The sequence below is a fragment of the Coregonus lavaretus genome, assembly GCF_964263955.1.
Source record: "Coregonus lavaretus genome assembly, chromosome: 36".
NCBI classification, from domain to species: domain Eukaryota; kingdom Metazoa; phylum Chordata; class Actinopteri; order Salmoniformes; family Salmonidae; genus Coregonus; species Coregonus lavaretus.
This window is the reverse complement of record NC_140023.1, coordinates 205,411-332,880: the sequence shown is the minus strand read 5'-3', so window position 1 is coordinate 332,880 and position 127,470 is coordinate 205,411. Positions and strand designations below refer to the sequence as shown.

At 44.5% G+C, this 127,470-nt stretch overlaps 5 protein-coding genes, 1 long non-coding RNA gene and 1 pseudogene across 7 annotated transcripts in view; 4 read left to right on the top strand and 3 right to left on the bottom strand.

The window, feature by feature from the left end:
- Positions 1–5,269, top strand: part of LOC311110784 (uncharacterized protein) — a 78,753-nt gene extending 73,484 nt beyond the window's left edge. The window contains exons 2-4 of the mRNA XM_084153348.1: positions 656–808; positions 1,114–4,069; positions 5,033–5,269. Coding sequence (XP_084009474.1) covers positions 656–808; positions 1,114–4,069; positions 5,033–5,186 — 3,263 coding nt within the window. The 3' untranslated portion in view covers positions 5,187–5,269. The remainder of the gene's footprint in view (positions 1–655; positions 809–1,113; positions 4,070–5,032) is intronic.
- Positions 5,270–6,500: 1,231 nt separating this feature from the next.
- LOC311110982 (uncharacterized protein) lies at positions 6,501–12,449 on the bottom strand. The gene is made up of 2 exons (XM_084153641.1): positions 12,338–12,449; positions 6,501–10,386 (listed from the first exon to the last, which is right to left on the bottom strand). The coding sequence occupies exon 2, from the start codon at positions 10,239–10,241 to the stop codon at positions 8,586–8,588; it is 1,656 nt and encodes a 551-aa protein (XP_084009767.1). The 5' UTR covers positions 10,242–10,386; positions 12,338–12,449; the 3' UTR covers positions 6,501–8,585.
- Positions 12,450–21,091: 8,642 nt separating this feature from the next.
- Positions 21,092–23,286, bottom strand: LOC311110498 (toll-like receptor 4; annotated as a pseudogene). Its single transcript has 2 exons — positions 23,141–23,286; positions 21,092–21,602 (listed from the first exon to the last, which is right to left on the bottom strand). The product of its transcript is annotated as a toll-like receptor 4 (transcript).
- A 1,090-nt stretch (positions 23,287–24,376) lies between these two features.
- On the top strand, positions 24,377–26,050 carry LOC311110497 (toll-like receptor 4; the record flags this gene model as incomplete). Its single annotated transcript, XM_084153019.1, is given in 3 exon segments — positions 24,377–24,473; positions 25,570–25,734; positions 25,737–26,050. Coding segments are annotated over 3 exon segments (576 nt in total).
- An 18,568-nt stretch (positions 26,051–44,618) lies between these two features.
- Positions 44,619–94,108, top strand: LOC311110952 (transmembrane protein 150A-like). The gene is made up of 8 exons (XM_084153599.1): positions 44,619–44,917; positions 45,182–45,442; positions 57,516–57,563; positions 58,790–58,876; positions 64,750–64,817; positions 73,186–73,313; positions 88,726–88,903; positions 89,483–94,108. Exons 2-8 carry the CDS (start codon positions 45,285–45,287, stop codon positions 89,725–89,727), a joined length of 912 nt encoding a protein of 303 aa, XP_084009725.1. The 5' UTR covers positions 44,619–44,917; positions 45,182–45,284; the 3' UTR covers positions 89,728–94,108.
- LOC311110955 lies at positions 81,735–83,167 on the top strand. Its single transcript, XR_014610742.1, has 4 exons — positions 81,735–81,856; positions 81,954–82,152; positions 82,512–82,579; positions 83,126–83,167. It is a non-coding gene; the product is annotated as an uncharacterized lncRNA (long non-coding RNA).
- LOC311110950 (S-adenosylmethionine synthase) lies at positions 93,741–108,542 on the bottom strand. Its single transcript, XM_084153597.1, has 9 exons — positions 108,263–108,542; positions 103,747–103,824; positions 102,769–102,891; positions 101,487–101,743; positions 100,335–100,460; positions 100,092–100,184; positions 99,798–99,980; positions 99,439–99,572; positions 93,741–99,095 (listed from the first exon to the last, which is right to left on the bottom strand). The coding sequence occupies exons 1-9, from the start codon at positions 108,297–108,299 to the stop codon at positions 98,993–98,995; spliced, it is 1,134 nt and encodes a 377-aa protein (XP_084009723.1). The 5' UTR covers positions 108,300–108,542; the 3' UTR covers positions 93,741–98,992.
- Positions 108,543–127,470: the final 18,928 nt, after the last annotated feature.

Here is a 127,470-nt window from a genome sequence, read left to right as displayed (position 1 = left end):
TCTCCCTCTCTCTCCCTCTCTCTCCCTCTCTCCCTCTCACTCTCTCTCTCTCTCTCTCTCTCCCTCTCACTCTCTCTCTCTCTCTCTCTCTCTCCCTCTCTCTCTCCCTCTCTCTCCCTCTCTCTCTCTCTCCCTCTCTCTCCCTTTTTCACTCTCTTTAAACATTTACTTGAGGTCTGTTTCTTGGAACACAAGACACTTCCTAAAAGCATGTGGCCGGTTATAGCAGCTGAAGATATAGAGGTGATATGTGATAGCCTGACAGGCAGAACCTGTGGTCACTTCTGTGGTACTAATGACATTCCGTGGTCACTCCCAGTATATGTGGAATACTGTGGTCACTCCCAGTATATGTGGAATACTGTGGTCACTCCCAGTATATGTGGAATACTGTGGTCACTCCCAGTATTAATGGAATTCCAATGGAAGTCAGGTCTACATTACTCACTGGACTAAACGCATTATCAACTAATTCATCTTGGGCATGACAGGATTCTTTTTACTGGAAAAAGGATCTAGACCACAAAGTAAAAGTTGCAAACAGATGTTGGTGTAACCCAGGTGTGTGTGTTACACCAGTCTAACTATGTGTGTGTGTGTGTGTGTGTGTGTGTGTGTGTGTGTGTGTGTGTGTGTATGTGTGTGTATGTTCCAGGTGACCTGTCCCTAGTGCAGATGTCTGCAGTGGCCCAGTCTCAGTTCATCCCTCTAGCCGAGGTCCTCTGCTGTGTCATCTCTGACATGAACTCCTCCAACATCACCGTCAACCAGGAAGCCCTCATCAGTCACATGACCAAGGCTCACCCAGGTAATTTATACAGATGTATAGGGAGAGCTTCATATCCCTACATACATTCAACCACAGGTGCTCCTGCAATAGGGGAATTGTAGTTGTCAAAAAGGGGAGAATGATATCTAGTGTACTAATGCTTAATATGTACTAATGCTTAATATGTACTAATGCTTAATATGTACTAATGCTTAACGTGCAGTTTTCAGCCTGACTGTAGACTAGTTGAGTCAATCTGCAGATATACAGTAACTTTTATGAGATTTAGAGGAGATAACCTGTATTAACTAATGTGGCTGAACTTCTCTCTCTCTTCCTGCCAGGTATGACCATCCCTACTCAGGACATCCTGTACAATGCTCTGGGATCGTTGATCAAAGAGAGGAAAATCTACCACACAGGAGAGGGCTATTTCATTGTCACTCCTCAGACCTACTTCATCACCAACAGCCTGGTGAGAGAGAAGAGCTGGTGGACCTCAGGGTCTGGAGCCAACGAGCTGCCCTCCCCTCCCCCCATCACCTACCTGCTCAGTAATGACACCCTGGAGAGCCACCCACAGCCCCCTCTGGTGGCCCACTGCAAGTCCTGCAGTTGCTTTGCCCCTGCCCAGAAAGTGACCAATGCTGCTACTACGGCCACTACAGCCGCACTCCCAGACCAGCACTCGGTTTCTGTTTCTTTTAGCGAATGCACAGGGAAGAGCCTGAAGTGGCCCCGGGACCACAAGCCTCAAGTCCAGCACCAGTCGACCTCGACGGCCGCAGACTACCAGGCTAGCGAGGTCAGCAAGACCACTACGGCTACCACCGCCGCCGCCAGCCGCAAGGACAAAGACAAAGATGGCAAGGAGAAACCGGGGAGGAGGTTTGGCCTCAGCCTCTTCAGGAGGAACGGAGGGAAGAAGGAGAAAGTGAAGAAAGAGTACGCCTCGTTCTCGGGTCAGTTCCCTCCGGAGGAGTGGCCGGTGAGGGACGAGGAGGATCTGAACAATCTGCCCAGAGACCTGGAGCACGCCATCATCAGACGCATCAATCCTGAGCTCACTGTGGACAACCTGACACGCCACACTGTACTAATGAAGAAACTGGGGGAGAGAGGGACTGAAACAGAAAGACGAGGGGAAAGAGGGGTGGAAAGGGATAGAGGGTTGGACAAGGGGGGCAGGATAGACAGAGGGGACAAGGTTGTGGACAAGGGCATGTCCACTGAGATCCTGACGAGCTCCAAGTCCAGACACCACCACTCCTCCCGGCCCGGACTAGGAGCAGGGGCTGGGGGCAGGAGATCTACTTCCAAGGCCTCTCGCAGCAAGAGGACCCATTCCTCCGGGGAGAAACAGAGAGACAGGCTGAAGACTAAGGCCCCAGTGTGTGTGGATGTGGACCCAGACAGGGATGACCTGGTCCCCTCTCGCCTCAGACCAGAGGTCCCTATCCATGAACCAAACCACAGAGAGGATCCAGGAGCGGTGGAGGGGAAAAGCCTCTATAAGAAACGCATTGACAACCCCTTTGAGGGTCAACCATCTGCGAAAGATACAGCCACAACCCAGACTGTGGCCCCTAGCATGACCCACAAAGAACAGAGGAGGAGAGAGGGAAAGGAAGTGAAGGAGGGGAAAGAGGGGAAGACTTCAGGAGGAGGGAGGAGAGAACGTGCGGGACACCGCTCCAAATCCTGGGACCCGCACAAAGAGACCGCTGATGACACAGAGCATGCTGGGAAGTCTCGTACAACCAAGGACAGGTCATGTGACCGTCTCCACGAGAGGGTGTTCACCACCGACCTCCTCCTCTTGCACCCCTCTGTCACCAAACCCCCCAGAGAATTACCGTCAGACTACAGCTCGGCATACCCCCAGAGCAGCACCCTAAGGATAGACGACAAGGTTAGAAATCAGAGGGAGAGAAAGAACAGAGGGAGGAAGAGCAGGGAGGGAGGGAAGGAGAAGGAGGGAGAGGATAGGATGACACAGCAAGCAGAATATGGCAGTACAACAGACCACAGACACCCAGCAGTAACACGCCAAACCCTGGACTCTGATGCCATCCTCCCTAGTACCCACCTCTATGACCCAGTCCCTGCCCACCTGTGCGACCCGGCCGTGCCCTGGCCAAAGCCTGCTGTGCATCGCAGGCACTCCTTCAAACACACAGACACACAGGGAGACCTAACCCACAGGCCTGACCTGCTCTCCTCTCACCAACAGGCCTGCAGTACCACCCATAACCAGCAGGGGCTGGTACACAGCAGCGTTGGCAGTAGAGAGCACAGGAGTCCAGGGCATGGAAAGGGGGACATTGATGGGTTAATGGTGGAGAGTAATGGCTTTATGATAGAGAGTGTTGAGTTTATAGAAGATGATCACAGGCTTTACCAGAGAGCAGAGGAAGAAGATGAGGATGCCTGTAGTTCTCTGTATCTGAGTGAGGAGGGAGTCATTGACAACAGAGAGGGCTATCAAACATGCATGTCTCACTATCATGACTCTCAGTCCCTCTACCATGATCCTAAGACCATATACCAAGACACTCACTTCGACCACCAAGACCCTACTCTCTACCACGACCAACCTCACTCCCCTACCCACTACCACGACCAACCTCACTCCCCTACCCACTACCACGACCAACCTCACTCCCCTACCCACTACCACGACCAACCTCACTCCCCTACCCAGTACCACGACCAACCTCACTCCTCTTACCACGAGCCCCAACCCCACTTCCCTGACCCCCATTCCCTCCAAGGAGACTGGGATAGTGCTTATGCGGAGGAGCACTCTTCTACCATCCACCAATACCCCCCTCTGTCCCCAAACAGCCCCCACGGACAGGAGGAGGAGAGGTGTGTCAGGGTGAGTCGCTCTACCCTTAGCCACCCGTCCACAGGGACCCACAGCGATCCCAGTCCCAGGCGAGGAGCCCCGATCCTTGGGGAGAGACGCGACGCCAGCCTCTCCCTGGAGGGTTTGGAGCTTGCTGGGGTGGCAGACAGCAGCATCTTTGACTACTGCCAGACCAGCGAGGTGGAGTCGGACACTGAGACCCTCCATAAGTCAGCAGATGAGGGGGATGGGGAGTCGGCTCACTGGGGGTGCGGAGTAGAGGAAGAGGAGGAGGAAGAGGGGGGCTTTGAGACCCTTGGGGAGAGAGGAGGCCCTCAGAGCTCCAGTATCAGTCTGGGCATGCCCAGTGGAGCTGGAGGGGGAGAGATAATGGGGGAGGCGGCGGAGAGTCAGAGCAACACTGGAGACAGCGGGATAGACTCGCCACGGTGAGTTTCTTTGTATTCAAATGTTGATGATCATCATCGAACATTAATGGATTGCAGTTATACCACTTTTAACAAAAGGTCTCATTATATTTTGTGGAGTGATTGTGACAATTTGGCACTAGCTAGGTATTATTAAATGACCATGATATTCACCAGCATTAGTATTTTTTACGAAAGACAAAATACTCTTATATCTTCTCTTTTCCCTTAATGAATATGCCCCAGGAATGGCCTTCATTAGTAATGTTATCTCAGTAGAACTCTTCCAGGCAGCAGTACCTATCCTCCTCCCATACTCTCCTCTTCTGTCCTAAGGTCCCAGTCTGCCAGAAACACACAGAGGTACTTAGCCCTTAAATCCCCTGTTTATTTGTCTTCTCACCTGCGACCTAGACCCCTTTTTCCAGCTGTAAACCTCTCTCTGTGACTGAGGTAAAGGCTACAGGGCCTATAGCGCTGGCCCAGGGAGGGTGGAGGAATGTGGAGCTGCAGTGAAAATAAGCTGAGGCTGGAGGTAGTTAGATGACCCATGGCCCTGGTCGGCGGTGTGACTTCTCTCTCTTCCCTTTTCATGTAAATGGAGATAAAGCTGAACAAACACCCCGTAGCCAATTACACCAGGCAGTGTTTAGACAGAGGGGGATGATTACCGTGATTAATGTAGTTACTTATGAATGGGTAAACCCTCACATTTAACATTGAAAGAGTGGAAAAGGGAAGAAGTTTTGCCATGAACTTTATAAGGACTTGGCATTTTCCCTTTTGTGGTGAAGAGTCGTTTTTTCACCCTGAATTTCACAGTATACTTAGTGAATGTGAGTGTGTCTATTAGTGTATTGCATATCGTATTTCTATCTTAGTGATATGGTTAATCTCCCCACAGGAGCATTTTGTGTGCAAATGCATTTTATAATAATTTATACTATGCATTTACACCCGGTTCTTCTATGTTTCTCCCTACAGGACCCGTGTGACTCTGGCGACCAACAACACAGTGATTCTGGAGGGTCTAAAGAGAAGAGGTTTCCTACAGAACCTGGAGAAACTGCACTCCAAAAGCTCCGCCATGAGACCACAGAGCTCTTTGCTACAGCTCACACCAGTCATGAACGTATAAGAAACCATAGGCCCCCAGATGCATCTCCGAGGGAGGGACATTGAGCTCCCTTACGCAGCTCCCTGATGCAGCTCTGTCTGTTCCGCCATCAAAAAGCGTGGGAAGTAGGAAGAACGTGCTATCAGATATCGGGATCACAGCCCCAGTCTTCTTGGACTTATAGCATCTGTTTTTTCCCCCACTGCTGTCATTAACCTGCTGTGAACACCTAGCTTTTCCTCATTGTCTATGCTGGTTATTTATCCAGTCGTCCAGACCTGCCCCAGTGGACGTCCTTGTATATTTTATTTCCCCCCATTCTGTATATAACATTTATCAACAAATATATCCTGAGATGTATTCAGCTAACGACTAGTGAATCTGCTGTGATGAATGCATGATCAGTCAATAGGTGGTGTGGATGTAAGAGGTTGTACTATGAGTTGGCATGGTTTTTCCACTACATTCCACTTGGCCTGAAATGACAAAAGTACTCAGTACTGTATTATTATTATTTTTGACATCTTTCCTTGTAGCCATGTGTAACACATATAAATATTTATGTACCACAAGCCACCGCCTCACTGAATGTGTGGGTAAAACATTTTCTCGCTCCTCCAGTTACCCCTCGTCACTTGAGCCTCCATCAGCACCTAGGGCTTAGCTTTTCAGCACCATCTGCCAGGCTTGTTTGCATTCAATAGTAGTAGTACCTACCTACCCTTTCACCTGAAATGACTTTACTTAAGAGGAATTCCAGTGAAAAGCAAACAAGTTCATTGACGTCGCTCAGAAACGGCCGATACGAACCAAAACCTGCCAGACAGCTGATAAGCTAAGTCCTGGGTGTAGGTGGAGGCTCCACCTCTGGGGAAGCTAGAGTTAGGAGTATGGTGTGGGTGGAGGAATGCGAGGTGGTTTAGTGATGGGTGACGTGTTAACTTTTTTTTTTTTAAGTAATTGCTAAACCGTGAGACTTTCACAACTAGAAGGGCGGGCTATATTTCATTTTTCTATGAGGTAAGCAAACCTTAGGCAAGACTGCCCCCAATTGGAAGAAGTAAAAAATGTAGGCATTTCTCAAAACTCAAATGAGCCAATGGTTTGATGGTTACAGCAGTCTGTGTGGAGGGGGGGAGCATTATCACTTACGTAACACAGAAATTCTCACAAATATTTAAGTGGCAAGACCAGTTTTCAAAATCACATGGATTCATGAACATTAAACATATCTACATTGGCCCTGCCCAATATCGTATTTTTAGGGCATCCCAAACTAATGTCATTACCAGACTTATATTTATATCAAAATGACAAATCAGACAAAAGAAACCATTGACGCAATGTTGACAGTCAACTTTTATTTATCCATATATGTACCACTCAGATTTGGGGAGAGGTGGAGCTGGGTGGGACCTCTACAGAAAGCAGAGCCATATAGGGAGCAAAAACAATGTAACTCACTTTTTTTTCCTTAATTCAACCTCTAAGAAAATCTACATTGAGGCCAATCAACAAAGACAGGAGAGCAAATTAAATGACAATGAAGATGTGTAAACACATAATATACATAGAAGCCCAAAAATAATAAAGTAATGACGTCAACTTAAAATGTTGGGGGTAAGTTCTGAATAAGAAAAAAGGTGTTGCCAAAACCGAACAAGTTTTTTTGTATGTTTTTGTTTTATGACAGTTCGGCATACATTTCCATAGCATGCAATAAGGCACCTATCTAACACAAGGAATAAGCCTATGCTACTGTTTGAAGCACAATTGTTATTCAAAGGGGAAAAGAATAAAGACTACTCAAAATAAAACATTCCCTCCCATAAAAAAACTGTATAATAGCTATTTTTCCCTTTCAAAATGACCCAAACCATATTTTAAAAAATACATCAGCTTTTAAAATAGATATATATTTTTTTACACCAAACAGTAAATAGAAAGCGTAATCCTGTGGAATTTGGAAAACCTGGAAGTTCAAAATTAAGAGTCTTGTCAGTAAAAGCAACCTCTAGTCTAGCTAGGTAGTATACACTACGCTATTATTACACGGTCAGATTTGATAACTTCTACTCCGAAAACCTTCAGTGAAGCCAACTATAATTCTATACACTGCTAATCAAATTAGTCTCTAAAGCAATAGCAAGAAATAACTCTTGAACATCCGAGTCCAGTCCATCGTCTATCTAATAATAATAATAATAATAATGTACATTTGGTGCTGGAACAGAGAACTGGATAGGGAATTATCAATTAAAACAGACGCAAGTCAACTTCAGATAACGCTACCAGATAGTTTTATTTTTTTGCGATGCATTTTGTCCATTTCTCATTGTCATGTGTTAATTGCACCACAAAATACGGTGGCTTGAGGCAGTATTGCTCTCCACAGTCTTTAGCTGTACAGTATGGACCATGTCACTGGGTACATACCGATTCACTTTACCTGATCCCCATGGAGCTGCATCACACTGGATGGAAACCCAGATCCGAGACATGACAGTATGTACATACGAGAGCAGTAGCAACATTTCCTGGTAGCTCTGTAACAAAAACAATTAATAAAAAGGAAAATGGAGAAGGGAGGGGAGAGATTACGTGGATGTTACTATAAAAAAACATCTCATTTCTGGAACAAAACTGCACAGTAGTCACCTATACAGGTATATAAAAAAAGGATAAATCAACATTTATTTACATAGGATTTCTGTATTTTCGTCATGAGTTTACAGGTGGTAAGATGGGGTAAAAAAAAAAAAGTACAATTGAAGAATTGCTAATTTATACCATCAAGACAGTATGACTCGATAGCAAGTTGCATCAGTAGCCAAGAGTGGGAGATTGACCTCAACGAGGGTCAGATCGGATAAGCACTCCATATAATAGGGGGAGAATTATGTACGAGTGAAATAACTACAGGAGTTTCTCTCCGTTAGTCGGGTAACATGTATCTAGATTATCAAAATAATGTTTATTTTCTTTAAAAGCAATCAAAAAGAGGGGTTCTGGAGCGAAAAGCACAATCACAAATGAGAAATACAGGCTCATTCAAAATGTCTATCACACAATTTATTCAAAACTAACTGATCTGAAAGTCCAAGGAACTTGTCAAGCAACCCAACAGCTCGCCTGTAAAGGGTTATTATAAGTTCAGGCTAGAACTTCTCTTTTTCTCCTCTTGAAAAGGAGGATATTTTTGTTGTGTCATTGTCCGTTAATATCGACTGCTCCACACAGAGACAGTTAAACTCTGCCCCTGACCACTACACTGTTACTGGGAGAGCTGGCCTGGTTTTATTCGATGCAGTCCTTGTCGTCTGGAGCTCGGGACAGATTGGTAGAACAGAAACATCACGGGTGGGTGTCGGCCAGGGCTGTGTGTGAGTGAGAGACGGAGTAGGTGTGTGTGTAGGGATCTCACTGGTCGATGTGGATTCTATGATGCCTGGAGAGAGAAGATGAATGGTTGAAGCCTTTGCCACACTGGGAGCACCTGTATGGCTTCTCGCTGGCCAGGATGCGCTGTTTGAGGATGGTGGTGTGGGGGAATCCCTTCGTCGAGGGAACGGCGCTGTACTGTTGCTGCACCACCACCTGCTGCTGCTGCTGCTGCTGCTGCTTCTCCTCCTGGTGAACACGCTGGTGCCTGGACAGGGAAGAGGAGTGGTTGAACCTTTTCCCACAGTGGCCGCAGGTGTAGCTCTTCCCCTCCGAGTGGACTCTTTGGTGGCGGGACAAGGAGGAGGAATGATTGAAGCTCTTGTCGCAGTGGTTGCAGGTGTACGGTTTGTCTCCCACGCCTCCCCCTCCACCCTGGTGCAGCCTTGCCTGCTGCTTCATAGTGGACCCGTAGGAGAAGGCCTTGCCCTGTGGAGGGGAGGAGTAGATGCGTGCCTCCAGGTGGACCTTGTGGTGCCGGGAGAGCGAGGAGGAGTGGTTGAAGCTCTTGTCGCACTGGGCGCAGGAGTAGGGTTTCCCACCCGAGTGGACCAGCTGGTGCTTCTTAAGGTGGCGCTTGCGGACAAAGCTCTTCCTGCACTGGTTGCACTTGTAGGGCTTCTCCCCAGAGTGGATGCGCTGGTGCTCCCGCAGGGTGGCAGCTGCAGCGAAGCACTTCCCGCACTGTGTGCAACGGTGGGGCTTGTCCCCCGCGTGGGTCTTCTGGTGCTGCTTCAGGCTAGAGGCCGTGGTGAAGCCCTTTCCGCACTGGGAACAGGTGAAGGGCTTCTCCCTGGCATGGAGCTCTTGGTGCTTCTTGAGGTGGCGCCGGCGGATGAAGCTCTTCCTGCACTGGGTGCACTTGTATGGCTTGTCCTCCGAGTGCATCTTCATGTGCTCCCGCAGGGTAATGGCCGCCGCAAAGCTCTTGCCGCACTCCGAGCAACGGTGGGGCTTCTCCGGGCTGTGGATCATCTGGTGAGACTTGAGGTTGAAAGCGTCGATCACCCCCTTGCCCACCATCTCCACGCCTGTGGTGGCGTACGCTTTCTCCTTCATGTGGATCTTCATGTGCTGCTTGAGGCTTGACTCTACGGCGAAGCTATCGCCGCAGTGCACGCAGATATAAGGGTTGGTGGCCTTGTGGATCTCGAAGTGCTGGTGCAGGTCGGCCATGCTGCCAAAGATCTCTCCGCACTCGTTGCACTGCAGGCCATGGGCCTCGTGGATCACAACGCCATTCTCGGACTCCACAGTCAGCTCGCCCCCCACGTGGTCCGACTCCACCTTAACCACATGTTCCGTCTCGGTTTTTAACAGCACCTCTCCCAGCAGCGCCTCCCCCTTGACCTCGCCCCCCAAGGTGAAGCACTGGATCTCCCCGTGGTGGTCCGGCTTGGTCACGTAGTCATGGTCAGTCTCCGTGACGATGGCATCCACGCAGGCCACGGCAGTGAGCCCTTGGATCTTGGCCAGGTCGGCCCCGTGGATCTCCAGCTCCAGGCCACGTTTCTCCTCCGTCATGATCTCCGTCTCGGCCGCGTAGTGCAGGTCAACCTGGCTGTGGGCAATGACACACTCCGACCCCAGCGTGTCAAGGCCGGGTGTGTCACACTCAGTCTCTGACTCAGCCATGAGAACACACTCCAGCCCAACGACCTCCGTTTTAGAGCCGGACGGGAAGCTTAGAGGGACTTGGGGTAGAAAGAGCTCCACTTAGTATGGCGAGCACAACTGGGTTGGTAGTAGTGCTTAGATCAGCAGTCAGTCAGTCAGAGACCTGTCAGGTGGAAGAAATATAAGATACAGAGGGATTAAGTGATGTGACATTGAGCTATCATTTACATCTCAACTAAGTGTTTCCATGCTAATGAAGTTAACGGTAATACTGTAGAACATGTTCAATGCTGCTGATACTAAAAGCACAGAGCTGCTGGTGTAATAGTTATAATAGATTCAAATATGTATTATCCTTGCAGTAAAAGGGGTGAATAACGTTTGCAGAATACTATTCCGTTTTTTGTGCAATAAAAATCAAGAAAACATCTGAAACTCGAAGGAGCCATAGCACTATGACACTTGTTATTAGCCAGATAACTAGCCAGCCAAGACCCCCAGCTAGCAATAATTTAAGGCTAACTAGCCCAAGTGACAGAAGTACCAGTGTCAACAATACACAGGACAAAATAACATGACAAAATACTGGTATTCATTCTGCAGAGACGAAGGGTGTTTTCCGTACTCTAACAAAGGGCAGACATTTCACGAATTTATAAATTATTTTAAACAGTTGAGGTGCATATTAATGCTTCGTTAGCTGGCTATAAATTGCCATCTAGCGGGCTAAATGTTATTTAGCACCAAAGTTATGCGCAAGAGCTGCGGCTACCTGGCTATCTAGGCAGAGGCAGAATGGAAAACATGCAATGACTATGCAAGAACCGATATAAAAGATGGACGCGGGCTTCACAGAAGCCTTAAGTTAACTAAACATTATTTGAAATGGCTGAAAATGGTCTAAACACACTCTTTAACTAGCTAGACCAACAGATGATAACATTTACCAAATTGGCTACATAGCCAACATTAGCCCGCTAGTTAGCTGGCTAGGGTAGGGGGAAAACAACTTAACGACGATACAGCATTGTTAGCGGCTAATGTTTGTCGAGTTAGCGCGCTAACTAGCTTTGTAGCTGATAACTAGCTGGCTAGTTAGTTAGCCGCATGGTTGATCAACAAATCAAGAGTTTCCCCCCATATGTGCAACAAACCTTACATTCACCGAAGTCATTTTTTCATGGTTAGGAATACAATAACGAACGCGGAAATTCTGACAGAGCTTGTGCGCAGTTTTAACAGGCCATCTTGTCTTTGCCACACCACCACTTTCCAGTTAGCCAGGGAAACATAAGATGGCTGCCGCTACGCTAGCTTCCGCCCTTTAAAGCGCATTTCAGAACTACGAAGGGCTTTCCAAAAGTATTACAAAATCCATATTCAAGTAACGGTAGGTTGAGCAACAAGAGGAGAAAACTAGATGTATACAACCCAAATATACAACACCGAGGTGCAGACGGGGTAGTTTTTCGCTATAATCCGTTAAAATCAGCCTGAAACAAAGATGGCTAACATTATCCGGGCGAGGAGTTCTCGCCTCGCTAAAAAGCCCGGGAAAGGCGACCCCATCTTATATAACAATGCATAACAAAGCACGGCTCAAATGCCTTAGAAATCATAAAATACACACAAGACGAATGACTGTATAATCGCAGTTGATTCAATTTACCAATGTATTGTAAGATTGAGAACGCTCGAGCAACAAGCTACCCAAAATGTCCTCGAGATGCGACAACATTCCATGAGCATATTTTCAGCCCATATTCAATATGGCCTAGCCTCGCGAACTACTGCGCTAGCGTACATTGATAGCAGGCTACCTAGCCTAGATATCAAGCTAACTAGCTGGCTATCTTCCTAGCCAGCAAGCACATAGGGGGCCCGAGGTTCATTTTCTTGGAACCATCACTGGGTGAAAATGAATCACTGAAGTAAAAAATTTGATAGTGTAATAATTTTGGGCAGAATTTAAGAATATATAAATAACTTAACTAGATATCTGAATAAAAAAATAAGCGTGTACACAATGATCACCTAATCCTAGCCTGTTAATACGCAACCTAAACAGACAGCTGATTGGGAGATTAATTAGTATAGGTCCGCAGGGTACCCACCTCTTTGTCTTCGGGTTATGATGAAACAAAAAGTTTATGGGCTCTGCACAACCGATTGCTCCTGGATGCTTGCTTGCTTGCGACTGTCTGCAATGTCTTCCTCTCTCTCTCTTTCTGGAGAGCTTGCGCCACTGATCTTCTGGCGCCAACAACGCGTTGTAGGTTGTCACTGGCACATGCAATCAAGACTGCCATCTATAGCCCCGGAGTAATACATCGATTCAGGCCACTGAGGTTCAGGCCGATTGCCTCCACTGTACAAAGTTGCCTTCACCACCCTCCTCTCTTTTATCCCTCCCTATTCTTCATTGGCATGGGAAACATATGTTTACATTGCCAAAGCAAGTGAAATAGATGATAAACAAAAGTGAATTAAACAATTAAAAAACTAACAGTAAACATTACACTCACAAAAGTTCAAAAATAATAAAGACATTTCAAGTGTCATATTATGTCTATGTACAGTGTTGTAATGATGTGCAAATAGTTAAAGTACAAAAAGGAAAATAAATCAACATAAATATAGGTTGTATTTACAATGGTGTTTGTTCTTCACTGGTTGCCCTTTTCTTGTCGCAACAGGTCACACATCTGGCTGCTGTGATTGCACACTGTGGTATTTTACCTAATATATATGGGAGTTTATCCAAATTGGATTTGTTTTCGAATTCTTTGTGAGTCTGTGCAATCTGAGGGAAGTATGTGGTATGGTCATACATTTAGCAGGAAGTTAGGAAGTGTAGCTCAGTTTCCACATCATTTTGTGGGCATTGTGCACATATCCTGTCTTCTCTTGAGAGCCAGGTCTGCTACGTCGGCCTTTCTCAATAGCAAGGCTATGCTCACTGAGTCTGTACATAGTCAAAACTTCCCTTAAGTTTGGGTCAGTCACAGTGGTCAGGTATTCTGCCACTGTGTACTCTCTGTTTAGGGCCAAATAGCATTCCAGTTTGCTCTGTTTTTTGGTTAATTCTTTCCAATGAGTCAAGTTATTATCTTTTAGTTTTCTCATGATTTCATGATTTGGTTGGGTCTAATTGTGTTGCTGTCTTGGGGCTCTGTGGAGTCTGTTTGTGTTTGTGAACAGAGCCAGCTTACATTTACATTTTAGCAGATGCTCTTATCCAGAGCGACTTACAGTTAGTGAGTGCATAAATTTTTTTTTCTTCTTCATACTGGCCCCCCGTGGGAATTGAACCCACAACCCTGGCGTTGCAAACGCCATGCTCTACCAACTGAGCTACATCCCTGCCGGCCATTCCTGCTGGGCCAATTGTGCGCCGCCCATGGGTCTCCCGGTCGCGACAGAGCCTGGATTCGATGCCACTCGGTGCCCACAGCTTACTTAGGGGACTCTTCTCTAGGTTAATCTCTCTGTAGGTGATGGCTTTGTTATGTAAGGTATAGGCAGCGAGTCTTCTTGGGTATGACACTACAAGCTTCTCACACCTGTATTTGGGGAGTTTCTCCCATTCTTCTCTGCAGATCCTCTCAAGCTCTGTCAGGTTGGATGGGAGCGTCGCTGCACAGCTATTTTCAGGTCTCTCCAGAGATGTTCGATTGGGTTCAAGTCCGGGCTCTGGCTGGGCCACTCAAGGACATTCAGAGACTTGTCCCGCCTACTCCTGCGTTGTCTTGGCTGTGTGCTTAGGGTCGTTGTCCTGTTGGAAGGTGAACCTTCACCCCAGTTTGAGGTCCTGAGAGCTCTGGAGTAGGTTTTTCTCTGGAGAAAGGATCTCTCTGAACTTTGCTCCGTTCATCTTTCCCTGATTAGTCTTCCAGTCCCTGCCGCTGAAAAACATCCCCACAGCATGATGCTGCCACCACCATGCTTCAGCGTAGGGATGGTGCCAGGTTTCCTCCAGACGTGACACTTGGCATTCAGGCTAAAGAGTGCAATCTTGGTTTCATCAGACAAGAGAATCTTGTTTATCATGGTCTGAGAGTCCTTTAGGTGCCTTTAGGCAAACTCCAAGCGGGCTATCATGTGCCTTTTACTGAGGAGTGGCTTCCGTCTGGCCACTCTACCATAAAGGCCTGATTGGTGGAGTGCTGCAGAGCCGGGCGGCCAGCTCTAGGAAGAGTCTTGGTGGTTCCAAACTTCTTCCATTTAAGAATGATGGAGGCCACTGTGTTCATGGGGACCTTCAATGCTGCAGACATTTTTTGGTACCCTTCCCCAGATCTGTGCCTCGACACAATCCTGTCTCAGAGCTCTAAGGACAAATCCTTTGACCTCATGGCTTGGTTTTTGCTCTGACATGCACTGTCAACTGTGGGACCTTATATAAACAGGTGTTTGCCTTTCCAAATCATGTCCAAAAAAACAGTTTTATCAATTTTAGAATAAGGCTGTAACGTAACAAAATGTGTAAAAAAGGGAAAGTGTCTGAATACTTTTTGAATGCACTGTATGTTGAAGAGGGTGGGGCTCAAGCTGCATCCCTGTCTCACCCCCATGGCCCGTGGAAAGAAATGTGTGTGTTTTTTGCCAATTTAACTGCACACTTGTTGTTTGTGTACATGGATTACATAATGTTTAGGTTTTTCCCTCAACACCACTTTCCATCAATTTGTATAGTAGACCCTCATGCCAAATTGAGTCACAAGCTTTTTTGAAATCAACAAAGTATGAGAAGACTTTGCCTTTGTTTTGGTTTGTTTGTCAATTAGGGTGTCACACACACACATACACACACACACACACACACATTCGTTTTCGGCACTTGATGTGTGTGTCTATGGTAGGCTAAATCAGTAGCTAGAGCCCGCTGTCTGTCGGCTAGTCATATCAAAACAATAAAGCAGATTTGTAATTTGACATCATGTTCATGGACTTTTGAAATGGAAGTATTCACTATTCAGACCATCCCAAATTCTTGCACATAAACAACAACCAATCTGAGAGACGAAATTCAATAGCTATAGGCTTAGTGTGTCAATGGCCTGGAGCATCCCTGTATTTGCACCCATTCACAGCAGGTGTTGTCTTGTAAAGGAAATAATTTGTATTACAGTGCCAGGACAATCAGGCCATTCACAGAACTGGAAAGACGCATGAGATCCACTATTCTCACATTCTGCTGCTTGGCCTATATTATTGTCTTCCTGTTTCTCTGGGAGTCTCTGAGAATTAAAACACCATTATGTGTAAGGGAGAGTGTAAATTCCCTCAGTTTATTAGAAATGAGGCAAATGGACAACATGAATATATGTTTGATTGTAATTTAGAGAAGAAACTGCAGTCATGCATTTTTACAATCATTGTCTTAAAGCCCCCATGAAGTCTTTTTAATGTTATTTTAAAAAAATCATCACTGTATGTCTAATAAATTACTGTGTGTGTTTATTTAATGAAAATAGCTCAAGAATAAGGCCTCCCGAGTGGCACAGCGGTCTAAGGCACTGCATCGCAGTGTTGCGGCGTCACTACAGCCTGGGGTTCGATCACAAGCTGTGTCACAACCGGCCGTGACCGGGAGTCCCATAGGGCGGCGCACAATTGGCCCAGCGTCGTCCGGGTTAGGGGAGGGTTTGGCTGGGGGGGCTTTACTTGGCTCATTGCGCTCTAGTGACTCCTGGTGGCGGGCCGGGCGCCTGCAGGCTAACTTCGGTCGTCAGTTGAACAGTGTTTCCTCCGACACATTGGTGTGGCTGGCTTCCGGGTTAGGCAAGTGGGTGTTAAGAAGTGCGGTTTGGCGGGTCATGTTTCGGAGGACGCATGATTCGACTTTCGCCTCTCCCGAGCCCGTTAGGGAGTTGCAGCGATGAGACAAGATCGTAATTGGATTGCAATTGGATATCACGAAATTGTGGAGAAAAAGGGGGTAAAATTACAACAACAAAAATAAAACAAATACTGAACAATTACTCTAAAATATATTTGTAATCATTTATCTTCCTGAGCCTCTTTTGGCTATTGAAATGATCAGTCTGATAGTGTGGGCATTAGGAAACAAATGTGAAGATATTTACATACAGCCCTGATTGGCTGATAGAATTGTCTAGAGCCCACGCCCTTACCCAGATGAACGGTCATTTTTTTTCAAACAGCTCATACACAAAAAAGGGCATTATTATCATTTTCACACTTTCAGAGTGTTATTTCAACCTCAGAATATGGAAATGTCATTAAAAAAAAACTGGAAAATCACGTTTTTAACTGCACTGCCCTTTTAAGTCAACAAATGACAACATTGAGGTACACATGTGCAGTACTGCAGTCTGATATACAATATAACTGGAATAATCTTTTGGATGAAAAAGGTTATTATGAAATGCAATGATTTTAAATGTATAACCTAAGTAAAGGGTTAAAAACATAAAATACTCACTTCTAAAAACCTGAGCACACAAACTGATGACATACAGAACCAGTTTATCATTGTGTTTTTGAGATCAAATAAAATTTTATTTGCCACAGGTGCCGAATACAACAGCTGTAGACCTTACAGTGAAATGCTTACTTACAAGCCCTTAACCAACAATGCAGTTTTAAGAAAAGAAAAACAAGAGAAAAAAGTGTTAAGTAAAAAATAGATAACTAAAAAATAAAAATAGCAAATAATTAAAGAGCAGCAGTGAAATATAATAACTGTAGGGAGGCTATATACAGGGGGTACGGGTACAGAGTCAATGTGCGGGGGCACCTGTTAGTCGAGGTAATTGAGGTAATATGTACAGTTGAAGTCGGAAGTTTACATACACTTAGGTTGGAGTCATTAAAACTCGTTTTTCAACCACTCCACACATTTCTTGTTAACAAACTATAGTTTTGGCAAGTCGGTTAGGACATCTACTTTGTGCATGACACAAGTAATTTTTCCAACAATTGTTTACAGACAGATTATTTCACTTATAATTCACTGTATCACAATTCCAGTGGGTCAGAAGTTTACATACACTAAGTTGACTGTGCCTTTAAACAGCTTGGAAAATTCCAGAAAATGATGTCATGGCTTTAGAAGGTTCTGATAGGCTAATTGACATAATTTGAGTCAATTGGAGGTGTACCTGTGGATGTATTTCAAGGCTCAGTGCCTCTTTGCTTGACATCATGGGAAAATCTAAAGAAATTAGCCAAGACCTCAGAAAAAAAAATGGTAGACCTCCACAAGACTGGTCATCCTTGGGAGCAATTTCCAAACACCTGAAGGTACCACATTCATCTGTACAAACTATAGTACTCAAGTATAAACACCATGGGACCACGCAGCCGTCATACCACTCAGGAAGGAGATGCGTTCTGTCTCCTAGAGATGAACGTACTTTGGTGCGAAAAGTGCAAATCAATCCCAGAACAACAGTAAAGGACCTTGTGAAGATGCTGGAGGAAACAGGTACAAAAGTACTACTGCTCCAAAACCGACATAAAAAGCCAGACTACGGTTTGCAACTGCACATGGGGACAAAGATCTTACTTTTTGGAGAAATGTCCTCTGGTCTGATGAAACAAAAATAGAACTGTTTGGCCATAATGACCATCGTTATGTTTGGAGGAAAAAGGGGATGGCTTGCAAGCCGAAGAACACCATCCCAACCGTGAAGCACGGGGGTGGCAGCATCACGCTGTGGGGGAGCTTTGCTGCAGGAGGGACTGGTGCACTTCACAAAATAGATGGCATCATGAGGAAGGAAAATTATGTGGATATATTGAAGCAACATCTCAAGACATCAGTCAGGAAGTTAAAGCTTGGTCGCAAATGGGTCTTCCAAATGGACAATGACCCCAAGCATACTTCCAAAGTTGTGCCAAAATGGCTTAAGGACAACAAAGTCAAGGTATTGGAGTGGCCATCACAAAGCCCTGACCTCAATCCTATAGAAAAGGTGTGGGCAGAACTGAAAAAGCGTGTGTGAGCAAGGAGGCCTACAAACCTGACTCAGTTACACCAGCTCTGTCAGGAGGAATGGGCCAAAATTCACCCAACTTATTGTGGGAAGCTTTTGGAAGGCTACCTGAAACGTTTGACCCAAGTTAAACAATTTAAAGGCAATGCTACCAAAAACGAATTGATGTATGTAAACTTCTGACCCACTGGGAATGTGATGAAAGAAATAAAAGCTTAAATAAATAATTCTCTCTACTATTATTCTCATTTCACATTCTTAAAATAAAGTGGTGATCCTAACTGACCTAAGACAGGGAATTTTTAATAGGATTAAATGTCAGGAATTGTGAAAAACTGAGTTTAAATGTATTTGGCTAAGGTGTATGTAAACTTCCGACTTCAACTGTATTTCCACTGAGAATCATGTATTTTAGTTTATGCAGATTAGCAAAAGAGTTCCAGAGCAAGTTCTCAATCCCACAGGATGAAATATCCAATGTTTCCAGAAGAGTTAGGTTCACAAACAGATAATGTACAGTGAGGGAAAAAAGTATCTGATCCCCTGCTGATTTTGTATGTTTGCCCACTGGCAAAGAAATGATCAGTCTATAATTTTAATGGTAGGTTTATTTGAACAGTGAGAGACAGAATAACAACAAAAACATCCAAAAAAACCATGTCAAAAATGTTATAAATTGATTTGCATTGTAATGAGGGAAATAAGTATTTGACCCCCTCTCAATCAGAAAGATTTCTGGCTCCCAGGTGTCTTTTATACAGGTAACGAGCTGAGATTAGGAGCACACTCTTAAAGGGAGTGCTCCTAATCTCAGCTTGTTACCTTTATAAAAGACACCTGTCCACAGACGCAATCAATCACTCAGATTCCAAACTCTCCACCATGGCCAAGACCAAAGAGCTCTCCAAGGATGTCAGGGACACGATTGTAAACCTACACAAGGCTGGAATGGGCTACAAGACCATCGCCAAGCAGCTTGGTGAGAAGGTGACAACAGTTGGTGCAATTATTCGCAAATGGAAGAAACACAAAAGAACTGTCAATCTCCCTCGGCCTGGGGCTCCATGCAAGATCTCACCTCGTGGAGTTGCAATGATCATGAGAACGGTGAGGAATCAGCCCAGAACTACACAGGAGGATCTTAATAATAATAATAATATGCCATTTAGCAGACGCTTTTATCCAAAGCGACTTACAGTCGTGCGTGCATACATTTTTTGTGTGTATGGGGTGGTCCCGGGGATCGAACCCACTACCTTGGTGTTACAAGCGCCGTGCTCTACCAGCTGAGCTACAGAGGACCACCATCTTGTCAATGATCTCAAGACAGCTGGGACCATAGTCACCAAGAAAACAATTGGTAACACACTACGCCGTGAAGGACTGAAATCCTGCAGCGCCCGCAAGGTCCCCCTGCTCAAGAAAGCACATATACAGGGCCGTCTGAAGTTTGCCAATGAACATCTGAATGATTCATAGGAGAACTGGGTGAAAGTGTTGTGGTCAGATGAGACCAAAATTTAGCTCTTTGGCATCAACTCAACTCGCCGTGTTTGGAGGAGGAGGAATGCTGCCTATGACCCCAAGAACACCATCCCCACCGTCAAACATGGAGGTGGAAACATTATGCTTTGGGGGTGTTTTTCTGCTAAGGGGACAGGACAACTTCACCGCATCAAAGGGACGATGGACGGGGCCATGTACTGTCAAATCTTGGGTGAGAACCTCCTTCCCTCAGCCAGGGCATTGAAAATGGGTCGTGGATGGGTATTCCAGCATGACAATGACCCAAAACACACGGCCAAGGCAACAAAGGAGTGGCTCAAGAAGAAGCACATTAAGGTCCTGGAGTGGCCTAGCCAGTCTCCAGACCTTAATCCCATAGAAAATCTGTGGAGGGAGCTGAAGGTTCGAGTTGCCAAACGTCAGTCTTGAAACCTTAATGACTTAGAGAAGATCTGCAAAGAGGTGTGGAACAAAATCCCTCCTGAGATGTGTGCAAACCTGGTGGCAAACTACAAGAAATGTCTGACCTCTGTGATTGCCAACAAGGGTTTTGCCACCAAGTACTAAGTAATGTTTTGCAAGGGGGTCAAATACTTATTTCCCTCATTAAAATGCAAATCAATTCATAAAAATGTTGACATGCGTTGTTCTGGATTTTTTGTTTGTTATTCTGTCTCTCACTGTTCAAATAAACCTACCATTAAAATTATAGACTGATCATTTCTTTGTCAATGGGCAAACGTACAAAATCAGCAGGGGATCAAATTGTTTTTCCCCTCACTGTAAGGTATCCCCATGGAAACTATTGCCAGACATTTTGAGGACTTTAAGGTTGTTAAGTCCCAGTAAGGATATGGTGTTTGAGAAGATGGTGCTTGTATGGGAGCTATCCAGGTACTGAAGACGTGAGAGGTATGTCATGGCTCCAAATTCCAAACCAGTCAGCTTTGTGTGATGGAAATCCAACACCTCAAGACTTTCCAATCCCTGGAATCCCATTGTTTCTATCCGGATATCAGTGCTGGTGCTCGTATTGAGGTGGCATAGGCGTGGAAGTCCCTGGAACTCCAGTTTGCAGCAGCCTTTCATGACGATTTGGTTGTTGCTCAGATCCACGTATTGGAGGAGAGGCATATCTTCCAACGTATCATTAAAGAGTATAGGATATGAGTTTTCTTTTATTGTCAGTCTCTCTACGGTTTTTGTATGGGAAAGCTGCAAACTAGATATGCCGTATAGTTCACACTGTGTAAGAACAAGCTCTTTGATACGTCTGAAATTAACATATTCCATGAATCCCGCGAGGTTGTGTTCAAGGGTGATTTTTGTAGCGTTTGTCATGCAGCGAAATACTGGGTTGGATCCAATTGTCGTCTCTTTCTGATAGTAGTATATTTCCTAAAAGTTTATCAAGCAGAGCCCATCCAAAGAATGAATTCCAATAACAAGAGAATCCCTGTAGTCGCCAATGACCAGCTTCCCCACAGAGAGACCAGCAAGTGCTTTGAGGCCGTCTGTGCTTGCATTACCTGAGGCAAATGCATCTCGTAGATGCAGCTCTCGTAGGTTAATGTTCTGAAATGCTCCTGGCTCTATATGTAATACAGGATTTCTGTTGAGTATAATTGTAATGTTGTTCCTAATTTGCCTGTTGATGACATAGGATGGGATAGACATGGAGAGGAGATTGTTTGTCCCGACATTCAACTCCTGCAGTTTGGTTAAATGGTTTATATGCAGATTCTCAATGGAGAGAAGACCAGTCTCAGCAAGAACAAGCTTTTGAAGGAGATGCAGTGAGTTTAAGGTATTGTTCCCAAGGTTTCCAATGGGGTTTCCAGTAAGAATCAATGTTGTTACATTCCTCACATTGTGGAAAGCATCATCAGCTATATGTTGGAATCTGCATCTGTTGCACAATAAAAGTATCAAATACCATTTACTCCTGCATATCTTTCAGAAAGTATTCAGACCCCTTGACTTTTCCACATTTTGTTACATTACAGCCTTATTCTAAAATGGATTTAAAAAATAATAATCCTCATCAATCTACACACAATACCCCATAATGACAAAGTGAAAACAGGTTTTTAGAAAATGTTGCTAATTTATTAAAAATGCAAAAACAGAAATACCTTATTTACATAAGTATTCAGACCCTTTGCTATGAGAATTGAAATTGAGCTCAGGTGCATCCTGTTTCCATTTATCATCCTTGAGATGTTTCTACAACTTGATTGGAGTCCACCTGTGGTAAATTCAATTGATTGGACATGATTTGGAAAGGCACCCACATGTCTATATAAGGTCACACAGTTGACAGTGCATGTCAGAGAAAAAACCAAGCCATGAGGTCGAAGGAATTGTCCGTAGAGCTCCGAGACAGGATTGTTTCGAGGCACAGATCTGGGGAAGGGTACCAAAAAATGTCTGCAGCATTGAAGGTCCCCAAGGACACAGTGACCTCCATCACGCTTAAATGGAAGAAGTTTGGAACCACCAAGACTCTTCCTAGAGCTGGCCGCATGGCCAAACTGAGCAATCGGGGGAGAAGGGCCTTGGTCAGGGAGGTGCCCAAAAACTCAATGTTCACTCTGACAGAGCTCCAGAGTTCCTCTGTGGCGATGGGAGAACCTTCCATCTCTGGAGCACTCCAACATTCAGGACTTTATGGTAGAGTGGCCAGATGGAAGACACTCCTCAGTAAAATGCACATGACATCCCACTTGGAGTTTGCCAAAAGGCACCTAAAGACTCTTAGACCATGAGAAACAAGATTCTCGGTCTGATGAAACCAAGATTGAATTATTTGGCCTGAATGCCAAGCGTCACGTCTGGAGGAAACCTGGCACCATCCCTACGGTGAAGCATGGTGGTGGCAGCATTATGCTTTGGGGATGTTTTTCAGCGGCAGGGACTGGGAAACTAGTCAGGATTGAGGGAAAGATGAATGTCCTTGAGTGGCCCAGCCAGAGCCCGGACTTGAAACCAATCGAACATCTCTGGAGAGACCTGAAAATAGCTGTGCAGCAACGCTCCCCATCCAACCTGACAGAGAAAAATGGGAGAAACTCCCCAAATACAGGTGTGCCAAGGTTGTAGCGTCATACCCAAGAAGACTTGAGGCTGTAATCGCTGCCAAAGGTACTTCAACAAAGTACTGAGTACTTATGTAAATGTAATATTTCAGTTTTTTATTTTTAATACATTTGAAAAAATGTCTAAAAACCTGGTTTTGCTTTGACATTATGAGGTATTGTGTGTAGATTGATGATGGGGAAAAAGAAAAAAAAAATCAATTTTAGAATAAGGCTGTAAAATAACAATATTTTGAAAAAGTCAAGGGGTCTGAATACTTTCAGAATGCACTGTATGTGCTACATATGTACTAACATATAAAACCGATATTAATCGTCCAATAGTTGACAAAAATATAATTCCAAATACCTTGTGAGATCAAGGACTTACAAATCCAATAATTGAGGGAAAATACTGTGCTGTAAAGATGTCAGGTAGTTAAAACTGAAATCCAGAGTTTCTGTGTAGGGAGGAAGGACTGGTACTGTATGTAGCTGAGGTTTCTCCCTTCGCATGAGTAGTGCCCTTTTTGAATCACCTAATAAAAATGACATGTTAAGACACATAGTCACAGATACAGTATAATGCAATGGTTTAACACTATCAATAACCCTTAGGATTTTGAACTATTTATATTGTAAAATAATCATATTCCAGGGACAAAAATATGAATACAGCTATCAAATTCACTATTTTCCATCATCACCATCATCTTCAATGTTGTCCAATATTACTGTTATAGTGTCGACACTATATAAATAATTACATTGAATATGTGTTGTAACTTACCTGCAGTATAGTATGATTGCTATTCATGTGTGCATGGTTATTATTGGCATTGACCGTGACCTTTCCCCTTTTATGATGTCATCACCAAGAGTCAGATCTGTACAATGTGATTCTACCACAGGTTGAGTGGGCTGTATCGTTCTGCTGTTTTTGTACCATGTGTACATGGCTGTACACCTTTTATTTATTGGATTGAAAGTAAAGGAAAGTAATATTGAAATGCGTGTGGGCACTCCTTGTCAAGTTACTATAATTACATTTTAACGATCAACCATTCAACAACAACCTGTCAAATACAGTGTGGTCCTCTGTAGCTCAATTGATAGAGCATGGCGCTTGTAACGCCAGGGTAGTGGGTTCGATCCCCGGGACCACCCATACGTAAAAATGTATGCACACAGGACTGTAAATCGCTTTGGATAAAAGTGTCTGCTAAATGGCAGATTATTATTATTATACTTTACCTCTGTGCAAATGTCTCCTTCCACAGCACGCAGGAGAAACAAAATCCACAGGAGAGCGGAAACCATGTTGTTTACTAAAGTATTCAACACTTAGTAATTGATAATAACATGTTAGTCAATAGGCTACTACTATATACTAGACTATCACTATCTATTTGGGAAGTGGCTCTGCATCTCACAGGTATTGTTTATATATGGATGATGACGAGCTAAATGTTCACGTTGTTCCTCATTTTCCTTCCTCATATTTCTAAAAGGACAAAAGCTATTTTAGTTTGTGTTCCCGTCTCCACACTGTCACCACAAATATATATATCTTCAATCTGAAAAGTAGATACCAGTATTCAGGTGCATGGAGAACGCCACCAAAATCACCCTGAACCGCGGTCGTGTGGGATTCATGGAAAATGTCAAATTCAAACAAATCAAAGAGCTTGACATCAGACACAGTAGATTGTTTAAGATTCCAGGTTCTCAGCTCACACATCAGCAAACTAGAGAGAAACTAGCAATCACTGACAATGAAATACCACTTCTTTCTGGTGTCTTTATGGATATGCCTCTTCTCCAGTATGTGGATTTAAGTAACAACGGGATCATTCCGAATGGCTGCTATAAATCGCTTTTCATCGGCAAACTTCGACTTCGCCACCTCAACATCAGTTCCAATGCAGAGATCCGCTTGAATATCTCACAATTTTCTGGACTTGAATCCCTCGAAGGGTTGGATTTCCACAATAGCAAGCTCACTGGAGCTGATGACCTTTTTAACATGGTGAATCTGAGTCATCTCAAGTATCTAGATATCTCCAATACAGGAATCACTGTCACAAACCAGTTGTTCTTTCAAGGACAGGAATCTGAGTGTGCTCAAACTATCTGGCGACAAATTACTCAGGAATATCTAAAATAATTGATTTGTGAAGCTTACTTTTCTGGAAACTTTAGATATTTCATTTTGCGGTATTGAGAAGCACCTCTGGAACTCTTTTGTTAATCTGAATACGTTACGAGAGTTGATTCTCAGTGGAAATAAATTGATGTCTGTGGATTTTCTATATAATCATAGCCTTGCTTCACTAACATGGATGGATATAGGCAAAAATCTGATTGCGAGAATTAAGATGAATATTCTCCATAATGTACCTAAAAACCTGATAGCATTTGATTTATCCAATAATCCAGTGGATTGCTCCTGCTCACAAATTGACTTTATTATATGGATGAACCTAGGGGCGCAGCTTTGGTTTTAGAAGTGGGGGGGACATAATCATGATTAATATTAAATTTTTTATCCGGTAGGTTAAACACTCCAAACAGCCTACCCGACTGCTCGGAGGCGTCAGCATGGTCCTAAAGCACACCGTTGCCTCGTTTTGTATCACATTCCAATGATAAAACTGGGGGGGACAAAATTGCCATTTCAGAATGTCCCCAGTGAAAGTTGCGCCCCTGGATGAACCATAAAAAAATCAACACAGACCACTAAAGTGTTTGACTTTGATGTTGAATACTACACTCACATCTTGAGAGTTACACTTTTAGTTCCCATCTTTGTTGTCATTTTTATTCTTACGTTGTCAGTCTTGGCCTACAAGTTCCAGTTCCACCTGCGTTACTGCTGCGTTTTGATGAGAGGCTACAAGATCTCCCGCCAGCAGGATTGCCTTTACGATGCCTTTGTGATCTACTCCAGCAAGGACGAGGCCTGGTGGAGAACCTTGAGAAAGGAGTCCCTCCCATTCAGCTGTGCCTCCACGAGTGGGACTTTGAAGTGGGCAAGTCCATCACCTCCAACATCATAGACGAGGGCATCATGGGTAGCCGCAAGGTCATCGTGGTGGTGTCACGCCACTTCATTGACAGTGTGTGGTGTCACTTTGAGTTTGAGGTGGCTCAGTCCTGGCTGGTGCTGGAGGGCAACCCCAACATCATCTTCATCATACTGGAGGACGTGGAGGAGGAGAGGACCAAGAAAGTGTTTGGGCTTCACAAATACCTGAAGAAGAACACTTACCTAAAATGAAGGGACATCTCAAAAACACAACCATAAACTGGTTCCCGTTGATGAGCTGACATTATTCTCAGAATTAGCATCTCTGTTGTCAGCTTTTTAGCATAACTATATGGCATTTAAGCATTCAAGTTGTTAATGAATGCATGAATGCAAGAATGTAATAGTAGCCTTGAATGATCTGAGAACTAAGTGGTAGAGTATAAATGTGAAATGTAATGGAAACAAATACTGCCTTGGTTTAAAAATAACATTGTTAAATGACAAAATCTAGAAAGTTACCTCTTTCAAAAGAGATAGTGTTATCAAAACAGAAACTGAAGAAATGATACCCTTGCACATTCGACAAATTCATAAGATAATGTTACCTTAAAAAGAGAAGTTTTGAGTTTCAGTCTGTTTGTACAGTTTAACATGTTTAGAGGAGTTTCCACCAACAGCTTTTGAGATGTATTTCCCAAGGGCATTTTTGTTGGCATTTGGGATGTCTGTGGGGTTTACCCAAAGTGGATGGTCGTGTATGAGTGGCTGCATCCGAATACCCACACATGCGTTCTAAATAGTATGCAATTTGGGTATACAAAAAAATACAGTTTTATAGTATGTGTAATTGTCTTCACCTGCTGACCTCACCTAATTTACCAGTGGATCTTACCTCATTTACCTGTAGAAACTCAACTTGATATTTTTACTTGTGGGTCTCACTTTTACCTGTGAACTTAATCTCTAAACCTCACTTTTACCCTCTGACGCCACCTTTAAATTTGCACCTCTTATCTACCTGAGGACCTCACCTTTAGTCCTACCTGTGGATCTGACTACTACTTGTCCCAGGAGAGATGTCTCATAGTGCCAGCACCTTGGACCTTCAGTCTGTGTCCTCTGCATGATGGACCAACACAAGCACCGTGACACTGTGCCAACTGGCACCGAGAGGATTGAGAAACAACTAAGTTAGTTTTGGTAACACTGTCTTCTAGTCTACCTGTATAAAAGGCCAGACAGCTTTTCTAGCACCGGGGGCTTCCGCCCTTGGAACAGCTGTCTGAAGCTAGCCTTTTATACACCCCCTATGTATCCATTCATATAGCCTTTATAACAGCTACATAAGACATTATGATATCCATCATAGGTCTGGTTCATATGTTGCTGTTCCTATAACATTGTGTAAACGTTGTCCCCTACGGAAACAGCTGGGGTCCACTCTAGTGAAGTCTCAGCAGAGGATTGATCAGTGAGTGAAGAAGTGGACAGACCTTCGCCAGGCTGTGGAGTCAGTCAAGGTAGGTTTGTAAAAATTCAAGACCCAAAAAAAATAACTAAGACTTCCAGAAATATGAGTCATTTTAACCTTTTTTAAAATTCAAATAACAGTGTCCATTTACATTTGTGCCCTGTCTCCTGTAACAGCAAACACTTACGTTCATTTGGAGGATGGAAATTAATGTAACACAACTTCCCTGTTGCATGCTCACATTGGCATGATGGATGAAACTGGCATTGAAACCAGTGTGTCAGAGATATTCTGTGTATCTGCAGAACAGGTTAGGTGAATACCATTCAATAGTTCAATCGAGCACAGGCTTAACTAAATTAACAACAAAGACGGAATGCAATATGACATTTTATTAAATAGTTTGGAGAATGGGGGGATTGGAGGGACGCCATGTGCGACTGACGTGTTTTCCGTTTGCTCCCGTGGTATTTTTAAAGTTTATGTGAATTTAGCAGCAAAACCGTATTTATTTTCATATATTATTTTGGTGATCCCTTCCCGTAAAAACCAAGACTACTTTACTTCCAAATATCAGCATGTCGACGAAACATAAGGCCAAAAGCATGACTTTGAGAAAACCCGGCCTACAAGACACACTCTCATCACCGCCCTCCCCTGAGCCTGACGACCCGGGGACTGATACTCTACCCGGGGGGGCGGCTTGGCCTGGCGGCGCCGAAGTGAACATTCTCGAGGCCATCAAACTACTACGCTCTGAGATAGTTGAAATGAAAACGGAGGTGGTTGCTACGATTGAGGCCCGAATAAAGGAGGTTTCTGATACTTTAAAAGCAGATCTAACCATCCTGCGGAACGAGACAGTGCCGGCAATCGCATCACTCAAAACAACAATGGAGTCGCACACTACAACGATTGCAGCACTGGAGACCTTCGCTACAAATGTCTCCGACTTAACTACATCCCTGGAGGCTGACGTGAAACGCCTAGCTGCGGACTTGAAAAAGGTGAAGGAGAGCTGTGTAAGTTTGGAGGGATTCTCTCGCCGCAATAACTTGAGACTTGTATCAGTCCCAGAGTCAGCGGAAATGCCTCGCGCCACGGATTTCGTTTCTGGGCTGCTGAAGGATGTTCTAGCCTTGGATGAAAAGCCCCTGATTGATCGTGCCCACCGGTCGCTGCGCCCAAAGCCCCGGGAGGGGGAGAGGCCCCGTGACATAATTCTTCGAGTGCACTTTTTCCATGAGAAGATGGAGATTCTCCGACGAGCCCGCAATACCACTCTGAGCTTTCAAGGACAGAGCTTCTCCATCTACCAGGACTACTCCCCCACTGTTTCCAGGCAGCGCGCAGCCTTTGGACAGGCCAAACGACTACTTCGGGACCACCCAGGTGTGAAGTACGGACTGCGATTCCCGGCCCGTTTATGGCTATCTCATGATGGTAAAGACTACACATTTGAATCTCCGGATGAGGCTCTCTCTCACATTCAACGTCACATCAAGAAGTCTTGAACTTGCTCATAGTTCAGCAATTGTTGCTAGCGAACTGTGGATAGTAAGTAACCCACCTGTGGTACAACTGTTTAGCTACAACATGCTAATTTTGTATAGTTGGGGGGTTGGCGTACCCATTCAGGCTTATTTGATGTGATCTAATGTTTTGATCATCTAGTGTGCTTGCCTTACAAGCATTCAGTCATTTTAATCTCATTGTATTGCGGTTTTACTATACTCCTGTGTTTTCCAGGCTGTCTTGCTCACCTATTCAGTTTGTTTACATAGTGTCTCAGTGACTCAAAATATTCTTGGTTATTTGCTTACTGCAGCCGTTTGCATTGACCCAGTAAACGGTAAATGCTTCCCGAGGCGACACGTTTTTTTGGGGTCTTCACTTAAATTTTAAGGCTCAGAGCGTCATTTATGCCCAGCAAGCGTTAAACGTTGCGCACACGTAGTTTTTTGGTCTTGGTTGTAAGCTGTCTCAGCATTCAACTAGACAACTATTATAATAATAATAATTATTATCATTTTTGATTGTCTTACTACGATTTCCTTACTTCAAATTAGGTTTTCGGCTGAGAGCCGTTACACATTCTATTTATTTTCTTTATTTTCTCTCTCAAATGCCTGCTATAAGACTGGGAATATAATTATATACATCTACAAGTGGTGCTTTTGTAATTTCGTCTGCACAAGGGATTCACCTTAATTTCTTTTATTTAAAAAATGATTATCTCTTTTTGCTGTTTGATCCACTAACAAAACACGACTTTAAAGAGCGGGACTGTGGGTTTAGGTTTAAGACCGCACTCTCACAGACATACTGTGCGAAGAGAACATGCTCTATTTAGGCTTGTACCTCGTTTGGGGAGGTACTGTCTGGGATGGGGGGAGGGGGTGGGGGGAGGGGTTGAATTGTTCAGTTCTAATGTTGTCATTCTGTCTTTTTTGTTTTTTTTTCGGTACTTTTTCTCAACATCTACCACCGTACATTATTACTCTGAGACAAGTTATACTGGGGTTTCTGGGCGCTCATTGCTTTTCCATTCTATGCTCTAATGACAGGGTTGTATAACGGGAATGCCCAGAGGGGCCGAAACAATGCGATCAAATACATTTCGTGGAACACCAAAGGGGTTAATAACCCAGTGAAACGTAAGAGGGTGTTGACACACTTAAAGGGTTTGAATGCAAATGTAGCATTTCTACAAGAGACTCACTTGAGGACTGGTGAGCACTTCAGGATGCGTAGGGACTGGGTTGGTCAAGTGTTCCACTCTAACTTTCATAGTAAATCAAGAGGGGCTGCCATTTTGGTTGATAAAGTCACTCCCTTTGTAGCTTCTGAGGTTATCGCTGATCCTAAGGGACGATACGTCATAGTAACCGGTAAACTGTTTTCTACCCCTCTTGTTTTGGCTAGTGTTTATGCTCCCAATTGGGATGACACAAGTTTCATTTCTTCCTTTTTGTCTGCTATACCCAATTTAGACTCTCATTTATTGATTTTAGGGGGGGATTTCAACTGCAAAATGTCCCCAGTTCTTGACAAGTCCTCACGAACAACTACAGGCCCATCTAAATGTGCCCTACTTATTCAAGCCTTTCTTCAGAAATATGCCATGTTTGAGGCCTGGCGTTTCCTACATCCTACAGATAGACAGTATTCCTTTTATTCTCATGTTCATCAAACATACTCCCGGATTGATTACTTCTTTTTGGACAAAAAACTTTTGCCTAACCTTCGGCAGTGTACTTACAAGAGTATTGTTATTTCGGACCATTCTCCATTAGTGCTTGAACTAGAGTTTCCCCAGCGACCTCCTATGTGTTATCAATGGCGTCTTAACCCCATTTTACTCTCAGATAAGGAGTTTGTCAATTTCATTTCTTCTGAAATCACCTTATTCCTAGAAACTAATTCAACACCAGGTATGTCCTGCTCTACCATATGGGAGTCTCTCAAAGCATACCTACGTGGCCAAATTATTTCTTATACAGCCAACCAAAACAGAGTTCGCTCTCAGCGACTTCGGGACCTGAGCGAATCCATAGCCACATTGGATGAGAAGTATGCCACGGTTCCTTCCTCTGATCTGCATAAAGAGCGCCAACTACTCCAATCTGAATTTGATGAGCTTTCTACCAGGCAAGCTGAACAGCTACTCTTGCGAGCTCGGTACAGAGTGTATGAACAAGGCGACAAGGCCAGTAAACTCCTTGCACATCAGATCCGTAAATCTGAGGCCTCACGTTTAATCCCACAAATAAGGACCCCGTCTGGTGCCACCACAGTTATACATAAAGAGATCAATGATCAATTCAAACAATTTTATTCTGCGCTATACACCTCTGAATCCCCTCAAGACCCTTTGCTGATTGATTCCTTCTTTAATGGCCTGAATATGCCTTCAATTGATACAGACACCCATGACTATCTAGAAGAAGAATTTACACCTGAGGAGATTGCAACAGCAGTGTCCGCAATGAAAAGCGGTAAATCACCGGGTCCGGATGGTTTTCCAACCGAATTTTACAGGACGTTTTCTGGTCTGCTTTGCCCATTCTTGTTTCGACTATTTGCAGAGTGCCTTAATACCTCAAAGCTACCGCCTAGTCTTTATCAAGCTTCAATTTCATTACTATTAAAGAAAAACAAAGACCCTCTGGAATGTGGATCCTTTCGCCCAATCTCGCTTTTAAACTGTGATTACAAAATCCTAGCCAAGCTTTTAGCCATCCGTATGGAAGGCTCGCTGCATCAAGTAATACACTCTGACCAGACTGGCTTTGTGAGAAATAGGCATTTGTTTTTCAATATTAGGCGCCTTATGAATATACTGTACTCCCCTGCGTCGGAGGACCCAGAGGTGGTGGTCTCACTTGATGCAGAAAAAGCGTTTGACCGCGTTGAGTGGGATTACCTAACAGCCACCCTTTATAGATTTGGCTTTGGCCCCAAATTCATTGCGTGGATAAAGATTCTTTATTTTTCCCCCATGGCTTCGGTACGGACTAACAACTTGTCCTCTGACTATTTTCCCTTGCACCGCGGATCCAGACAGGGCTGTCCACTCTCCCCCTTGTTGTTTGCTTTGGCAATCGAACCTCTCGCCATTGCATTACGCTCTAATGATGCCATTCAAGGAATAATCCGGACGGGCTCAGAGCAGAAAGTCTCGCTATATGCGGATGACCTCCTTTTGTTTATCTCTAACCCTGATACCTCTTTGCCACGCGCCTTATCTGTTCTTAAAAAGTTTGGATCAATCTCAGGGTACAAGCTGAATCTAGGCAAGAGTGAGCTTTTTCCTGTAAACAAGGCTGCTTTAAAGTGCTCTTTTACAAGCTCTCAGTTTAGGATTGTCCGGGATCAATTCACCTACTTGGGAGTCAAAGTGACAAGGAAATATTCAAATCTGTTTCAGGAAAACTTGGTTGCTCTAGCAGACAGTTTGAAACAATCTTTTGCTTTTTGGAAAGCGCTACCTCTTTCTCTTATCGGAAGGATTAATGTCATTAAAATGAGTGTGTTGCCCAAATTTCTATATTTATTTCAATGTCTACCCATTTTTATTCCAAAATCTTTTTTTATTTCACTGGATCAAACATTCATGCATTTTATTTGGGATGGCAAGGTACCACGGATTGGTAGAAAACATTTACAGAAGCCTAAGTCATTGGGGGGTTTAGCTCTACCAAATTTTCAGACATACTATTGGGCTGCAAATTTCAGAGCCCTTCTGTACTGGCTGCAGACTGATCCTACTGGCCCTAGACCAATCTGGGTCCAGATGGAGTCTGAATCGTGTAAACCTGCTGCACTTTCTTCTGTGTTGTGCTCGTCCCTCCCAGTGTCCCTTGGCAAAAGGTGTGTCAACCCAATTGTAAAGCAGTCTCTTAAAATTTGGAATCAGTTCCGCTTAGCCTTTGGCCTCCGAGGCTTTTCTCTATCAGGCCCAATCAATCAGAACATTTTATTTCCTCCATCTTTGAATGATGGGGCTTTTGACATCTGGCACTCACTAGGCCTCTCCTCACTAGCCCAATTATTCTTTGATGATACATTTGCCTCTTTTGCTCAGCTACAGGAAAGGTTCAACCTCCCCCAATCCCACTTTTTCCGCTATCTCCAGACTAGGAACTTTGTCAGAGCTAACACACCTGAATTTCCCCATAGGCCTGTGAATACAGCTATAGAGAGCATCCTGGAGCTGAACAAGCTTCCTAGGGGCGCAATTTCAGATGTATATGCAATCATTCATGACTTACAGAACCCTTCTTTGGTGCCTTTAAAGACTCGATGGGAAAAGGATTTGGGGGAGGAACTTGGGGAAGACACCTGGGAATCTGTGCTGCGCAGGGTGCATTCGTCCTCTTTTAGCACTAGACACAGCCTCATTCAATTCAAGGTGGTTCACCGTATCCACTGGTCTGGGGCCAGACTTGGAAGAATATTCTCTGATTTTGATCCTACCTGTGTCAGATGTAAAATTGAACCGGCCACACTGTTGCATATGTTCTGGGGCTGTCATAAACTGTCAGGTTTCTGGGAATTAATATTTAAATGTTTCTCTGATATATATAACACTGTTATAGATCCCTCTCCCCTTACAGCCCTTTTTGGAGTACTGCCCATAAGCACCCCCCTGTCAAGAATCCAGTCGGACACCGTTGCTTATACAACTCTTTTAGCTAGACGGCTAATACTACAGAACTGGAAGATGGCAGCTCCCCCATCTTATAAATATTGGGTGAGAGATGTGTTGTGCTCTCTGAAACTAGAAAAAATTAAATTCAATTCACGTGGGAACCCCAAACTGTTTAATGAGGCTTGGGCTCCATTCCGGTCTTACTTTAAACAGTCCATCCTCTGATAGCATTCCTATTAAAACCAAAATAAGTCTGTATTTGACCTCCCTGTGACTTAGGGGTTGGATGAGCATTTCTCTGTGTTTTTTTTCTGGGATGGGGGTGGGGGGCATTAAGGTTGATGTCCTTATTGATTGTGACCTGCGGATGCCCTGTTCATCTCGCCCGGGCAGAGACTAAGGTGTGAGCTTGTTTTTCCCAGTTATTTTAATTTTTTTTAATTCTGTTCACGCCTACATAAAATTATCAATATTCATTTTTTATTTTTAAAGCATTGTAACTTTTTATTTTTGGTCCAGTGGATGATTGGTCTGTGGCCTTGACTGTCTGTGAGTGGTTGCATTTCTCCACCCCATCCCTTAACTGTTTACAGGAACAATGGTGAGGTATTTGCTCTGTCCCTATACTATAGATTGCCCTTTAACCTTTTGTAGCCTTCTGCCTGGTGTGTTTAACTTGTCTAAAGTATGGTATCTTTAAAGTTATTATTTTTTTTTTATATGTATTATTTGTATTTTTGTCTAGTTGAGTATATTATTTATATTGCTTTGTCTTGTCTGTGTGTGTGTAAAACTTAATAAACAGAGTTCTCAAAAAAAAAAAATAGTTTGGAGAATGGCCTCGTCTGATGATGCCCAGATGATGTGATGACAGGTAGCCCTATGTGGGGCTGCTGGCATCAAAACCCCCAAGCTGGGTGAAAGGAGTTCCAATGACGGGCCTTAAGGTTATTTTAGCTGGTGGTGGTGGGAAAGTGGATGGTTGTCAAAAACTGTTGCTGAAAAACAGCAAGTGAGAGAAAATGGGTAAGTTGACATATAAATACATCCCATTCGTTGAGAGAGAAGAAGGTGATAATTGCAAGAGTGAGCCCATAGGTTGAACAGCAAGCATGAGGAATGTGCATTATAGTGCCATGCTTATAGTAGCCAGGACAAACATATTTTCACAATTTCACTAATACCATCAACATCAATAAATCCTAGCACATTGTTGGTCTCATTCAGTAGTTTTTACCTGATAAAGTAGAATGTATATTCCTAAAACATACATTGAAAATGATACTGTTGCTGCTTCCTGTTGTCGTGTCTTTTTGATGTATGGCCTAGTGTCAAAAGACCGGTTTTAGATGTCCAAATTCATAATCAATATGCTGAAATAAATTGTGATATTTTGAAGACCAATACATAAAAGTTACTCCCTACACACACGTCACACGTGTTCAGATTACTTGTATTTTGCTAAATGAGTACCTTCTAAACTGGCCATGCACCAATATTGACCAAGCGGTCACTGTTCTACTGTAATTATTAGAATCACAAATGAATCACTCACATCAATATTGTATTGAAATCAATGGAAGTGGGACAATAACCGCGGCGACATGTACCCTTTGCGCTCTTCTAACAGACAAACAAACCTACATGTCTGTCGATAGATGACCACCTGTCGTTGCCATTTATCAATTTATATCTCTGTGAGAAAATGATTTCGGTAGATGGCCAATACGGAAAAGGAAACAAAACACTTTTTTTGAGTCGATAATATCAACGAATCACCACCTCACATCGATTTGTAACTAGCGACAGGGGATGGCTTTCATTTTAATGATAGCATAACCCTCAAATCCATGAATTCATGTGAAGCCAGATACTTTTATGGGCAGAGCGGCCGAATTTCTTCTACCCACAGTGTTTTCAACATGACAGCTACGTTCTTTAGTCCCACTACGGACTGGCGCGTATGTCAAAAGCACTGGTAATAAACCAAAGTTAATGATATGTTTTAAACAATTGATTTTGGGAGATTGTGATGACTATAATCTTTAATACTAACATCACCAATCTGAGGTAAAAACGATGAGTATTTCCTGTAATTCACGTGTGGTGAATTCCACCATAGGGAAGTTAGCGTAATATAACATAATTCAATATGCCAAAGTAATTCAATATTTTTTCTATATGATGATAATAAACGTAGCGCACACACATTTTTTACAACAATGACATCTATTTCTTCCTATTTTAACCATGGAGAGATATGTTAAATGCTCGTAAATACAATGTAACCAGGAACTCTAGACTACAGCCCGTGTGGCTCAGTTAGTAGACCATGGCACTGGTTCGATTCCCACGGGTGACCAGTATGGGGAAAAAAGTATGAAGACGTATGCACACAAATGTATCATCTATAAAGGTGAATGACATTCTGCACACGAGGAGGAGAAGAAACAAGAAGCTATGATGATGCGTTTGTGTTCATTCCCACTATGTCCTTAGAATAGGAAGTGAATGATGTTATGCTTACTGGATGAAGTTAAACGAGCCTTCCTGATTGATCTTTCATAAACTACATCACTAGATCATCTGCCTCTGAAGCTAAGCAGGGTTGGTCCCTGGATGGGAGACCAGATGCTGCTGGAAGTGGTGTTGGAGGGCCAGTAGGAGGTGCTCTTTCCTCTGGTCTGAAAAAAGATCCCATTGCCTTGTGTAGGGTGCCGTCTTTTGGATGGGACGTTAAACGGGTGTCCTGACTCGGTGGTCACTAAAGATGGCACTTATTGTAAGAGTAGGGATATTAACCCCGGTGTCCTGGCTAAATTCCCAATATGGCCCTCATAGCATCATGGACACCTAATCATCCCCAGCTTCCAATTGGCTCATTCATCCCTCCTCTTCCTGTAACTATTCCCCAGATCGTTGCTGTAAATGAGAACGTGTTCTCAATCAATTTACCTGGTAAAACAAAATAAAATAAAAAATGAACACATAAAGGTGTTGCTCCTCCCAGTGGTGGAAAAGCACAGAACATTTATGATTAAACAAACAGTGACGCAACATTGACAATTAATCATGTGTCACAATAAGAGAGAACTGCAACTGGAACTTCAAATGTATTACAGTCGTTATTCCTATAGGCAACTATAAGGAAACAACAGCATAATTACACTGCATATTACACTGGTAGTTCCTCTGATGTAGGGCCTTGTTTGGTCTATCTGGTTGAAACCTCCTGGCGTGAAGGTTAAGTATTGGATTGACAGTCTCAGGGTCCTGTGTTCATGTCCTGGTTGGGGCTACCCCCACTGAATATGCCACAGTATTAAACTGTTTGGTCTTTCTACTCTAAAGCTTTTATCCCTCTGTTCAGACCTGGTCCAGCCGACCCTGGATGTCAACAGTGCCCACCCCAACCTGTACCTATCCGATGGCAACACTGTAGCCAAGACGATGAGCGAACCCAATAACTACCCAGATCATCCAGACAGGTTCGACCACTGGCAGCAGGTGAGAGGAACACTGTTTATATCCAAAACGTTCTATCCACAGCAGTATATGTGGCGAGCTGAATTTGACCAAACGACTCTTGTAGGCTCAGGTGTGATGACGTCACATGCCAGACTAGGAAAGGACGGGGGTTTCTCAATAGTTTCAGATAATATTTTCAAAGCACTCATAGTGCTTTACGATGTATGGTGGGTGGGTGGGCGGATGGTCAGACTCGTATCCAATTAACGCAACTAATTCAATTAAATTAAAATCTATTCAATCCCAGCCGCTGTGTGAGGAGGGTCTGTCAAGAAGTCACTACTACTGGGAGGTGTACTAGAGAGGAACGGAGACCGACATCGCCGTCCCCTACCAGAGCATCAACCGCAAAGGCAACAGCAACGAATGCAGCCTGGAGCCTGTACTGCTCTGAGGACAAACACTCCTTCGTGCACAAGAACCAAAGCACAGATATAGCCAAGCCCAGGACGTCAAGGGGAGGAGTGTATGTGGACCAGATAAATGGGGCTCTGGCATTTTACAGTGTATCTGTTGCTTGAACCTCCCTCACAAAGTACAGACCACCTTCATAGAGCATCTCTACCCTGCCTTCAGTCAGTGGTGTAAAGCACTTAAGTAAATATAAAGTACTACTTAAGTAGTTTTTTGGGGTATCTGTTGTAGTGTTTAAACAGTTTATGACTTTGTTGATGTTTGCAAATGGTGTGTTAGAGGAAGTCTGTTAGGTGGCCTCCTGGGATTGGTTTATGGGAAAACACCCATATTATGTTACATAGGGCATAGGATATAAATACCATGGTTAAAACAAAGGAGGACAGAACAACATATTATTTTGAGTCTGTTGTTCTCCAGATGCCTGCAGATGTCTGTCAATTTACGCTGAAATCTTGTGATATAAATAAACCTTTATAATCAAAGTACAGTGTAAGTGGACTCCTTGGTCTCTGTCACGGTTTCGGCCGAGACTGCTCCTCCTCCTGGTTCGGGCAGGCTTCGGCGTTCGCCGTCCCCGGAGTACTAGCTGCCACCGTTGAATGTTTCGTGGTGTGATTGCTTTGGTCTGTCTTGTACACCTGTGTCTGTTTGTGTTCTGATTACGTGTCCTATAAGTTCCCTGTTTTGTATTGGTTAGATTGTGTGTTGTTGTCTGCCTGTATTTTCGGAGCTGCGTGTTGACGCTCTGTTTGTTTGTTTAGTGTTTACGCATGGTTTACGTATTCACTCGCCTCTGTTTGTTTCGAGGCCGTGTATTGTATTTTGCACTTTTGACTAGTCAAGTCTGTTGGACGAAGCCTCTGTGTCCTGCGCCTGACTCCTCCACCACATCCACATCGGTTCATCTGACAGAACAACACACACCAACCATGGAGTCAGCAGGAGCAGCTGCGACACCCAAGTCGCTGGAGGAACGGATCAGCTATCAGGACACCATGATCCGGCAACTTGGGTCCGCCATGGACGAGGTGTCCAACACTCTGCGCCGGTTGGTTACTGGGGAGGTGCCCACGTCTTCTTACACCATCCCATCACCAACGGCCAGTCCTCCTCTCTCAGCACCGGAACCCAGGGGCATTCGGCTCTCGCTCCCGAGGGCATATGACGGTTCTGCAGCCGGGTGTCAGGGGTTCCTCCTGCAGGTGGAACTTTACCTGGCTACCCTACACCCAGCGCCCTCGGGATACGAGAGCGTCTCCGCCCTCATCTCCTGTCTATCCGGCAAGGCGTTGGAGTGGGCCAACGCCGAATGGAGGGGAATAGACGCCGCTACCATCACCTACGCGGAGTTCTCCCGCCGCTTCAGGGCTGTCTTCGATCACCCACCTGAGGGAAAGGCGGCGGGGGAGCGTCTGTTCCACCTCCGACAGGGGAAGAGGAGCGCACAGGAGTTCGCCCTGGAGTTCCGGACTCTAGCGGCGGATGCGGGGTGGAATGAGAGGGCCCTCATCGACCATTACCGGTGTAGCCTACGAGAGGACGTTCGTCGTGAGCTGGCCTGCAGGGACACCAACCTATCCTTCGACCAGTTGGTGGACATCTCCATCCGTCTCGACACCCTGCTGGCTACCCGCGGACGTCCCGAGTGGGGGTCGTCCATTCCACCCTCCAGCACCTCCGAGCCGATTCCCATGGAGCTCGGGGGTGCTGGCGCTAGGGAGAGGAGGAGAGAGAACCCGAGGGGGGCCATCCCCTGCACCAACTGTGGCCGTGGAGGACACACCGCGGCCAGGTGCTGGGGAGGGTCTCCTGGAAGAGGGGACAGCAGGTCACGCACTGGGGAGTCATTTCAGGTGAGTAGGCGCCCCACTTACCCAGAGCTCTCTGTTGGTCACATGAGTATTCCTGTGAGATTTCCACAGGTGGCACCTCATTCCCAGCATAAGGCGCTAGTAGATTCAGGCGCAGCTGGGAATTTTATTGATCGTGCATTTTGTTATAGGTTAGGAATTCCCCTTCGGCCGGTAGAAGCCCCCTTTCCTGTCCACGCCCTAGACAGCCGGCCGTTGGGGTCGGGCTGATCAGAGAAGTCACAGCACCACTTAAGATGACGACGCAGGGGGGTCATGAGGAGATCATTCAGTTTTATCTGATTGACTCTCCTGCGTACCCCGTGGTGCTGGGGCTTCCCTGGTTAAGCGCCCATGATCCTACCATTGCGTGGCAACAGAGTGCTCTTATGGAGTGGTCTGCCCAGTGTGTAGGGAAATGTCTAGGTGTTTCCTTAGGGGCGACCTCGGTAGAGAGTCCGAACCAAGTGCCCGCAATGCGCATTCCCCCTGAGTATGAGGACTTAGCACTTGTGTTCAGCAAAACGAGGGCAACACGGCTACCACCTCATAGACAGGGGGACTGTGCGATAAATCTCCAAACAGGAGCGGCACTTCCGCGGAGCCGTGTGTATCCCCTGTCTCAAGAGGAGACTGCGGCTATGGAGACTTACATAGCCGAGTCCTTGGCACAGGGATACATACGGTCCTCCACTTCCCCGGTTTCCTCGAGTTTCTTCTTTGTGAAGAAGAAGGACGGGGGTTTGCGCCCGTGTATTGATTACCGTAGTCTCAATCAGATCACGGTTAAGTACAGTTACCTTCTTCCACTGATTGCGACTATGACAGAATCATTACGCGGAGCGCAGTTCTTCACAAAGTTGGATCTCAGGAGCGCGTACAATCTGGTGCGCATTAGGGAGGGGGATGAATGGAAAACGGCATTTAGCACCACCTCGGGTCATTACGAGTATCTCGTCATGCCATACGGGTTAATTAATGCTCCTTCAGTCTTCCAATCCTTTGTTGACGAGATTTTTCGGGACATGCATGGGCAGGGTGTGGTAGTGTACATCGACGACATCCTAGTGTACTCTTCTACACGAGCCGAGCATGTAGCCCTGGTGCGCCGAGTGTTGAGAAGACTGTTGGAGCATGACTTGTATGTCAAGGCAGAGAAATGCCTGTTCTTCCAGGAGTCCGTCTCCTTTTTGGGTTATCGGTTGTCCGCGTCTGGTGTGGAGATAGAGGTAGACCGTGTGTCGGCCGTGCGTAATTGGCAGACTCCAACCACTGTAAAAGAGGTGCAGCAGTTCTTGGGTTTTGCTAATTACTACCGGAGGTTTATCCGGGGCTTTGGACAGGTTGCAGCTCCCATTACGTCCCTGCTAAAGGGGGGTCCGGTTCGTTTGCAGTGGTCAGCTGAGGCGGACAGGGCATTTGTCAAACTGAAGAACCTGTTCACCTCGGCCCCGGTGCTGGCGCATCCGGATCCCTCTTTACCATTCCAAGTAGAGGTAGACGCGTCCGAGACCGGTATTGGGGCTGTCCTGTCACAACGGTCCGGCACGCCACCTAAGCTCCGCCCCTGTGCGTTCTACTCCAAGAAGCTCAGCTCGGCGGAGCGCAATTATGACGTTGGAGACAGGGAGCTGTTAGCTGTAGTCCAGGCCCTTAAGGTGTGGAGGCATTGGCTTGAGGGGGTTCAACACCCTTTCCTCATTCTGACTGATCACCGTAACCTGGAGTACATCCGGGCAGCTAGTAGATTGAACCCTCGTCAGGCTAGGTGGAACATGTTCCTGACCCGGTTTGTTTTTAAGATCACATACATCCCAGGGTCCCAGAACGGTAAGGCAGACGCCCTGTCCCGGCGGTATGACACAGAGGAGAGGGCCATTGAGCCTACTTCCATACTGCCGGAGTCTTGTCTGGTGGCTCCGGTGGTATGGGAGGTCGATGCGGAAATCGAGCGGGCACTGCGTACCGACCCTACTCCCCCCGAGTGTCCTGTGGGGCGGACGTACGTTCCGCTCGAGGTTCGTGATCGTCTTATTTATTGGGCTCATACATCACCCTCCTCTGGACATCCAGGTATTGGCCGGACAGTGCACTGCCTTAGCGTGAAATACTGGTGGCCAACGTTAGCTAAGGATGTGAGGGTTTATGTCTCCTCCTGCTCGGTGTGCGCCCAGTGTAAGGCGCCTAGACATTTGCCCAGGGGTAAGTTACATCCCCTGCCCGTTCCACAACGACCATGGTCCCACCTCTCGGTGGATTTCGTAACCGACCTACCCCCTTCCCAGGGGAATACCACCATTTTGGTCGTTGTGGATCGGTTCTCCAAGGCCTGTCGTCTCCTCCCAATGCCGGGTCTCCCTACTGCCCTACAGACCGCCGAGGCCCTATTTACCCACGTGTTCCGGCACTATGGGGTCCCCGAGGATATTGTGTCTGACCGAGGTCCCCAGTTCACCTCCAGAGTCTGGGGGGCGTTCATGGAACGCTTGGGGGTCTCGGTGAGCCTTACCTCGGGGTACCACCCAGAGAGCAATGGGCAGGTTGAACGAGTCAACCAGGATGTGGGTAGGTTTCTGAGGTCCTATTGCCGGGACCGGCCGGAGGAGTGGTCTAGGTATATCCCCTGGGCAGAGATGGCCCAGAACTCTCTCCGCCACTCCTCCACCAATTTAACACCTTTCCAGTGTGTTTTAGGGTATCAGCCGGTCCTGGCACCGTGGCACGAGAGCCAGATCGAGGCTCCTGCGGTGGACGAGTGGATTCGGCGCTCGGAGGAGACGTGGGACGCTGCCCATGTCCATCTGCAGCGGGCCATCCGTCAACAAAAGGTGAGCGCCGATCGCCACCGCAGTGAGGGACCGGTGTACGCACCGGGAGATCGAGTCTGGCTCTCGACTCGAAACCTGCCCCTCCGCCTGCCCTGCCGGAAGCTGGGTCGGCGGTTTGTGGGGCCCTTTAAAGTCCTGAGAAGATTGAACGAGGTGTGTTACAGGTTACAACTGCCTATTGAGTACAAGAATATTAACCCCTCGTTCCATGTGTCTCTTCTCAGGCCGGTGGTAGCTGGCTCACTCCAAGAAGATGAGATAGGAGAGACCCCTCCGCCCCCTTTGGACATCGAGGGGGCCCCGGCGTACAGGGTCCGGACCATCTTGGACTCGAGGCGCCGGATGAGTGGTCTCCTGTATCTCGTGGAGTGGGAGGGGTACGGTCCGGAGGAACGGTGCTGGGTGCCTAGGAGGGACATCCTAGATCCATCCCTCCTGACTGAGTTCCACCGTGGGCATCCCACGCGCCCGGGTCCGCGTCCTCCTGGCTGTCCCCGAGGCCGGGGTCGGCGCACGGCTGGAGCCGCGCGTCAAGGGGGGGGGTACTGTCACGGTTTCGGCCGAGACTGCTCCTCCTCCTGGTTCGGGCAGGCTTCGGCGTTCGCCGTCCCCGGAGTACTAGCTGCCACCGTTGAATGTTTCGTGGTGTGATTGCTTTGGTCTGTCTTGTACACCTGTGTCTGTTTGTGTTCTGATTACGTGTCCTATAAGTTCCCTGTTTTGTATTGGTTAGATTGTGTGTTGTTGTCTGCCTGTATTTTTGGAGCTGCATGTTGACGCTCTGTTTGTTTGTTTAGTGTTTACGCATGGTTTACGTATTCACTCGCCTCTGTTTGTTTCGAGGCCGTGTATTGTATTTTGCACTTTTGACTAGTAAAGTCTGTTGGATGAAGCCTCTGTGTCCTGCGCCTGACTCCTCCACCACATCCACATCGGTTCATCTGACAGTCTCACAGCATAATTAGCATAATATTATTTAGATACCACACTGTACTTTACTATTTATATTTTTGACTACTTTTACTTTTACTTCACTTCATTCCTAAATAAATAATGTTATTTTTCCCTGACACGCAAAACTACATTTTGAATGCTTAGCAGGACAGGAAAATGGTCCAATTCAAGCATGTATCAAGGGAACATCCCTGGTCATCCCTACTGCCTCTGATCTGGCATTTGTAAATTATGTTTTGGAGTGTGACCCTGCCTATCTGTAAATAAAAAATCAAGAAAATTGTGCCGTCTGCTTTTCTTAATAAAATTATTTTGAAATTATTTCCTTTTGATTCTTAAGTATATTTTAGCAATTACATTTACTTGTGATACTTAAGTATGTTTAAAACCAAATACTTTGAATTTTACCCAAGTAGTATTTTACTGGGTAACTTTCACTTTTACTTGAATCATTTTCTATTAAGGTATCTTTACTTTTACTCAAGTTTGACATTTGGATAATTTTTCCACCTCTGCCTTCAGTGTGTGGGGCTTTGGTTCCAGTGTGAAACTTGTGTAGCGATTGAGTGGGAACAGCTGAAGGTGGGTCTTGAACCAGTGATCCTACGGTTACAGAGAAATATCACTAAATCTGTGCCATAAAGATCCAGACCTCTTGTAGTTGTTGTATGCTTACATACAGGGAGGTTATACAAGCATATTGTATGAAATGTAAATATATTGATGCTCATTATAAAGTGTGGATATTTGGTTAATGCTGTCACTACAATAGATTAATTACCTTGTAATAAGTATGTAATTACAGAGCGATACAATGTTGTTTTAGTATGAAAAAACATATTTTTGATTACTGGAAAAGACTAATAAAATGTTGAGAAAGCTTTGAGATGAGTGATGGGTCGGAATGTGCTCAGACAGTTTGGTGACACAATTACAAATGTGGGTTGCAATGGAGTGAAATGAAAAGATTCTCTAAATGTCCGTTCTTGTAAATGTATCACTAATAAAACGAAATAGCTTTAGCATCTAAGAAAGAACTGTATTGACATTATACTAAAAACACACAGTATGACACTTATTGCAAGGCTTAGTTTACAGCCAACCACTAGTTTTCCATTAATAATTTAAGAAACAATGAGATTTCAAAGCACTAGGTGGCAGTATAAATACATTCAGCCTTGTCCTTCTGACTCCAGCTCATTTACATTGCATTGGAGTCATCGAATCTTCATTTTGATTAGCTGCGGGGAATTGATCGTTGATTGCGATACGGTTTTGGAAAACTTGAATGGAGTGAATGGAATGATATCAAATACAAGTGTTGATGAGTTCGATATCATTCCATTGATTCCGTTCCAGCCATTACTATGAGCCTGTCCTCCCCTTCATTAGGCCCATTTGATTTGTTTGACTAAAAAATCAGAGCTAAACTGCAGGCTCGAACATCAATGCATGTGGGGGGCGCGAGAAAACAAATAGGTTCGCTTTATTTACTTCTCCCGACCGTCGGTTGAGCGGAGTTCGTCCTTAATGGCCATTGGATATCCAGTCATTTTCTGCACCTCTTGCCCAACAGGGCGAGTTAAATGAAACGTACCCAGTCCGCGACGCTGTTGGGAGGAGTTGAGCTCAACAGCTGGCTAGCTGCTTTCAAGCTTTTTGCCAAAGCTACCTCCCCACGACAACACACAGACTAATTGTTCCATTCAAAGAAGAAAAACGAACTAGGAGGACTTAAAACTGCCCTAATATATAAAAACTGAATCGTTGGTATTTTTCGTGAGAAATACGGGAGAGATTTGCCTCGTGAAAAGGTGCTTTTTGACAGAGCTGTTGCAGCTATAGGCGCTCGAGACGAGAGTGAGGTGAAGCGAAAGTTGGGAGCGAAAAACGGATCTTTCCAAAAGGGAAAAGGTGAGATGCTGAGAATCTATCTAATCTTTATTTCCTGTAACAATTAGCAAGAGTTAATAGGCAATTTAGCATCAAATCGCTAACTAAATAATGCAAATGTTGCTAAAGTGTCGAAAAAGTTGATATCATCTTGTGTGTTTACACTGTAAACCAGTTGACTATAGTCACTCAAATACCTAACTCATCTGTCCTGATCTCATAATAGCCAATAGTGACCACACGATGATGGTGATGTTGAGTAGCCTATCTTCTTTCTCTTTCCAGACGCGACACGTCGCCTCACCACTCTCTTCCATTCCTTGCCTCCAAGTCACAAACACGTCGGCTGAGATGCGGCTGCCAGTCACCTGGAGTTAAATGCTAGTCCATGAGAGGAGAGTGGGAGTTTGGCCAAGGACGAGGAGAAAGAATAAGAGGTTTCCCGAAGCAGAGGGACCGAGGGACAGAGCAGGGAGAGGACATGTCTCTTTGGGTGATACTACCTGTCAGTCTGCCTTCCTTGACCATCACTGGAATATGGGTTGTGTGAGTGTCTCTGCATTTTGTTGATATTTTAAGCCAACTCAAAATAGTCCATTGTTGTTTGGTCCTTTGGCACTGACTGGTGTGCATGCATCCATTTTATGGATGAGGCACAACATGTCTCACACATAATCTCAAATATTCAGTCAGTGGCCAACTCTGTCATACAGCATCAAAATACCCTGATAAAGCAATCCACAGCCATAGTTTCATATAGATTTTTTACCTGACATTTCATGGCAGGATTGGACAATATATGGGCATACAAACCAAATGTGCCAACCACCATTACTTCTCTGGCCAGAGAATCTGTCTGCATAGCTGCGGTGCATTCCAGGGCTCCATGGTGATATGAGTGGATTAGTTCCCTCCCCAGGCCTGTGTGTGGCCTTAGATCACCACTTCTGTCTGTATTATAGCTTGGGCTGTGGTTCATCTCTACCTCTCTCTCTCTCTCTCTCTCTCCTCTCTCTCTCTCTCTCTCTCTCTCTCTCTCTCTCTCTCTCTCTCTCTCTCTCTCTCACCATCTCTCTCTCTCTCTCACCTCTCTCTCTCTCTCTCTCTCTCTCTCTCTCTCTCTCTCTCTCTCTCTCTCTCTCTCTCACCATCTCTCTCTCTCTCACCATCTCTCTCTCTCTCACCATCTCTCTCTCACCATCTCTCTCTCTCTCACCATCTCTCTCTCTCTCACCATATCGCTCTCTCTCTCACCATCTCTCTCTCTTTCTCACCATCTCTCTCTCTTTCTCACCATCTCACTCTCTCACCATCTCTCTCTCCCTCTCTCACCATCTCTCTCTCTCTCTCTCTCTCACCATCTCTCTCTCTTTCTCACTCTCTCACCATCTCTCTCTCCCTCTCTCACCATCTCTCTCTCTCTCTCTCACCATCTCTCTCTCTCTCTCTCACCATCTCTCTCTCTCTCTCTCTCACCATCTCTCTCTCTCTCTCTCACCATCTCTCTCTCTCTCTCTCTCACCATCTCTCTCTCTCTCTCTCACCATCTCTCTCTCTCTCTCTCTCTCTCTCTCTCCTCACCATCTCTCTCTCTTTCTCACCATCTCTCTCTCTTTCTCACCATCTCACTCTCTCACCATCTCTCTCTCCCTCTCTCACCATCTCTCTCTCTCTCTCTCTCTCTCTCTCTCTCTCTCTCTCTCTCTCTCTCTCTCTCTCTCTCTCTCTCTCTCTCTCTCTCTCTCTCTCTCTCTCTCTCTCTCTCTCTCTCTCTCTCTCTCTCTCTCTCTCTCAAAATAGCAGGTTCAGGTAGCCTGTAGGCCAATTGTTATATCCGGTCCTTTATCAGAACTAGGCCTATGTGAAGTCACTTAGGGTTGTTGGCTTGGGGTTGACTCCTTGATGAGTGTCTAGGGGCTTGGAGGGAAAGGGAGAGGATGAAGAAAGATCAAGTTTCAAATTTTGTCACGTTTTATTGATCGATTGATTGAATTTATTTGACAATTTGTAAAATACATACATAAGGGCGCTCCAGCCGGTGACGCCTCCACATACAATTTAAGAAAATCATCAAGGATAACACAATAAAGCTTATAATAAATAATAATATGCCATTTAGCAGACGCTTTTATCCAAAGCGACTTACAGTCATGCGTGCATACATTTTTTGTGTATGGGTGGTCCCGGGGATCGAACCCACTACCTTGGCGTTACAAGCGCCGTGCTCTACCAGCTGAGCTACAGAGGACCACCAGCTGAGCTACAGAAGCTTAACGGCTTATTTCCATTGTGGTCCAAGTACAGTGAAATGCCTTTCTTGCGAGCTCTTTCCCGTAATCAATATCAATAGTACTATAAAATAAAGTAAAGTAGAACAAAAACACATGAGAAGTAGAAATAATAATAATAATAAGAGGAGTAAGTAAGTAAGCTAGGTCGCTGGTTCGAATCCCTGAGCCGACCAGGTGAAAAATCTGTTGATATGCCCTTGAGCAAAACACTTAACCCTAATTGCTCCTGTAAGTCGCTCTGGATAAGAGTGTCTGCTAAATGGCTAAAATGTAAATGTATATACAGGGTCAGTTCCAGGGTCAGTTCCAATACCATATTTACAATGTGCAGGGATACTGGAGTGGTAGGGGTAGATATGTATAGGGGTAAGATGACTAGGCATCAGGATATATAATAAACAGTGTAGGAGGACGTAGAGACATTAGAAAGAGAAAATACATAATGAGGGTGGATGGAGAGACTGAAAAAGAGTGAGGGAGGAGAGACACTGAGAGAACGAGAGATGGAGAGGGAGGAGGGGGCATTTGCTGCCATGTTGCAGCCAGATTCTTCTCACCTATTTCCTTCCTGTCCAGTGGGCCTCACAAGGGTGCCCTGTCTCCCAGAGCAGTCAAGGGTCCCTCTCCCTGGGCAGCGGAATGTGAAAGGGCACGCTTTGTTACGTAACCCCCCCCCTCCCTGGGTGGGAGTAGGGTAAATACTGGGCTGACGGGGTAGTCACAGTCGGAGTGCTTATTCAGGGATTTCACACGGCAACCCACACACAAGCACTGCACGCCCTTCTCCGCCCTGCGGCATCAAATACAGTGCCTTTCAAAAGTATTTATTAAGTTTTTCCTATTTTGTTGCATTACAACCTGTAATTTAAATAGAGTTTTATTTGGATTTCATGTAATGGACATACACAAAATTGTCCAAATTGGTGAAGTGAAATGAAAAAAATAACTTGTTTCAAAAAATTCAAAAAAATATATAACGGAAAAGTGGTGCGTGCATATGTATTCACCCCCTTTGCTATGAAGCCCCTAAATAAGATCTGGTGCAACGAATTACCTTCAGAAGTAACATCATTTGGTAAATAAAGTCCACCTGTGTGCAATCTGTGTCACATGATCTGTCACATGATCTCAGTATATATACACCTGTTCTGAAAGGCCCCAGAGTCTGCAACACCACTAAGCAAGGGGCACCACCAAGCAAGCTGTCACGCCCTGACTCTGGGGACTCGTATTTGTTGAGTCAGGGTGTGTATTTTCTGTGTGGTATGTTCTATGTTGTATTTTCTAGGTTTAGATCTAGATCGTCTAGATCTATGTTGGCCGGTGTGGTTCCCAATCAGAGGCAGCTGTCGCTCGTTGTCTCTGATTGGGGACCATACTTAGGTAGCCTATTGGCACTAGTGGGTTGTGGGATCTTGTTCCGTGTTAAGGTATGTTGTGTTGTGCTGCCTTGGACTTCACGTTTCGTTTTGTTTGTTATTTTGTCGTTGTGTTTGATATTTAATAAACATGTACGCATATCACGCTGCGCCTTGGTCCGTCCCATCTGTAAGCGAACGTGACACAAGCGGCACCATGAAGACCAAGGAGCTCTCCAAACAGGTCAGGGACAAAGTTGTGGAGAAGTACCGATCAGGGTTGGGTTATAAAAAAATATCAGAAACTTTGAACATCCCAAGGAGCACCATTAAATCCATTATTAAAAAATTGAAAGAATATGGCACCACAACAAACCTGCCAAGAGAGGGCCGCCCACCAAAACTCACGGACCAGGCAAGGAGGGCATTAATCAGAGAGGCAACAAAGAGACCAAAGATAACCCTGAAGGAGCTGCAAAGTTCCACAGCGGAGATTGGAGTATCTGTCCATAGGACCACTTTAAGCCGTACACACCACAGAGCTGGGCTTTACGGAAGAGTGGCCAGAAAAAAGCCATTGCTTAAAGAAAAAAATAAGCAAACACGTTTGGTGTTCGCCAAAACGCATGTGGGAGACTCCCCAAACATATGGAAGAAGGTACACTGGTCAGATGAGTCTAAAATTAAGCTGTTTGGCCATCAAGGAAAACGCTGTCTGGCGCAAACCCAACACCTCTCATCACCCCGAGAACACCATCCCACAGTGAAGCATGGTGGTGGCAGCATCATGCTGTGGGGGTGTTTTTCATCGGCAGGGACTGGGAAACTGGTCAGAATTGAAGGAATGATGGATGGCGCTAAAACATGGAAATTCTTGAGGGAAACCTGTTTCAGTCTTCCAGAGATTTGAGACTGGGATGGAGGTTCACCTTCCAGCAGGACAATGACCCTAAGCATACTGCTAAAGCAACACTCGAGTGGTTTAAGGGGAAACATTTAAATGTCTTGGAATAGCCTAGTCAAAGCCCAGACCTCAATCCAATTGAGAATCTGTGGTATGACTTAATGATTGCTTTACACCAGCGGAACCCATCCAACTTGAAGGAGCTGGAGCAGTTTCGCCTTGAAGAATGGGCAAAAATCCCAGTGGCTAGATGTGCCAAGCTTATAGAGACATACCCCAAGAGACTTGCAGCTGTAATTGCTGCAAAAGGTGGCTCTACAAAGTATTGACTTTGGGGGGGTGAATAGTTATGCACGCTCAAGTTTTGTGTTTTGTTGTCTTATTTCTTGTTTGTTTCACCAACATTTTTATTTTGCATCTTCAAAGTGGTAGGCATGTTGTGTAAATGAAATGATACAAACCCCCCAAAAATCCATTTTAATTCCAGGTTGTAAGGCAATAAAATAGGAAAAATGCCAAGAGGGGTGAATACTTTCGCAAGCCACTGTACAGTGGGGAAAAAAAGTATTTAGTCAGCCACCAATTGTGCAAGTTCTCCCACTTAAAAAGATGAGAGAGGCCTGTAATTTTCATCATAGGTACACGTCAACTATGACAGACAAATTGAGAAAGAAAAATCCAGAAAATCACATTGTAGGATTTTTTAAATAAGTATTTGGTCACCTACAAACAAGCAAGATTTCTGGCTCTCACAGACCTGTAACTTCTTCTTTAAGAGGCTCCTCTGTCCTCCACTCGTTACCTGTATTAATGGCACCTGTTTGAACTTGTTATCAGTATAAAAGACACCTGTCCACAACCTCAAACAGTCACACTCCAAACTCCACTATGGCCAAGACCAAAGAGCTGTCAAAGGACACCAGAAACAAAATTGTAGACCTGCACCAGGCTGGGAAGACTGAATCTGCAATAGGTAAGCAGCTTGGTTTGAAGAAATCAACTGTGGGAGAAATTATTAGGAAATGGAAGACATACAAGACCACTGATAATCTCCCTCGATCTGGGGCTCCACGCAAGATCTCACCCCGTGGGGTCAAAATGATCACAAGAACGGTGAGCAAAAATCCCAGAACCACAAGGGGGGACCTAGTGAATGACCTGCAGAGAGCTGGGACCAAAGTAACAAAGCCTACCATAAGTAACACACTACGCCGCCAGGGACTCAAATCCTGCAGTGCAGACGTGTCCCCCTGCTTAAGCCAGTACATGTCCAGGCCCGTCTGAAGTTTGCTAGAGTGCATTTGGATGATCCAGAAGAGGATTGGGAGAATGTCATATGGTCAGATGAAACCAAAATAGAACTTTTTGGTAAAAACTCAACTCGTCGTGTTTGGAGGACAAAGAATGCTGAGTTCCATCCAAAGAACACCATACCTACTGTGAAGCATGGGGGTGGAAACATCATGCTTTGGGGCTGTTTTTCTGCAAAGGGACCAGGACGACTGATCCGTGTAAAGGAAAGAATGAATGGGGCCATGTATCGTGAGATTTTGAGTGAAAACCTCCTTCCATCAGCAAGGGCATTGAAGATGAAACGTGGCTGGGTCTTTCAGCATGACAATGATCCCAAACACACCGCCCGGGCAACGAAGGAGTGGCTTCGTAAGAAGCATTTCAAGGTCCTGGAGTGGCCTAGCCAGTCTCCAGATCTCAACCCCATAGAAAATCTTTGGAGGGAGTTGAAAGTCTGTGTTGCCCAGCGACAGCCCCAAAACATCACTGCTCTAGAGGAGATCTGCATGGAGGAATGGGCCAAAATACCAGCAACAGTGTGTGAAAACTTTGTGAAGACTTACAGAAAACGTTTGACCTGTGTCATTGCCAACAAAGGGTATATAACAAAGTATTGAGAAACTTTTGTTATTGACCAAATACTTATTTTCCACCATAATTTGCAAATAAATTCATTAAAAATCCTACAATGTGATTTTCTGGAATTTCTTTTCTCATTTTGTCTGTCATAGTTGACGTGTACCTATGATGAAAATTACAGGCCTCTCATCTTTTTAAGTGGGAGAACTTGCACAATTGGTGGCTGACTAAATACTTTTTCCCCCCACTGTAGCTACTGAAAACTAGACAATAACTTTATAGTACAGTCCATCCATAGCTAGCCAGCTTCTTCCATTGATTCTTCCATTGACCTTTCAGTTTGCAAATGTTTTTTTTCTATTGAAAAGCTGCGTGTCAAATGGAAATTCAGTACAGAGGCCTTTTCCATGCTCTTCTAAATGTGGAAAACAGGGAAAATGAAATATTAAATTAACCTTTTAGATGTAGCCTGATTTAGCCTGAGGTAACCTGTACTGATAGTCAGCCATTAAGCTCCTCTCTGTTTTCTTTCAGTGGATGACATCTTGGATGCTGATTTGATTACAGAACAACAAATGATAGCAGCACTTTCTCCAATGACATTTCATCATCATTTAATTTATCATGGGGCAGTTTAGATTCAACAGTCTCTCTACATCTGTTTAGTGTGTAGTTAGTTGTCCATGATGAAAATGTTAGAAATAATCATGAACTCAAAAGTAGGCTAATACACAGCGATAGATTGAAGTAGTATGACTAGCAAAAATGACTATCAAAATCCACACTTGACTTGGACTAGCTTATCCAAAACCTAAGCTGTGGTCTCTGCTGGTGGTGAGGGTGAGGCAACAACATATCCACCACACTGACCCTCAACATGGGGGCCCCTCAGGGGTGTATGCTTAGTCCCCTCCTGTATTCCCTGTTCACCTACGACTGCGTGGCCGCACACAACTCCAACACCATCATTACGTTTGCAGACGACACAAAGGTGGTAGGCCTGATCACCGACGACGATGAGACAGCCTATAGGGGGGAGGTCAGAGACCTGGCAGTGTGGTGCCAGGACAACAACCTCTCCCTCAACGTCAGCAAGACAAAGGAGCTGATCGGGGACTATAGGGCATAACAACACAATCTTCCATCTCAGGAGGGAAGTTGTACATCTGCAACATTGAGAGCATCTGGACTGGCTGCATCACTGCTTGGTATGGCAACTGCTTGGTATCCGACCGCAAGGCGCTACAGAGGGTAGTGTGTACGGCCCAGTACATCACTGGGGCCGAATTTCCGGCCATCCAGGACCTCAAGCAAAGAAAGAGCACTTTATTTAGAGAAATTGCCCTTAGGCTCTAACCAAACCACACTTGGCGTTATTTTAACTTCAAGATATCCATGAGTTCACAAAAAAAGAGGTTGAAAACAGTTAGCCAGCTCAGTGAGACAGGACATGCTGAGTGAATGTGATGATTGGGTTTCTGCAGGATAACTTTGTTGCTCTTTCTTATCTAACTGTCCTCTCCGTGTTTTATAAACCCTTCTCCTACCTGAGAGGCCCATGCAGGGTGAGGACACTTTCAGTAATCTTTTACTACCTGTGTGTGTGTGTGTGTGTGTGTGAGAGAGAGAAAGTTGTGGAAGAGAGCTGTGGTATCCTGGGTCTGTGTGTGTGTGTGTGAGAGAGAGATAGAGTTGTGGAAGAGAGCTGTGGTATCCTGGGTCTGTGTGTGTGTGTGTGTGTGTGTGTGAGAGATAAAGTTGTGGAAGAGAGCTGTGGTATCCTGGGTCTGTGTGTGTGTGTGAGAGAGAGATACAGTTGTGGAAGAGAGCTGTGGTATCCTGGGTCTGTGTGTGTGTGAGAGAGAGATAAAGTTGTGGAAGAGAGCTGTGATATCCTGGGTCTGTGTGTGTGTGTGAGAGAGAGATAACGTTGTGGAAGAGAGCTGTGGTATCCTGGGTCTGTGTGTGTGTGTGAGAGAGAGATAAAGTTGTGGAAGAGAGCTGTGGTATCCTGGGTCTGTGTGTGTGTGTGTGTGTGAGAGAGAGATTAAGTTGTGGAAGAGAGCTGTGGTATCCTGGGTCTGTGTGTGTGTGTGAGAGAGATTAAGTTGTGGAAGAGAGCTGTGGTATCCCGGGTCTGTGTGTGTGTGAGAGAGAGATAAAGTTGTGGAAGAGAGCTGTGGTATCCTGTGTCTGTGTGTGTGTGAGAGAGAGATAAAGTTGTGGAAGAGAGCTTTGGTATCCTGGGTCTGTGTGTGTGTGTGTGTGAGAGAGAGAGATAAAGTTGTGGAAGAGAGCTGTGGTATCCTGGGTGTGTGTGTGTGTGTGTGTGTGTGAGAGAGAGAGATAAAGTTGTGGAAGAGAGCTGTGGTATCCTGGGTCTGTGTGTGTGTGTGTGTGTGTGTGTGAGAGAGAGATAAAGTTGTTGAAGAGAGCTGTGGTATCCTGGGTCTGTGTGTGTGTGTGTGTGTGTGAGAGAGAGATAAAGTTGTGGAAGAGAGCTGTGGTATCCTGGGTCTGTGTGTGTGTGAGAGAGATAAAGTTGTGGAAGAGAGCTGTGGTATCCTGGGTCTGTGTGTGTGTGAGAGAGATAAAGTTGTGGAAGAGAGCTGTGATATCCTGGGTCTGTGTGTGTGTGTGAGAGATAGATAAAGTTGTGGAAGAGAGCTGTGGTATCCTGGGTCTGTGTGTGTGTGTGAGAGAGAGAGAGATAAAGTTGTGGAAGAGAGCTGTGGTATCCTGGGTCTGTGTGTGTGTGAGAGAGAGATAAAGTTGTGGAAGAGAGCTGTGGTATCCTGGGTCTGTGTGTGTGTGTGAGAGAGAGAGAGATAAAGTTGTGGAAGAGAGCTGTGGTATCCTGGGTCTGTGTGTGTGTGATAGAGAGATAAAGTTGTGGAAGAGAGCTGTTGTATCCTGGGTCTGTGTGTGTGTGAGAGAGAGAGAGAGAGAGAGATAAAGTTGTGGAAGAGAGCTGTGGTATCCTGGGTCTGTGTGTGTGTGAGAGAGAGAGAGAGATAAAGTTGTGGAAGAGAGCTGTGGTATCCTGGGTCTGTGTGTGTGTGAGAGAGAGATAAAGTTGTGGAAGAGAGCTGTGGTATCCTGGGTCTGTGTGCCTCCCGTATTTTGTCTGCCATTCACACCTACCTGTCCAAGTTCAACTTGGTGTGTGTGAATGGCAGTGTAGCTGACTCTTGTATTGTGGAGAAGTCACTGTTATTGGACTTGTGCTTTAATGCTCTTCCCCTCTCTCTCTCTCTCTCTCCCTCTCGCTCGCTCTCTTTCTCCCTCTCTCGTTCCCTCTCTCTATCCCTCTCTTTCTCTCTCTCCCTCTCTTTCTCTCTCCATATTTCCCTATCTGTTGTCTCTCTCTCTGGCCTAGTAATGGTAGTGATGATGATTATTCATGGTTGCCATGGCTTCAGAGGCAGATGGCAGAGTTTGTGTTTACCAAATCTAATTTATTTTGGGGTTCAGGTGATGTGTGTGCGCGAATGTTAATGTGTGTGTGTGCGCGCGACTGTGTGTGTTTGTGTGTATGTGTGGCATGATGCTCCTAGTAGGGCGAAATCACAATATTTTCCTCATTTTTCACGGTATGGTGGTGTTTGACCGTATTTTATGTTTCTTAATAATAAAGTTCTAAATATGTTTTATGAGGAGTGCATGATGCTAGGATGGCAACAAATGAATTCTAAGTGTTTTTAGTGGGCTTTCTCTATTCTGATTATTTTATACTCAACCAAACTAGGACAGAACTGACAGTGAAGTAGTCTAATCTTTGTAGAACGTTTCATTTATTTAGCACGGTATAAACATATTGTTATAGACAGTATTATAAAAATCCATACCAGTATACCTTAAAATACAATATATCGCCCAGCCACGGCAGTAGCTTCCATCCATGGAAACACTCTTAGTTGCAGTTTAGCCTGTCACTGACCCCTGAGCACTGTCAGATTTATGCACACAGTTTCTCAATATGCATACTCCACACTGTCATGCTCCGAGTGCATTCTCCGAGGACGTTCTCTTGAGTACGTTCTTGTCAGGACGAGAGTGTGGAGAACGCATAAAACATTCCATTTGAGAAGCACTCCACCTACTGTATTACCTCACACAGCATCTCCCCATTCACTGAACCTTCTTCCAGCCAGGACAATGGCATCAATAGAGACAAAGCAAACATTTTACTTCATAACTATTCGTTAGCTATATGTGAATCATAATAATCTAGCTAACCAGATAGTTTAACAGGCACAAATGACCTAAAACTAGTGATATGCAAGGTAGATGTCAATTAGTGGGTAGTTCGCTGCCAATTCTTTGTGGCTATCTGGCTAGCTAGGTAACAGTAGTAGCTAGCCAGTTAATGTTAGCCCTATTGACTTACAATGGGCTTCCGATCTACGTACACTACAGTGGGTATTGTAGGCAGGTAAACATGCTAAAATTAACACAGTATGAATTTATTAACGTATTAAGATGAAATATTGTAATCAGGCAACGTATGAGATGTGAATGGGCAACATTTCATTCCGAAGTCTGAGTTATTTTCTCTCGCTTCAGCTCAAATAATGTCCGTCATTTTTACGTGATTGCGTCATATTCTGTGCATACTTTCCGTTGAAGCTTGCATCGATGTATGCTTCGAAATATGTACAAACAGAGTATGCATCTGAGAAGTGCCCTCCCATACTTTGATTTAGACTCATACTCCGACCCTCCCGTGCTCGGAGCACGGTAGGATGCATTTTGAGAAAGACCCTGTGGGTTTGTGACACAGCCTACACAGATGTCTGTCTGACCTACTGCATGGGGTTGTGCTTCGTCATTTTTCAGGTCATAATTCAATGACAATTACCCTTTACCAGAGTTTGATTTTGTTGGGTGCGTTGTATTCTGGTGCACTCTTTTTTTTTCTCTCTGCTCTCTCTTCCCTCGCTCTCACCCATCTCCCCTTTCTATCCTCTCTATCCCCCTCCCTCTCTCACCCCTTCTCTCACCCCTCTCTCATCTCTCCGCTCATTGCCCCTCTGATGGGGAGACCAAGCGGTCAGTGACCCAGCTGAATCAACCTGTTTCTGGGTTAGAACACGCTGACCAGACTGGTCCTCCTCCAGGACTACACCCAGATTTCCTCACATTAGTCCAGTCCAGTGACCGATTTTAGTCCAGTTCAAGCAAACAAGAATATCGATTGGAATTAGGAAAATACACATTTGGGTGATTTTGATCGGTCAGAATTGCTAGCTAACTGATTTTTCATCAGGTGACCTGGTTCCGAGGAGGGGGAAGTAAACAGGACTATCTCAGTGACAGGTTGTGTTCTCATTGGTGGGTTTGTTTGTTCTAACGGAAGGCTAGAGTGTGCAATGACTGCATAGATAGAGAGCCTACATTGAGAAGGTATACAACCAGTGATAACCTTTTAAACTACATTGGATGTGATTTCCCCCTCCGATATATCCGGTTTAGCTGGTATTGCAGGAATTACAGGAATTTGAGAACCCATTTCATACGTCTAGGTTTTATCTTCTACGGTGGACAGGTTGCTTGCCTCCCTGGATTTCTCTACCTGAATTTGTAAAATATTCAGGGAATTCTTACGACTTAAGCCTCATCCACTTCAAAAATGCCTCCTCCCTATCATAACACTCTGAAAGCAATGCATTTTACCGCTAGAGCATTCTCACATAACGGTCATGTTTCAAATAACCTACATTTTACCTCCAACTCCTCTCACCCCCCCTCTCCTCTCCTCTATTGTGTGAACCTCTACCCTATGGTTGGAAACAACAGTCTTTCACCCCTGTTCTCCCTGGTTCAACCACAAAACCACCAGTGACGGTTATTGTTGTTCCTGTTCCTTTATTTCTCAATGACTCACTGGTTCCGACTGTATTTATCTTTTGACTGTTTATAAGAATAGAGGCCTCTGAGAAAATAAGTATTAAACATTTTAGACTGTGGTTAACTGTTCCCTGAATCAGTTTTGCCATTCCAAGTTATATGAATGACTGTGAGTTCATAACCCTCATGCTTCATGTAATCAAATGTTCAAGTTGCAGTTGTGTGGTCCAGATTGAAGACCATGGTTAGTTGATGAGGTGTGTTTTACCCTAACCATTACCCCTTTACCTGATCCATGTTGTCTATATAATGTGTAGTCTAACCCTTCTCTTTACCTGTCACAGGTACGTCATGGCCCTGTACAACCAGCACGTCTGCCCTGTAGATAACTGGTACGTAGCTAAATAATTCGTGTTAATAGCTGGTTATAACAGCTGTGTAGTTTATTCATGTTAGTAACTAGTTGACTCTCCTCTCACAACAAGGAGTCTCTCTTGGCTCCCCTGCTCTCCTCTCACAACAAGGAGTCTCTCTTGGCTCTCCTCTCACAACAAGGAGTCTCTCTTGGCTCCCCTGCTCTCCTCTCACAACAAGGAGTCTCTCTTGGCTCCCCTGCTCTCCTCTCACAACAAGGAGTCTCTCTTGGCTCTCCTCTCACAACAAGGAGTCTCTCTTGGCTCCCCTGCTCTCCTCTCACAACAAGGAGTCTCTCTTGGCTCTCCTCTCACAACAAGGAGTCTCTCTTGGCTCTCCTTTCACAACAAGGAGTCTCTCTTGGCTCTCCTGCTCTCCTCTCCTCTCACTCACTCATCCCTGTATCAGCTATGATAAGATACCAGGCTAGCTGTTTGTTAGCAGTCTGTTAGTAGTCTGTTAGCAGTCTGTTAGCAGTCTGTTAGCTGGCTGTTAGCTGGCTGTTAGCAGGCTGTTAGCTGGCTGTTAGCTGGCTGTTAGCAGTCTGTTAGCAGTATGTTAGCTGGCTGTTAGCAGTCTGTTAGTAGTCTGTTAGCTGGCTGTTAGCTGGCTGTTAGCAATCTGTTAGCAATATGTTAGCTGGCTGTTAGCAGTCTGTTAGCAGTATGTTAGCTGGCTGTTAGCAGGCTGTTAGCTGGCTGTAATCATGATACTTTTCTTTGTAGGAAAAAACTAAAATCACCAGGAATTTGTTTAATTTAGGAAACCTGTTCCAAGTATTACCATGAATAAAAAAAAGAGATGTGATCGTGTCTCAATCAAGGTATTCAAACTCTTTTTGGAGTTAGTTTGCAATGTACAGATTATTATAATAATGTTCCGGCCCCCCGACCATCTGCTCCGACAAGAATCGTCCAGCAGCTGAATCTAGTTGCCTACCCCTGCCATACTGGGTGTGTGCGGTTGTCAAAGCACTTTTCCATGTAACGTCACTTCAACTAGTATTTCCATAATAGGGCTGTTGCAATAGTGAAACATAGTCTGCTATTATTTACTAGACTGTTTCAGTGTTTCAAATTACAAGGGCTGCTTAACATTACTTTTAAAACCTTGTCCTCATCAAAACATCCCTCTCCTCCCCCTTCTGTGTGTGTGTGTGTGTGTGTGTTTGTGTGTGTGTGTGTGTGTGTGTGTATGTGCACAGGTTGTATAACCAGTCGTGTGACAAGGAGCTTTATCTACAGAGTGGACCAACGTTGTGCTGTACTCTAGACAATGTTCCTCTTATCAGGTCAGTCTGATTTTTCTCTCTCTCGCTCTCTCCACCAATTTCAATTTCAATTTAAGGGCTTTATTGGCATGGGAAACACATGTTAACATTGCCAAAGCAAGTGAAACAGATAATAAACAAAAGTGAAATAAACAATAAACAATGAACAGTAAACATTACACTCAGAAGTTTCAAAAGAATAAAGACATTTCAAATGTCATATTATGTATATATACAGTGTTGTAACGATGTGCAAATAGTTAAAGTACAAATGGGAAAATAAATAAACATAAAAATGGGTTGTATTTACAATGGTGTTTGTTCTTCACTGGTTGCCCTTTTCTTGTGGCAACAGTCGTTGGTCCACTCAACAGGTCACAAATATTGCAGCTGTGATGGCACACTGTGGTATTTCACCCAGTAGATAAGGGAGTTTATCAAAATTGGGTTTGTTTTCTAATTCTTTGTGGATCGCTGTAATCTGAGGGAAATATGTGTCTCTAATATGGTCATACATTTGGCAGGAGGTTAGGAAGTGCAGCTCAGTTTCCACCTCATTTTGTGGGCAGTGTGCACATAGCCTGTCTTCTCTTGAGAGCCAGGTCTGCCTACGGCGGCCTTTCTCAATAGCAAGGCTATGCTCACTGAGTCTGTACATAGTCAAAGCTTTCCTTAAGTTTGGGTCAGTCACAGTGGTCAGGTATTATGCCACTGTGTACTCTCTGTTTAGGGCCAAATAGCATTCTAGTTTGCTCTGTTTTTTTGTTTGTTCTTTCCAATGTGTCAAGTAATTCTCTTTTTGTTTTCTCATGATTTGGTTGGGTCTAATTGTGTTGTTGTTGTTGTTGTTGTCCTGGGGCTCTGTGGGGTCTGTTTGTGTTTATGAACAGAGCCCCAGGACCGGCTTACTTAGGGGACTCTTCTCCAAGTTCATCTCTCTGTAGGTGATGGCTTTGTTATGGAAGGTTTGGGAATCGCTTCCTTTTAAGTGGTTATAGAATTTAACTGGTATTTTCTGGATTTTGATAATTAGCGAGTATTGGCCTAATTCTGCTCGGCATGCATTATTTGGTGTTTTACATTGTACACTGAGGATATTTTTTGCAGAATTCTGCATGCAGAGTCTCAATTTGGTGTTTGTCCCATTTTGTGAATTCTTGGTTGGTGAGCGGACCCCAGACCTCACAACCATAAAGGGCAATGGGTTCTATAACTGATTCAAGTATTTTTAGCCAGATCCTAATTGGTATGTCAAATCTTATGTTCCTTTTGATGTCTCTCTCTACCTCTCTCTACCCCTCTCTCTCGCTCTCTCTACCCCTCTCTCTCTCTCTACCCCTCTCGCTCTCTCTACCCCTCTCTCTCTCTCTACCCCTCTCTCTCTCTTGCTTTTCACTTCACCACCCCTTTCTCTTTCTCCCTCTGTCTCCTCCTTTCCTCTCTGTATCACTGTCACTATATCTTCCTCTGTCGCTCTCAGTCTCTCTCGGTTCCTGTGTGTGTGTGTGTTTCTGCGTATGTGTGTGTGATTCCTGTTTCTGAAAATAACTGACGGCTCAGATTTGTGTGTGTGTGTGTGTGGAATACACACACACACACACACACACAGACACAGGAATTCCCCAGAAAAGAGGAGTCCGTTTTCAGATGGGGGTTGAGAGCTTTGTTTAGCCTCTCCCATCCAGAGCTTTGAACATCAGAGGACTGTTAGGGAATGTACAGTGAGGGAAATAAGTATTTGACCCCTCTGCAAAACATGACTTAGTACATGGTGGCAAAACCCTTGTTGGCAATCACAGAGGTCAGACATTTCTTGTAGTTGGCCACCAGGTTTGCACACATCTCAGGAGGGATTTTGTCCCACTCCTCTTTGCAGATCTTCTCCAAGTCATTAAGGTTTCGAGGCTGACGTTTGGCAACTCGAACCTTCAGCTCCCTCCACAGATTTTCTATGGGATTAAGGTCTGGAGACTGGCTAGGCCACTCCAGGACCTTAATGTGCTTCTTATTGAGCCACTCCTTTGTTGCCTTGGCCATGTGTTTTGGGTCATTGTCATGCTGGAATACCCATCCACGACCCATTTTCAATGCCCTGGCTGAGGGAAGGAGGTTCTCACCCAAGATTTGACGGTACATGGCCCCGTCCATTGTCCCTTTGATGCAGTGAAGTTGTCCTGTCCCCTTAGCAGAAAAACACCCCCAGAGCATAATGTTTCCACCTCCATGTTTGACGGTGGGGATGGTGTTCTTGGGGTCATAGGCAGCATTCCTCCTACTCCAAACACGGCGAGTTGAGTTGATGCCAAAGAGCTCCATTTTGGTCTCATCTGACCACAACACTTTCACCCTGTTCTCCTCTGAATCATTCAGATGTTCATTGGCAAACTTCAGACGGGCATGTATATGTGCTTTCTTGAGCAGGGGGACCTTGCGAGCGCTGCAGGATTTCAGTCCTTCACGGCGTAGTGTGTTACCAATTGTTTTCTTGGTGACTATGGTCCCAACTGCCTTGAGATCATTGACAAGATCCTCCCGTGTAGTTCTGGGCTGATTCCTCACCGTTCTCATGATCATTGCAACTCCACGAGGTGAGATCTTGCATGGAGCCCCAGGCTGAGGGAGATTTACAGTTATTTTGTGTTTCTTCCATTTGCAAATAATCGCACCAACTGTTGTCATCTTCTCACCAAGCTGCTTGGCGCTGGTCTTGTAGCCCAATCCAGCCTTGTGTAGGTCTACAATCTTGTCCCTGACATCCTTGGAGAGCTTTTTGGTCTTGGCCATGGTGGAGAGTTTGGAATCTGATTGATTGATTGCTTCTGTGGACAGGTGTCTTTTATACAGGTAACAAGCTGAGATTAGGAGCACTCCCTTTAAGAGTGTGCTCCTAATCTCAGCTCCTTACCTGTATAAAAGATACCTGGGAGCCAGAAATCTTTCTGATTGAGAGGGGGTCAAATACTTATTTCCCTCATTAAAGTGCAAATCAATTTATAACATTTTTTACATGTGCTTTTCTGGATTTTGTTGTTGTTATTCTGTCTATCACTGTTCAAATAAACCTACCATTAAAATTATAGACTGATAATTTCTTTGTCAGTGGGCAAACGTACAAAATCAGCAGGGAATCAAATACTTTTTTCCCTCACTGTAAATATATGGTTTCTATAGAAGACTTGGAGAATGTAAATATGGAGTTGTGGCCAAATATATTATATGGTATTGAAAAAGCTTACAGGATAAATGGCTCCTGCCTCTAGAAGTTGCAATTACTCTTTCATGGTTCTCTAATCTAGCTGTGAATGAGAGAAAGGGTTGGGTGTGTGCGCTTGCTTGCTTTTTAGTGTGTGTGTCTGTCTGAGTGGCAAGGCCCAGTCAGCTGAGAGGGCTTAACAGGAGACAGGACCAGGCAGACAGGTACACGCTCGCAGGCAGGCATTATGACTGATTGCCTCACCCCTATAATGGCTGGTTTCCCCCTTCACTTCCTCTTTCTAGGAAGGGTCGGAGAGTAGGTGAAGGGTAGAACAGTAGGTGAAAGGTCAAATGCTATGTTATAGCAGAGAAGAACACTCAGACCTTTTCTCAATTGGAGTTCCTTGATTCCTCCCGTCCTTTCCTCCATCCTCTCCTCGCCTCTTTTGGAAAAAGGTCAAAGGTAATTGAGGAGACAAGGCGAGGAGAGGAAACATGGAAACAAATGACTCTCCTTGTGTCATCAGGTGTTTACATGCAGTGACTTCGGAAAGTATTCAGACCCCTTGACTTTTTTCACATTTTGTTATAACCTTATTCTAAAATGGATTAAATAAATAAAAAATCTCAGCAATCTACATATAATACCCCATAATGACAAAGCAAAAACAGGTTTTTATAAATTTCTGCTAATTTATTAAAAATTAAAAACAAAAATACCTTATTTACATAAGTATTCAGACTCTTTGCTATGAGACTTGAAATTGAGCTCAGGTGCATCCTGTTTCCATTGATCATCCTTGAGATGTTTGTACAACTTGATTGGAGTCCACCTGTGGTAAATTCAATTGATTGAACATGATTTGGAAAGACACACACCTGTCTATATAAGGTCCCACAGTTGACAGTGTTTGTCAGAGCAAAAACCAAGCCATGAGGTCTAGGAATTGTCTGTAGAGCTCCGAGACAGGATTGTGAGAAGGCACAGATCTGGGGAAGGGTACCAAAAATGTCTGCAGCATTGAAGTTCCCCAAGAACACAGTGGCCTCCATCATTCTTAAATGGAAGAAGTTTGGAACCACCAAGACTCTTCCTAGAGCTGGCCGCCCGGCCAAACTGAGCAATCGGGGGAGAAGGGCCTTGGTCAGGGAGGTGACCAAGAACCCGATGGTCACTCTGACAGAGCTCTAGAGTTCCTCTCTGGAGATGGGAGAACCTCCCAGAAGGACAACCATCTCTACAGCACTCCACCAATCAGGCCTTTATGGTAGAGTGGCCAGAAGGAAGCCACTCCTCAGTAAAAGGCACATGACAGCCCGCTTGGAGTTTGCCAAAAGGCACCTAAAGACTCTCAGACCATGAGAAACAAGATTCCCTGGTCTGATTAAACCAAGATTGAACTCTTTGGCCTGAATGCCAAGTGTCACGTCTGGAGGAAACCTGGCACCATCCCTACGGTGAAGCATGGTGGTGGCAGCATCATGCTGTGGGGATGTTTTTCAGCGGCAGGGACTGGGAGACTAGTCAGGATCGAAGGAAAGATGAACGGAGAAAAGTACAGAGAGATCCTTGATGAAAACCTGCTCCAGAGCGCTCAGGACCTCAGACTGGGGCAAAGGTTCACCTTCCAACAAGACAACGACCCTAAGCACACAGCCAAGACAACGCAGGAGTAGGCGGGACAAGTCTCTGAATGTCCTTGAGTGGCCCAGCCAGAGCCCGGACTTGAACCCAATCGAACATCTCTGGAGAGACCTGAAAATAGCTGTGCAGCAACGCTCCCCATCCAACCTGACAGAGCTTGATAGGATCTCCAGAGAAGAATGGGAGAAACTCCCCAAATACAGGTGTGCCAAGCTTGTAGCGTCATACCCAAGAAGACTCAAGGCTGTAATCGCTGTCAAAGATGCTTCAACAAAGTACTGAGTAAAGGGTCTGAATACTTATATAAATGTGAAATTTCAGTTTAATTGTTTATAAATTTGCTAAACTTTATAAAAACCTGTTTTTGCTTTGTCATTATGGGGTATTGTGTGTAGATTGATGAGAATAAATATATATTTAATAAATGTTATAATAAGGCTGTAACGTAACAAAATGTGGAAAAAGTCAAGGGGTCTGAATACTTTCCGAATGCACTGTAGATGGAATCGCAAAATACATAAAATGTTGTAAAATAATTTTTAACTAGTTGTGGCAGACCATTTTATAGACAAAAGGATAAATAAGTAGTGTATCATTTTAAAATGTGTGCATGCTTTTCCCCTCCGAGAAAACACTAGCTGTTTCAAAGGGGGTGTGGCTGATTTCAATGTTCTTCGACGGTAGGATACACATGAGAACCCTCCGCCAGAGGAGGCAATCGAGGAGACGAGCAAACTCCTTCGTTCACCTATTAACAGATTGACACTCTCCAACATATGGCGACCACTTATCCGTTTCCGGGTCACAGATGAGAGCTATTTGTAAGTCGCTCTGGATAAGAGCGTCTGCTAAATGACGTAAATGTAAATGTAAATGTAAATGAGAGGAGGACGGAGGAGTTGAGGAGAGGACAGTCTTTTACCCAATTGAGAAAAGGCTGAGACACAGACACACACACACAGAGAGAGAGACACTGTTTGTCTGTTGATGGTTGCCCGTGATCTAATTGGTCTTTTGGTGTTGAACTCAGTTGTTCCCCTGTTTGCTTCTACAGTAAATGTGGGACTCTTCCTCCAGAAAGCTGCTTCTTCAGCCTCATCTGCAGCACTGGATCCTTCATGGGTGAGTTTCTCTCTACTGTCTACATACATGAACTCATCTGGGTTGTCAGAGTTAATCAATTAACTAAAGTTAACTTTTTGTAATATTTATTTATTTTCGCAATGAATCGCATTGTCTGAAATACGCTGAAAACATCCTAAATACATCATCTATACAGCTAAAAACAACAATGCAATGTCACAACAAGTTGACTTTGAGGTTAAATAAAAGTGTTCTTTATCAATATACCTGATTTTGCTGACTGTTACTTTGGACAAAATCAAGATGTCAATATTCTTGTACTTCTTTTTGTATAATCTTAAATTACAGGTCAATTTGAGAAAATTCTGAATTTGCGATTAATCATGATTAGTCACAGCAAATCCTGTGATAAACTCGATAAAATGTCGGAATCGTTTGACAGCCCTAGCACTCATACATCTATGCACGTGTCGTGCCCTGTGTGTGTCAGCAGTTTGAGTCTAACCACTCCAGACAATGATTCCCAGCTGTGGCTGAGCCCACTCCATTGATGCAGAGCCCTAGGCATGCATGTGTCTGTGTGTGCGCGTGTGTTATCCACTGTGGCTGGGTGGGCCAGGGCGGGCAGCCGGACGCAATGCCAAGCATAAGAGAGCCGTCCCAGCTCTGCTTTGTGTGTATGTGACTGTGTGTGTGTGTGTGTTCATAGTTTGTGTGAGTTTCCGTGTCCCTACCCTACTCTCAGGGGAGAGGAGGCCTGATGATGACCACTGCTATTTAAGGTCTGCTGGTTGGCTGTAGCAGCTTTAAAGCCAGACTCATTAACTTTTTTTTTCTGGTTTAATATATCTCGAAATGTATTTTGCCATTTGGGTCAGACCGTATACCACGGGTATGACAACAGTTATTTTTACTGCTCTAATTACAGTGGTAACCAGTTTATAATAGCAATAAGGCACCTCAGGGGTTTGTGATACGCCTAAGAACAGCCCTTAGCCGTGATATATTGGCCATATACCACACCCCCTCGGGCCTTATTGCTTAAATATATGATCAAACAAACAGATCGATCCACACACGCATTGCTTGCAAATGTGCATAGCCTACCGGTGGGTGATTAGCCTACAGCTAAATAAACATTCATGCACTTACTTGCAAACTTTGCTGGATTTTTAAAAATATTTTTTAAATATTATACAGTGATGATTTTGTGTTTGCCCACTGACAAAGACATGATCAGTCTATCATTTTAATGGTAGGTTTATTTGAACAGTGAGAGACAGAATAACAACAAATAAATCCAGAAAAACGCATGTCAGAAATGTTATAAATTAATTTGCATTTTAATGAGGGAAATAAGTATTTGACCCCTCTGCAAAAAATGATTTAGTACTTTGTGGCAAAACCCTTGTTGGCAATCACAGAGGTCAGACGTTTCTTGTAGTTGGCCACCAGGTTTGCACACATCTCAGGAGGGATTTTGTCTCACTCCTCTTTGCAGATCTTCTCCAAGTCATTAAGGTTTCGAGGCTGACGTTTGGCCTTCAGCTCCCTCCACAGATTTTCTATGGGATTAAGGTCTGGAGACTGGCTAGGCCACTCCAGGACCTTAATGTGCTTCTTATTGAGCCACTCCTTTGTTGCCTTGGCCATGTGTTTTGGGTCATTGTCATGCTGGAATACCCATCCACGACCCATTTTCAATGCCCTGGCTGAGGGAAGGAGGTTCTCACCCAAGATTTGACGGTACATGGCCCCGTCCATTGTCCCTTTGATGCGGTGAAGTTGTCCTGTCCCCTTAGCAGAAAAACACCCCCAAAGCCACCTCCATGTTTGACGGTGGGGATGGTGTTCTTGGGGTCATAGGCAGCATTCCTCCTCCTCCAAACACGGCGAGTTGAGTTGATGCCAAAGAGCTAAATTTTGGTCTCATCTGGCCACAACACTTTCACCCAGTTCTCCTCTGAATCATTCAGATGTTCATTGGCAAACTTCAGACGGGCCTGTATATGTGCTTTCTTGAGCAGGGGGACCTTGCGGGCGCTGCAGGATTTCAGTCCTTCATGGCGTAGTGTGTTACCAATTGTTTTCTTGGTGACTATGGTCCCAGCTGCCTTGAGATCATTGACAAGATCCTCCCGTGTAGTTCTGGGCTGATTCCTCACTGTTCTCATGATCATTGCAACTCCACGAGGTGAGATCTTGCATGGAGCCCCAGGCCGAGGGAGATTGACAGTTATTTTGTGTTTCTTCCATTTGCGAATAATCACACTAACTGTTGTCACCTTCTCACCAAGCTGCTTGGCGCTGGTCTTGTAGCCCATTCCAGCCTTGTGTAGGTCTACAATCTTGTCCCTGACATCCTTGGAGAGCTCTTTGGTCTTGGCCATGGTGGAGAGTTTGGAATCTGATTGATTGATTGCTTCTGTGGACAGGTGTCTTTTATACAGGTAACAAACTGAGATTAGGAGCACTCCCTTTAAGAGTGTGCTCCTAATCTCAGCTCGTTACCTGTATAAAAAACACCTGGGAGCCAGAAATCTTTCTGATTGAGAGGGGGTCAAATACTTATTTCCCTCATTTAAAATGCAAATCAATTTATAACATTTTTGACATGCGTTTTTCTGGATTTTGTTGTTGTTATTCAGTCTCTCACTGTTCAAATAAACCTACCATTACAATTATAGAATGATAATTTCTTTGTCAGTGGGCAAACGTACAAAATCAGCAGGGGATCAAATACTTTTTTCCCTCACTGTATATAATTTTTAATTTTTTTAGGGGGTAGATCAGCTTTAATATTGCAGATAGATTGTAACTTCCATCAATGTAATTGTCTGCATCACTTCCAATCCCCCATATGTTTTTTTCTTCTCGCAAATATACATATATATATATACACACACACACACACACACACACACACACACACACACACACACACACACACACACACACACACACACACACACATATATACACATACATATACACATACATACAGTGGGGAAAAAAAGTATTTAGTCAGCCACCAATTGTGCAAGTTCTCCCACTTAAAATGATGAGAGAGGCCTGTAATTTTCATCATAGGTACACGTCAACTATGACAGACAAAATGAGAAAAAAAATCCTGAAAATCACATTGTAGGATTTTTTATGAATTTATTTGTAAATTATGGTGGAAAATAAGTATTTGGTCAATAACAAAAGTTTCTCAATACTGTGTTATATACCCTTTGTTGGCAATGACACAGGTAAAACGTTTTCTGTAAGTCTTCACAAGGTTTTCACACACTGTTGCTGGTATTTTGGCCCATTCCTCCATGCAGATCTCCTCTAGAGCAGTGATGTTTTGGGGCTGTCGCTGGGCAACACGGACTTTCAACTCCCTCCAAAGATTTTCTATGGGGTTGAGATCTGGAGACTGGCTAGGCCACTCCAGGACCTTGAAATGCTTATTACGAAGCCACTCCTTCGTTGCCCGGGTGGTGTGTTTGGGATCATTGTCATGCTGAAAGACCCAGGCACGTTTCATCTTCAATGCCCTTGCTGATGGAAGGAGGTTTTCACTCAAAATCTCACGATACATGGCCCCATTCATTCTTTCCTTTACACGGATCAGTCGTCCTGGTCCCTTTGCAGAAAAACAGCCCCAAAGCATGATGTTTCCACCCCCATGCTTCACAGTAGGTATGGTGTTCTTTGGATGCAACTCAGCATTCTTTGTCCTCCAAACACGGCGAGTTGAGTTTTTACCAAAAAGTTATATTTTGGTTTCATCTGACCATATGACATTCTCCCAATCCTCTTCTGGATCATCCAAATGCACTCTAGCAAACTTCAGACGGGCCTGGACATGTACTGGCTTAAGCAGGGGGACACGTCTGGCACTGCAGGATTTCAGTCCCTGGCGGCGTAGTGTGTTGCTGATGGTAGGCTTTGTTACTTTGGTCCCAGCTCTCTGCGGGTCATTCACTAGGTCCCCCTGTGTGGTTCTGGGATTTTTGCTCACCATTCTTGTGATCATTTTGACCCCACGAGGTGAGATCTTGCGTGGAGCCCCAGATCGAGGGAGATTATCAGTGGTCTTGTATGTCTTCCATTTCCTAATAATTGCTCCCAGAGTTGATTTCTTCAAACCAAGCTGCTTACCTATTGCAGATTCAGTCTTCCCAGCCTGGTGCAGGTCTACAATTTTGTTTCTGGTGTCCTTTGACAGCTCTTTGGTCTTGGCCATAGTGGAGTTTGGAGTGTGACTGTTTGAGGTTGTGGACAGGTGTCTTTTATACTGATAACAAGTTCAAAAAGGTGCCATTAATACAGGTAACGAGTGGAGGACAGAGGAGCCTCTTAAAGAAGAAGTTACAGGTCTGTGAGAGCCAGAAATCTTGCTTGTTTGTAGGTGACCAAATACTTATTTTCCACCATAATTTGCAAATAAATTCATAAAAAATCTTACAATGTGATTTTCTGGAATTTTCTTCTCATTTTGTCTGTCATAGTTGACGTGAACCTATGATGAAAATTACAGGCCTCTCTCATCTTTTTAAGTGGGAGAACTTGCACAATTGGTGGCTGACTAAATACTTTTTTTCCCCACTGTATACATTTCCTTTTTTTAAATATATTTCCCTTTATTACATTCCAACCCCACCACCCCTTCCCTAATTGGAGTAAACTAGTGAACAACAATGCTTAGGCCTCTACTTCCAGCTTATACATACTATCTACATTGTATTTGCTGGAGTTACTAGCTGGCTGGTTGTTTTCCTCTTGGACGTTGAGTTTACTATTGCAGTCTTTTGATGGCAAATGTATTTTATAATTCAACCCTATAGTTGCTGAGGGTCGACTTTTCCAGGCAAGTGTTTGCACTGCAAGAGATCAAGCAGATAATGGCTTTACCGTTGCACCGCAGTAGGAGACCTATATTGTTGAACTTGACTATGTAAAATAGAATGACATTTTACTGCACTAACGTTCATAGCTGACTCCACTTGTAAATTTGAATTGTTATAATGCAGTAGAGTAGCCTACATGCTTTTTGTAGGCGACAAGAAAAGGAGAACACCAGCTGTCTGATACTGACTGATAGAAGGGTGGCTGGCCCAGCGGCTGCTTGAGAACTCTCATAACGAGAACGTTATGACTGGCCTGGGTTTGTTTATATTATGTCTTGCCTGGGTTTGTTGACATTATGTCTTGCCTGGGTTTGTTTACATTATATCTTGCCTGGGTTTGTTGACATTATGTCTTGCCTGGGTTTGTTGACATTATGTCTTGCCTGGGTTTGTTGACATTATGTCTTGCCTGGGTTTGTTGACATTATGTCTTGCCTGGGTTTGTTGACATTATGTCTTGCCTGGGTTTGTTGACATTATGTCTTGCCTGGGTTTGTTGACATTATGTCTTGCCTGGGTTTGTTTTGTCGCCCGACAGTTTGGTATTTCACCATCACAAATAACGTAAATGAGACTTACTGAGTTTAAAGGGATAGTTCACCCAAAGGGTTTAGTTTCCCTGGCACTGTTTCCACATGCTAATGTTTTAGCATTTGTTTCACAAATCCAATTCTAGTCATGGGACCAATATTAGCATTTTTCACACATCATGTTAATCTATTAATGACTCTGTGGAGCTTCACAATCAATTCTAGATACTTTTGGATGATTTGAACATGATGTGCAAAAAATGCTAATATTGATAATGTGGAAAAAGTGCCAGGGAATCTAAACCAAAGCATGGATTGCTGCCATACCTTGTCCATAGTCTACTTACAGGGTAAGAAAACCAATGTGCCATTTTTGTAATTTGGGTGAACTATCCCTTTAAACATTACATATTTTAGTGCAGGACTGCGACCCAAATGACACACTATTCCCTACAGTGCACTATTCAGAGGGCGCTGGTTAAAAGTAGTGTACTATGTAGGAAATAGGGTGCCGTTAGGGACGTAGCCCAGGACATTTGTCCCTCCTGGAGCCTCAATAAGAGCTTTCCCTCACTTAACTTAGCTCTGACTTGACCCCACAGAGAACACAGATAGCTTAACTTAGCTCTGACTTGACCCCACAGAGAACACAGATAGCTTAACTTAGCTCTGACTTGACCCCACAGAGAACACAGATAGCTTAACTTAGCTCTGACTTGACCCCACAGAGAACACAGATAGCCAATCCCTCCATATTGGGTAGAAAACAGGGAGGGGGGTCGTAATGAATAGAAGAAACATTAGCTTTGGTTTCGATCGAAGCTTCAGGGAGCTGCGACTTTAGGGTGTGTAGCAGCTGACTTTGTAGAGCATGCATCGTTCCATTTGATTTCAATCCCTTTTTGACTGCACCCCTTTTGATTTGAACCAAACTTCCCATACATATTTGCCCATGGAAGAAGTGGTCAGAAAGTGACTTTCTGGACCTGAATGCCAAAACATTCAGGAGATAGAAGTGCCCAAAGTTGACCCATTTTGCATACCCCACCATACCACGAGACATCCATGTCTTCATCACTGGAAGATATAAACTGTTGAGTTTGATATAATTTAAAAGCTTACGAAAGGGTTTTCAAACGATTTGATAATTTCATGAAAAAAATGTCATCATCTGAGGTGTTTGTGTTGTGCCCGCCATCGGTTGAGACGCAGCATACTCTCGAATACAGGGTGGGTCTGGCTCAAAGCCATGGCTCAGTTTCCCCCTCTCCTTCCTGAGTTCAGAGAGAATCAGAGCAACCCGGCGAGTAGTGGGGACAGCGGGGTAGGGGATGGAACAGGAACAGGCACATGATGTTCTGTGGTAGGGGCACGTTTACTTTAATTTGGTATTAGCTGTTGGAAATGTCCATAGCCATGTTCTTCATTGCAAGGCCAGGGTCGTGTTCATTAGGGCACCCATTGCAAACATAACAAAACGTTTTGCAATGGAAAATGAAAACAAGCTTTTCTTATTGGAGTTCAGGTAGTCCCTCCCTGTTTCAGTCCAGTTTTCTTCCAGCTAGTGAACCTTGTTCAGAGGTGCTACAGTATGTCCTTCCATGGTAACATGGAGGTCACTGCAGATGCTTACTCATCAATTGCTTTAGTTAGTACACATCCTGAGTTTGCATTTGAATCTATTATGGGATGACAGGGATGACCGGTATTCTCAGAGGAGAAGGATACTGTTGCTATGGTCAACAACACTGAGTGTACTGCCAGAGAAGTTTAGCCGTTTTAGGGGGAAATTTATATTTTGTTATCAAACTTCAACATGTTTCAGCATTAAAAGCCTACAGTAGGGTCGAGCACTATTGAAGGCTTCAATATGGAAACTGTTGTTTTTAAGTAAAAACACAGCTGGACCTTATTGACCAGGACCGCTAGCTAGGCAACCAGCCAGTGCACAGACCAGACAGACACTGTAATTGAATGCAGTAAACGCCAATTAGCTTTCTTTCTCCTCTCAAAGTGTTCTCTGTTGAATAGAAACCAGAACACAGAGAGAGAAATAAGGTATAATTTCCTTTTCCTACAAGACAAGGCCGTTTGTTTTTCCATGCTCGTAACTTACCTCACTTCTCTGAAATGACTTGGGCGCACTGAACACACACACACACACATAATGAAACCCCATTTTATTTTCTTCTTACCACTGTCCGTGTGTCTTCAGCTTAATGCCTTGCGGCAGGGGAACTCTAGCTAGCTGCTTTTGTTGGTCTGTTCTTTCACAACGTCACTCTGCCCCTAGGCGCATGTTTACTGCCAGAATTCCTTATTTCCCATAGTGTATGTTTAAGTTATTGTCAGAACTGTGGTGCCTTTGTCTTCTCTGTCTCTTTGTCCTGACTGTGTCCCCTGTAGTGATGCTAGGCAGGGTTGGCAGCGTTGGCACGGCAATCACCATACCAACACCTGTCTGGGTTGAGCAACAATGGTATTACGACCCACCATTGAGGAAACCCTACCCTAAGGAGCCTGTGGTGGAGGCCCTACGTCAACACAGTACTAGTCCCTCCCTCCTTGGAACGGGCCCCTGTTCATTAGGGATTAAACAGAATTAAAAAAACTGAAACAGGGAGGCATTATGTGGACTTGTGAAATTAGAAACATTTTTGTTTTCCGTTGCAAAACATTTAAAAAAGTTTTCTGTTGCATGACCTTATGAACATGACCCGGGCATCTCGGCTTGAGGTCAAGACACTAGTTCTCTACCCACCTCCCACTCTCCCCTCCCTCCCTCCCTCTCACTCTCCCCCTCCCTCCCACTCTCCCCTCCCTCCCACTCTCCCCTCCCTCCCTCCCACTCTCCCCTCCCTCCCTCCCTCCCACTCTCTTCCCTCTTCTTCCCCCTCCCTTCCCTAGTATTCAGTCACCTTGTGAATTTCCTGGAAACCACTGAAAAGCTCTCTCTCTTTCTCTCTCTCCCCACAGTGATGGTGATAGTATTCCTACGTTATGCCCATGTGATAGAGAAGTATCAGAACTGTGTGTTGAACACAGCGGGCCTGTCCACCGGCTGGATCTGTGCTGCAGGACTTATCATGATCGGCAACTTCCAGGTACGTACGTTCAGCAACGCAACAACTGTTCCACAATCACCGTTTTCATGGCTGTTTCACAACAGTTTCATGCAGCACCGCATCATAGTCCAGTAGATAAGCTCCAAATGATACAGTATTGTTCACTTTGGTATAGAAGCATGAAAATTGGCACACATTTTTTTGCCATAAAGAGATGCTTCATCCAGAATCCAGTTTTCCCAACAAGTGTTGTGTAGGTCTCACGGTATGCATCAGGAGAAATGTGTTAGGGAAAGACTTGGCTTGGCATCATCTTGTATTTTCAGGGAAAACTCAGTGCCCCCAACCACCTCATATCCCGCCACACCTCCATTTGTCCGCTGCTCCTAATCCTTCACTCTCCTCATCTGCCCCCCCCCCCCTCTACCTCTACCTCTCCTCCGCTGCCCCAACCCTTCTCTATTCTCTCCTCCTCTCCTCCCTCTCTCTCCTCTCCTTCCTCTGCTGGTGCCACTGCATTCCAGACCTGCTTCATGTTGTAGTTATGGACCACTCACATATGGGAACACACACACACACAGACAGACACCAATACACACACACATTATTAGGGTAGTTAACGCAGCGCCCCACCTTCATTCCTGCCCTGTGGTTGTTGGTTGTTCAGGACTGAGTTTCTGCAAGTTGAAATATTTGGAACTTTGGCACCGTGCCTGGACTTGGAGCTGTGTGTGTGTGCGCATGTGCGGGTGACTTGGGGCATCAATTTGGGGTACTATAGGAGGGTTGCCGTAGAGACTAGTGGAGGGGGGGAGGGGGAATGGTTCTTACAAACATGCAGTACATTAGGCCTTTGCCTGCAATCAATTATGTCTGAATGACTTCCTCTTTCCTTCTCTCTGTCTATCCCTACTCTCTACTAGGCTTGTAAAATTCTGCAAATATTCATAAAATTCCCAGGTATTTCAGAGAACGACGATTCCTAGACCGAGGATTACCTACCCGCTTTTTCCCTCCTGATTTCAGGAATCCTCCACCAGGATTTCTGAAAAAAAAAAAATATTTTGCAACTCTACTGCCTACTCTCTGGGTGTTCTGGGCTCCAGGTGGTGTGTTTGTGGAAGGAAGTGGTGTGTGTACAGGCTGTTTCTACCCTGAATGCCAGACATGGACTCTTTATAACAAAATTGGAGAGGAGAGGTGTAAAGCTGACACCTTCACTACTCCCCTGATTCTCCTTAAGGCGTCTGCATACTATGTTCTGTTTGCTCCTAGCAGAACTCGACTAGGCGAAGTGAACGTTTGTGACTCGCATACTCAAGGAAAAAGCGGCAATAATACTGTTTGTCCCACCTTGAGACGCCGTAGCCAGTGTACACCTCCTCAAAATAGTCATTAATTTAGATGTTTTTGCAGAGGAGGTCTTAGGCGCGCATTTTACGTCTTTCTGTGTTCCCTCTAACAAATCTGGTGGCTCAGCGAAAATACAGGAAGTTGTGTACTGTATGTCTGAGCTTTCTGTCCAGCTTAGTTTATATTCCCACTGCACCCTCTCCTTCCTTGCAATGTACACCTACTAAATACACTAGAGGGATATTAGAAAAGGTGCAGAATTTGAAGATAATATTAATAATAATAACTTTATTTGTAATAGCGCTTTTCAATACAAGTAACACAGTGTTTCACATCATAACATAATAAAATAAAAGTACTTACAAAGAAACAAAGACAAAAGGATAATTAATGAGAAGCATCCCAAATGTCTTTGTCAAACAAACTGAAACTTCATCTTATCAAAGCAAAAGCTTCAAATTCCTAACTAAGAATTAGTCATCATGCCATGTCTTTATATGACTCAAGGTGTTCATGAGCGAGCTTCCTGACAGGGGGAGGTTGTAAGACAGGGTTGTGTGTTGAGAGAGTGAGGCACCATGTTTAGTGACCAATAGACTGACAAAGTAGAGCCCCGGGGCAGGATAACCCTTGCTCAAGAAAATATTTTTCACCTAGTCGGCTTGGGATTCAAACCAGTGACCTTTCGTTACTGGCCCAACGCTCTTTACAGCTAGGCTACCTGCTGGCCAACATATTTTCTTTTCTCAGGGAAAGGAGTCTTCTGATGGTGTTTTAGTTGAATGGTTTTAGTTTAACGGTTTTCTTCAGTATTAGGACCCCTACTCCGCTGAAGCTGTTGATAGGGCCTCTCATTCAGCCTCACACCTCTAGCCCCACCAGAGGAGGCTGGTGAGAGGAGCTATAGGAGGATGGGCTCATTGTAATAGTTGGAGTGGAATCAATGGAACGGTATCAAACACATCTAACATATGGAAACCACATGTTTGACACATTCTATTTATTCCATTCCAGTCATTACAATGAGCCTGTCCTCCTATAGCTTCTCCCACCAGCCTCCTCTGAACCACACCTCTCGGAGGCCAGTTTAACACAGTCCCTTGCTTAAGTGTGGGCTCTGACAGGGGTAGGGTTAAAGGGGTCAGCATGCTTCAGTTCGGCTAGGCGAGCCAAACTAGTGTGCTCGCATATGGCAATAGTACTGTTTGTCCATTTTTGAGATGCCATAGCCAAATAGTCTGAATTAATCTAAAATAATTTAACTCAAGAAATCTGCCATTCATTTTGACGTTTTTGCAGAGGAGATCTTAGTCGCGCAATTGTACATCTAACTAATATTTCTAAATAAAACAATGTGCATGAAAACGAGTCGTCTCTCGTTGAACAACAACAAACACTATATTGAAAAATCCCTACAGTTGACCAATCACCAAAGAAGGGGCGTAGACTTCGGCTACTGAAATTCGGTTTGCCACAGGAAGATTTTTTGTGTGCACGAACAACCGAAAAAACCCTTGCCGAAGACCGAAACGAACAAAAACGTCACAAAATGTCGCCATAATATGTGCACGAACTGTTTCGGATGGGAAGCATGCGGACGCCTTTAGCCTCTTTGGTGTGTGTGTCAAAGCGAAAGTAACAGCAGGGACTCCCTTTCCTATCCCTTTCTCCCTCTATCCCTCCTATCCTCTGGGGCCTGTCTGCCAGCAGTACGTTGTGGAAAACCGAGGGGAAATTTTATTACGGGGGAGGGAAGTGAGTCATCACGGCATGTGTGTTTGTAACAGCCAGGAAAGCACTGTGTGCACACGTGTCACAGACCCCATCTGTACCCAATCAGAGCCAGTCTCTGGAACTTTCTGTATTCAATCACCAATCAGAGCCAGTCTCCACTGCGGTGGTGTTGGATGACATATCATCTCAATTCAATTCTATAAAACTTAATTCATCCAACAAATTAGCTACGCAAAACAATGCAAATATAGATATGTTATACATGTATAGCTACATAAATACATATAGACATACCATATTTAACAATCACATTAGTAGACCAATTTGAAGCAGGGAAAATATAATAGGCAGTGATTGCAGCTGGCACAGTAGCACTAACCTAAGATGAGAGCCTCACAGAGTGATAGAGAGAGCATCAGAAACAACACCATCAGTATTAGGCTATAATAAGACCATTAGAACATCATGTTGTGTTATGCAAGACTGTGGCAGGGCAGGGCTCTTTGACTCAGATCCTTTTAGACAGGAGAGGACCTGAATAGATGGCCCCAGACACACACACACACACACACACACCAGGGGTGGATTTGAATAGTACATTTCTTCGGGTGTTCCCTCTGTGGCCGCTGGCCGGGAGAGAGACCACAGGAAAGCAGGAGAGGGGAGAAAGAAGGGAGAGAGACCACAGGAAAGCAGGAGAGGGGAGAAAGAAGGGAGATAGACCACAGGAAAGCAGGAGAGGGGAGAAAGAAGGGAGAGAGACCACAGGAAAGCAGGAGAGGGGAGAAAGAAGGGAGAGAGACCACAGGAAAGCAGGAGAGGGGAGAAAGAAGGGAGAGAGACCACGGGAAAGCAGGAGAGGGGAGAAAGAAGGGAGAGAGACCACGGGAAAGCAGGAGAGGGGAGAAAGAAGGGAGAGAGACCACAGGAAAGCAGGAGAGGGGAGAAAGAAGGGAGAGAGACCACAGGAAAGCAGGAGAGGGGAGAAAGAAGGGAGAGAGACCACAGGAAAGCAGGAGAGGGGAGAAAGAAGGGAGAGAGACCACAGGAAAGCAGGAGAGGGGAGAAAGAAGGGAGAGAGACCACAGGAAAGCAGGAGAGGGGAGAAAGAAGGGAGAGAGACCACAGGAAAGCAGGAGAGGGGAGAAAGAAGGGAGAGAGACCACAGGAAAGCAGGAGAGGGGAGAAAGAAGGGAGAGAGACCACAGGAAAGCAGGAGAGGGGAGAAAGAAGGGAGAGAGACCACAGGAAAGCAGGAGAGGGGAGAAAGAAGGGAGAGAGACCACAGGAAAGCAGGAGAGGGGAGAAAGAAGGGAGAGAGACTACAGGAAAGCAGGAGAGGGGAGAAAGAAGGGAGAGAGACCACAGGAAAGCAGGAGAGGGGAGAAAGAAGGGAGGGAGACCACAGGAAAGCAGGAGAGGGGAGAAAGAAGGGAGAGAGACCACAGGAAAGCAGGAGAGGGGAGAAATAAGGGAGAGAGACCACAGGAAAGCAGGAGAGGGGAGAAAGAAGGGAGAGAGACCACAGGAAAGCAGGAGAGGGGAGAAAGAAGGGTGGGAGACCACAGGAAAGCAGGAGAGGGGAGAAAGAAGGGAGAGAGACCACAGGAAAGCAGGAGAGGGGAGAAAGAAGGGAGAGGAGAGGAGAGGGGAGAAAGAAGGGAGAGAGGGAGAGGAGAGGGGAGAAAGAAGGGAGAGAGGGGGAGGAGAGGGGAGAAAGAAGGGAGAGAGGGAGAGGAGAGGGGAGAAAGAAGGGAGAGAGGGGGAGGAGAGGGGAGAAAGAAGGGAGAGAGGGGGAGGAGAGGGGAGAAAGAAGGGAGAGAGGGGGAGGAGAGGGGAGAAAGAAGGGAGAGAGACCACAGGAAAGCAGGAGAGGGGAGAAAAAAGGGAGAGAGACCACAGGAAAGCAGGAGAGGGGAGAAAGAAGGGAGAGAGGGAGAGGAGAGGGGAGAAAGAAGGGAGAGAGGGAGAGGAGAGGGGAGAAAGGAGGGGGAGGAGAGGGGAGAAAGAAGGGAGAGAGGGAGAGGAGAGGGGAGAAAGAAAGGGGAGAGGAGAGGGGAGAGGAGAGGGGAGAAAGAAGGGAGAGAGGGGGAGGAGAGGGGAGAAAGAAGGGAGAGAGGGGGAGGAGAGGGGAGAAAGAAGGGAGAGGAGAGGGGAGAAAGAAGGGAGAGAGGGAGAGGAGAGGGGAGAAAGAAGGGAGAGAGACCACAGGAAAGCAGGAGAGGGGAGAAAGAAGGGAGAGAGACCACAGGAAAGCAGGAGAGGGGAGAAAGAAGGGAGAGAGACCACGGGAAAGCAGGAGAGGGGAGAAAGAAGGGAGAGAGACCACAGGAAAGCAGGAGAGGGGAGAAAGAAGGGAGAGAGACCACGGGAAAGCAGGAGAGGGGAGAAATAAGGGAGAGAGACCACAGGAAAGCAGGAGAGGGGAGAAAGAAGGGAGAGAGACCACAGGAAAGCAGGAGAGGGGAGAAAGAAGGGAGAGAGACCACAGGAAAGTAGGAGAGGGGAGAAAGAAGGGAGAGAGACCACAGGAAAGCAGGAGAGGGGAGAAAGAAGGGAGAGAGACCACAGGAAAGCAGGAGAGGGGAGAAAGAAGGGAGAGGAGAGGAGTGGGGAGAAAGAAGGGAGAGAGGGAGAGGAGAGGGGAGAAAGAAGGGAGAGAGGGGGAGGAGAGGGGAGAAAGAAGGGAGAGGAGAGGGGAGAAAGAAGGGAGAGAGGGGGAGGAGAGGGGAGAAAGAAGGGAGAGAGGGGGAGGAGAGGGGAGAAAGAAGGGAGAGAGGGGGAGGAGAGGGGAGAAAGAAGGGAGAGAGACCACAGGAAAGCAGGAGAGGGTTAGAAAAAAGGGAGAGATACCACAGGAAAGCAGGAGAGGGGAGAAAGAAGGGAGAGAGGGAGAGGAGAGGGGAGAAAGAAGGGAGAGAGGGAGAGGAGAGGGGAGAAAGGAGGGGGAGGAGAGGGGAGAAAGAAGGGAGAGAGGGAGAGGAGAGGGGAGAAAGAAGGGGGAGAGGAGAGGGGAGAGGAGAGGGGAGAAAGAAGGGAGAGAGGGGGAGGAGAGGGGAGAAAGAAGGGAGAGAGGGGGAGGAGAGGGGAGAAAGAAGGGAGAGGAGAGGGGAGAAAGAAGGGAGAGAGGGAGAGGAGAGGGGAGAAAGAAGGGAGAGAGGGAGAGGAGAGATGAGGGGATGTGACAGGCAGGCGGGCGGAGGTGTGAAAGGCATGACTGGTAGTCAGTCTGCTTCTCTCCCCTAGAGACAACTGAAGGTTCTCTGGGCCACACACACACACCTCTCTTTATACCTATTTCACCATTCCACCACTCCCAGTTCTGAATGATCCTTCCTACCTTCTCTTTCTAAGCCTGTTATTCACTCTCTCACAATTAACCCTCTCTCTTTTCTACGCGCTGCATTCTCCTCTTGGTCCTCTATTCCGTCCCTTACATGACCTCTGAACTGCTTGTCCCTCTCACCTAATCTCCCCTACCTCAAGCTACAGTCTGTTTCAGTCCATAAAGCATCATTAGCAACATAATAAATACAGGATATTACCAGGACACACTTTCAAGAGTTACTTTGTTATGGTTATAAGCATGTGCGTGTGTGGGGCAGGCAGGTAGCCAGCCTAGCGGTTAAGAGCGTTGGGCCAGTAACCAAAAGGTCACTGGTTCGAATCCCGACCCGACTAGGTGAAAAATCTGCCGATGTGCCTTTGAGCAAGGCACTTAACCCTAATTGCTCCTGTAAGTTGCTCTGGATAAGAGTGTCTGCTAAATGACTCAAATGTAAATGTCAGTGTGCTACACAGCCTCTTCACCCTGCCTCCGACAGTTAGATTGATGACATCCTAGCATTTGCTGCCTGCCAAAGTCAACTACAGACTTTGGCAGGCGGGCAGCATTCGAACATATGGCTAGCTAAAGGGGTTTACATTGGAAAGACTGGCAGAAAGGCAGTACTTTCCTCTCCTCAGCTCTACTGGTGTGTGACCGGAATGGGAAGGTGTTGGACCAGAAGCAATAGGATTTACCTTATGGACACTGCTAACGGGGAGAGGGATGAGAGGTGTGACTCCACTGCAAGCTGTCTATATCTGTAACACTGCTATGTGTAATATGTCAACAGTAATTATATACTGTAGCTGTCATCTCTGGCCGTTTTGTCTTTGATTTTATAGGAAGAGCCATAGAGATACACTACCGGTCAAAAGTTTTAGAACACTTACTCATTCCAGGGTTTTTCTTTATTTTTACTATTTTCTACATTGTAGAATAATAGTGAAAATATCAAAACTATGAAATAACACATATGGAGAGATGTAGTAACCAAAAAAGTGTTAAACAAAACAAACTATATTTTATATTTGAGATTCTTCAAATAGCCACCCTTTGCATTTATGACAGCTTTGCACACTCTTGGCATACTAGTTGCTAAAGGTGACTTGACACACAAGTACATGTCATTCATTCATTCTGTGTCGGTCCCTTTGGTCTGGTCAGTACCCTGTATTGTTTTAAAGCTCCTTTGTGTGCTGTTCTGTTATCAGGTCCGATCGGACTGTCTGGTGCCACTGAGGCCTGTGTGTGTGGTCACATGCTCCTATGTGTATTGTGTGTTTGAGCCTGGCAGCGTAATCAGATTCAGGAGGGACAAGGAGGCGTTATACTGTACTGTACCGCTGTATTGAGGAGGTGTTATACTGTACTGTACCACTGTACTGAGGAGGCGTTATACTGTACTGTACCGCTGTACTGAGGAGGTGTTATACTGTACTGTACCGCTGGACTGAGGAGGTGTTATACTGTACTGTACCGCTGGACTGAGGAGGTGTTATACTGTACCTCTGTACTGAGGAGGTGTTATACTGTACTGTACCACTGTACTAAGGAGGCGTTATAGTGTACTGTACCACTGTACTGAGGAGGTGTTATACTGTACTGTACCGCTGGACTGAGGAGGTGTTATACTGTACTGTACCACTGTACTGAGGAGGTGTTATACTGTACTGTACCACTGTACTGAGGAGGCGTTATACTGTACTGTACCGCTGTACTGAGGAGGTGTTATACTGTACTGTACCGCTGGACTGAGGAGGTGTTATACTGTACTGTACCTCTGTACTGAGGAGGTGTTATACTGTACTGTACCATTGTACTGAGGAGGCGTTATAGTGTACTGTACCACTGTACTGAGGAGGTGTTATACTGTACTGTACCGCTGGACTGAGGAGGTGTTATACTGTACTGTACCGCTGGACTGAGGAGGTGTTATACTGTACTGTACCGCTGGACTGAGGAGGTGTTATACTGTACTGTACCGCTGGACTGAGGAGGTGTTATACTGTACTGTACCGCTGGACTGAGGAGGTGTTATACTGTACTGTACCGCTGTACTGAGGAGGCGTTATACTGTACTGTACCGCTGTACTGAGGAGGTGTTATACTGTACTGTACCGCTGTACTGAGGAGGCGTTATACTGTACTGTACCGCTGTACTGAGGAGGTGTTATACTGTACTGTACCACTGTACTGAGGAGGTGTTATACTGTACCGCTGTACTGAGGAGGCGTTATACTGTACTGTACCGCTGGACTGAGGAGGTGTTATACTGTACTGTACCGCTGTACTGAGGAGGTGTTATACTGTACTGTACCACTGTACTGAGGAGGTGTTATACTGTACCGCTGGACTGAGGAGGTGTTATACTGTACTGTACCACTGTACTGAGGAGGCGTTATACTGTACTGTACCGCTGTACTGAGGAGGTGTTATACTGTACTGTACCACTGTACTGAGGAGGTGTTATACTGTACCGCTGTACTGAGGAGGTGTTATACTGTAGTGTACCACTGTACTGAGGAGGTGTTATACTGTACTGTACCGCTGGACTGAGGAGGTGTTATACTGTACTGTACCGCTGGACTGAGGAGGTGTTATACTGTACTGTACCGCTGTACTGAGGAGGTGTTATACTGTACTGTACCGCTGTACTGAGGAGGCGTTATACTGTACTGTACCGCTGTACTGAGGAGGTGTTATACTGTACCGCTGTACTGAGGAGGTGTTATACTGTACTGTACCGCTGTACTGAGGAGGCGTTATACTGTACTGTACCGCTGTACTGAGGAGGTGTTATACTGTACCGCTGGACTGAGGAGGTGTTATACTGTACTGTACCACTGTACTGAGGAGGTGTTATACTGTACTGTACCGCTGTACTGAGGAGGTGTTATACTGTACCACTGTACTGAGGTGTTATACTGTACTGTACCGCTGTACTGAGGAGGTGTTATACTGTACTGTACCGCTGTACTGAGGAGGTGTTATACTGTACCACTGTACTGAGGTGTTATACTGTACTGTACCGCTGTACTGAGGAGGTGTTATACTGTACTGTACCGCTGTACTGAGGAGGTGTTATACTGTACCACTGTACTGAGGTGTTATACTGTACTGTACCGCTGTACTGAGGAGGTGTTATACTGTACTGTACCGCTGTACTGAGGAGGTGTTATACTGTACTGTACCGCTGTACTGAGGAGGTGTTATACTGTACTGTACCGCTGTACTGAGGAGGTGTTATACTGTACCACTGTACTGAGGTGTTATACTGTACTGTACCGCTGTACTGAGGAGGTGTTATACTGTACTGTACCGCTGTACTGAGGAGGTGTTATACTGTACTGTACCGCTGTACTGAGGAGGTGTTATACTGTACTGTACCGCTGTACTGAGGAGGCGTTATACTGTACTGTACCGCTGTACTGAGGAGGTGTTATACTGTACTGTACCACTGTACTGAGGAGGTGTTATACTGTACCGCTGTACTGAGGAGGCGTTATACTGTACTGTACCGCTGTACTGAGGAGGTGTTATACTGTACTGTACCACTGTACTGAGGAGGTGTTATACTGTACCGCTGGACTGAGGAGGTGTTATACTGTACTGTACCACTGTACTGAGGAGGCGTTATACTGTACTGTACCGCTGTACTGAGGAGGTGTTATACTGTACTGTACCGCTGGACTGAGGAGGTGTTATACTGTACCACTGTACTGAGGTGTTATACTGTACTGTACCGCTGTACTGAGGTGTTATACTGTACCGCTGTACTGAGGAGGCGTTATACTGTACCACTGTACTGAGGAGGTGTTATACTGTACTGTACCGCTGTACTGAGGAGGTGTTATACTGTACCGCTGTACTGAGGAGGTGTTATACTGTACTGTACTGCTGTACTGAGGAGGTGTTATACTGTACCGCTGTACTGAGGAGGTGTTATACTGTACTGTACCGCTGTACTGAGGAGGTGTTATACTGTACTGTACCGCTGTACTGAGGAGGTGTTATACTGTACTGTTCCACTGTACTGAGGAGGTGTTATACTGTACTGTACCGCTGTACTGAGGAGGTGTTATACTGTACCGCTGTACTGAGGAGGTGTTATACTGTACCACTGTACTGAGGAGGTGTTATACTGTACCGCTGTACTGAGGAGGTGTTATACTGTACTGTACCGCTGTACTGAGGAGGTGTTATACTGTACTGTACCGCTGTATTGAGGAGGTGTTATACTGTACTGTACCGCTGGACTGAGGAGGTGTTATACTGTACCTCTGTACTGAGGAGGTGTTATACTGTACTGTACCGCTGGACTGAGGAGGTGTTATACTGTACTGTACCGCTGTACTGAGGAGGTGTTATACTGTACTGTTCCACTGTACTGAGGAGGTGTTATACTGTACTGTACCGCTGTACTGAGGAGGTGTTATACTGTACTGTACCGCTGTACTGAGGTGTTATACTGTACTGTACCGCTGTACTGAGGAGGTGTTATACTGTACTGTACCACTGTACTGAGGAGGTGTTATACTGTACCACTGTACTGAGGAGGTGTTATACTGTACTGTACCGCTGGACTGAGGAGGTGTTATACTGTACTGTACCGCTGTATTGAGGAGGTGTTATACTGTACTGTACCTCTGTACTGAGGAGGTGTTATACTGTACTGTACCGCTGTATTGAGGAGGTGTTATACTGTACTGTACCGCTGGACTGAGGAGGTGTTATACTGTACTGTACCGCTGGACTGAGGAGGTGTTATACTGTACTGTACCGCTGTATTGAGGAGGTGTTATACTGTACTGTACCACTGTACTGAGGAGGTGTTATACTGTACTGTACCGCTGTATTGAGGAGGTGTTATACTGTACTGTACCGCTGGACTGAGGAGGTGTTATACTGTACTGTACCGCTGTATTGAGGAGGTGTTATACTGTACTGTACCACTGTACTGAGGAGGTGTTATACTGTACCGCTGTACTGAGGAGGTGTTATACTGTACTGTACCACTGTACTGAGGAGGTGTTATACTGTACTGTACCACTGTACTGAGGAGGTGTTATACTGTACTGTACCGCTGTACTGAGGAGGTGTTATACTGTACTGTACCGCTGTATTGAGGAGGTGTTATACTGTACTGTACCTCTGTACTGAGGAGGTGTTATACTGTACTGTACCACTGTACTGAGGAGGTGTTATACTGTACCGCTGTACTGAGGAGGTGTTATACTGTACTGTACCGCTGGACTGAGGAGGCGTTATACTGTACTGTACCGCTGTACTGAGGAGGTGTTATACTGTACTGTACCGCTGGACTGAGGAGGTGTTATACTGTACCACTGGACTGAGGAGGTGTTATACTGTACTGTACCGCTGTACTGAGGAGGTGTTATACTGTACCGCTGTACTGAGGAGGTGTTATACTGTACTGTACCGCTGGACTGAGGAGGTGTTATACTGTACTGTACCACTGTACTGAGGAGGTGTTATACTGTACCACTGTACTGAGGAGGTGTTATACTGTACTGTACCGCTGGACTGAGGAGGTGTTATACTGTACTGTACCGCTGTACTGAGGAGGTGTTATACTGTACTGTACCGCTGTACTGAGGAGGTGTTATACTGTACTGTACCGCTGTACTGAGGAGGTGTTATACTGTACCGCTGTACTGAGGAGGTGTTATACTGTACCGCTGTACTGAGGAGGTGTTATACTGTACTGTACCGCTGTACTGAGGAGGTGTTATACTGTACTGTACCGCTGTACTGAGGAGGTGTTATACTGTACTGTACCACTGTACTGAGGAGGTGTTATACTGTACCGCTGTACTGAGGAGGTGTTATACTGTACTGTACCTCTGGCCTCTTCCTCACCTCTCTCTCTCTCGCTCCTCTTGCTTTCCTTCTTTCTTTCTCTCACGCTCTCTCTACAGTATCTCCTCTCTTTCTCTCTCTGATTCTGTCTTGCTCTCTTTCTCTCTGCCCCCCCCCCCCCCCCTCTCTCTCTCTCTCTCTCTCTCTCTCTCAATTCCATTTTCAATTTCAATTTAAGGGGTTTATTGGCAATGGGAAATAAACAATAAAAAAATGTGGCCACATGCGCCGAATACAACAGGTGCAGACATTACAGTGAAATGCTTACTTACAGCCCTTAACCAACAGTGCATTTATTTTTAACAAAAAAGTAAAAATAAAACAACAACAAAAAAAGTGTTGAGAAAAAAAAGAGCAGAAGTAAAATAAAATAACAGTAGGGAGGCTATATATACAGGGGGGTACCGGTGCAGAGTCAATGTGCGGGGGCACCGGCTAGTTGAGGTAGTTGAAGTAATATGTACATGTGGGTAGAGTTCAAGTGACTATGCATAAATAATTAACAGAGTAGCAGCAGCGTAAAAGGATGGGGTGGGGGGGCAGTGCAAATAGTCCGGGTAGCCATGATTAGCTGTTCAGGAGTCTTATGGCTTGGGTGTAGAAGCTGTTGAGAAGTCTTTTGGACCTAGACTTGGCACTCCGGTACCGCTTGCCGTGCGGTAGCAGAGAGAACAGTCTATGACTAGGGTGGCTGGAGTCTTTGACAATTTTGAGGGCCTTCCTCTGACACCGCCTGGTATAGAGGTCCTGGATGGCAGGAAGCTTGGCCCCAGTGATGTACTGGGCCGTACGCACTACCCTCTGTAGTGCCTTGCGGTCGGAGGCCAAGCAGTTGCCATACCAGGCGGTGATGCAACCAGTCAGGATGCTCTCGATGGTGCAGCTGTATAATTTTTTGAGGATCTGAGGACCCATGCCAAATCTTTTCAGTCTCCTGAGGGGGAATAGGCTTTGTCGTGCCCTCTTCACGACTGTCTTGGTGTGTTTGGACCATGATAGTTCGTTGGTGATGTGGACACCAAGGAACTTGAAGCTCTCAACCTGTTCCACTACAGCCCGTCGATGAGAATGGGGGCGTGCGCAGTCCTCTTTTTTTTCCTGTAGTCCACAATCATCTCCTTTGTCTTGGTCACGTTGAGGGAGAGGTTGTTATCCTGGCACCACACGGCCAGGTCTCTGACCTCCTCCCTATAGGCTGTCTCATCGTTGTCGGTGATCAGGCCGACACCTGTTGTGTCGTCGGCAAACTTAATGATGGTGTTGGAGTCGTGCCTGGCCATGCAGTCATGGGTGAACAGGGAGTACAGGAGGGGACTGAGCACGCACCCCTGAGGGGCCCCCGTGTTGAGGATCAGTGAGGCAGATGTGTTGTTACCTACCCTTACCACCTGGGGGCGGCCCGTCAGGAAGTCCAGGATCCAGTTGCAGAGGGAGGTGTTTAGTCCCAGGATCCTTAGCTTAGTGATGAGCTTTGAGGGCACTATGGTGTTGAATGCTGAGCTGTAGTCAATGAATAGCATTCTCACGTAGGTGTTCCTCTTGTCCAGGTGGGAAAAGGCAGTGTGGAGTGCAATAGAGATTGCATCATCTGTGGATCTGTTGGGGCGGTATGCAAATTGGAGTGGGTCTAGGGTTTCTGGGATAATGCTGTTGATGTGAGCCATGACCAGCCTTTCAAAGCACTTCATGGCTACAGACGTCAGTGCTACGGGTCGGTAGTCATTTAGGCAGGTTATCTTAGAGTCCTTGGGCAAGGGGACTATGGTGGTCTGCTTGAAACATATTGGTATTACAGACTCAGTCAGGGACATGTTGAAAATGTCAGTGAAGACACTTGCCAGTTGGTCAGCACATGCTCGGAGTACACGTCCTGGTAATCCGTCTGGCCCTGCGGCCTTGTGAATGTTGACCTGCTTAAAAGTCTTACTCACATCAGCTACGGAGAGCGTGATCACATAGTCATCTGAAACAGCTGGTGCTCTCATGCATGCTTCAGTGTTGCTTGCCTCGAAGCTAGCATAGAAGTGGTTTAGCTCGTCTGGAAGTCTTGTGTCACTGGGCAGCTCGCGGCTGTGCTTCCCTTTGTAGTCTGTAATAGTTTTCAAGCCCTGCCACATCCGACGAGCGTCAGAGCCAGTGTAGTACGATTCAATCTTAGTCCTGTATTGACTCTTTGCCTGTTTGATGGTTCGTCGGAGGGCATAGCGGGATTTCTTATAAGCGTCCAGGTTAGAGTCCCACTCCTTGAAAGCGGCAGCTCTACCCTTTAGCTCAGTGCGGATGTTTCCTGTAATCCATGTATTCTGGTTAGGGTATGTACGTACGGTCACTGTGGGGACGACATCATCGATGCACTTATTGATGAAGCCAGTGACTGATGTGGTGTACTCCTCAATGCTATCTGAAGAATCCCAGAACATGTGCCAGTCTGTGCTAGCAAAACAGTCCTGTAGCTTAGCATCTGCGTCATCTGACCAGTTTTTTATTAACCGAGTCACTGGTGCTTCCTGCTTTAGTTTTTGCTTATAAGCAGGAATCAGGAGGATAGAGTTATGGTCAGATTTGCCAAATGGAGGGCGAGGGAGAGCTTTGTATGCGTCTCTGTGTGTGGAGTAAAGGTGGTCTAGAGTTTTTTTTTCCTCTGGTTGCACATTTAACATGCTGGTAGAAATGAGGTAGAACGGATTTAAGTTTCCCTGCATTAAAGTCCCCGGCCTTTAAAATGTCATATTATTTGCAAATAGTTAAAGTACAAAAGGGAAAATAAATAAACATAAATCTCTCTCTCTCTGTCTCTACAGTATCTATTTATGTCTAAAGAAAGGATAAAAGTGGCAGGTGGCTCTAATGACAAAACAGCAGGGTCAATGAGTTACCTGACTCAGTACTATTTCAATGACTGACTGCTGCTGCCCCCTTCTGGCCAAACTGAGCCACAGCAACACAAGAGGCTGGAACAGAGAGAGGGCTTTTCAACTGTCTAGTATCGTATCCCATTATGTTTCTATGTGACTTCTTCAGTGTATTCAGTATGTGACTTGTTCAATGCCCATTGAGACAATGAAAATCAACCCTATACTAATAAATGCATCTCTTTCTTTCTACCTCCCCCCTCTCTGTCTCTCGTCTCCTTCCCTCTCGCTCGCTCCCTCCCAGGTGGACAATGCTAAGATCCTCCACTATGTGGGGGCAGGGGTAGCGTTCCCCACCAGTATGCTGTTTGTGTGTCTGCAGTCGGCTCTAACCTACAGGCTGGCCAAGACTCAGGGAGAATACAGCGTGGCTCACCTACGACTGGGCATGACACTACTGGCCTTCATCACCCTGGTGCTTAGTATCCTTTACTGCGAAAGGTATAGAACCAAACTCAATAAGATCTGTTATCTTCACAACCAAGGCCCTGCGATAGACTAGTGTCCTGTCCATGGCGGGTACATCAAGCTGCCTCATGCTACAGAAACAGGAGATGATGTAATGAGGTGTTAAGTCAAGGCTCATACTACTTATCATCACGACCAGAGAGGACAGAGGGAAGATGGAGGAGGGTGGGGGGGAGAAGCGAAGGATGGAGGGGGAGAGAAGGGATGAAATAGGTAGTTGAAGGTGGAAAGGATAGGAATGTTGCTGCTTTAGTCCAAATAGGATACATCCACTCCCTACTGCTCTTCACTAGTGCATAGGGACTAGGGTTTGATTTGGGACTTGGACATCCTCTTCTCATTTCAGTCAGTCAGGAAGTTAGTCTGTCCGTCTGTTAGTTGTGCTCCTTGACCTCCCTGCCTCTAGGTGGGTTAGAGTCAGTCTGTTATTCAGTCAGTATGTTATTCAGTCAGTCTGTTAGTCAGTGTATTAGTCGGTCAGTCTGTTAGTCGGTCAGTCTGTTAGTTGTGCTCCTTGACCTTCTTGCCTCTAGGTGGCGTGTTCTTTGTCCAGGAGAGCTTCGTCCTGCAGCACGCGTCGGCCATCTTTGAGTGGGTGTTCTGCATCATCATCATGCTCTTCTACGGAACCTTCGCCTTCGAGTTCGCCGGCGTCACAGGAGAGACTGTGATGGTGCTCGCCAGAGGGGGAGCCCTGGGGCCGAACGGGAGAGATCACAAAGTGGAGTCCCGAGGAGGTCCCATTCCACACCCCCCTGAGACCATATCAATGCTGTAGTCCCTGGGAGAAAAGCCAGAGAGCTGGCCTGTACCATTATCAATCTGGGGGAGGTGGAGGGACTTTTGAGTATCCATCGCTAAAACACCAAAACACTACCATTCCAGGGCATGAAGTGGACTATGCCAATGCCACATAAGCCTGGGGGAGTGGAGTGGAGTGGACACTATGGGGGAGATGGGGGTTTGTACTGTTCCCATGTCCCCTGTCCCAGCCTCCAAAGACCCTGTTAGCACGTCACTAAGGACCCAAATCCTCTTTTCCTTTTCCTTCATCCCCCGCTGGTGCTTTACAGGAAGTGATCCCTGCTGCTGTCTGATGACATCACTGTCGTCTGGACGCAGGTTTAGAGAAGAGGGCATGCCACCAGACGGCCATAGAGAGAGAAAGAAAGAGAGGCTGTATCATGAGAAAGAGAGACTGAGAGAAAAATAAAGGAATGCATTAGAGAAGAGAGAGAGACTGCCTGCGTGGGAGAGCTAGGCCTGTGTAATGTTAGATTTGCATATGAAATCCCCTTATTTTCAGAGACGTTTAGCGAGCAGACATGGATGTTTCCCCCAGTGCTAGAGTCCAAATGGTCCAAACGAGACAAAAACCTGCCATCATTTGTTCATTAAAACGCACAACAACATTACCATGAGACCCGGGTCTCACACAGCTCCCAATACACCAAATTGAATGTTTAGAATATTCTGAATGTTTAAAATAGTTAAATTGACTCCCCTCACATGTAGCGAAAGACTGAGGACTAGCTAAAACGAATGTGTTCATGACATGGATGTTTCTCTGATTTAACAGTATCCTGGTCATTGAAACCCGGTTTTAAACCTGGGAATAACTGGCTACCAGAATGACCTTATTTTGTTTACTGAAGCTATGTAAACATTGTGCCTTATAAAGCTGGACATTGTAATGCAGACTTTTGCAGACTGTAAAAATATCTTTTTTTCCCTGATGATTATTAGAGAAACTTGAGTATATGGAAAGCCAAACCTCCAATAGGATTTTATACGTAATGTCCAAAACATTTGTATTTTATAAATGTTGACTGTACAGTTCAGCCAAAACTTATGGATGTTGGGAGTGGAGAAGAGGACTGGAAGAATCCAACTGTAAACCAGCTCATACAAGCCAGAGCTGTGCCTGGGCTGATCGAGTTAAATCACAGAAAATCAGAAACGTTTCAGAGTCTGAAGAACTGAGGACCAGAATAGAGGAGGAGTGGACAAGCCTCCTCTACTTCAGAGCTCCTCTTCTTTTATTTTTGGCAGCCTGGGTGTTCATCTGTTTCTGCTTCAGTCAACTTGTTACCGTCCCAGACTACTTGTTACCGTCTCAGACAACTTGTTACCGTCCCAGACTACTTGTTACCGTCCCAGGCAACTTGTTACCGTCCCAGACTACTTGTTACCGTCCCAGACTACTTGTTACCGTCCCAGACAACTTGTTACCGTCTCAGACAACTTGTTACCGTCCCAGACTACTTGTTACCGTCCCAGACAACTTGTTACCGTGCCAGACAACTTGATACCGTCCCAGACAACTTGTTACCGTCCCAGACAACTTGTTACCGTCTCGGACAACTTGTTACCATCCAAGACAACTTGTTACCGTCCAAGACAACTTGTTACCGTCCCAGACAACTTGTTACCGTCTCAGTCAACTTCTTACCGTCTCAGACAACTTGTTACCGTCTCAGACAACTTGTTACCGTCCCAGACAACTTGTTACCGTCCCAGACAACTTGTTACCGTCCCAGACAACTTGTTACCGTGCCAGACAACTTGTTACCGTGCCAGACAACTTGATACCGTCCCAGACAACTTGTTACCGTCTCTGACAACTTGTTACCGTCCCAGACAACTTGTTACCGTCTCTGACAACTTGTTACCGTCCAAGACAACTTGTTACCGTCTCAGACAACTTGTTACTGTCCAAGACAACTTGTTACCGTCCCAGACAACTTGTTACCGTCTCAGACAACTTGTTACTGTCCAAGACAACTTGTTACCGTCCCAGACAACTTGTTACCCTCTCAGACAACTTGTTACCTTCCCAGACTACTTGTTACCGTCTCAGTCAACTTGTTACCGTCTCAGACAACTTGTTACCGTCTCAGACTACTTGTTACCGTCCCAGACAACTTGTTATCATCCCAGACAACTTGTTACCGTCCCAGACAACTTGTTACCGTCCCAGACAACTTGTTACTGTCCCAGACAACTTGTTACAGTCTCAGACTACTTGTTACCGTCTCAGACTACTTGTTACCGTCTCAGTCAACTTGTTACCGTCTCAGACAACTTGTTACCTTCCCAGACAACTTGTTACCGTCTCAGTCAACTTGTCAGTTGTTGTTTTGCAAGGGTACAATGTATTGTTGAATGCTGAAACTACATAACAGTCCGACACCCGGGTTATCTTCTTGGCTTTAGCTTTCTGTCCCTTTAGCTTAACCTGGCATAGGGCCTACAGGGAACGGGATGGAGCTGCTGCTTGCTGCTGTTCTTCTTCCATAGAATGTAGAGACATAAACCATCCGTATCCATTCTCCTGCCTGTAACTACACTGTGTCAAACCATTCTCCTGCCTTTCAGATCTTGTGCTAAGAGATCTTATTATGCAAATCTGTCTCCACTGTTTCAATGCGGCCGCATTAGCTAAAATAATGAATAATAAATAGGTGGGTGCTTATATTTGTCCTATTTCACACATGTACAAGTGTGTATTAATACGCATGTGTGAATTGGAAATGTTTAATTTTTTAAACTCCCGCTGAGACACCTGTAGAGAGTGGGGTCACGGCCAGGGTAAGCCATTATCAACGGCAACCCTGGAGCAATTAGGGTTAAGTGCCTTGCTTGAGGGCACATCAAAACATTTTTGATTCAATTCCTGTCGGCACTAATATCACTCCATATACCCGCCTCAGTTTTCAAGTGCCATTTAAATGCTCTGTTCTTGAAACTGTCTTAATAAATCTCACTGACCCAGTATTGACTTACTGTGCCAAACAATATCAAATCATATGAGTGCTTCAAGAAGTAGGATGAAGTTTTCACCTAGATACTTATCCTGGGTCAGTTTAGCATATTTCCTCCCTAATGGTTATGGTTAGGATTTGGCCAGGGTTAATGTCTACGCTGAGCACCGTGGTCATTAGGAACCAAACGGAAGAAAACGGGCAGAAACAGGGAGGGACTAACTGGACTACCTGTCCAATGAAAAATGCTAATTTTCGTGGTAATTTGCAAAACATTATAAAATGTTTTCTGTTGCATGCCTTAATGAATATGACCCTTGTCAATGTTCTGTTTCTCTGTTTACTGATCTACCTTCAAACGTTTACCTCTCAGGAATCTGTTACATCACCAGCTGGCCGCAATCTTGTGATTCTAAACAAAACTTCACATTTTAAAGTAGATTATGTTTTTTGTATATTCAATTGTGTTTTAGGGAACTTGTTTTGACCAGTGTGTTGATTTTACATTTCAATGTCAAAGTGCCATTGGCTCTGCCCATATCTGACCTGATTGGTCATGCCATGGTTCCATTGGTTAAATGTTTTATGCAGAACCATATATTTACATATAGAGCTGGTTCTATGCTTTATCAAAGAAGGGCAACACTATACTGTATAAATACCAGCGGTATTATAAGTGCTTCATTCAGATATTATCAATACAGTTGATGGATAATCAATAAAGTTTGGTTACGTTTTATTTGTACACCCAAAGGTCTCTCTAAGGCTGTAAGTTGGCACACGTACACAGAGTAGAGAACATTCCTCTATCTAGCTGTTGTCCTCATTGGTATGTTCATTAAGGTCTTACCTACCTACCGATATCCAAATCAAAATGGTGCCATACTCTACTGAAATGTAGGGAACCTGTATGTGACTTTTATTTTGACGAAACCAAAGAATGAGATGTGCCTGGTTAAAAGTGTTTGTTATAATGAGAGAAGATTCTATATTTGCCTTAAATTGTTCTACAATAAAACTAAGGTAATATCTTATCAACATCTTTATTTCACTCACCCTCCTTTCACCACCTTTCTACGAGCAATTCATTGCTAATTATGTCACTGGAATAAGATACATGTCTTGGAAATTATGCAAATAAGTTATCAAAGTTATGTTCAACATATAATATATTAACTTTAACAGCGATACGTAGACACCTTGCATACCAAGTTCCTGAGGACTGTAGATATGATAAAAACCAATAACACCATGCATTAACAACCCAAACACATGCTCTATACACAGCTTTCTATGTTTAAAATATTTTTTATTGTCAACAATTATTTACATTTTTAGATTTCTACGCCAACTGTTAGGACTGTGTGTAGAGTTTGGGGGGGGGGGGGGGGGGGGGGAACAGCATACAGTAACTACTAGGTACGGAGAGGGGGGGGGGAACTTCCTTAGGACAACAAGGTTGGGACACAGTTAGGAAGAAATGATAGCTAGATCAGTACAGCTGAATACATCACAAGGCTACAATGACTCCGGAGCAGAGGGGAAAGAAGGGCAGAAACACCCACACACTGCTACAGTAGACTGCTACTAGACCTCTCAAAATGCTTCATTTAAGTTATGTACTGTACATAAAAATTAAACAGCTCAGGATGGTTTTTAACAATGTGCAGGTACAGTATCTGTGAGGTATTTCTCAAGTCCTTTACTTATTGTTTCACAAACTCAGCACCCTGAAACATTTTGAAAGACTGTTTTATACACTATTCCCCTACTATGTCCTTAAAGGTCCAATGCAGCCCTTTTATATATATAAAACACTGGAAAATCAAGTTTTGGACTGCATTGGGCCTTTAAAGAAAATACTGGGCCCAGCGACTCAGAGTAAGACATAATGTAAACAGACAAGAGTGAGGGAGAGAGAGAGAGAGGGAAATTCTCTCATCAACATAAAATACTTCTGTCATGTTTGTTTGGGAAGGTCAATGTTATTATTCTCAGAAAGCACCTTCTCAGGCATATACAATTGTACAAATGTAGAAACGTTAAGATAATATACCTACTGTTGGCAGCATGCAGTTTGGCAATCTATTCATAGACTATTTATGCCTATAGCAAAATAATCACAACAATTAACTCACAATCAAGTCAGAATACTAAATACATCAAACCTTATCAGCCATCAGAGATGAGATGAGAACAGTTCATTCATTCAAGGCCGCTAATATTGTTTACAGCGAGATCCCAGCAGCAGCTCTAAACTAGCTCTAGACTACAGATTAAGATACAAATAGCATTTAGTCAAACAGGACTGAGCAGGGGTTCATAGACGTCATAAATCATAAGGCCTTATAAACAGTTATTAAGCATCATTGTGATGCCTTATAAATTGTTATAAAGCCTTATTCTTCAAAGCTATTTCTACTGCTAGATTTGGTCTACTGTAACACACTGGTAAGAGGGACAGTATACTGCCCAAGACGTCCCTGGGATAAGAGACCTGTGTCATCTGACTGCACACCTGTTGTTGTTGTTGTTGTTGTGTAGTAGTAGTAGTAGTAGTAGTAGTAGTAGTAGTAGTAGTAGTAGTAGTAGTAGTAGTAGTAGTAGTAGTAGTAGTAGTAGTAGTAGTGCATTGTAAAAACTGTCCTGCAGCATCGATTATATAATTACAAAATTAAGACTTTTGTGGATTTGACCTTTACAAAGCTACATATAATATAAACCAGTTTGATACAGAGCAAAGATAAGAGTTGTAACGGCATCAGAAACCCAAGTTAGAGGGTGATCTCCCTTCTAATATTAGATGGGATTGTAAGACCCTACTGACAAAATAAAAATATACTTTGATTGATTGAAGGTTGTGGTTTGAACCTGCAGATACATGTTCTGCTTCGATTATGGATGAATACCAATACAGGATTTATAGCACCAATATTGAGGTGATATGGACAGAGCAGAGGGGATTATAATGCTATACAGTGTATTCACAGTAGTGACGAGCGCCACAATCTGACCCTTAGCTAAGCCCCGCCCCAGAATGTCGGGCAACCAATCGCAGCGCTCCAATGGATAGCAACTGTCGTCGAGTCTGACATCCCACACTTGGACAAGTTTACGTTTAAATCGCATGAAAGCCAGTGAGGGCTATAGCACAAACAGAGTTTTCTTCCAAAAAGTAATGTTTAAATGGCTAAATAATTGAATAGTGCACCAGGAGTACTTGCTACTGTGATTCCTGAAATGCAGAGCCTGTTGATTAAGTATTGTTGAAATCCGAAATTATACTTGTTACATTGTTTGCTAGCTCAGCTGGTTAGCTAGCTCTCAGTCTCATTGACCACCAAACGTTGCTAGCGAGCCAGTTAATATAACTTGTTTTCTCAAAATGTATGTTAGCTAGCTAAGTTAGCAATGTTATGAATAAAACTCCTATCTGCTGTCAACATCAGGATATGATTTGAGAGTACTAGTTTGCTCCAAAAAGTGGTTATAGCTTTGACTGCATGCTGCCAGGGCATTCAGAGCCATTCAGTGGCTACTGTAGCTACACTACAAACATAATAAATAAATAGAATTGTAATGACAGTCCACCACAACATACCCAAGTTTTTCCTGATTAGCAAGGGGTATTCTGTGTGTATTTCATTGTGTATTAGAAACACAGTTTGAGATCATTGTGAGGGGATTTTGCCAGTGATTTAATAGAGATCTTTTTTAGATAGGCCTATGTTTCGGCTTATAATTTCCAACATTTTGGTAGGCTATTTGTTAGTCAACTAATTAGATACATGCAGCTTCTCTACTTGTTGCCCTAGAAGACTTAATAAACCCTTGCTCACCAGAATAATGCCACACAGCAAATTGGCTAGTGTTACCTAGTGTTGTTTTTTCAGTGTAACATTTCTAGTTTTGATACAGGTGTTAGTAGCTCTGTAAGTGTTAAATTAATACTCATTGGTGTAAAATAACCCCAGTGTTAAACCAAAACCACGCCAATCATTATCATATTTCCCAGCATGCTCTATTGCAGGTTGATTTTTGTTTCAATATGTTTTTGCATGTACATTGATTGATGATTGATTAATTAATCTTATGCTACTCAAATATAAATAACATACGTTTTTCTAAACTAATCCAATCTGTTACTTGGACTTGTTGCACCTGTTACTGTAATGGTGTTCCAGTTGAGATGCTTTAGGTAGTCTGATATTTTAGTCTTCCCAACCCGGCAGTCATTCTAAATGCAGGTTGCGTGTGAATACAAATTCCAAATGTTGGATATTCCCAATCTCACTGGAATCCAATAGGAATTACACATCATTTAGCAATCCAGCATAATGTGATTTGCAGGCCTGATGTTGCCTGTAAACCACGAGTTTCAGGCCACCTCAAAATAAGGCCTTATGAAACATGTGTTGTATTGTGTTAAATAATTTAATTTTAATGATAACATTTTCACTTGGAATCTCGCTTGGTGAAGGCCACAGGAATGCATGAATGATGGATGAATGCAACAACCATGTCTCTGCCACTAACAAATACAGTCATGGGTGGTAACTCTACAATTCACTCAAAAGGCAAGGCATTCTGGGAATTATGCAAATAAGGCTTTACACTAAGTAGTGAGTTAGTTTAACACTGAAAAGTGTGGACCCATAAAGACACTGGACCAGTGTTAAATTTAACACCCTCAGAAATTGCTGTGCATAAATCAATATAATTCATGTTTCAATCTAGTTGCCATGGTAAAGTTTGTTTTCTCGTTCCTCTTTCATCTCTGCTTCTCTCCTGCAGCAAAGACATTTAGGGACCGGTGCAATAACAAAACAAAAAAAACTGGAAAGATTCTCAGTGCAAAATTTCCAAATGAAATTAAAAGATGTTAAACCGACCCAACATGTTTTTGATAAGATTTCAGTTCGGCTTGGATGCATATTTTATGTGTTTGAAATACGATCAGCTTTTATGACGCTGATAAAGACTGCACCTCCACCTTTACAGACGGTCCCTAACCGCGCACTATCAAGATGCAGAATTAAATAAATAATATTTCTCCACTCCTGCTACGAGTGAAAATGTACATTTGGTATATAATTTTACTGCAAGAAATTCTTAATTTTGCAGGAGTTAATATTATATTAGGTTATGTGAAAGGTTGTAGACCTACAGTCAGCGTCCAGATTTCAGTTAGGCTACTTTTCCATTTAACCCATCTGAATCGAACAGTTCCCTTGACGTGCCATTTTGAAGTCCCCGTCTTGTCACTGTCAAATTTGAATAGCACCTCACAATCATCACGCATAACATAGCTGGCACTGCAATCATCCTCTGTTACCACTTTACCTAATCTTTCCGTGGCCTTCCCTTCTATTTATGTTCAACACTCCATTTCGCAGCTTTTCTCTTATTGGATTAAACTCCGACATTGTCCTTTTTTGTCTCAGTGGATCGACGTAAACATTTTCTGGCCAAATTCCCAAAAGCATTTGGCAATTTACGTGTATTTGGCACGCTACAGTTAGGCCCTAAGGCTTAGGTTTAGGCTATGCACTAACGCCAGATAAAAATAGCCTATGAATTGCACTATAATGATACATTTATGGATTTTTAATACATCGTTTTCTCTTTATTGAACCCGCCCGCCACTCACAAATGCTCTGCTTTATATATATATATATTTTTAATTTGGTTTTGTTTGTTTGTTTCTTTTTTTCTTTGTTTAATAGCAGAAGTGACCATGGTATCACTCTTTGACCAGAGTGAGTGTGTATAAATACTTCTGCACATGTAATACTTCTAATGCATCATTGTTTTGATACTAAGGCACATAATGTAGGTGAGACACTATACTAAGGACACCTTTTATCTGAATGAAAATGTGTGGATTGTCTGATTAAAATCACAGTGAGTTCATCCTCTCTATTGACTGAAATGTTTGATGTGATAGAAAAAGAGATAGAGGAGAGAGAAAGAGAGGGAGGGAGAAGAGAGATGCCCCTCTATAAGTGGCACCCCTCTCATTCATAAACAAACAGATCCCCTCTATGGGCTACGACCACATAAATTATTGTTTAGCACTAACCCAAACCTTTTACCCTAATCCTAATCCTAATCCTAAACCTTAACCCCAACACTAGCCAATGAAAAAGCAGAACCATTTGTGGTTGTAGCCTATAGAGGGGGCCTGTTTTCTATCTCTGGGAGAGCTCGTTATATACTTGACCACCAGGTGGGGATGTTTAAGAGCTCGTTATATACTTGACCACCAGGTGGGGATGTTTAGTAGTTGAGATCCTTGGGGACTTCCCAGGTGAACTCACTCCGGCCAAAGTGGCCGTAGCACGCTGTGTTCTGGTAGATTGGCCTCTTCAGGTTCAGTTCCCTGTGGAGAGAGAGATAAAATACACATCAGAGGTGGGAAAGACACACCTGTAACAACCGTTGCTACACAAATGTACATTACCACTGCTTGTGTAACTTAAAAGTCCAAACAAATCTGTCAATGACATGATAAGCATGACTTACGTGAACTGAGAGACCTGAAACATTAGAGGGGTTTGCAGCTCTCAAGATGGGTTCCATAATTGAGCTAATAATATGACCTTAAATCTGATATAGACCTCTATGGTTAATAGTGATGTGTGTGATGATCTACGACTACGTGTTACAAACAACAGTTTTCCTTTGATGACAAGCTGGAGTGACTGCAGAGGTGAGGTGTTTACCGGACGATGACACCAGGTCGTAGGTCAAAGTTCTTGTTTACGATCTGCAGCAGCTCTCTCTCTGACTTTTGTGACGAGCCGTAGGTGAACACGGAGATGGACAGAGGGTGAGCCACTCCGATAGCATAGGATACCTACAGTCACACACACAGAATGCCCTCAATGCTCATGTCAACGTTTGAGACTTAACACAAACCACTGATAAAATCTACAGCGGTAATGACAATCATGACAATATAAAGTAAAAAGTAATTCGCTGATATCAGTTCTGTCAGGAGAACTCATGTATTTAGTTGGTAATTTATTGAGGAGGAGAACCCATAAAGTGGAGAACCAGGAGAACCGTGATAAGACCTCACCTGAACCAGCACCCTCCTGCACAGTTTGGCCTTAACCAGGGACTTGGCCACCCAGCGGGCAGCATAGGCAGCCGAGCGGTCCACCTTGGAGAAGTCTTTACCAGAGAAAGCTCCACCACCGTGGGCCCCCCAGCCTCCATACGTATCAACAATGATCTTCCTACCCGTCACTCCAGCATCACCCTGGCAGTGGAGGAAGAGGGAGAGATGTGTGTGTGTGTGTGTGTAGGTGAGGTGAGTGAACTTGTGTCTGTTTACATGTGTGATTGCACCCGTTTAGGTTATGACATTCACCTGGGGTCCTCCGATGACAAAGCGTCCACTGGGCTGAATATGGTAGATGGTCTTATCATCCAGGTACTTAGCTGGAACCACTGCCTTGATCACCTGATAGGAGGGAATAATAGATTGCATTTGTATGGAGCCTTTCACTAGGTGTCAAAGTGCTTTACATTGCATTCACCACCAGAGCCACACATAGAGATATGTTGTGCAAGTATTGAAATGATCTTCCTGGCAGTAGCATCTACTACGTACTTTCTCCTTGAGCACCTCCTTCTGTTCCTCCAGGCCAATGACGTCATCGTGTTGAACAGAGATGACCACAGTGTGGACCCTCATAGGGATCACTGCCCCGTCCTCCTGCTCATAGTGTACCGTCACCTGAGGGAGGAGCGGGATGAGATGGGGGGAGGAGGGAGAAGATAGGAGGAGATGAGATGTGTTATCATGTGTGTTTGTTTTTGTGTTTCTCAGTCCTGAAGGCAAGACACTGTCAATGTTATCAATAAAGTTTTCTGAGGGCCTTGGTGAACTGAACTGAACTTCAGACATGGATGGATTTTTTTTATTTTTTTTTAATAGCTTTATCAACCAATCAATTCTTCAATCAATTGGAGCTCATCCGTCAGGAAATGTATCACTTAAAAAATGACAATTTACGGCATTTGGGGTTCAACTCAGACCCCTCACCCCCCCAATACCTGAATGTAACCCCTCTCACAAGGTCCTATTTTGGGCCAGTCCTCTTCCAGCCACTCAAAAATACCCCTTAAACTGGAGACCATTCCCTCTTCACTTCCCGCTCATAGGAATCTCAGGAACTCGAGAATTGCCCATTAGGTTACAGCTGCCTGAGGTAGGAATCCATTGGATGTTGGTCTGTTCCATTTCAGCTCCTTGCCCCTCCTCCCAACTTGAACCTTAGACATGTATTGTAGGGCAAACTCAGTGGAGCTTCCACCACATTACTGACACCTATCCAGTCCTTTCAGATCTGTGAATGTTGAAGTGAGTAGGTGCTAGGAGAAGAGGTAGGAACTAGCAGAAGAGGTAGGAACTAGGGGGTTAGAGATCATAATGGCCCTTTGCTGGGATTGACGAGAGCACAGCCGGTCTCCTCTACTCAAGACTAGTCTTACTACATTGGGTTAGGGGTTAGGGGTCAACTCATTCCCACTCAGCGGTATAAACAGACCAGTCACATGGTCTCATGGTAACAACTTCCTAGTGGCAACCTCTCAACTTTTCTTTCTCTCTCTTCCTTAATTCTCTCCCTTTTTATCTCTTTCCCTTTCTCTCTTTCTCTGCTATGAGAAGCCTATATACAACCCTACACCACTTCTCTCCTCCCCCTCAGAGAGAGAATGAGGGAGAGAGAGAGTTCATTGGTAATTCTCTCAGTCTCACTTGTGTTTTAGAGTCGGGGCGGAGCCAGGGGATGGTTCCGTTGCGTCTGAGTTCGGCCATCTTGGAATTGAGTTTGTGAGCCAGGACGATGGTGAGAGGCATGCACTCCTCTGTCTCGTCTGTAGCGTAGCCAAACATCAGACCCTGGTCTCCAGCTCCCATGTCTTCCTCTTTCCTGTCGATGTGGACACCCTGAGCGATGTCTGGACTCTGCTGCTCCAGAGCCACCAACACATTACACGTCTTATAGTCAAAACCTGGGGAGAGCAAGAGGAGGGAGAAAGGAAGAGCGAGAGAAAGAGAAAGAGAGAGGGTGAGAGAGAGGAAGCGAAAGAGAGAGGAAGAGAGACAGAGAGTCAACAACAACAACAACAACAACAACAACAACACAATTAGACCCAACCAAATCATGAGAAAACAAAAAGAGAATTACTTGACACATTGGAAAGAACAAACAAAAAAACTGAGCAAACTAGAATGCTATTTGGCCCTAAACAGAGAGTATACAGTGGCATAATACCTGACCACTGTGACTGACCCAAACTTAAGGAAAGCTTTGACTATGTACAGACTCAGTGAGCATAGCCTTGCTATTGAGAAAGGCTGCCGTAGGCAGACCTGGCTCTCAAGAGAAGACAGGCTATGTGCACACTGCCCACAAAATGAGGTGGAAACTGAGCTGCACTTCCTAACCTCCTGCCAAATGTATGACCATATTAGAGACACATATTTCCCTCAGATTACAGCGATCCACAAAGAATTCGAAAACAAACCCAATTTTGATAAACTCCCTTATCTACTGGGTGAAAAACCACAGTGTGCCATCACAGCTGCAAGATTTGTGACCTGTTGCCACAAGAAAAGGGCAACCAGTGAAGAACAAACACCATTGTAAATACAACCCATATTTATGTTTATTTATTTTCCCATTTGTACTTTAACTATTTGCACATTGTTACAACACTGTATATATACATAATATGACATTTGAAATGTCTTTATTTTTTTGAAACTTCTGAGTGTAATGTTTACTGTTAATATTTATTGTTGATTTCACTTTTGTTTACTATCTACTTCACTTGCTTTGGCAATGTTAACACACGTTTCCCATGCCAATAAAGCCCTTAAATTGAATTGAAATTGAAATTGAATTGAATTGAATTGAGTCATCATGATTACCCCTCTATGTTTCTGATTCCCTAGATTGTGCTTCCTACACTACAGTATGCATATAGACAAATCAGTTTCAGTAGAAAACATACAACAGAAGCCTGTTTCTCACCTTTGTCTGAGTTGTCATAGCCAATGTGTTTTATGGTGTCTCTGACAACCTTCTGATAGTCTACGTTGGCCCGGGACGTGATCTCTCCACATAGCAGCACCATGCCAGTTTTACACACCGTCTCTACACAGGGTGAAGACAACCATTAACACTTTAGAACTGTGTTATAACAACCTATGACACTTTATACCTATGTTATAAAAACCCATTACACTTTATACCCCTCCTTGTTCGGGCAGGCTTCGGCGTTTGTTGTCACCGGCTTACTAGCCACTGCCGCTCCATTATTCATCATTCCATTTGTCTTGTCTTGTCAATCACACACACCTGGTTCTTATTCCCTCATTAGTCTGTGTATAAGTGTTCCCTCTGCCCCCTTGTCCTTGTGGGTGATTGTTTATTTGTGAGAGTAGTGTAGCTCGGTGGAGCTACTCGTACCTTGTTATTGCTGGGGTAGATTTTCCCCTGTGCCTGTTTCGTTTGTCGCTATCCAGCGCTATTTGTGTACGACGGAATAAACTCTGCATTCGGTGATTACCCTCCTGCGCCTGACTCCTTCTATCACACTCATCACATCAGTGGGTTTCTTATGTGTTGTGTCCCAACTGTTCTAATAAGCTTATTTCTTTGAGTTATTTCTTGGAAGTTAAGAAGTTATGTAAGAGAATATGAAAGGGTTTGAGTTCAAACAAAGTAGAAACAAGTGCTAGCTTTAGACAGAACTCAGTAGGAATAAAAAGTGAAATGCTTTTGGGACATTGCCATTGTTTGTTGCTCTGTGTGTTTCACTTAAATGTGTCCCCTTCCCTCTCATTTACCACAAGCAACGTTATATTCTGTATTTCATTTAAATGTGTCCCCCAACACAAGCAACCTTGTGATTCTGTATGTTACATTCCAACGTTTGGGGCCCTCACTCCTTAAACATCTTGTTATTCTGTGGGTTTAATTTAAATGTGTCCCTCCACTCTCACTCACCACAGGCAACCTTGGCATTTGGATCCTGCTTCAGGTGAGCATCCAGGACAGCATCACTGATCTGGTCACAGATCTTGTCTGGAAAAGAACAAAGGATAGAAAGAGGACAAGAGTAAATGAATGAGTCTTTAGAGTGAGGCCCGCCACCCAGCACTTGGCTTGAATCATAAGCACACTGAAACAAAGTGTATTTGAGCGTGATGCGAATTAATAATTTCCTCATGAACAGGATTGTACCCATTGAACTTGTGAAATCTTTAAAAAGTGACACATTCCTTTTGCTGGGATAATCCCAGAGTACAAAAGAGCAGTATTTTTCACAACCAATGTTTTTCACACCACACACAGTCAAACAGCTCTGTAGGAATGTAGGCTTATACAGTATGCTGCATGAAGGATTGACTCGAATTGTAACTGGCTAAATGCATTATGTAGGATTGAGGAGTTGGTGCATGATTTACAGTACATTATTGGTTCAGGGAGAAGTCCAGTTTGCACTGTACAGATACGCTATGTTAATTTGACCCTGCTTCTCACAGCAGGAAAATAATCCTGCAGCAACAGGAAATGTGAATTATTATGTGGATTATAATTCATGGACATTTTTGTAGGGGTTGATACATTTTTTGTCAGGGCAAATCAAGTCTGACATTTTAAAGTAGAAATGACAAACTTTAGAAGCCTTTTAAAATCTTTAATACACTACAATTTGCATTTCCTTCTGCGCAGGAAAATGTGGCAACAGAGTGATCAAATTAATATTGCAGATCTAGTGGGGAAAGTGTTGGGAATGTTGGGAATTTTTGGGCTTCATTCCAGTTCCCAGTGGGATTTCAAACTGTCACAGTGTCACTGCACAGCAGCTGTAGAACAATGCTACCATCCCCTGCATTCATCTGCTCTGACCACTGAAGCAACGTGTAGCATGTGTTGTATCAGAAACAACACAAAAATCCCAGATATCCCAGGCCTGGCAGGCTAAATTATGCAATACAATTTCAGCTGAGATTATTATTATTTTTAAATGGACTATAATATTATACTACTATGATGTTGATTATCAGTGGAACAGTTGGAACATTGGAACAATAGCTTGGAAAGACTTCTAAAAGGATTAAGACTGTCTGGGTGTCAGTTGTGTCTGCTTCGGCCAACTAGCTACTGTCCTGTCAAAGCAACCATGTACCCAGTGGACAAAGCTGGGTACATGTCCCCACTGGATATAACATTCTTCAGTGCAATGCAATGTAACATTGTAGCTCTGCTAGGTCTTCCAATTTGGACAGAAGCAGGCCGAACCAGTTTCCACCATGTGTGGGAACAGTCCAGACCTCATAGTTGTTATCAGATGGAATGGTGTGTACTAAACCCTGTCTTCAAGGCCAAGCCAACGGTGCACTGTAGCAGAGAACCTGGTGGCTTTCCTTCAAATAGAGAGAGAGAGAGAGACAGAGCGAGAGAGAGAGAGAGAGAGAGAGAGAGAGAGAGAGACAGAGCGAGAGAGAGAGAGAGAGAGAGAGAGAGACAGAGCGAGAGAGAGAGAGAGAGAGAGAGAGACAGAGCGAGAGAGAGAGAGAGAGAGAGAGAGAGAGAGAGAGAGAGAGAGAGAGAGAGAGAGAGAGAGAGAGAGAGAGAGAGAGAGAGAGAGAGAGAGAGAGAGACTCTTCCTTGTGTATTCCTAATTGAGAAAAGCTGAGGCTTGGGCCTGGAGAAATGTAACCACTCAAATTCATAGACAGAGCTATGGATGCAAGGACTGACCATCCATTATATAAACATTTCAGTTTTAACCATGTTTTGAGACTTTACAGTGTTTGTTTACATTTACATTATTTACAAGCATTGGGGTAAAACAAGCTTCTATTTTGGGTTCTGATGGGGTAAAACAGTTAAACTAAGCTCATGAGGCATTTCTAAGTTATATTCTTCAAGAATCAATTTAAGTCCAAAAATTGATGTAGCAACTAAGGATTCTAGCTTTAAGACAGAAAACAGGCTTCTGAGAACACAGAGAAATAAAAATGAAATATAGGCCAAACTTTGTTGTTGTAACAATTTCAGTTGTATTTCTCCTCGACTTGGCCTGATGTGTTCTTATCTCAGGGTTTGGCTTCAGTGGTGTAGCATTGTTCTCCTGAGGTGACTATGCATTTTGTGTTGGGCATCCAGTCTAATGTGTGTGTGAGGAGAGATGTACTGCCAAGCCAAATAATGGGCCTCATTTCTAAGGGATGAAGATAACTAATAAAGGTGCCTAGTCTGAAGAGTTTTCTCTCTGAAACAGATGTTTTGGAAAACATTTGGAAACGCCTTTTCTGTGTTTCTGAGAGGTTCCCCATTATTATTTTATTTATATTCAACCCTTATTTTACGAAGTTGACTGAGCACATGTTGGAAACGGACACACTGTACTGATAACTCTATTGCTCAATCTCAATAGTAAGTAACTTCTCATACATTTCTCGATCAGCATCTTTGTATTACAGTTTGTGTTTCTGTGAGGGTATGTATACGTCTTTGTATATGTGTATGACAGTGTTCTGGAGGTATTCTCACACACAGGGTCAGCAGAGGGTCAACACAGGGTCAGACCAGTTTGGTAAATATAGCTCAGAGGGCAGAGTAGGTTTTAGCACTTCTGATTGGATGTGAATTTAACTTGGTTGGAGGGGGCGGGATGTATGAGACATCAGACCGGTTGGTTGCTGTATCAGAATGCACACGTTACAATTACAGCCAAATCAAACAGTAACATTACAAACACACACATCACTCTCTCTCCCACGCTCTCTCAGCCATGCAACTCTACACCAGACCTTTACTCATCATCCCCCTCAGAAAGAGAGAGAGAGAGCGAGAGACAGAGAGAGAGAGAGAGAGAGAGAGAGAGACAGAGAGAGAGAGAGAGAGAGAGAGAGAGAGACAGAGAGAGAGGGGGGGGGGGGGGGGGGGGGGGGGTGGAGAGAGAGAGGGAGAGAGAGAAGGGGGGGGGGGGGGGGGGGGGGTGGAGAGAGTGGTAATGATGAGAGCCTGAACACATGTCTATGGGAGTAGTCTATCATTGGAATATCATCCATTTGCTCTCGTAGCAAATGTGTAAGTGTGTGTTCCAGAAGCACAGACAGATTAACAGCTGCAACTTCGTCCAGGGTCTTACAGTGCCTGGTTAGATACTGTCTCTGTTCTAGAGCACCAACTGTTTCTACATCAGTACGGAAATCATTTTTTGAGCAGAAATGTATGATTTTGTCTGTATTCAGCTTTCATTTATATGCACATTGTGTTAAATTCTGTCTAATTGTATTTTATTTTATATCTCATCTTTTATATCATACTATATACCAGGGGTATTCAGATGCTACCCTACGAGGCCCGGACTAATGCTGTTTTTTTGTCCTGCCTGATAATGAATTGCACCCACCTGATTTGATTGATTGATTGACCTGGTGCTATATACACTGAGTAACTATTCACACTACATACGACATGTACAGGCTATGGATGTGGGGCCACAGCTAAAGAAGTGGGAGTACTGTTAAAGAGCAGGTAGATATAGAGCAGGTAGATAGAGAGCAGGTAGAGAGAGAGCAGGTAGAGAGAGAGAGCAGGTAGATAGAGAGCAGGTAGATAGAGAGCAGGTAGATAGAGAGCAGGTAGAGAGAGAGCAGGTAGATAGAGAGCAGGTAGATAGAGAGCAGGTAGAGAGCAAGTAGAGAGAGAGCAGGTAGAGAAAGAGAGCAGGTAGAGAGAGCAGGTAGAAAGAGAGCAGGTAGATAGAGAGCAGGTAGATAGAGAGCAGGTAGATAGAGAGCAGGTAGAGAGAGAGAGCAGGTAGAGAGAGAGCAGGTAGAGAGAGAGCAGGTATAGAGAGAGCAGGTAGAGAGAGAGCAGGTAGAGAGAGCAGGTAGAGAGAGCAGGTAGATAGAGAGCAGGTAGATAGAGAGCAGGTAGAGAGAGAGCAGGTAGAGAGAGCAGGTAGATAGAGAGCAGGTAGAGAGAGAGCAGGTAGATAGAGAGCAGGTAGATTGAGAGTAGGTAGAGAGCAGAAGAGATAGAGCAGGTAGATAGAGAGCAGGTAGAGAGAGAGAGCAGGTAGAGAGAGAGCAGGTAGATAGAGAGCAGGTAGATAGAGAGCAGGAAGACAGCAGGTAGAGAGCAGGTAGAGAGAGAGCAGGTAGATAGAGAGCAGGAAGACAGCAGGTAGAGAGCAGGTAGAGAGAGAGCAGGTAGATAGAGAGCAGGAAGACAGCAGGTAGAGAGCAGGTAGATAGAGAGTAGGTAGATAGAGAGCAGGAAGACAGCAGGTAGAGAGCAGGTAGAGAGAGAGAGTAGGTAGATAGAGAGCAGGTAGATAGAGAGCAGGTAGAGAGAGAGCAGGTAGAGAGAGAGCAGGTAGAGATAGAGAAGGTAGAGAGCAGGTAGAGAGAGAGCAGGTAGAGAGACAGCAGGTAGAGAGAGAGCAGGTAGATATCGAGTAGGTAAAGAGAAGGTAAAATACAGCCAGGTGAACACTCACCTGGATGTCCCTCTCCGACAGACTCCGAAGTGAACATGAAGGACCATCATCCAGCAGAGTGTCACTCATTTTGACACAGGCAGGTGCTCAGTACCACTAAAGAAACGGAGAGAAATGTTCCGGGGAGAGCTTTATATCTCCGCTCGTTCTCTTGAGAGAGAGAGAAGGTAGAGGGAGAGAGAAAAAGAGAGAGAGAGAGAGGGTTGCAGCCCTGGAGCCAATCGACTGTCTATCCAACAGAACTCCTGGACTATCTACACATGGTCCTATATATGGCTAAGAAAACACACACACGCACACACACGTCATGTGAACCCCTGGGTGAGACCATTCCTTGTTGCTGATGGGAGGGGATTTAAACTTTTTGGAAGTCCCAGTTAACCCTTAGTACTCTCCACACTCCCGAATGGTGGAAGGAATCTACCACTTCTGTCTTCCACAGGGTGCTGCTGGAGTCCAATAACCTTTGTTGGGCTGTAGAAAGCAAAGATTTATCATGAAAAATATCCCTCCCCCCTATTCTATGGGTGGGTTAGGTTAGCTCTCTCCTAGGTTGGAGCTGGGCTGTGTAAAGGTATGGAGAGAGAGAGAGAGAGAGAGAGAGAGAGAGAGAGAGAGAGAGAAGAGAGAGAGAGAGAGAGAGAGAGAGAGAGAGAGAGAGAGAGAGAGAGAGAGAGAGAGAGAGAGAGAGAGAGAGAGAGAGAGAGCGAGAGAGAGTGGGGCTTTAACATATGATGCAATGTATCGTGTTTACTACATTTCTTCAGCTACGTTGGTTTGGCATTATTACTGGATGTACAAAAACGAGTTTTATTCGTAGGGAAATAGGTGAAATATTTCTGTAGTTGATGTGTCACACTAGTTCTGGGTGTTGTAACTGAAAGAGGGAGTGTTGCAAGTATTCTATGTATCACAGTATGTAATGGTTCTGAAAGCATGCCAGGTTTCAAGTCATTGGGCTACATTGTGCAATAAATGTGTACTTTTTCAAATGTCCTAGTAGTGGCAAGGTACAAACACACACACACACACACACAAACACACACACACACAGGGACCAGAAATCAGCCCAGGCATTTCTATCACACCAGTCCATTTTTTTTCTTTGAGGCTCCCATTATTATTAGATGGTAACTTTACAAGTAAAGTTCTGGGGCTTGCTAAAGCTCTTTAAAATAAATGTGTGGTAGTGAAAAAACTTTGATTATATTATTCAAATTTTGAAATCATTTAAAATTCCCATCGATAGTCAGTAGTTGTGGTCAGTAGTAGTGGTCAGTAGTTATGTGGTTGAGTAGTAGTGGTCAGTAGTTATGTGGTCAGTAGTAGTGGTCAGTAGTTATGTGGTTGAGTAGTAGTGGTCAGTAGTTATGTGGTTGAGTAGTAGTGGTCAGTAGTTATGTGGTTGAGTAGTAGTGGTCAGTAGTTATGTGGTTGAGTAGTAGTGGTCAGTAGTTATGTGGTTGAGTAGTTGTGGTCAGTAGTTATGTGGTTGAGTAGTTGTGGTCAGTAGTTATGTGGTTGTGGTCAGAAGTTGTGTGGATATGGTCAGTAGATAGATGTGTGGTCAGAAGTTGTGTGGTTGTGGTACGTAATTGTGTGGTTGTGGTCACTAGATGTGGTAAGCAGTTGTGTGGTTGTGTTCAGAAGTTGTATGGTTGTTGTCAGTAGTTGTGTGATTGTGGTCAACAGTTGTGTGGTTTTGATCAGAAGTTGTATTGTTATGGTCACTCTCTTCTCTGTCTTCATCATTTTGGCAACGGTTCCGTTTTGGAATCCCAATAATGACACAGAGAACTGTTGTTACATAATTTTATTTTTTTTAAATTTTTTAGTCATTTAGCAGATGCTCTGATCCAAAGCGACTTACAGTTAGTGAGTGCATACATTTTTTCATACTGTTGTTGATGCGGTTACTTACACTGCTGTAACTTTTTATCAGAATATTATTTTTTGTTCAAACGCCAGATTTGAGTAGCAGAGAAGTAGACAAAGATGGGAACGCTTTAACTTTTTGTCTAAGTTGTTGCAACGTGGAATAATGATAATTGTGCGTAAAGAAACACACAATTTAGACTGGCTCACTGGGCTAAAGATGGACCCACCCATCTGGCATTTGACAGAATTGCCCTATGGCCAGTCCATCCCTGCACACACACACCTGGAAACCTTAAGGAAGTGAACTAACCATCTAAATACAGTGTACACATGGAATGCATTGCAGGGGATACACTCTTAGAAAAAAAGGTGCCATCAAGAACCTAAAAGGCTTCTTTGGCTGTCCCCATAGGATAACCCTTTGAAGAACCCTTTTGGGTTCTGTGTAGAACCCTTTCCACAGAGGATTCTAAATGGAACCCTTTTCACAGAGGGTTCTACATGAAACCCAAAAGAGTTCTACCTGGAACCAAAAAGGGTTATCCTAGCGGGACAACTAAAGAACCCTTTTGGAACCCTTTTTTCTAAGAGTGTGGGACGTTGGAGGAAACATAGAGAGTACATTGACTCACTGACCCACTGCTCTGACAGTAATCGGATATGAAAGTACAGTTGATACTCTACACACACACAGGGGTGTAAGCTTCAGTCACACTTATGCTTACGTTGTATTAGAGAATTTGGCAGTACATCCAACCGGCCTCACAACCGCAGACCATATGTATCCACGCCAGCCCAGGACCTCCACATCCGGTTACTTCACCTGCGGGATCGTCTGAGACCAGCCACCCGGACAACTGATGAAACTGAGGAGTATTTCTATTTTGTGGGAAAACAAATTCTGCTTGGCTGGGCCTGGTTCCCCAGTGGGTGGTCCTGGCTCCACCCATGGCTACGCCCCTGCCCAGTCATGTGACACACAAAAAGTGAGAATTTGTCACACAAAAAGTGTTTTAAGTGTGAATTAGGCTGGTCTGATGCGAAAAAAGATAGGACATTATTGCCTAGTTTTTTTTATTTTTGCTAAAAGAAGTAGTGTGTAGTTCCAGTAGTTAACTATACCACTACATGGCAAAAAAGTAATTAACTACTGAAAATACTACCAGGATTTGAATTTAATTAAACTACCATCAAGCTACTGCAAAATGTAATTAAATTACTAGTTAAATGTACTCCCCAACACTGTGCAAGAAAATACAGTGCATTCGGAAAGTACAGTGCATTCGGAAAGTATTCAGACCCATTTACTTTTTCCACATTTTGTTACGTTACAGCCTTATTCTAAAATGGATTAAATTAAATACCCCATAATGAGATAGCGAAAACAGGTTTTTAGAAATTTTTGCAAATGTATTAAAAAATAAAAACAGGGCCTCCTGAGTGGCGCAGCAGTCTAAGGCACTGCAGTGCTTGAGGCGTCACTACAGATCCGGGTTCGATCCCGGGCTGTGTCGCAGCCGGCCACGACCGGGAGACCTATGAGGCGACGCACAATTGGCCCAGCGTCGTCCGGGTTAGGGGAGGGTTTGGCCGGCCGCGATGTCCTTGTCCCATCGCGCTCTAGCGACTCCTGTTGCGGGCCGGGCGCATGCATGCTGACATGGTCGCCAGTTGTACGGTGTTTCCTCTGACACATTGGTGTGGCTGGCTTCCAGGTTAAGCGAGCAGTGTGTCAAGAAGCAGTGCGGCTTGGCAGGGTCATGTTTTGGAGGACGCATAGCTCTCGACCTTCGCCTCTTCCGAGTCCGTACGGGAGTTGCAGCGATGGAACAAGACTGTAACTACCAATTGGATATCATGAAAAAGGGGTAAAAAGTAAAAAAAATGATCATCCTTGAGATGTTTCTACAACTTGATTGGAGTCCAACTGTGATAAATTTAATTGATTGGGCATGATTTGGAAAGGCACACACCTGTCTATATAAGGTCCCACAGTTGACAGTGCATGTCATAGCAAAAACCAAGCCATGAGGTCGAAGGAATTGTCCGTAGAGCTCCGAGACAGGATTGTGTCGAGGCACAGATCTGGGGAAGGGTACCAAAAAATGTCTGCAGCATTGAAGGTCCCCAAGGACACAGTGGCCTCCATCATTCCTAAATGGAAGAAGTTTGGAACCACCAAGACTCTTCCTAGAGCTGGCCACCCGGCCAAACTGAGCAATCGGGGAGAAGGGCCTTGGTCAGGGAGGTGACCAAGAACCCGATGGTCACTCTGACAGAGCTCCAGAGTTCCTCTGTGGAGATGGGAGAACCTTCCAGAAGGACAGCCATCTCTGCAGCCCTCCACCAATCAGGCCTTTATGGTAGAGTGGCCAGACGGAAGCCACTCCTCAGTAAAAGGCACATCACAACCCGCTTGGAGTTTGCCAAAAGGCACCTAAAGGACTCAGACCATGAGAAACAAGATTATCTGGTCTTATGAAACCAAGATTGAACTCTTTGGCCTGAATGCCAAGCGACACGTCTGGAAGAAACCTGGCACCATCCCCACTCCTCCGCACACTCCACTGGCTTCCAGTTGAGGCTCGCATCTACTACAAGACCATGGTGCTTGCCTACGGAGCTGTGAGGGGAAAGGCACCTCCTTACCTTCAGGCTCTGATCCTACACCCAAACGAGGGCACTACGTTCATCCCCCTCTGGCCTGCTAGCCCCCCTACCTCGACGGAAGCACAGTTCCCGCTCAGCCCAGTCAAAGCTATTCGCTGCTCTGGCACCCCAATGGTGGAACAAGTTCCCCCACGACGCCAGGACAGCGGAGTCACTGACCACCTTCCGGAGACACTTGAAACCCTACCTCTTTAAGGAATACCTGGAATAGTATAAAAGTAATCCTTCTACACCCCCTCCACCCACCCATAAAAATAAATTAAAAAAGTGGTTGTCCCACTGGCTATCATCAGTTGAATGCACCAATTTGTAAGTCGCTCTGGATAAGAGCGTCTGCTAAATTATGTAAATGTAAATGTAAATGTAAGGTGAAGCATGGTTGTGGCAGCATCATGCTGTGGGGATGTTTTTCAGCGGCAGGGACTGGGAGACTAGTCAGGATCGAGGGAAAGATGAACAGAGCAAAGTACAGAGAGATCCTTGATGAAAACCTGCTTCAGAGCACTCAGGACCTCAGACTGGGGCGAAGGTTCACCTTCCAACAGGACAACGACCCTAAGTACACAGCCAAGACAACGCAGGAGTGGCTTCGGGAAAAGTCTCTGAATGTCCTTGAGTGGCCCAGCCAGAGACCGGACTTGAACCCGATTGAACGTCTCTGGAGAGACCTGAAAATAGCTGTTCAGCAACGCTCCCCATCCAACCTGACAGCTTGAGAGGATCTGCAGAGAAGAATGGGAGAAACTCCCCAAATACAGGTGTGCCAAGCTTATAGCGTCATACCCAAGAAGACTCAAGGCTGTAATCACTGCCGAAGGTGCTTCAACAAAGTAATGAGTTAAAGGTCTGAATACTTACATAAACGTCATTTTTCAGTTTAAAAAAAAAATAAAAATTGCTAAAATTTATAAAAACCTATTTTTGCTTTGTCATTATGGGGTATTTTGTGTAGATTGATGGGGTGGGGGGGGGGGGTGGGGGAACAATTTAATCAATTTTATAATAAGGCTGTAACGTAACACAATGTGGAAAAAGTCAAAGGGTCTGAATACTTTCCGAATGCACTGTATACAATTATACAAATCATAAATGAATAACTGTATGGTGCAGAGGTATATATACACACAGTCACACACACATCCAGATCTGGTAATAGTTAATGTTGACTCACCTCCAAGAAATGAGAGGAGAATTTTAACAAGACTTCAGCAGTTTTCAGTTTAGTAGTCTCTTTCCTGTCAGGATACCAGAAGCAGATTGTTTAAAAGCATTATTCACTATATTCACTTTTTCACTGACAGTCATCATAGTGGCCCAGTATCTCAAACTGACAGACATTCATCATAGTGGCCCAGTATCTTAAACTTACAGACGTTCATCATAGTGGCCCAGTATCTTAAACTGACAGACAGTCACCATAGTGGTATAGTATCTCAAACTGACAGACAGTCACCATAGTGGCCCAGTATCTCAAACTGACAGACAGTCACCATAGTGGTATAGTATCTCAAACTGACAGACAGTCACCATAGTGGCCATGTATCTCAAACTGACAGACAGTCACCATAGTGGTATAGAATCTCAAACTGACAGACAGTCACCATAGTGCCCCAGTATCTCAAACTGACAGACAGTCACCATAGTGGCCCAGTATCTCAAACTGACAGACAGTCACCATAGTGGCCCAGTATCTCAAACTGACAGACAGTCACCATAGTGGCCCAGTATCTCAAACTGACAGACAGTCACCATAGTGGCCCAGTATCTCAAACTGACAGACAGTCATCATAGTGGTATAGTATCTCAAACTGACAGACAGTCATCATAGTGGTATAGTATCTCAAACTGACAGACAGTCTCCATAGTGGCCCAGTATCTCAAACTGACAGACAGTCACCATAGTGGCCCAGTCTCTCAAACTGACAGACAGTCACCATAGTGGCCCAGTATCTCAAATTGACAGACAGTCACCATAGTGGCCCAGTATCTCAAACAGACAGACAGTCACCATAGTGGCCCAGTATCTCAAACTGACAGACAGTCACCATAGTGGCCCAGTATCTCAAATTGACAGACAGTCACCATAGTGGCCCAGTATCTCAAACTGACAGACAGTCATCATAGTGGTATAGTATCTGAAACAGACAGACATTCATCATAGTGGTATAGTATCTCAAACTGACAGACATTCATCATAGTGGCCCAGTATCTCAAACTGACAGACATTCATCATAGTGGTATAGTATCCCAAACTGACAGACATTCATCATAGTGGCCCAGTATCTCAAACTGACAGACAGTCACCATAGTGGCCCAGTATCTCAAACTGACAGACATTCATCATAGTGGTATAGTATCTCAAACTGACAGACATTCATCATAGTGGTATAGTATCTCAAACTGACAGACATTCATCATAGTGGTATAGTATCTCAAACTGACAGACAGTCACCATAGTGGCCCAGTATCTCACACTGACAGACAGTCATCATAGTGGCCCAGTATATCAAACTGACAGACAGTTGCCATAGTGGTATAGTATCTCAAACTGACTGACAGTCACCATAGTGGCCCAGTCTCTCAAACTGACAGACAGTCACCATAGATGTATAGTATCTCAAACTGACTGACAGTCACCATAGTGGCCCAGTCTCTCAAACTGACAGACAGTTACCATAGTGATATAGTATCTCAAACTGACAGACAGTCACCATAGTGCCCAGTCTCTCAAACTGACAGACAGTCACCATAGTGGTATAGTATCTCAAACTGACAGACAGTTACCATAGTGGCCCAGTCTCTCAAACTGACAGACAGTCACCATAGTGGCCCAGTCTCTCAAACTGACAGACAGTCACCATAGTGGTATAGTATCTCAAACTGAAAGACAGTCACCATAGTGGTATAGTATATCAAACTGACAGACAGTCACCATAGTGGTATAGTATCTGAAACTGACTGACAGTCACCATAGTGGCCCAGTCTCTCAAACTGACAGACAGTCATCATAGTGGTATAGTATCTCAAACTGACAGACAGTCATCATAGTGATATAGTATCTCAAACTGACAGACAGTCACCATAGTGGCCCAGTATCTCAAACTGACAGACAGTCACCATAGTGGCCCAGTATCTCAAATTGACAGACAGTCACCATAGTGGCCCAGTATCTCAAACTGACAGACAGTCACCATAGTGGTATAGTATCTCAAACTGACAGACAGTCACCATAGTGGTATAGTATCTCAAACTGATAGACAGTCACCATAGTGGTATAGTATCTCAAACTGATAGACAGTCACCATAGTGGCCCAGTATCTCAAACTGACAGACAGTCACCATAGTGGCCCAGTCTCTCAAACTGACAGACAGTCACCATAGTGGCCCAGTATCTCACTCTCACATTGAGATAATGGTTAAATGTGTGCTAGAGGCTGTGTGGGTAATGATTGCTGTGATTTTCTACCATTATCTACCATCTCCTCCCCTTGTCTTAATGTTAATATTTCACCACTGCTGTTCTACTGTACCTGGAAATCTGTTGTGTTCAATCTTTTTGTCTCTGGATCGACCATGCCACCATTTATGGCGTGTTGGAGTAGCAAATAAACACCTTCATCACCTTCATATGATAGTAAAGGATAACATTTACAATCACAGTTTTTGGTACAGTCTTTTATCATTATTTGGTGACAATAAGTGATTGAAGTGAGAACCCTACTGATCTAGGACCAGATTATCACACCCCCAGTGCTAAACATAACCATTAGGGGGATGAAAACATATCTGACCCCGGGTCAGGGGTTTAGGCAACTAGCTACTCTTGATGGGTCACCATGATGACACACACACACACACACTATCTATGCTCTGCCCAAACCAGAGAGCTCCAGAACCAGACCCGGTCCAGTTCAATAACACACATTGACACACAGTTCAGGGACATACAGTGACACACAGTGACACACAGTGCCCTGTCCAACCACTGAACTGGTCCCTGTTTGGTTTGATTACACACACATCTGTGGGTTCTTTCCTACAAAATTATTTACAGTATAGTACATTGACATTTACAGTAATAGTACATTGACATTTACAGTAATAGTACATTGTCGTTTACAGTATAGTACATATACATTTACAGTAATAGTACATTGACATTTACCGTATAGCACATTGACATTTACAGTAATAGTACATTGACATTTACAGTATAGTACATTGACATTTACAGTATAGTACATTGACATTTACAGTATAGTACATTGACATTTACAGTAATAGTATATTTCACACTCTGTTCCACAGAAATGAGTGAGTCAGTTAAGTTGTGGTTTCGTGTGTGTGTGTGTGTGTGTGTGTGTGTGTGTGTGTGTGTGTGTGTGTGTGCCTGTGTATGTGTGTGCATGTGACAGCAACCAGATAGTGGTTAGTTGAGTGATGTGGTGTAGCAGCAACCTGCACAGCCAAGGTTAATGACTGACTGACACAGCAGGGGAAGTTTTCCACCGCGACAACATCGTTCTGTTTGTGTAGATAGATAGCAGCTATCTGTCGCTGGGGTGACCACGTGTAATATAACATGTTAAAGAAGGTCACGGCACGGGCACTGTAATTGATAATAGATTGATCAATTATAATCCGAGCAGTTGCCAAAGCAGAATTGATCTTCAGGTGAATAAAAAACATATTATATGGATTAGGGATGTTGAATTATGATAAGGATTGTGAGTTTACAGTGGGACTGTGACACTAAGGAAATATGACTTTAATAGGAATGTTGAGAATGAAAGCACAAAGAATCATCACAATCATTCAAATATTGTTTAGGTTATATAGGAGGTGAGGTCATTAACCACAACAACACAACAAACCCAGACAGTACAGGAGGTAGCTATTATGAACCCTTTCTTCCCAGGTCTGAGGGGTTACTATCACCATGAGTTATACTGATAGACCATGAGGGCTGTACAGGAGGAGCCAACATTCATACCGTATACCTGAAAAGTGGTGTTATATAAATATATGTGACCGATTGCCGTTTTGATAAATAAGAGTGACTGTAGAATAAGAGAGGGAGAGATTGTGTGAGTGTACGTGGGTGTGCATGCAGATGTGTGACAGGCAAGAGAAAGATAAAGAGAGGTAGAGGTCAGATGATGATGCATGGTCTTACCTTGATACATCTAATCTTACTAGGACCAAATGTCAAAGCAACAACAAATACTAAGAGACCTTAGATTGTCAGTAGCGATTCCTCATTCCCAGACCTTTATCGAGAGTTATCTGGCATAGTGTGTGTTGTGTGCGTGAGCCATAGAGAGAGAATATGATTTATTTCATTTGTTTTGCCTTTATCTAACCAGGTAAGTCATTGAGAACACATAACGATCCTGACTTAGTATGTGTAGGGGGATTCCCTGGACTGTGTACGCTGTTGACACGGCGGTGTAGAAATCCCGTGTTCTCCTTTTCTTTCAAAATCCCAAATCAACCCTGAAGCCTGCCTGACTCATAGCCTGCCTGACTCATGGCCTGCCTGACTCATGGCCTGCCTGACTCATAGCCTGCCTGACTCATGGCCTGCCTGACTCATAGCCTGCCTGACTCATGGCCTGCCTGACTCATAGCCTGCCTGACTCATGGCCTGCCTGACTCATAGCCTGCCTGACTCATGGCCTGCCTGACTCATGGTCTGCCTGACTCATGGTCTGCCTGACTCATAGCCTGCCTGACTCATAGCCTGCCTGACTCATAGCCTGCCTGACTCATAGCCTGCCTGACTCATAGCCTGCCTGACTCATGGCCTGCCTGACTCATAGCCTGCCTAACACATGGCCTGCCTGACTCATAGCCTGCCTAACACATGGCCTGCCTGACTCATAGCCTGCCTGACTCATGGCCTGCCTGACTCATGGCCTGCCTGACTCATAGCCTGCCTGACTCATATCCTGCCTGACTCATAGCCTGCCTGACTCATGGCCTGCCTGACTCATAGCCTGCCTGACTCATAGCCTGCCTGACTCATGGCCTGCCTGACATATTGCTTGTACCTATCAGACCTCGATCTTCCGGCTTGGAGTCCGGCTTCGCAAGACTAACCACTATCCAATCCTCTGGAGTGTCTAGGGGTAAGAGCGAGGGGTCGATTTGGGATTGGCTGAATGTCAGTCAGACCTTAAACTTGACAAAACAGGTTGAGATAAGTCCGTTGGAGTCGGGCTGCCTGTGATGTGAAGCCTGTAGGAAAGTTGTTAACTGCTGTTTGTCTTTCTGCATGTTCAAGGTCGTGCTGCCTGGGTAGCCCTGCTCACAGCCCCAGCCCCAAAAGTATTCACCCCCCTTGGCATTTTTCCTATTTTGTTGCCTTACAACCTGGAATTAAAATAGATTTTTTGGAGTTTGTATCATTTGATTTACACAACATGCCTACCATTTTGAAGATGCAAAATATTTTTTGGGGTGAAACAAACAAGAAATAAGACAAAAAAACAGAAAACTTGAGTGTACATAATTATTCACCCCCCCAAAGTCAATACTTTGTAGAGCCACCTTTTGCAGCAATTACAGCTGCAAGTCTCTTGGGGCATGTCTCTATAAACTTGGCACATCTAGCCACTGGGATTTTTGCCCATTCTTCAAGGCAAAACTGCTCGAGCTCCTTCAAGTTGTATGGGTTCCGCTGGTGTACAGCAATCTTTAAGTCATACCACAGATTCTCAATTGGATTGAGGTCTGGGCTTTGACTAGGCCATTCCAAGACATTTAAATGTTTCCCCTTAAACCACTCGAGTGTTGCTTTAGCAGTATGCTTAGGGTCATTGTCCTGCTGGAAGGTGAACCTCCGTCCCAGTCTCAAATCTATGGAAGACTGAAACAGGTTTCCCTCAAAAATGTCCCTGTATTTAGCGCCATCCATCATTCCTTCAATTCTGACCAGTTTCCCAGTCCCTGCCGATGAAAAACATCCCCACAGCATGATGCTGCCACCACCATGCTTCACTGTGGGGATGGTGATCTCGGGTTGATGAGAGGTGTTGGGTTTGCGCCAGACATAGCGTTTTCCTTGATGGCCAATAAGCTCAATTTTAGTCTCATCTGACCAGAGTACCTTCTTCCATATGTTTGGGGAGTCTCCAACATGCCTTTTGGCGAACACCAAACGTGTTTGCTTATTTTTTCTTTAAGCAATGGCTTTTTTCCGGACACTCTTCCGTAAAGCCCAGCTCTGTGGAGTGTACGGCTTAAAGTGGTCGTATGGACATATTCTCCAATCTCTGCTGTGGAGCTTTGCAGCTCCTTCAGGGTTATCTTTGGTCTCTTTGTTGCCTCTCTGATTAATGCCCTCCTTGCCTGGTCCGTGAGTTTTGGTGGGCGGCCCTCTCTTGGCAGGTTTGTTGTGGTGCCATATTCTTTCCATTTTTTTATAATGGATTTAATGGTGCTCCTTGGGATGTTCAAAGTTTCTGATATTTTCTTATAACCCAACCCTGATCTGTACTTCTCCACAACTTTGTCCCTGACCTTTTTGGAGAGCTCCTTGGTCTTCATGGTGCCGCTTGCTTGGTGGTGCCCCTTGCTTAGTGGTGTTGCAGACTCTGGGGCCTTTCAGAACAGGTGTATATATACTGAGATCATGTGACAGATCATGTGATACTTAGATTGCACACAGGTGGACGTTATTTAACTAATTATGTGACTTCTGAATGTAATTGATTGCAAAATATCTTGTTTAGGGGCTTCATAACAAAGAGGGTGATTACATATGCAATCTAAGTTTTTTTTCACTTCACCAATTTTGAGTATTTTGTGTATGTCCATTACATGAAATCCAAATAAAAATCAATTTATAATAATAATAATAAATAATAATAATAATAATAATATGCCATTTAGCAGACGCTTTTATCCAAAGCGACTTACAGTCATGCGTGCATACATTTTTTTTGTGTATGGGTGGTACCGGGGATCGAACCCACTACCTTGGCGTTACAAGCGCCGTGCTCTACCAGCTGAGCTACAGAGGACCAATTTTAATTACAGATTGTAATGCAACAAAAAATATTTTGCATCTTCAAAGTGGTAGGCATGTGTGTAAATCAAATGATACAAACCCCCCAAAAATCAACAAAATAGGAAAAATGCCAAGGGTGAATACTTTCGCAAACCACTGTAATTTCATTTATTTTTCTGGGAAAATTCACATCAATCAACATTTCTGTATACGTGCCAGATTTTGTTAGATAGCTACTTTTCAACTACAGTCCCTGGGTAGATAGAGGTTATTATACTTTAGTTTTTTTATATTCATTTTTATTTCTATTAGTTTCAGTTACTTTTCAGACCTTATTTGCTAGTTGCTATTTGGTTGTAGTTGTATACAAATATTTGTATTTTGTTTTTATATGATTTAATTTCAGTTTTAGTTTTAGTGTTAGGGAGAGAAAGCATGCGTGGGAGGCTAGGAGCCATTTGTGTTGTATAGTTGTTTTGTGTGTTTTTGGGATGTCACTTCTGGCCACTGGAGGGCAGTAGTACATAAGGTGGTGGGTCAGATCATAGGTTAGGTTTAAATTATAAAGTCAATCAATGTGACTTGGATTTTAAAGGAATAGCGCAGAGAGTGCTGCAAAAAATATGGTGGAAGGAAACTCTCTCTCACCCATGTTTACACCAATCCAATGCTTTTTAACTTTAGTAGTACATGTAAGAAGAATTACGTTAGCTACCTAGCCAATTTCCTTGTTAGCTAATAGTGATAGCTAGTGACAGTGATGCACAAGCTAGGCCTATTTGAAACCTCGCCATTTCCATTTACCCGCCAAATTCAATAGTTTGAAAGCCCCATTACATTTTTGCCCAAAGTAAAAATTAAAAATAATAAAACTGAACATAATTCATGATGTTTTTTATTTTATTTTAGTTCGTTTTGGAGTCAAAGATCTAAACAGTTTCAGTATAGTTTTAGTTTTTCAAAGGGTTTGTTAACTATTTTATTTAGGTTTACTATATTGTTTTTTTATGATTAGTTTCATTTTAGTTTCAGTTTACAATAATAACCTTGGTGCAGTATACAATCAAAGTGGCACAGCGGTCTAAGGCACTGCATCTCAGTGCTTGAGGCGTCACTACAGACCCCCTGGTTTGATTCCAGGCTGTATCACAACCGGCCGTGATTGGGAGTCCCATAGGGCGGCGCACAATTGGCCCAGCATCGTCCGGGTTTGGCCGGTGTAGGCCGTCATTGTAAATAAGAATTTGTTCTTAACTGACTTTCCTAGTTAAATAAAGGTAAAATAAAAAATATAAATAAAAGATACAGTCTCTATCAACTTCACCTGTGATATAAGAAGTGAACCTACTAATGATTAGTCCTAATCGTTAATGGCATGGGCTCTCACATGTTATTGCTCCTGTGTGTTTGTTTACACTGTTGTTTTATTACATAAGCTATAAATGTTGTTTTATTACATAAGCTATAAATGTTGTTTTATTACATAAGCTATAGATGTTGTTTTATTACATAAGCTATAAATGTTGTTTTATTACATAAGCTATAGATGTTGTTTTATTACATAAGCTATAGATGTTGTTTTATTACATAAGCTATAAATGTTGTTTTATTACATAAGCTATAGATGTTGTTTTATTACATAAGCTATAAATGTTGTTTTATTACATAAGCTATAAATGTTGTTTTATTACATAAGCTATAAATGTTGTTTTATTATATAAGCTATAAATGTTGTTTTGTCTTGGCTACCTGCCAAACTATTCACGTTTTACTTTTAATAAACGTTTAATCAATCTCTGTGTTCAACAAATTTACCAACTTTTTAGTTTTGTCCTCACTCATCTTTTTTCGTTAAACTTTTTCACCCCGGACGTTTATCCCGAGACAGAAGAGTCATTTTCCTGTGCGTTTTAGCTGCCAACTTTACGTTATTTTCCGTTTTTCCATCGCAACTTTTTTTTCCCTTATTCAACTTTTTCACTCCGGACGCTTTATCTGGACATGGTTCATCAACATCTTCAACAGCCGAAGCTAAGTAGTAACATTAACATGATGTCTTTTAATTGCAGTCGCTGTACTCATAATATACAGGAGAATTCTCGCCTTACGGCGAGAATAGCTGTGCTACAAGCCCAGCTTCAGACGCAATCGTTAGGCAAGAGTATTATCAGTGTAGGAAAGGAAGAAACAGCGTCTGTGCCACCAGTAAGTACAGACAGTAACGTTAGTATAACTCCCCCCGCACAGTCCCTGCAGCCGGACAACTTTCTCATGGCTTCTGGAGGGAAATACTGTTGGAATGCTCAACCGGTGTCGCTCATTCAGCCGACAGAAACCTTCAACCGGTTTTCCCCATTATGTAGCGAGTCGGAGTCTGAGTCTGAGTCTTCTCTAGTCTCTACTCCTCCCGTTACGGGGTCTGAGACGCCGAAGGCTCCCACCATTAGCTCTGACAAATTGAAAACCCTAGTCATTGGCGACTCCATTACCCGCAGTATTAGACTTAAAACGAATCACCCAGCGATCATACACTGTTTACCAGGGGGCAGGGCTACCGACGTTAAGGCTAATCTAAAGATGGTGCTGGCTAAAGCTAAAACTGGCGAGTGTAGAGAGTATAGAGATATTGTTATCCACGTCGGCACCAACGATGTTAGGATGAAACAGTCAGAGGTCACCAAGTGCAACATAGCTTCAGCGTGTAAATCAGCTAGAAAGATGTGTCGGCATCGAGTAATTGTCTCTGGCCCCCTCCCAGTTAGGGGAAGTGACGAGCTCTACAGCAGAGTCTCAGCACTTAATCGCTGGTTGAAAACTGTTTTCTGCCCCTCCCAAAAGATAACATTTGTGGATAATTGGCCCTCTTTCTGGGACTCACCCACAAATAGGATCAAGCCTGACCTGCTGAGGAGTGACGGACTCCATCCTAGCTGGAGGGGTGCTCTCCTCTTATCTACCAACATAGATAGGGCTCTAACTCCTTTAGCCCCACAGTGAAATAGGGTGCAGGCCAGGCAGCAGGCTGTTAGCCAACCTGCCAGCTTAGTGGAGTCTGCCAATAGCATAGTCAGTGTAGTCAGCTCAGCCATACCCATTGAGACTGTGTCTGTGCCTCGACCTAGGTTGGGCAAAACTAAACATGGTGGTGTCCACCCTAGCAATCTTATTAGGATAAAGACCTCCTCCATTCCTGCCATTATTGAAAGAGATCGTGATACCTCACATCTCAAAATAGGGTTACTTAATGTTAGATCCCTCACTTCAAAGGCAGTCATAGTCAATGAACTAATCACTGATCATAATCTTGATGTGATTGGCCTGACTGAAACATGGCTTAAGCCTGATGAATTTGCTGTGTTAAATGAGGCCTCACCTCCTGGTTACACTAGTGACCATATTCCCCGTGCATCCCGCAAAGGCGGAGGTGTTGCTAACATTTACGATAGCAAATTTCAATTTACAAAAAAAAAAATGACGTTTTCATCTTTCGAGCTTCTAGTCATGAAATCTATGCAGCCTACTCAATCACTTTTTATAGCTACTGTTTACAGGCCTCCTGGGCCATATACAGCGTTCCTCTCTGAGTTTCCTGAATTCCTATCAGACCTTGTAGTCATAGCAGATCATATTCTAATTTTTGGTGATTTTAATATTCACATGGAGAAGTCCACAGACCCACTCCAAAAGTCCTTCGGAGCCATTATCGACTCAGTGGGTTTTGTCCAACATGTCTCTGGACCTACTCACTGCCACAGTCATACTCTGGACCTAGTTTTGTCCCATGGAATAAATGTTGTAGATCTTAATGTTTTTCCACAAAATCCTGGACTATCGGACCACCATTTTATTACGTTTGCAATCGCAACAAATAATCTGCTCAGACCCCAACCAAGGAGCATCAAAAGTCGTGCTATAAATTCTCAGACAACACAAAAATTCATTGATGCCCTTCCAGACCCCTTCTGCCTACCCAAGGACGTCAGAGGACAAAAATCAGTTAACCACTTAACTGAGGAACTAAATTTAACCTTGCACAATACCCTAGATGCAGTTGCACCCCTAAAAACGAAAAACATTTGTCATAAGAAACTAGCTCCCTGGTATACAGAAAATACCCGAGCTTTGAAGCAAGCTTCCAGGAAATTGGAACGGAAATGGCGCCACACCAAACTGGAAGTCTTCCGACTAGCTTGGAAAGACAGTACCGTGCAGTACCGAAGAGCCCTCACTGCTGCTCGATCATCCTACTTTTCCAAATTAATCGAGGAAAATAAGAACAATCCAAAATTTCTTTTTGATACTGTTGCAAAGCTAACTAAAAAGCAGCATTCCCCAAGAGAGGATGGTTTTCACTTCAGCAGTGATAAATTCATGAACTTCTTTGAGGAAAAGATCATGACCATTAGAAAGCAAATTACGGACTCCTCTTTGAATCTGCGTATTCCTCCAGGGCTTAGCTGTCCTGGATCTGCACAGCTCTGCGAGGGCCTGGGATCGGGAGAGACACTTAAGTGTTTTAGTACTATATCTCTTGACACAATGATGAAAATAATCATGGCCTCTAAACCTTCAAGCTGCATACTGGATCCTATTCCTACTAAACTGCTGAAGGAGCTGCTTCCTGTGCTTGGCCCTCCTATGTTGAACATAATAAACAGCTCTCTATCCACCGGATGTGTACCAAACTCACTAAAAGTGGCAGTGATAAAGCCTCTCTTGAAAAAGCCAAACCTTGACCCGGAAAATATAAAAAACTATCGGCCAATATCGAATCTTCCATTCCTCTCAAAAATTTTAGAAAAAGCTGTTGCGCAGCAACTCACTGCCTTTCTGAAGACAAACAATGTATACGAAATGCTTCAGTCTGGTTTTAGACCCCATCATAGCACTGAGACTGCACTTGTGAAGGTGGTAAATGACCTTTTAATGGCGTCAGACCGAGGCTCTGCATCTGTCCTCGTGCTACTAGACCTTAGTGCTGCCTTTGACACCATCGATCACCACATTCTTTTGGAGAGACTGGAAACCCAAATTGGTCTACACGGACAAGTTCTGGCCTGGTTTAGATCCTACCTGTCGGAAAGATATCAGTTTGTCTCTGTGAATGGTCTGTCCTCCGACAAATCAACTGTACATTTCGGTGTTCCTCAAGGTTCCGTTTTAGGACCACTATTGTTTTCACTATATATTTTACCTCTTGGGGATGTTATTCGAAAACATAATGTTAACTTTCACTGCTATGCGGATGACACACAGCTGTACATTTCAATGAAGCATGGTGAAGCCCCAAAATTGCCCTCGCTAGAAGCCTGTGTTTCAGACATAAGGAAGTGGATGGCTGAAAACTTTTTACTTTTAAACTCGGACAAAACAGAGATGCTTGTTCTAGGTCCCAAGAAACAAAGAGATCTTCTGTTAAATCTGACAATTCATCTTGATGGTTGTAAAGTCGTCTCAAATAAAACTGTGAAGGACCTAGGCGTTACTCTTGACCCTGATCTCTCTTTTGACGAACATATCAAGACTGTTTCAAGGACAGCTTTTTTCCATCTACGTAACATTGCAAAAATCAGAAATTTTCTGTCCAAAAATGATGCAGAAAAATTAATCCATGCATTTGTTACTTCTAGATTAGACTACTGCAATGCTCTATTTTCCGGCTACCCGGATAAAGCACTAAATAAACTTCAGTTAGTGCTAAATACGGCTGCTAGAATCCTGACTAGAACCAAGAAATTTGATCATATTACTCCAGTGCTAGCTTCCCTACACTGGCTTCCTGTTAAGGCAAGGGCTGATTTCAAGGTTTTACTGTTAACCTATAAAGCGTTACATGGGCTTGCTCCTACCTATCTTTCCGAGTTGGTCCTGCCGTACATACCAATACGTACGCTACGGTCACAAGACGCAGGCCTCCTAATTGTCCCTAGAATTTCTAAGCAAACAGCGGGAGGCAGGGCTTTCTCCTATAGATCTCCATTTTTATGGAACAGTCTGCCTACCCATGTGAGAGACGCAGACTCGGTCTCAACCTTTAAGTCTTTACTGAAGACTTATCTCTTCAGTAGGTCATATGATTGAGTGTAGTCTGGCCCAGGAGTGTGAAGGTGAACGGAAAGGCTGGAGCAACGAACAGCCCTTGCTGTCTCTGCCAGGCCGGTTCCCCTCTCCACTGGGGTTCTCTGCCTCTAACCCTGTTGCAGGGGCTGAGTCACTGGCCTGCTGGTGCTCTTTCATGCCGTCCCTGGGAGGGGTGCGTCACTTGAGTGGGTTGAGTTACTGACGTGATCTTCCTGTCTGGGTTGGCGCCCCCCCCCCCCTTGGTTTGTGCTGTGGTGGAGACCTCTGTGGGCTATACTCGGCCTTGTCTCAGGATTGTAAGTTGGTGGTTGGGGATATCCCTCTAGTGGTGCGGGGGCTGTGCTTTGGCGGAGTGGGTGGGGTTATATCCTTCCTGTTTGGCCCTGTCCGGGGGTTTCTTCGGATGGGGCCACAGTGTCTCCGGACCGCTCCTGTCTCAGCCTCCAGTATTTATGCTGCAGTAGTTTATGTGTCGGGGGGCTGGGGTTAGTTGGTTATACCTGGAGTACTTCTCCTGTCTTATCCAGTGTCCTGTGTGAATTTAAGTATGCTCTCTCTAATTCTC

Excerpts from the sequence above, each read along its gene's own strand:
- LOC311110982 (XM_084153641.1), bottom strand. The coding sequence starts at position 10,241 with ATGGCTGAGTCAGAGACTGAGTGTGACACACCCGGCCTTGACACGCTG.
- LOC311110952 (XM_084153599.1), top strand. The coding sequence starts at position 45,285 with ATGAGAGGAGAGTGGGAGTTTGGCCAAGGACGAGGAGAAAGAATAAGA. Across the intron at positions 45,443-57,515 it reads ATCACTGGAATATGGGTTGT|GTACGTCATGGCCCTGTACA; the intron begins GTGAGTGTCTCT and ends TACCTGTCACAG. Across the intron at positions 88,904-89,482 it reads CTTCATCACCCTGGTGCTTA|GTGGCGTGTTCTTTGTCCAG; the intron begins GTATCCTTTACT and ends TCTTGCCTCTAG.
- LOC311110950 (XM_084153597.1), bottom strand. The coding sequence starts at position 108,299 with ATGTTCACTTCGGAGTCTGTCGGAGAGGGACATCCAG. Across the intron at positions 102,892-103,746 it reads AAATGCCAAGGTTGCCTGTG|AGACGGTGTGTAAAACTGGC; the intron begins GTGAGTGAGAGT and ends CACCCTGTGTAG. Across the intron at positions 100,185-100,334 it reads AGGAGGTGCTCAAGGAGAAA|GTGATCAAGGCAGTGGTTCC; the intron begins GTACGTAGTAGA and ends CCCTCCTATCAG.